The 144,179-nt window shown below is 40.3% G+C and overlaps 2 protein-coding genes, 1 long non-coding RNA gene, 1 other non-coding gene and 1 pseudogene across 16 annotated transcripts; 1 reads left to right on the forward strand and 4 right to left on the reverse strand.

The window, feature by feature from the left end:
* Positions 1-480: 480 nt before the first annotated feature.
* On the reverse strand, positions 481-7,166 carry LOC450369 (leucine-rich repeat-containing protein 37A-like). Its single transcript, XM_063780544.1, is given in 6 exon segments — positions 481-693; positions 695-2,192; positions 2,195-2,829; positions 2,831-5,396; positions 5,399-5,706; positions 6,730-7,166. Coding segments are annotated over 6 exon segments (5,388 nt in total). The 5' UTR covers positions 7,029-7,166; the 3' UTR covers positions 481-611.
* On the forward strand, positions 6,842-47,611 carry LOC450370 (outer dynein arm-docking complex subunit 2). 13 transcript variants are annotated; one of them, XR_010146590.1, is made up of 6 exons: positions 13,380-13,691; positions 17,034-17,097; positions 17,575-17,835; positions 33,725-33,935; positions 35,247-35,461; positions 35,949-36,482. XR_010146590.1 is itself a non-coding variant. In XM_063780570.1 (4 exons), the coding sequence occupies exons 1-4, from the start codon at positions 17,826-17,828 to the stop codon at positions 46,128-46,130; spliced, it is 390 nt and encodes a 129-aa protein (XP_063636640.1). In that variant the 5' UTR covers positions 17,681-17,825; the 3' UTR covers positions 46,131-47,611. The 13 variants fall into 13 exon arrangements, 1 of the variants encoding a protein (XP_063636640.1); XR_010146588.1 differs by having other exon boundaries at positions 13,384-13,531; XR_010146591.1 differs by lacking the exons at positions 13,380-13,691; positions 17,034-17,097 and adding an exon at positions 6,842-6,915.
* Positions 15,614-95,262, reverse strand: LOC129136263 (uncharacterized). The gene is made up of 3 exons (XR_008537747.2): positions 94,762-95,262; positions 35,661-35,772; positions 15,614-17,688 (listed from the first exon to the last, which is right to left on the reverse strand). It is a non-coding gene; the product is annotated as an uncharacterized LOC129136263 (long non-coding RNA).
* A 26,469-nt stretch (positions 95,263-121,731) lies between these two features.
* On the reverse strand, positions 121,732-121,838 carry LOC112204625 (U6 spliceosomal RNA). The gene has a single exon (XR_002938299.1). It is a non-coding gene; the product is annotated as a U6 spliceosomal RNA (small nuclear RNA).
* Positions 121,839-135,606: 13,768 nt separating this feature from the next.
* Positions 135,607-136,383, reverse strand: LOC100614348 (protein FAM210B, mitochondrial-like; annotated as a pseudogene).
* Between the last annotated feature and the right edge of the window lie 7,796 nt (positions 136,384-144,179).

Raw genomic sequence — 144,179 nt, forward strand, 5'->3', positions numbered from 1 at the left:
ATACTTTTTTCTAAAAAAAACAACACAACAAAATTGAGAGCACTTGGGAGGAAGAATTTGGAAATGGCAGAATCACCACAAAGGTGGAAAATATTTACTTTTGACTAAATTGCTAAATTGAGGCATGTTAAATAGAGAATTCATGAGTGTGTTTTTAAAAGAGCCTAAGCTTCTTGAATTATTATTCACTTTAGTTAGAATCACTGCAGTTCTATGCATAAAATTAAGACAAAAAGACAAAACGGATACATTGGAAGTTAAGAAAACTGAACAAGTAGATTAGTCTATTCTTCCAGTGTCTTGTGGACTTTTCAGGATGATAAAGAAATTCTACTATGTCACTGTTAGTGCACAATATATAATATACTAATGATTTTTTTTCACCAAGAACAATGGTATTTAATTGTAAAATCTCCACCCCCTGAGGATATGTTTTCAGGTCTGGGTGATTAATTAGACTGGGAAACAAAGGAGGGAACGATGGCCCTGTGCTTCCTCCGCTGGCTGCCTCTGTGGATGCGTGGGCCGCTGGCTTCAGTCCTGCTTTTCTTTCTGATGGCCCTTGTTGTTTACGCTAAGTATTTTTGCAGGACGCCTGAGGTGGGCTGGGGTCACTCTGTGTTCTCCTCCGGTGGCAGGGCTTCACTCTCCTCCCCCTTCTCTGTTGGGGTTTCGCTGTCCTCATCAGATGGGGATCTCATCCTCATTAGATGACTTCTTGTGCAGCTTCCATGCCTGGTTATTTACTCTTGTGGCACTGAGAGGTTTGTACATATCTTTAAGCCAGAGTGGCTGTCTGAATGAGAAAGATTCATCCTGAGTCTCACTTCGTGAAGAGCATCTCCTCTGTGGCAGAAATCTGAAAATGCCCCTTGAGAATCCTTCTCCATCTTCTTGTGATGACCATCGGTGAGAATAAATCTCAATGAGGCAAAAAATTATAATCATAGTCGTTAGTATTTCGGTCACAAATATTGCCAAGATGAGTTTGTTGTTATAGCCATATCCTGGAACTTCTTTTGTGAGCTCACTCGACTTCTGCTCTTTCTGTTCATTCTGGGCTTCTGTGCTCTCATTGATATAGTTCTCAGTTTTCCACTGGTCCGTATCCCATTCTGCCTTGGACACCTTTACTTCTTGCTGCTCACTGAGAAGCTTCATCAGGAGGCCTGTCCTGGAGATGAGCTTGGCACAGGTCAATTGCACATGGGTCTCAGAGCAGTCCATCTTCAAGGTCCGGATAACATGAGAAATGAGACTTCTCACATTGTTGTTGGGGATGAGGGAACGTGGCTGTTGGGTTAGCTGAATTTCAAACTGATCACCTGGGGACGAGAACAATGGGTAATTGAAGCTTTTGGGCTCGGGGGACAGGTCAGTGCCCACGTTGTTGTATTCCCATTTTGTCTCAGTTTGCTTAATAGTTGGCCCTAAGTTGAATGCAGTCCCAGCGGAATCTGCCTCAGGAGGATGATTGTGGGTTGTGTTTTCAGAGATGGTGCCTTATGGCCTAGTAGTGTTTTCCATAAAAATGTTTTCTTCAAAGGCATTTCTTGCAGTTGTGTTTTTTACATTAGTGTTTTCTATAAAACGTTCTGAAGGAGCAAATACTTCTGGAAAAGGATTTTCCTGAGGACTCGAGTCTCCTAAAGATGAAAAAGCCCTTTGGGAAAGGGAATTTATGAGGCTCTTCACTGCAGAGAATGGAGGCCTCTTTGCGAGCATCAGTCTGTTGAGGTAACTTTTCTTTCTGAACTTTGGACTCTTTTTGGCCTTGAGTGTTCTGTGGGCCACGCGGGAGCAAGTTTTATGAAAGCGGTATTTTTTTCTGGAATGTATGATTGGTTTAGCAGCCTTCATATTTTTAACTCTAGCCTTTGCATTTTCTAAAATGAAAATGGTGTAGGTTAAGTCTTTTGCTCTGTCTCTGACCTGAGGTAGGGCTTTTGCAGGGGTGGAGGCAGAAGGCACACCCATGGAGAAGGGTTTCAGCACAGAGGAGACTGCGGCCTTATGCTCTTGGATGAACGAAGGCTTGGTGTAGATGGTGTTTCCCACTAACTTGTCAGGCCCCTGCTCTATGTGAGGCTGTCTCAGCTCCCTTGGGGCTGGACTCCCGAGCCTTTTTTCTTTGGCAGCGTTCTCTGCAAATGCCTGGGCACCCCGTTCCCTCCTGATCCTCTGCTTTCCACTTCTTTGAAGTGCCTTTTTAAGATGCTCCTTGGGCCCATGAGGACTCTGTTCACTCTCTGCAGGTTTTTGCCTACACTTTGAATCTTTGCCAGGCTGCTTTCCTGTGGTTAGATAGTTTCTAATTTCTTTTCAAATATTTGGCATTTAAATTTGTTACCTAGAAGGCTGGACTGCATAAGCATGGCAGTTTTTTCTTCCCTTTTAACTTCATCAATTTTTTCTTGTATTTCTGCATCTAACATATTTTCCAGCAAATACAGCTTTCTCAATTTATTTTCATAAGTTGAGTTGTTGGATGCAGGTTGAAGAGAGGGGCTCTTTGTATTGTTATTCAAAATACCCAGGAGCCTATCTCCATCTTGCACATTTGAAGAAAGCAGATTAATGAACGGTAACGACATTGATTTCACATCTAGATTTACCGCTGAGAAATAAGGCAAGATGTAACTTAGTGCACTGATAACATCCCTCTCATCATTGGTGTCTAGCTGCCCACTCCCAAAGCCTGACAAATTGATGCCATTGCTGTCTGAGGCTGCCTCTGGCTCAATAGTCAGCTTAGTGCTCGTGTGCTTCTTCTGGGCTTGTAACACCTTCATGAACACTCCTGGATTCTCTACAGATGTTTCTTCAGACATGTATGGTGTTTGTCAGACATGCACTGCTGCAATGCAGCTTGACTGTCTTGCAGACAGCCTCAATGCTATTTTTAAATTGGCAGAGGCAGCAGGTCATATGGCTAGGTAAGATCAGTTTCTCCAGTTCAACAGTCATCACGAGAATGTTCTCAATTGTTGTAAGTGGGACTTGCATTGTTCCCATGTCTAGATATTTAAATGCTGACAATTTAAAGAGATATGGATCTTCAACAGTTGTCAGAGGATTGCGATTGAGAATTAACTTGTGTAAAAACTGCATTCCATGCCAGGCCTGAAATGTTCCAAAGCTCAGTTCTGTGAGTAAATTGCAACCAAGATTTATAAACTGCAAAAATGGTAGTGGTTCAAATGTATGTCTTTCGATAGATTGTATTTTATTGCAGGATAAATCTAAATACTGGAGGGATAGCAGGCCTTCAAATGAATCGTTATGTAATTCAGTCAAATAATTTTCATTGAGAATTAGTTTCCCGGTCCAACTGTATGCTTTCCATACATTTCCATCAATGTAAGAAATATAGTTTCCTTGGAAATTTAAGATGGTGAAGGTGCCATGGTAGGTGTTGGGCTCTGGCACAGGCACTTGGCAGAGCCTCTGTTTTGGGCTGAGATCAATACACGACAGCGTCTCACCTCCACAGGTACAGAGCTCACATATGTTGGTGCTTGTGGAGGCCTACTGTTCCTCTGGTGCAGTTAAAGCCTTATTTTGGGCGTAACTTTCAGACTGCACCAGTGAATCCTGAGTAGGTTCTAGTTCAGTAGGTGGACCTGTGACTTCAGTCAGTTTTCGATGCAGAGTCTGAACCTGGTCTGGACGAGGAGCTGTAGTCTTCTCCAGGGCTGTAGAATGTCCAGTCTCTGTAGTGGGCTCTGGAGTTATGGCAAGCCCCAGGTCTGGAGGCTGAGTTGAGGTCTCCTCCGTAGTTGGAGATGGTTTAACCTCTGTAGTAGGTTCTGTAGTTATGGTAAGCTCCAGGTCCAGAGGTGGAAGTGTGACTTGAGTCAGGTTTGAATGCTGAGCCCAACCCTTGTCTGAAAGTGGAAGTGTCACCTCAGGGTGTTCTGGAGGAGGAGCTGTAGTCGTCAGGGCTGCAGAAGGTTCAATCTCTGTTGTGGATTCTGGAGTGGTGGTAAGCCCCAAATCCAAAGGTTGAACTGTGGCTTGAGTCAGGTTTGAATGCTGAGTCTGGACCTGGTCTGGATGTGGAAGTGTCACCTTAGGGTGCTTTGGAGGAACTACATTCTTCTTCAGGGGTGTAGAATGTCCAACCTCCGTAGTGGGTTCTGGAGTGATGGTAAGTCCCAGGTCCAAAGGTTGAACTGTAATGCTGGGTGACATTGGATGCTGAGCCTGATCCTGACCTGGTGTTGGAATTGTAACCTCTTGATATACTGGAAGTTGGGTTACAACTTTCTTAGGAGGATGAGTTGGGGTCTCCTGCATGGTTGGAGAAAGTTCAACTTCTGTTGTGGATTCTGGAGTGATGGTAAGCCCCAGGTCCAAAGGTTGAACTGTGGCTTGAGTCAGGTTTGAATGTTCTGGAGATTGAGCTACAACTACATTAGGGAGCTCTGGAGTCTCAGCTGGGGCCTCCTGCTGGGTTAGAGAAGACTTACCCTTCTCAGCAGTCTGTGGATGCTCAGCTGCAGCTTCCTGCTGGGTTGGAGAGGGGTTCTCGTTATTAATAGGTTCCGGAGATTAAACTGAAGTCTCCTGTTGAATTGCTAAAGGTCCAGCATCTTCCGGTGACTCTGGAGGAAGAGGTGGGCCCCCGTGCTGGATAGTGGGAGGTTCTACATCATTACCTGGTCCTGAGAGCTGAGCTGTAGCCTCCTGGTGGACTGGAGAAGTTCCCACCTCTGCACTAGGCTCTGTTGCTATGGTGAGCTGCATGTCTGGAGGCTTAACAGAGACATTGGGCAAATCTGAATGCTGAGTTTGATGATGACCTGGAGGTGAAACGGTGACTTCATGATGTTCTGGAGGCTGAGCTGGGGTCTCCTGCTGGGCTGGAGAAGATTCAACCTCCCCAGAAGGCTGAGCTGGCTGCTCCTGCTCACTGGGGGAAAGTTCAGGCTCTACAGGAGGACCTGGAGGCTCAGTTGGGGCCTCCTCTTGGTTTGCAGGAGGTTCCATCTCTTCTGGAGGCTGAGCTGGGGTCTCCTGCCGAGTCTGAGAAGATTCAACCTCCCCAGAAGACTCAGAAGGCTGAGCTGGCTGCTCTTGCTCACTAATGGAAAGTTCACGCTCCGTAGGATGACATGGAGGCTCAGTTGGGGCCTACTGTTGGGTTGCAGAAGGTTCCACCTCCTCTGGAAACTGAACTGGAGCCTCCTGCTGGGCTTGGGAAGATTCTTTCTCATTGGTAGGCTCCGAAGTTATGGTAACCTCCACATCTGCAGGTTTAACTGTAATGTTGGGCAAGTTATAATGAGCTTGATCCTCACCTGGAGGTTGAACTGTCACCTCATGATTTGGTAGAGTTTGAGCTAGAATCTCCATAGAGGACTCTGGAGGCAGAGCTGGGGCCGCCTGCTGGGTTGAAGGAGCTGTGGAAGCTGCTCTGGGGCTTCTTCCTGGAGTGAAGAGGACTGGATATCTTCAAGGGTCTCTGGATTTTGAGTTTCAGGCTCTAGATGGAATTGAGAAAGTCCAACTTACTCAGGGGACCCTGGAGGCTCATCTGAGTTCACCCGGAGTTCTGGAGGCAGGCTGCCAGGATACTGTGTATCCATACTCGAATATTCATCCTGCAAAGTCTGTTTCTAACGCTGAAGTTTGGATAATTGCTGTGGAATTCCAACAATATCAGCAATGCTCCAATGCTGAGCTAGATCTTTCTTCAGGTTCCTGGGTGAAACAAACAATAAATAAATTTGGTTGGTTTTGAAACCTTACTGTCTAGTGGAACAAGTATTTCATCTGCCTGATGACCTGCAGCCCCATCTAGATCTGCAGTTTGAACCTTACTTTTGAGGCGAGGAGGCTGAACTAGGGTCTGGTTCTGATCCCTGTCCAGCATTGGAACCACCTCTGGGAGCCTTTCTTGCAGAGTCAGCTTGTCACTGAAATCCTGGTGTGCAACTGAGAACTGCTCTGGCCCTAGGGGCAGCTCTCCAGCTGAATCCGTGTCCAGGAATGGAACCAAATTTTCAGTTGATTACTGGGGTGGGGCTGACATCTGCGAGGAAGCAGAGGGCCCCAGGTAATCAAAGTCCCCCGGATCTGCTGGGGCAATAGGGGCATGGGGAGATTCCCATGGGAGATGGGAGGAGCGGAAGACCAGGGCTCAGGCGGCCCCCGGGGGTTAGAGGTCAGCTGGAGCAGATCCTTGACCCACTCCAGAGGCTGAGCCTCCTTGACTAGTAGCCACAATAGTTGCCACGTGAGCAGGGGCCATAGGCCCCAGAAACACAGCCGGGACATGACACATGCTGGCACCGCGCAGTGAGCGAGAGGCATTCTGGCAGCCCCGAAACGCTCGTGCCCCTTATAAACGTGCGCCCCGCCCTGTCTTTATGACACCTTTATTTATGCCACCTTTATTAGGCTCGGGTCTAGATCTGCTCCATGTCACCATGGCAATCTTATGTCACAATCCCGTCCAAGCACCCCTTCCCATCCCGCCCCGCCGGAACCCCCTCCCCTCCCCTTAGCGAGGAAGGATTTGGGTCGCAGACCTGGGTGGTCCCAGGACTCCAGGGCCTGCAGTGGTGGGGTAGGGTAGGGTGGGGGCACTGCAGAGCTTCCCAAGGAAGTCAGGCGACCTCGCCTCCGGATATTCAGAAGTGCTAGTCCAGTCCTGGCAGCCTGAACTCTTCCTCCTTTTTTTGAAATCCGAGAATACTCTTCTTTCCAGGGAGAGAAACTGACCTGTAATCCCAGCTACTCAGGAGGCTGAAGCAGGAGAATCGCTTGAACCTGGGAGTCAGAGGCTGCAGTGAGGCGAGATCGCAACACTGCATTCCAGCCTGAAGTGCTGCTGTAGGTACTATGGCTCCTGAAGTTGCTTTCCCTGCAGTAACTGGAGTCCTCCTCGTCGTCTTCCAGCTCCTCCGGGTAAGGGTAATCGAAGTCATCGTCGTCCTCCTCCATCTCATCCTCCTAGTTGTCCTCAGACTCCTGGGTCTCCTCAGCGTCGCCGTCCTCCTCCTCCTCGCTCTTGAGGTCATCGTATACCACTTTGTTAACGGCTGCCCCAGCCCCCTCGCCCCCGCCGCCGCCGCCAGGGGCGCTGGTGTGTGTGGTGTGGTGTGCGTGTGTGGGGGCGGAAGGCAGCGGCGGCTTCCGCCAGCTACTGCTGCCCACCTTGGGCGAGCTCAGCCGCGTCTTGGGCGCCACCTCATCCTGGCGGCGGCCCACCTGCCCCGGCTGCTACTGCGTTGCCGCTAGCTGAGCCCCCGATGGGTTCGGACGTGTGCGGCGGCGGCGGCTGAGACTGGGGGAGAAGGGAAAGCGGACGAGGCGCGGCGGGCGCAGTGGAGGCAGTGGGGAGCGCCGGGGCCTGACGAGGAGGCCCGAGGGGCCGGGCGCCTGGGCGGTAGAGACCCGGCCTGCCGAAGCGGGTGGAGGGAGAAGGCTCAATCCGAATCGCTGGGGCCCCACTCTGTTTCTTCAGCCGCCATCTTGTTTCTTCCCGTTCAATATACTAATGATTCTTAAATCCATGTAGATTTCAAGAAAAAAAAATCAATATATATATAGTCTTAATTCCAGCGGCGCGCGGTGGCTCACGCCTGTAATCCCAGTACTTTGGGAGGCCGAGGCGGGTGGATCACGAGGTCAAGAGATCAAGATCATCCTTGCCAACATGGTGAAACCCGTCTCTATTAAAAATACAAAAATTAGTCGGGTATGGTGGTGGGCGCCTGCAGTCCCAGCTACTCGGGAGGCTGAGGCAGAAGGATCACTTGAACCCGGGAGGCGGAGGTTGCAGTTGAGCCACTGCACTCCAGCCTGGCGACAGAGCTATACTCTGTCTCAAAAAAAAAAAAAAAAAAAAAAAAAAGCCGCAGTTGGACTCATGGAGCCCTGGGGAAATCTTCTCAAGATGCAAAGGAGGTACTATGCCAAAGGAGACATTCTGAAAGCAGGAGGCATCATCTTTTATACATATTCAATCAGATCTTTATATAGTAGTTCTTCATAGAAAGAATCTACAGGAAACTGAGAGGTAGAAACAGGAGTGTCCCCAGTTACAAATGCTCCCAATAATCTTCTAAGGTTTTCCTGCGCTTCTCATCACTGCAGCTCTGGGATCTGGAAGGCAGGCAAGTCCTGTTCTCTAAAGGTTATGGGTTGGGTGCTTTAGATTCCTTGGGTCCAGTAACCAAAAGACAAGAAATACATCACCACTGGGGCAGGATTCATATACTCTGATCAGCAGGAGGAGGCGGGGCTGCTTTTCCACAAAAGAAGCAGAGATAATCTCTCTCTCTCTCTCTCACACACACACACTCCCCACCCCCATAGTCTCTCTCTCACACATGCACACACACACATACACACACACTCTCTCCACACCCTGTCTCTTTTTTGTTATTAATTTCCTGTTGGAGTGCAGTGGCAGGATTTCGGCTCACTGCAACCTCCGCCTCCCGGGTTCAAGCGATTCTACTGCCTCAGCTTCCCGAGTAGCTGGGACTACAGGCACAGGCCACCACACCCGGCTAATTTTTGTATTTTCAGTAGAGATGGGGTTTCACCATGTTGGCCAGGATGGTCTCAATCTCTTGAGCTCGTGATCTGCCAGCCTCGGCCTCCCAAAGTGCTGCGATTACAGGCATGAGCCGCTGCGCCCAGCCTATCTTCCTTAATTCTACTGTGTGTTGAGAAGTTTATTAACTTTCCCAAATAGTAGATTATTTATTTATAGGTTAGATTTATCTTCTTATAGTAATTTCACTTGGAGGATAAATTTTATTTCTTTTTATTATACTTTTAAGTTCTGGGATACATGTACAGAACGTGCAGGTTTGTTGCACAGGTATACGTGTGGCATGGTGGTTTGCTGCATCCATCAACCCGTCATCTACATTAGGTATTTCTCCTAATGTTATCCCTCCTGTACTTCCCCACTCCCCGACAGGCCCCAGTATGTGGTGTTCCACTCCTTGTGTCCATGTGTTCTCATTGTTCAACTCCCACTTATGAGTGATGTATCTCAAAATAATAAGAGCTATTTATGACAAACCCATAGCCAATATTATACTGAATGGGCAAAAGCTGGAAGCATTCCATTTGAAAACCGACACAAGACAAGGATGCCCTCTCTCACCACTCCTATTCTACATAGTATTGGGAGTTCTGGCCAAGGCAATCAGGCAAGAGAAAGAAATAAAGGGTATTCAAATAGGAAGAGAGGAAGTCAAATTGTCTCTGTTTGCAGATGACATGATTGTATATTTGGAAAACCCATCGTCTCAGCCCAAAATCTCCTTAAGCTGATAAGCAACTTCAGCAAAGTCTCAGGATACAAAAGCAATGTGCAGAAATCTCAAGCATTCTATACACCAAAAATAGAGATCCAAATCATGAGTGAACTCCCATTCACAATTGCTACAAAGAGAATAAAATACCTAGGAATCCAACTTACAAGGGATGTGAAGGACCGCTTCAAGGAGAACTACAAACCACTGCTCAAGGAAATAAAAGAGGACATAAACAAATGGAAACATTCCATGCTCATGAATAGGAAGAATCAATATCATGAAAATGGCCATACTGCCCAAAGTAATTTACAGATTCAATGCCATCCCCATCAAGCTACCATTGATTTGCTTCACAGAATTAGAAAAAACTACTTTAAATTTCTTATGGAACCAAAAAAGAGCCCGTATAGCCAAGACAATCCTGAGCAAAAAGAACAAAGCTGGAGGCATCATGCTACCTGACTTCAAACTATACTACAAGAAGGATAAGTTTTAAAAATGTGAAGCACAATAATTTTTTGTTGACCTTTAAAAAGTATATTTTTAATTTGTAAGGTACAGTGTTAGATATTTTTACTAAAATAACACAATCATTTGCACACTCTCTCATCTAATTACTCTGTTTTAGTTCCTATGAACCTGATTATAAACCAACAATATTTCTTTTGGCCTATTTATAAGCTTTTGTTTTTATATTTGAATAAACATTTAATAAAAAAACCATTGTATAATTTTAAATTATAGACTCTACATTTACTCAAATAAAAATTTCTTCTCTCTTCTGATAAACCTATTTCTGACTAGCATTTCTCTAGTTTATATATCTATAATCACAGCTGTTTCCTATACTAATATAATCTTTTCTGCACATATACTGAGGGTGTCTTATTTACAATATATCAAAAAATATTTTAACAACCTAAGAGTTATTGTTTTCTAATTGTGGAGTATAGTTTTTATCTTTTTCATTCTTTATTGTTGAAGATGCTTATTCTTTTTCATAATTTACTATACTTTTTTTTTTTTTTGAGACAGAGTTTTTGTGCTGTTGCCCAGGCTATATACCTATTAGCATAAGCCCCTTTCTCACTGGTTGCAAGCCTAAGCTTCTCTGCAGGTAGAGGCTCCTTTAGGCGAAACTATTCAATTCCCAACAACTTTTGCACTTTCAAAAAGAGAAGAAAAGAACCCAAAACAGGCCAGGTGCGGTGGCTCACACCTGTAATCCTAGCATTTTGGGAGGCCTAGGTGGGCGGATCACTTGAGGTCAGGAGTTGAGAACCAGCCTGGCCCACATGGTGAAACCCTGTCTCTACTAAAAGTACAAAAATTAGCTGGGCATGGTGGCGCATGCTTGTAATCCCAGCTACTCAGGAAGCTGAGGCAGGAGGATCACTTGAACCTAGGAGGCAAAGGTTGCAGTGAGCTGGGAGGCACAGGTTGCAGTAAGCAGAGATAGCACTCCAGCCTAGGTGACAGAGCCAGACTCCATCCCCCTGAGAGGTGACAACGCGCTAGCAGCCCTTGCTCGCTCTCCGTGCCTCCTTGGCCTCAGCCTCCACTCTGGCCACGCTTGAGGAGCCCTTCAGCCCGCCGTTGCACTGTGGGGGCACCTGTCTGGGCTGGCCGAGGCCTGAGCCAGCTCCCTCTGCTTGCCGGAAGGTGTGGAGGGAGAGGCCTGGAGGGAGAGGCGCGGGTGGGAACTGGGGCTGCGCAGGGCGCTCGCGGGCCAGCGTGAGTTACGGCTGGGCGTGGGCTCGCCGAGACCCGCACTTGGAGTGCCCAGGGCAGTGAGGGGCTTAGCACCGAGCCAGCAGCTGCGGAGGATGCCCCGGGTCCCCCTAGCACTGCCGGCCCGCGCGCACCACTCTCGAATTCTCACTGGGCCTCAGCCGCCTACCCGCGGGTCAGGGCTCAGTACCTGCGGCCTGCCGCATATGCCCAAACCCCCCAAGCAACCCCGGTCCCGCCCCGCCCCCCTCCCCGCTCCCGCCCCGCCCCCCCGCTCCCGCCCCGCCCCCCCGCTCCCGCCCCGCCCCGCCCCCCCGCTCCCGCCCCGCCCCGCCCCCCCGCTCCCGCCCCGCCCCGCCCCCCCCGCTCCCGCCCCGCCCCCCCGCTCCCGCCCCGCCCCCGCCCCCCCGCTCGCGCCCCCGCCCCCCCCACTCCCGCCCCCCGGTTCCCGCCCCGCTTCCCCCACCCACTCTTCCCCCGCTCCTCCCCCGGCTCCTCCCCGCCATGGGCGCACTGCCCACTGCTCTGCAGGGCCAGATCCCACTGACCCCCCAAGGGCTAAGGAGTGCCCGTGCACCACCTGGGACTGAAGGCCAGCTCCGCCCGCGGCCCATGGCGCAGGATCCACCAGGCCTATGTAAAGCCAGCTGGGCTCCTGAGTCGCTTGGCGGCTTGGAGAACTTTTATGTCTAGCTGGAGGATTGTATATGCACCAATCAGCACTCTACGTCTAGCTCCAGGGGTTTGTGGATGCACCAATCAGCACTCTGTATCTAGCTAATCTGGTGGGGACTTGGAGAACTTTTATGTCAAGCTAGAGAATTGTAAATGCACCAATCAGCACTCTGTGTCTAGCTAAAGGTTTGTAAATGCACCAATCAGTGCTCTGTGTCTAGCTAATCTAGTGGGGACTTGGAGAACTTTTATGTCTAGCTAGAGGATTGTAAATGCACCAATCAGCACTCTGTGTCTAGCTCAGGGATTGTAAACACCAATCAGCACCCTGTCAAAACGGACCAATCAGCTCTCTGTAAAACGGACCAATCAGCTTTCTTTAAAATGGACCAATCTGCAGGATGTGGGTGGGGCCAGATAAGGGAATAAAAGCAGGTTGCCTGCACTAGCAACTGCAGTTTAATGTGGTCGTCTTCCTCAAGGTGTGTCTTGTTGTTTCCGCTTTTTGCAGTAACTGTTGCTGCTGCTCACTCTTTGGGGCTGTGCTGTTTTTGTGAGCCGTAACGCTCACTGTGAAGGTTTGCGGCTTCACTCCTGAAGGCAGTGAGACCACTAACCCACCAGGAGGAACAAACAACTCCAGACGCACCGCTTTTATGAACTGTAACACTCATCATGAAGGTCTGCAGCTTCGTTCCTGAGGCCAGCAAGACCACAAACCCACCGGAAGGAAGAAACTCTGGACACGTCCGAACATCTGAAGGAACAAACTCCAGACGCACCATCTTTAAGAACTGTTAACACTCACCGCCAGGATCTGCGGCTTCATTCTTCAAGTCAGCGAGGCCAAGAACCCAGCAATTCTGGACACACCCGACCCTCCAAAAAACTGAAAATAAAGGACAATTATTTAGGTCTCATATCCCTACAAGTTTGCAGGAAGGTTCTGCTTTGAGCTGTATCCGTATAATGACAGGTGATATCCTGAGGACATTCCCCATTTGCCTCTTTGGCATCTGAAAAAGAATCCGGTTTCAATTCCGAAACATCCCATCATCCTAAATGCTCTGGCACTGGCCTCTAAGCACCGTCTCCCTCCACCCCAAGATAGTGCATTCTTCCCCACCCACCCCCGCCTCAATATTCCTACTCCCTTCTCCCTCACTGGTTTTCCAGTTGGGACTCTTGCTGGTAGGGTGTCTAGAGGTGGGGTCAAAACCATCTTAATGGACAAAGGTAAAAGCCATTTGAAAAAAGAGATGGACGTGTTTTCATTTCACTCCGATCCTCTGCCCTGTTGAAGAGCGCTTTGTGCTTTCCAGGTGAGTATCAGAGTATTCTAACATATTCGTTTTTTGGAGAGAAACATGTAAGCCTCAAATATCCTAGGAGAAGCCCTATGCTATTTGGGGGTACTCAGTGAAGATTTCAGGTACATACAACGCACTTGTCTGGAAGCCCGTGGAGAAATGTAAAAAGGGTTTCTAAGGAATATTTTCTCTTTCCTTTCTGCTCTATTTTAAGTTTCTGCTAACTTGCCCCCGACCCCACAACTGCTCACGACCATCGTGAAGGTCAACCTTTCCTACCGCGTGGAGTGAGTTGGGATGCATACTGGGGAGTTGTATAAGAGTGTCTGAGAAAGGGAAATGCAGAGTTGAATAAAAGTGTTTCCTGGGAGGGGCCGAGTGGAAAGCAGCAGGTGGCCGGTGCGGGTGGAACCCAGCGCGGGCGCAGAGCGTCTCTGGCGTGGGCATTCGGTGCAGCGAGTCCGCGGGAATCTTGGATGCGCGGAGGTCCCCGGACCGCGGTGACGGACGGGGCTGCGATCGTGGCCAGTGAGACTGGGAACGGAGGGCTGGGGCGGCGCCCGGGGGAGGGCACAAACCCGGGAGGCCTCAGCCGACGGCGCAGCCTTACGCGGCTGTAGGGCGCCCGGGGTTGAGTGGTGTTCTAGCAACAGGCGGGCGCCGACTGCGGCGGGGCAGGGCGCTGCAGGTGAGTTCGGCCGGGGGTCCCCAGGCCAACCCCATGGGGGCTCTGCAGCCGGCCGCGTAGATCGGGAAACCGGGGCCGCTTTCCGGCCCCGCAGCTGCTGCTCTCGCCTGCTTCCCTTTCCCTCCCGGGGGCCGAGACCTGCCCCCTCCCCTTTTCTCTCCCAGGCCCATCTCGCTCCTTCCTCCCCGCGAGACCCTGCCTCGGCCCTCGGTTGGGGACCGTCTGCTCTTCAGTCCCTGCGCCCCTCTCTGCACTACCCTGGACCCATCACCTCCCGGATCGGTTCTCCACTTATCCCGCTCTTTCCCTGTCTCTCCTTCCGCGAGCCCGTCTTTCTCCTTCGCCCTTGCAGCTCTGCCTCCCGCTCCCAACGTGGTGTTCGCCGTCACTTCCCACCTCGTCCCCCTACCGAATCCATTCTTGGAAACTTAGGGTCTCAGCTCTGACGCCCCCTTCTTGTAACGAGTCTGGTGGGGGCCGTCATCCCACACTAGGCTTAGCTTTGATTTTACTTAGGGCCCTGTTCATGCCAGTTCTAAAAGTTCGATTTTCTGTAGGTCTTACTGAGTAACTTCTGCATTCTCAGAAAGCCGCGTATGCGCGGACTCCCGGTGGATGTTACCAATCACATTCATAGATCTCAGAGCTGATGGCTGCCTTTCCATAGCCCCCTAAAGAATTCGGTCGTGCTTCTGCATAAGTGTTAACGACATGATTCCCGAATGGGTTTTATTTCACTAATGATGCTGGAAGCTTAAAATTGACCATTAGAAACAAAAACAATCTATGGTATCTATTGGATAGAGAGAAAAATGAGTGTTAACTGATTCCCAGTTTATGTAAACACGTAATCAAAGCTTTTTCCTTTTTAATCTTTAAACTTATTTTCTTTACTTCAAAGGTATGTGCTATTTACATGGATTCATTTTAACTATGGTTCTTAAGCTAAAAGAGCTAATGGATTGGCAATGGGTAGGAACTGGGGAGCAACTGCTTTTGATTTTAAAATCTTAGTTTTGAGTTATACCGACCATTTTGGAACACCATTTATTTTCTAATAACATTGAACTTGCCTTCTGGATTGTCATAGGCCACCCTGAGGGTTTTTTTTTTTTCTTTTTGAGATGGAGTCCACTCTGTCGCACAGGCTGGTGTGCAGTGGCGCGATCTCGGCTAACTGCAACCTCCACCTCCCTGGGTTCAAATGACTCTCCTGTCTCAGCCTCCTCAGTAGCTGGGATTACAGGCGCGCGCCACCAAGCTGGCTAATTTTTGTATTTTTAGTAGAGACGGGGTTTCACCATGTTGGTCAGGCTGGTCTTGAACTCCTGACCTCGTGATCCACCCGCCTTGGCCTCCCAAAGTGCTGGGATTACAGGCGTGAGCCACCGCGCCCGGCCTCACCCTGAGGTTTTCTTAAGCTGACCAACCTTCTTGAATAAAACTGTGCATTGCTCCGTTCACTGGACTTGGAAATACAATTTGAGTAGATTCAAATGCTACATTTCTGTCAAAATTTATCTTGACGGAAATAAGAACGATTTTGCATTTCTTAGTTCTGTGCTAAGGGTCCTTCAAGAAGTTACTATATGTTATATTGACTAGTATAGCGTTACATAATCTATTTAATTTCACATTTTTTCTTTAAAAATGTGCAAGAAGCAATCTTTATAAGATTACCAAAACAAATGTTATGCTTAAGATTAAAGACGAGCTGTTCACCTTTCTGTGTAAGATAAAGCTATTTGCAGTTATTTTACACTATTTTACACTTATTTGTGCTTATTTTATGCAACGTTGGGAAACGCAAGAGTCTTCACACATACACATCAGAACATGTTTATGTGTTTAAAGCATTTCTCATCAGTTAGCAATAGAAACAAAATGCTGGAATACTAAAACAAACGCCCAGAACAAATTCGTGCACTAACTTCTACGCTTTATTTCATGAACACTTTGGTATATATGTCTGGATCAGTTGTTCTCGACCCTATCTGATCCAGTACTCGGTTTTTATAACAAAATTTTGTAATGCTGCTTTACGATCCTGAAATCAAGATCATAGATTATAATCGTACATATTTAATACAGTTTTCAATATCAATAGCGTGCTAACTATAAAGAAAATAATTGTAATAAAATATCAGCATGTAAACGCTTGAGTTACCACTACGCTAGAGTATATAAGGAAGTAGTCAGATGTCCAGCCTTACACAGAATTACTGTAAACACAGCAGCCCCAAATGCAGACTAGTAACAGACGTGCCATTGCAACTTAAATTTCTCAAATAACCTTGCTATCAATGATGTCTTGGTAAAATTCCATGTAAAACAAAGTATGTACTACCTTCCTTTCATTTATGATAGCTACAATTCTGGAAAATTCAGGGTATAATAAAACTGTGACAAAATACTTTGCGATTTTTGCAAAGTGTAGAAAAATTCTAGGCTCAGGTAGTGCTTATCTGAAGCTTTTCACTTATCAGATACCTGGAGGTTACAGCAGAATTCTTCCTTCTGAGGTACTGTCCTGCACAGAAGGGTATTTTACATCCTTGGTCCTCATCACTAAAGGCTGATAATGCCCCTTTCCTATCGTGTTGGTAACTAGACATCTCTATAATATTTCTATACTCTATCAGCAGAAAGTACTGCCCTGTTGTGATCCAATGATCTCCTGTGATTGAATTTAATAGATAGTTCTAAGATTTAATACAGTGCAGAATGTAAAATCTCCAAGTCTAATCTTTGTACTTTGAGCCTTTGTAAAAATATAATGATCAGAAAAAACCTAATTTTATTCTATTTTTAATTGTATAACCATTCATCTAATATTATGGAAGAAATATTTTATCAATAAGTGTTATTACAATGAGAAAAGAAACAAATATAGCTTATCTGCAAAAAAAGCCTTAAATGTTCATTATAAATTAAAGTCAGAAGTTGCTTTCTAACTTGGCTCTTATTTAATGTTACAGATACTGTTATTTTTTAAAAGATCTTCTTTTACAGACTAATTTCTATTTAGCCAATGTGAAGTTTGTTTCACTTGAATTTGTTTTAAATTTTACTGCTAGACTCTTCCGGTAACTAATTTAGATAAAAAGGCAGAAAGACTCTCACTTATTCCTACATCTCTCACATTAACTCTTAAGAAGGTTGTGAATTACAGTAAAATGTCATTCTGGGCAGGATATATGGGCAGAGAATATAGTATTTGGATTGTCCAGATAGTCTGGTAATAGGATCAATGTTTCCTACATCAATTTTCAGAAAAAAATTATATTTCACAATACTGTTCTTATTCTATTTCTTTTCTTTTCTTTTTTTTTAATAACTCAGAAGGCACTTGGGGAAACCAGAGCTATCAGAATCATGTTCTTCAGTCATCATTGTGATGATGCAGGTATTATCACTATAAGAAAGTCAGGATAACAATATTCAGTTTAATAGTATAATTCTAAACAATGTGAGTCCTGGCTCAAAGGAGCATTTGTCCTTGAAACTGCTGGCTCCCAACAGAGCTGTGAACAAAAGCCCTTAATGCCAACCTCTTCCACTTCTTTTTTTCCACTCTTGGAGTTTTCTGTTTGGGTTTTATGCCTGTTTGAATCCTCTCTCTTAGGCCCCAGGAAAATCAGAAAGAAGTTATTAATTTCAGAGCAGACAAATACCAGAAAGTTCTTAAATACTAGTCAGTTTTACCTAGTGCTGGTTTACTACTTTATTGAACTGAAGAGCAGTTAGATAATGTTAAAAGAATCTTCCAAGATTAATAAGCAGAATGTGGGATGGGGAGTACTAGTTTAAAGTCTTGAAAATGAAAAATGTTCCAAGGAAAAGGTGGATGCTGTTGTCTCTTTCTCTTTCTGCTCTGATGTAGTGCGTGTGCTAAGCTTAGGTCTGAGCACTGGCGGATCCCATGGGTGTGGCTCTGAGGAAATTGACGCAGTGGACTGCTGCCGGACATGGAACTGGAATCCTCGAAATCACCCCTCTAAATGAAGCGATATTGAAAGAAATTATTGTTTGTGGAGAATTTTATCTATAAACATTCCCAAGAGGCAAAATTTGTTTTTGTGGAACCACTTGAGTGGAACACAGGTTTGGCGCCCTCAGCATTTGAATCGGGTTATGTTGTCAGGTAAGCCAGTTACTTGCTTCTAGGATTTGATATCTTCGTTGTACATATTTTTATCGATTGGTTCTAGGTTTGGGGGCAAGTCACCTAACCTCTCTGAATCTCAGAAATCCTCTAAACCAGGGATTGGGAACCAGAAACACACCGGTGAAGTCTGAGGATATTCAGCTTGGCCAACACAGTATCTTTCTAAGTTTTAAATTTAAAGTTTTTAAACATAATTTTACTTTTTAATTTTTGTGGGTAAATTTCTTTTGACAGGGTATACATTATCCAGGTCTCTACACTGCCAACATCCATTGCTGCTTTATGCCTAGTCTTTCTACCCATATGTGTATATATATGTGTGTGTGTGTGTGTATATGTATATATATGTGTACTTTTTAGAGATAGGGTCTTGCTATGTCTCAAATTCCTGGCCTCAAGTGATCCTCCTGCCTCAGCCTTCTAAAATGCTAGGATTACAGGCATGAGCCACCACACCGGGTCATCCATATTCTTCTGAATTTTATTTCTATAAACGTGTGGGGTACTTCCGTATTACCTGCCAGATGCCAGGAGCCATTGGTTTTGTGACCTCTGATGTAGGCGAAATCTCTTCTGGTATTTAAATTAATCAATTTCTGGGATAGCAGCAGGAGGTGTGGGGGGGTGATGAATGATGGATTTTGATTTTGCTCAATAAAGGGAGACACTTCTTAATAATTAGTGCTATCCTCAGATTAGAGCCTTTCAAATCTGAGATGAGAAAAAATTGCTCCATCTCAAACAGTGAACTATCAATCTATCTCATTCAAACATGGCTAATATATGTATACCACACACATATGCATAAATTATATGAACATAATTATAGTCGTATAAGAGTATTATTTCATTACACATAATTATACAATAAATAAGCTAACATTATGTGTGTGTACATATATATATATATATATATTTTTCTTTTTGCCAGCCTCAGTTTATTTTGCACCTTAGGCATTCTATTTTCTACCACCTTGTTCTTCTTTGTTCTGGATATGAACTTTTAAAGTCCGATCATATCAAAAACAGTTCCCTAGCTAGCCAAGGCTTCCTGTAGATGCCTTTTCCCTTTTATCCCTTTGGGATTATTTGTGAGAATAAAGTCAGAATTTCAATTTTAGAACTGCAGCAAAACCATTCTTAAACTGCATTTCAAGAGCTCTTTAATTTTTATATTGGTCAGCCTTCTCTCTGAGTTGTTTGAAATCTTTGTTATTATTATTATAATTTTTTTTTTCTGGAGACAGAATCTTGCTCTTTTGCCCTGGCTGGAGTGCGGTAACGCTATCTCGGCTCACTGCAACTTCCACCTCCCAGGTTCAAGCGATTCTCCTGCCTCAGCCTCCCGAGCAGCTGAGACTACAGGCGCCCGCCACCATGCCTGGCTAATTTTTTGTATTTTAGTAGAGACGGGGTTTCACCGTGTTGCCAAGGCTGTTCTCAAACTCCAAGGCTCAGGCAGTCCACCCGCCTCAGCCTCCCAAAGTGCTAGGATTACAAGCGTGAGCCACTGAGCCCGGCTGAGATCTTATTTTTTTTTAATGGTGCATTTTATTTATAACTATGCAAATGGTAACTTTCTCCAGAAGTGCTTGTCATTTCTGTATTGTTCAGCTTTTTTCCCTAACCTTTGAAATATGATCTCCTATGTAAAACCAATTAAACATATAATAACTATTCGGCTGATCGCAGTGACTCGTGCCTGTAATTCCAGCACTTTTGAGAGGCCGAGGTGGGCAGATCACTAGAGATCAGGAGTTCAATACCAGCCTGGCAAACATGGTGAAACCCCGTCTCTACTGAACATACAAAAATTAGCAGGACATCGTGGCGGGCACCTGTAATCCCAGCTCTTCGGGAGGCTGAGGCAGGAGAATCGCTTGAACTTGGGAGGCGGAGGTTGCAGTGAGCTGAGATTTCACCACTGCACTCCAGCCTGGGCGACAGAGTGAAACTCCATCTCTCTCTCTCTCTCTCTCTCTCTCTCTCTCTCTTTCTTTCTCTTTCTCTCTTTCTCTCTTTCTCTATATGTGTGTGTGTATATATGTGTATATATAAAAATTACTGTTTTTACAAAAATGCATGTAAAGCAGATGACAGAAAAGAATATCATGATTGTAATTGTTTTGCCTCTGTATGAATTTTGTGCTCCAACCACAAAAATGACCACATCTGGCCCCTAGTTAGGTGGTCTGCGACACACACCACTCAAATCTATCACTGTTTCTTCTTGTCCAGATTCTTTTTGCTTTATTTCCATTCTTGTATCTCAGCACTTATTTATTTGTTTATTTATTTCTTTATTTATATGAGACAGGGTCTGGCTCTGTTGCCCAGGCTGGAGTGCAATGGCATGATCATAGCTCACTGCAGCCTCAAACTCCTGGGCTCAATGGATCCTCCCTCCTCAGCCCCCCAGGAAGCCAGGACTATATAAACATACTACCATGCCCCATCAATTTTTCCATTTTTTTTTGTAGAGACAGGATCTCACCATGTTGCTCTGACTGGTCTTGTACTTTTGGCCTCAAGAGATCCTTCCACCTTGGCCTCCTGAATTGCTGGTATTTCAGACCTGAGCTGCTGTGCCCAGCTCTGCATGCAGTGTTTATGCACAATGTTCCCTCCTGAGAAGGACATTTTGACATTTTGAAACAATTACCCCTTGATTTTTATACTTCTGTCACGTTTACTATGCAACTTTTCCTTGGGCTAATTTCTCAATCCATTCTTTTTGTGTCTGCCATTATTGATATCTTCGATGCTGGAAGGGTAGAGAGAGGTATTACTGTTGTATTTGAAGGAAACTGCTTGCCTGGCTCTGATGAAAACCAAGATTGCCTTGAAGAAGGCAAAGGGTACAGCTGAGATTTTGGTCATAATGGAAAATACCAGATGCTTTAACATCCAGTCTTGACTGTGCCCCTTGCTCTACTCCCCAAACCAAAGAAAGTTCAGTAACCCGTAGCCACTCAGTGTTTGCTACGACAACAAGTAATGTCAACAAGAGATATTCTCAATTGCCCAAAGAATTTATTATCAAAACAGTCCCCGTGACCTCATTCATTGCCCTTTGGACCAAGCACACTCTTCTGGCTTCTCTGCTGTTAGTACACTATTATACATTTATTGAAAGTGGGGAAGCTACTTTCCTTCCAGACAGGACTCAGGTCTGGGCATCCATGTGTAAGGCCAAGATTATCCTGGAGGATTTGAGCTTGGAGTCTCTGGATATGTTTCTACCAAATAGGAATGTCCTTGGGTACTTTAAAGTAAAGGTGGATGCCTCTCCTTGTGGGTAGACCTTTCAGGCCTCTTGTTCCAAAACAAGTTGTTTTATCTACGCTGAAATTCTGCCGAAGTAGATAAGCTACCCCTTTATTGTTGGTCTCTGCAGACATTGATGGCAATATATTTATATTTGTGGCCTTAGTTCTCATTTGATGTTGCACATTCCAAATGCACTGTGGGCAACAGTCAATAGAAGTTTGATCATCCTTTTTCTGATTAGGCTAATGAGCATCTGATACTGAAACTGATACTTTAGTCACACACTGGAAAGGTTTTATGTTTCATCAACTGCCTTCTGTCCTTTTGTGCAGATCGTTATTAATTGAATAGATGGGCATAGCCCTGTTCATGTTACGTGATGGTCTTTTCCTTAGAACGATTCCCAGTGTTTTCATCATGTTATAACATTTGTCATCATCTTTCCACGTTTAATTTTGGGGTGGGGGCTGGGGGTCAAATAGTTCTACTTTCATTTCATGGAAATCATAGGTCTCTTTGTATTACCATTTGCAATTGCTTTTGTTCTTATCAGACAGGATGAAATTAATAGTCTTCCTAAAACACCTCAGAATGAAGCTTAAATTTTCTGTAAACTAAGAACAAATGACACCACTCAATGGCAATACCATCTGTGGTACATAGAACCCAAGCACTTTGATTCTTTCTAATGTAGCTTGGGAAATTTATAAATTGGATAAACATTCAGCATCATGTTGTGAAAATGTTATTACCTGATTTTTTTTTTCCTTCTCTGGTAGAACTACAGTATGTTTTTTGAATCAAATGTGCTATAATATTGCCATATTTTAGTTTTAAATCTCACTCCACTGAATCTTAGTGATATATATGTGTTGAGATAAAAATATATTCTGGTAGGAGTTGGGACAGGAAATCAGGTCGCCTGAGCAATGGCTGTCTTCCCTGCAAGAATGCGCAATTCACACACAATTCATACCTCTCTGGACCTTAGTTTGTGATCAATATCATGAAAGGCTGAATTTATATGATCTCTAAGGTTACACTCAAACTGTAAAATAATATTGTTTTATGAGACAATAATTATTGCATTTTGGTAAAATTTCTAAGTCACAGTAGTAGGGTCAGTGGCCATAAGTTTTGTTACTGAGCTGTTTATTTTTTGTCCCTGAAAACTGCTAAATAGTTTCTTAGCTATAGCCTTATTTTCTATATTACTATTTAGACATGCATTTATTAAGTAATAAGACACTAAATGAGGCCAGGTGCAGTGGCCCACGCCGGTAATCTCAGCACTTTGGGAGGTGGACATGAGAGGATCACTCAAACCCAGGAGTTCGAGGCTAGCCTGGGCAACACAGCAAGACCCTGCCTCTAAAAAATAAATAATAAATAAATAAACAGACCAATAAATAAACAGCCAGGTGTGGTGGTGTGCGGCTGCAGTCCCATCTGCTTGGGAGGCTGAGAGAGAAGGATCCCTTGAGCCCAGGAGTTTGAGGCTGCAGAGAGTTATGATTGTGCCACTGCACTCCAGCCTGGGTGACAGAGCAAGATTCCGTCTCTTAAAAAAAGACACTAAACTCGATACTGGGGATTAGAGAAAAAAGACATTTTTCTGCTTTTTTGTTTTAGAGTATAAACAGAATTTTTAGCTCCCTTCCACGATTCTGGTTTAAAAAGTGTCTCCATCAGGTCACTGGAGTGTTTGATAACTCATTCTTCCTGATCTTCCCAAGGTGAGTGCAGGATTTTTCTTTCCAAGAGCTCATTCTTCAGGTGTTAGAAACTGTGAGCCTGAAAACTGAAACTTCCTCTTCAAAATCTTGTCCATAGCTGGCGTTTTTTATTTTTTAAATCTATTTTTACTTTATTTTTTGAGATGGGGTCTCACTCTGTCACTCAGGTTGGAGTGCAGTGGTGTGATGTTGGCTCACTGCATCCTCCCGCCTCCCAGGCTCAAGTGATCCTCCCACCTCAGCCTCCCAAGTAGCTGGGACCACAAGCACGTGCCACCATGCCTGATTAAGGTAGCTGGCATTTTATTTCTGACTTCTCTGTTAAGTTACAGGCTTCAACTGGTGGGAGCAATGAAAAATGTCACCTGTGCTCTTTGGTTTCTCACCAGGAGTTTCACTCTCTCTAATTAAGTAGCTTGGTATCTTTGGTATTTGGTCAGCCTGTTACTTAGTCCTCTCACCATCCACTTCGTGTGGTGGCCAGCCCTTGATGTGAGTAACCTTTAGGTAACAGGCCTTTAAGAAATCTCTTCAGTTCTAAGGACATTATTCTAGAAGCTTAATTTTAGAGAAAATATACATTTTGTACACAATGCATGTCATTGGCAAGTCTAGAAATATTTTATTCATTAATTTATTTCACAGATATTTACTAAATGTCTTCTATGTGCAGTTCCTATCTGAAGTGCTGGAGATAGGGGCAGTCTCTATCTGCACCCAGCAGAATCGGACTCATAAAGTCCCTCTGTGAGCCCTCTTTTGCTGCTGTAACACATTGCCACAAACCTAATGGCTTAACACACACAAATGTATTATCTTACAGTTCTAGAGGTCGGAAGTCTAAAATGAATCTGCACGGCTAAAATCAAAGTATCAGCAGGGTTGCATTCCTTCCGGAGGACCAAGGAGAATTTATTCTTTGCTTTTCCAGCTTCTAGAGGCCCCTATGTTCCTTGGCTCATGACTCTTGGCTCATGGCTCCTTGGCTTATGGCCCCACATCACTCTGACCACTGCTTCCATCAGCATATCCCCGTCGCTGCCTGTGTCCCTCCTGTCTTCCTCTTAGAAGAACCCTGGTGATTATGTTTGGCTTCCTCCAAATACCCAGAATAGTCTCCCCATCTCAGGATCCTTGACTTAATTTCTTTGCAAAGTCCCTTTTGCATAGAACATACAACATTCACAATGTTGTACAAATATCACTATTGTCTATCTCCAAGTCTTTTTCATCTCCCCAACTTAAATTCTGCACCCATTAAGCAATAATCCCCCATTACTTCTCCACCGACTTCCTGGTTAACTCTAATCTGCTATTTCTATCAGTTTGCTTATTTTAGATATTTCATGTCACTGGAATGATATAATATTTCCCCTTTTGTATCTGGCTTCTTTCACTTAGCCTAGTGTTTTCAAGGCTCATCCATGCTATAGCATGTATCAGAATTTCATTCTTTTATGGTACAATATTATTTTGTGTATGTATAGACCACATTTGGTTTATGCATTCATCCCTAGATGGACACTTGGGTTGTTGCCACCTTTTGGGTATTGTGAATAATGCTGCTATGAATATTGGTGTACAGGTATCTGTTGAGTTCCTATTTTCAATTCTTTTGGGTCTTTTCCTAAAAGTGGAATTTCTGGGTCATATGGTAATTCTGTATTTAACTTTTGGAGTAAGTGCCAACCTGTTTTCCATGGGGCCACACCATTTTCATTCTCAACAGCATTATCCAAAGATTCCACTTTCTTCACATCCTTGTTAACACTTCTTATCTTCTAGGTTGTTGTTTAATTACAAACATCTTGGTCAGTGTGAAGTGGTATCCCATTGCGGCTTTGATTTGCATTTCCATAATGATTAGTGATGTACACCATATTTTTATGTATTTGTTGGTTATTTGTATATCTTCTTTGAAGAAATGTCTGCTTGAGTCCTTAGCCTATATTTTAAATTGATTCTTTTTGTTGTTGAGTTGTAGTTTTTGTGTATACTCAATATTAACCCCTTATCAGATAGAAGATTTGCAAATTTTTTCTCTTATTCTGTGGGTTGCCTTTTAACTTTTTTGATAGTATCCTTTGATGCACAAACATTTTTAATTTTGATGAAGTCTAATTTACCTATTTTTTCTAATGTTGCCTGTGTTTTTGATATATCATTGTCAAATCCAAGGTCATGAAAATTTGCCCCTATGTTTTTCCTCTAAGGATTGTATAGTTTTTAGCTCTTAAATTTAGGCCCTTGATCTCTTTTGAGTTGATTTTTGTCTATTTGGAGCCTAATGAAATTTAGGTTCCGATTTCATTCTTTTGCATGTGGATTTTCAGTTTTCCCAGCACAATTTGTTGAAGAGATTGTTCTTTCTCCTTTGGATGGTCTTGGCATTCTTGTTGAAAATCAACTGATAATAGATGGAAGAGTTTACTTGGGGACTTTTAATTCTCTTCCATTGGTCTATATGTCTTTCTTTATATCAGTATCACACTGTTTTGATTACTATAGTTATAATAGTTTTGACATCAGGAAGTGTGAGTCCTCCAACTTTGTTCTTGTTTTTTAATACTGTTTTGGCTATTTGGTATTCCTTGACATTCTATATGAATTTTAGGGTTGGTTTTACATTTCTGCAAAAAATGCCATTGGGATTTTGATAGAAATTTCATTGAATTTATGAATTGCTTTACATAGTATTGCCATCTTAACCATATTAAGTCCTCCAGTTTATGAACAGGAGATAGCTTTCCATTTATTTGTATATTTAATGGCTTTCAGCAATGTTTAGTGTTTTCAGTGTACAAGTTTTTCTCCTTCTTTACGTTTACTTGTTAACATTTTATTATTTTTGATGCTACTGTAAATGAAATTGTTTTCTAAATTTTATTTTTGATTATTCACTGCTAGTGTACAGAAATACGACTTGAATGTTGAAATCAGATCTAATTTTTGAGAGTTAAAGACTGAATTTCGCAACTTCATTGACTTCATTTAACTTTCTGTGTGTGTATATGGGTGTGTGTGTGTATTCTTAGGTTGTTCTGCATACGAGATAATGCCATCTGCATACAGAGATAGTTTTACTTCTTCCTTTCCAATTTAGATGCTTTTACAACTTCTTTTTCTTGACCAATTACTGTGGCTTGGGCTTCCTGGACTATGTTGAATAAGAGTGTTGAAAGCAGGCATCCTTGTCTGATTCCTGATCTTTTTTTTTTTTTTTTTTTTTTTTTTTTTTTTGAGATGGAGTCTCACTCTGTCACCCAGGCTGGCTGGAGTGCAGTGATGTGATCTTGGCTCACTGCAACCTTCACCTCCCCTCCCAGGTTCAAGTGATTCTCGTGCCTCAGGCTCCCGAGTAGCTGGGATCACAGGCACCTGCTACCATGCTCTGTGAATTTTTAGATTTTTAGTAGAGATGGGGGTTTCACCATTTTGGCCAGGCTGGTCTCGAACTCCTGGCCTCAAGTAATCTGCCTGCCTCAGCCTCCCAAAGTGCTGGGATTACAGCTGTGAGCCACCATGCCTAGCCTGACTCCTGATCTTAATTGAAAATCTTTTAGGCTTTCACCATTGAGCCCGATGTTAGCTGTGGGATTTTCCTATATGGCCTTTAGCATGTTGAGGAAGTTGTCTTCTATTCAGTTTTCCTTTTCTTTTCTTTTTTTGAGACAGTCTTGCTCTGTCACCCAGGCTGGAGTGCAGTGGTGTGGTCTTGGCTCACTGCAACCTCCGCCTCCCGAGTTCATGCGATTCTTCTGCCTCAGTCTCCCTAGTAGCTGAGATTCCAGGTGCACACCACCACACTAGGCTAATTTTTGTGTTTTTAGTAGAGATGGGGTTTTGCCATGTTGGCCAAGCTGGTCTGGAACTCCTGACCTCAGGTGATCCACCTGCCTTGGCCTCCCAAAGTTCTGAGGTTACATGTGTGAGCTACCATGCCCGGCCCCAGTTTTCCTTTTCTTGGTGCACCCATCATTTGTTAGACCCTCCTGAGTAAAAGATGCACATGGGAGGGAAAAAATTGAGGATTCGCATGTTAGAGAATACCTTTATTATTTTCTCTCAGTTGTTTCTAGAGTAATGGTATGAAATTAATTTTTAGTTAGCATTTCAAAGGCTTATGTTTCCATGTGAACTGTTTGTTTTGGCTTTTTCCCCTCTTTGGAAGCTTTTAGGATCTTCCTTGGCGTTCTGTAATTTTTGTGGTATGGTTTATGCAGATTTTTGTTTGTTTTTGAGATTCATCTATGCTTTTGCATCTATCATTAATTTATTGCTTTTATGGATGTGTATTATTCCATTGTATGGGTATGCCACAATTTGTTTATCCACTCTCCTGTTAACGGGTGTGTGGTTATTTCAGGTTTTGGGCTATTACAAATAAAACTACCAAGAACATTTTTGTGCAAGGATTTGTATGATCATATAGTTTCATTATGCCTAGATAAAAACCTAAGAGTGAAATGGTAAGGTCATATGGTAGTTGTATGTTTAACTTTTTAAGCAACTGGTAAACTGCTCTCCATAGTGGTTGCAATATTTTACATTGATGTTGGCAATGTATGAGAGTCCCAGTTCTTCCACATACTCCTCATTAACTGATATGGTCAGTCCTTTAACTACAGACATTCTAATAGGTGTGTACTGGTATCTCATTTGGTTTTAATTTGCAGTTGTTGAATGCATCTTTTCATGTGTTTATTGTCCATTCACATATCTTATGTGGTAAAGTGTCTATTCAGACTCTTTATCCATTTTTTTATTGGGCTATTCAGTTTTTTATTGAGTTGTGACAGATCTTTATATATGTTCTTGGCTTATATATTCTGTCAGATATATGATTTATAAATATTTTGTCCCAATCTGGGTCTCATATTTTTATTCTCCAAACAGTGTCTTTCAAAAAACAAGTGTCTTCAATTTTGATAAAGTACAACTTATTTTTTCCTTATAGTGTTTTATCTTATAATGCTTTTCCAAACCCAGTATAATGAAGAATTTCTCCAATGTTTTCTTCTAGAGGTTTTTCAGTTTTACCTTTCCAATCTATGTCTGTGATCCACTTTAATTTGGTTTGTGTATATGAGGTATGGATCAAAGTTCATTTTTTTCTTTTGCTTACCTAGTTGTTCCAGCATCATTTATCAAAAATAAACCTATTGTTTCTCCACTGAATTACCTTTATAACTTTGTCAAAAATTAGTTGTCTATTTGTCTGTGAATGTATTTCTGAACACTTCCTACTGTAACTTTGATTTCTTTATTTTTACACCAATACCACACTGTTTTGATTACTCTAGCTTTATGATAAGTCTTGAAGTTGGGTAGTTTAAATCCTCCAATGGTGTTCTTTTTAAAAAGTTTTTTGGCTATTCTAGGTCTTTTGCAAGTCTATAAGAATATTAGAGCCAGCATGTCAATTTCTTAAAAAAATACCTGATGGAATTATGACTGATGATATTGCCTTGAATTTATAGACTAATTTAGGAAAAATGGACATCTTAACAATATTGAATTTTTAAATCCATGAACATAGTATGTCTCTCAATTTATTTAGGTCTTATTTAATTTCTCTCACTAATGTTTTGTAGCTTTCAATATACAGGTCTTATACATCTCTTTTGAAACTTATCTGTATTTCATATTTTGGGGCTATTGTTAATGAGTTTTAAATTTTCCATTTCTAATCATTTGTTGCTATTGTATAAAAATACACTTGATTTTTGCATACTGATTTTATATCCTGAAATTTTGCTAAACTCACTTATTAGTTCTGGTATCTTCTTTGTACATTCCAGAGGGTTGTCTATGTAGATGATCTTATTGTCAGTGAATAAAGATCATTTTCTTACTTCTTCCTTTCTAATCTCAACTCTTCCTTCCCAATCTCAACTTATTTTTATTTCTTTTTTTTTTCCTTAATGCACTAGCTGGAACCACCAGTAAAAAATTGAATAGAAATGATCTCTTGTTCCTGATATTAAAGGGAAATGTTTCAGTTAAGTTTGATGCTAACCATTTACAAGGTTAAGGCTTCTATTCTGAGTCACTGAGAACTTTTATTAGGAATGAATGTTGGATTTTATCAAATGTTTCTTTGTGTACTATGGAGAGAATCTTGTTTTTTTCCTTTTAGTTTGTTAATGTGATTAATTACATTGATTAATTTTTCAAGTGACAAACCAACCTTACATTTCTGAGACAAACCCCACTTGTATCTTTTATATACATTATCAGATTTAATTTGCCAAGATTTTGTTAAGAAGTTTTGCACTTATATTCATAAGGTTATTAGTGTGTAGTTTTCTTTAGTATCTTTATCTGGTTTTGGTATTGAAGTAATACTGACATTATAGAATGATTTGGAAAGTTTAATCTCCTCTTCAATTTTTTGGAAGAGTTTGTATAGAATTAATATTGTTTGTTTATTAAATGTTTGGTAGGTTTATTAAATGTTTGGTAGTAATGTTTGGTGAAAGCCATCTGGGACTGGAATATTCTTTATGGGAAAAATTTTAAGTACAAATTCAATTTCTTTGATAGTTATGGCACTATACAGGTTATGTATTTCTTCCTGAGGGAGCTTTGGTATATTAGATTGTCCTTAAAGGAATTTGTTCATTTTGTGTAAGTTATCAGATTTATTGGCATAAACTCATTCATAGTATTCTCTTACTGACCTTTTAATATCTGTAGAATTCGTAGTCATTGTTACCTCTCTCATTCCTAATATTGGCCATTTGTGGTTTTTTTTATTTTGATACACCTATAGCTATAGGACTATAGATTTACTAAATTTTCTCAAGGAACTAACTTTAATTTTTATCTTTTCCACTTTACTTTGATATTTATGTATCTTAATTTTGGGTTTTATTGATTTATTTCTCTAGTTTTTTAAAAATGTCAGGATACATTTAATTTAATGTAGTCATATTTGCATTTGAAGAAATTTTGATGAATTCAGTTGTGAATAATGTTTTACTTGGAGCATATAAAACAAGGCGTCCTCAGCCTAAAAGCTCCTTTAGCTGATAAACAACTTCAGCAACATTTCTGGATACAAAATCAATGTACAAAAATCACCAGAATTCCTGTACATCAACAACAGCCAAGCCAAGAGCCAAATCAGGAATGCAATCCCATTCACAATTATCACAAAAAGAATAAAATACCTAGGAATACAGCTAACCAGAAAGGTGAAAGATTTCTACAATGAGAATTATAAAACACTACAAAGAAATCAGAGATGACACCCAAATGGAAAAACATCCTATGCTCATGGATTCAGAGAATAAATATCATTCAAATGGCCATACTGCCTGAAGCAATTTATAGATTCAATGCTATTCCTGTCAGATTACCAACAACATTCTCACAGAACTAGAAAAAACTATTTTAAAATTCACATGGAACCAGAAAAGAACCTGAATAGCCAAGGCAATTCTAAGCAAAAAAAAAAAAAAAAAGAAACAAAAACGAAACAAAAACCACAAAGCTGGAGGTATCACGCTACCCAACTTCAGACTATACCACAGGGCTACAGTAACCAAAACAACATGGTACTGGCATAAAAAGCAGACACATAGACCAATGGAGCAGAATAGACAGCCCAGGAACAAGGTTACATACCTACAACCATCTGATCTACAACAAAGCTGACAAAAACAAACAATGGGGAAAGGACTTCCTGTTTAATAAATGGTGCTGGGATAACTGATGAGCCATATGCAGAAGATTGAAACTGGACCCTTCTTATGCTATATACAAAAATCAACTCAAGAGGGATAAAAGGCTTAAATGTAAAACTAAAAACTATAAAAACCCTGGAAGATGACCTAGGCAATACCATTTTTGACATAGAAACTGGCAAAGATTTCATGACAAAAGATGCCAAAAGCAATCGCAACAAAAGCAAAAATTGACAAGTGGGATCTAATTAAACATAAGAGCTTCTGCACAGCAAACTATCAACAGAATAAGCAGACAAACCACAGAATGGGAGAAAATATTTGCAAACTATGCATCTGACAAAGGTTTAATATCCAGTGTACATAAGGAATGGATTTACAAGAAAAAAACAACCCCATTAAAAAGTGGTCAAAGGACATGAACAGATATTTTTCAAAAGAAGACATACATGTGGCCAATAAACAAGTGGGAAAAGCTCAATGTCACTGATTATTAGAGCAATGAAAATCAAAACCACAATGAAATATCATCTCACACTAGTCAGAATGGCTATTATGAAAAAGTCAAAAAGCAGCAAATGCTGGTGAAGTTGCAGAAAAAAGAGAATGCTTATACACTGTTGTGGGAGTGTAAATTAGTTCAATCATTGTGGAAAGCAGTGTGGCAATTCCTCAAGGAGCTAAAAATAGAAAAACCATTTAACTCAGCAATTTCATTACTGGGCATATACCCAAAGAAATATAAATCATCACATAAAGACACATGCACACATAAGTTCATTGCAGCACTATTCACAGTAGCAAAGACATTAAATCAACCTAAATCCCCATCAGTGGTAGACTGGATAAAGAAAATGTGGTACATATATGTCATGGAATACTATACAGCCATAAAAAAGAATGTGATCATGTTCTCTTTAGGAAGAAAACCAATTACCACATGTTTTCAATTACAAATGGGAACTAAATGATGAGAACACATGGACACAAAGGGGAACAATAGACCCTTGGGCCTCCTTAAGGATGGAGGGTGGGAGGAGGGAGAAGATCAGAAAAAATAACTATTGGGTACTAGGCTTAGTACCTGAATGATGAAATCATCCGTACAACAAACCCCTGTGACATGAGTTTATCTGTATAATAAACCTGCATATGTACCCCTGAACTCAAAATAAATTATTTTATTTTTGGTAGAGATGAGATTTCACTATGTTGGCCAGGCTGGTCTCGAACCTCTGGCTTCAAGTGATCTGCCTGTCTCAGTCTCTTTATTTAGTTATTTTGGACATAAGATTTCATGCTGCACATTTCTTTATGAGCATTGTATAAACTGTGTTCCACAGATTTTGATATATGATGTTTTTATTCAGTATATATGAGGAGTTTCTGTAGATCTTTCTTTTACTAATTCCTAGTTCAATTCCAATGTATGAAGATATTTTATATGACTTTAGTTACTTTAAACTTGTTAATGTTCATTTTATGGCCCAGAATATGGGCTATTTTGGTGATTTTTTCCTTGCACATTTGAAGAGACTGTGTATTCTGGTGTTACTGAGTTGTGTGTCTTTTAAATGTCAATTAAGTCAAGTTGTCTGATTGTGTTGCTCAGGTCTTCTATATCATTATTGATCTTTTGTTTGCTCATTTTATTGATTGCTGAGAGAGTTTTGAAGTCTACCAATTACGGATTTATCTACTTTTCCTTTTAGCTCTGTGTTTCGTTCATATATTATGAAATTCTGTTGTTTGGTGAATATACATTTACAATTGTGTGCTAATTGATCCTTTATTAGTATGTGTGCTCCTCTTTGTCCCTGTTAATATTATTTGCTTTGGAGTCGATATTGTCTGATTTTAATATGGCCATTCCTGCTTTCTTTTGATTATTATTTGCATGAACTGTTCTTCTCTGGCCATTTACTTCTGATGTATTTGTATCTTTATATATAAAATAGTTTCTTTTGGCCACAAATAGGTCTCCTTTTTCATCCAATTTGATGATTTCTCATTTAATTGATGTGTGTAAACCATTTTCATTTGATGTAACTACTAATACAGTTAAATTTCAATTTACTATCTTGCTACTTGTTTTCTATTTGTTTCATCTGTTCTTTGTGGTTTTTTTCCTTTCTCTGCCCGTTTTGAATTGAGCTTTTTAAAATGATTCCATTTTATTTATGCTATTAATTTACTGCTTATATTTCTTATTAAAAGTTTCTTAGCTGCCCTCTGGCTTATAATATATATCTCAAACTTATCATGTCTCCTTTAAGTAAAATTCTAAAATTCACAAATAGTTTAAGAAACTTACAACAATATTCCTTGAATACCCCTCCCTATACTTTGTGTTATTGTTTTCACACATTTTATTTCTACATGTCATAAACCCCTCAAAACGTTGTTACTATTTTTGCTTTAGACAGTCAATTATATTTTAGAATGATTAAAAAATACACAAAGTCTTGTATATTTATTTTTACCATTTCTGCAGCTTTTAATTTTTTTTTGCATAGATTCATGTTTCTGGCTGGCATGGTATTACTCCCGACAGAATAATTTTATTTAACATTTCTAGCACAGGTCTTCTGGCAGTGAATTCTCTGCTTTTGTTCATCTGTGAAGGTTTTTATTTTGCTTTCATTTTTGAAAGATTTTTGTTTTACTCTTAGTATAGAATTTTGGGTTGACATGGTTTTTTTTTTTTTCATTTTTAACGCTTTAAAGATGTTACTCTCTTTTCTTCTGGTTTGCGGTGTTTCTGATGAGAGTTCTCTTAAAATTCTTATGTTCATTCCTCTGTAATATGTCATACCTGTCTACCTTCAAGATGTTCCTTTATCTTTGGTTCAAGCCATTTAAATATGATGTGTTTTAGTCAATAGAAGGTTTTGGTTGAATTTTTTGGTGGTGGTGAGGAATGAGCAGGTGCAGCCCTGCTGTTGTATCTGTTGTGCTGCAGCAGAGGTGTGAGTTTAGGAACATCATGTTACTGTCCACCCAACTCCAACAGAAGCCTTAGTCTTGACATTTCCCTTATTTAACTGTTACTAAGGACCACAAGTTAGATGCATCTGAGACTTCCTTTCCTGAATTTACCACTGGCATTAATCTACAGAGAACACTAGATAATTCAGATATCATTGAAAATTATCCTCATTTTTTCAGTAAAGGGGATTAGCTTCAATGAAGACCAGCAAAAGGAAAAGGATCAGCTTGGCAAAGCCCCCAAGAAGGAAGAAGCAGCTGCCCTCCACAAAGACATTTCTGGTTCAGGCAAGAGGTCACTGGAGAAGAACCAAATTAATTTTTGGAGGAATCAAATGACCAAGAGATGGGAACCAAGCTTAAACTGGAAGACCACTGTTAATTACAAAGAGTATGTAGACATTTGCATTTGCTTTCAGATGCATCTTAGTAACAGTATTCACCTAATGTTTCACATAACTTTATTTATTTATTTTTGAGATGGAGTCTTGCTCTGTTGGCCAGGCTGGAGTGCACTGGTGCAATCTTAGCTCACTGCAACCTCTGCCTCCCAGGTTCAAGTGATTCTCCTGCCTCAGCCTCCTGAGTAGCTGGGATTACAGGCATGTGCCACTATGCCTGGCTTTTTTTTTTTTTTTTTTTTTTTTGTAATTTTAGTAGAGACAGGGTTACAACATGTTGGCCAGACTGCTCTCAAACTCCTGCCCTCAAGTGGTCTGCCCACCTTGGCCTCCCAAAGTGCTGGGATTACAGGTGTGAGACACTGCGTCTGGCCAGAACTTTATTTTATAATAGAAAAATACCGGGTAGATAGTTACATGTCCCTCCAAGGTACAGGTTTATTCCTTTCTGCTCCTCTTTTTATTCCAAGCAGAAAGATTTGATAGAGTTTGTGTGTGGAGCACCATGAAGGGAAGGGAAGAACACAATTCACTTTTATATAGTTGGTGAGTCGGGACAAATAATATGCAGAAAAGATGATAAAACACATGGAGAAGTCACAGGAGAAATGTAAAAATCATGGTAGGGACCTGATTAAGTAAGCACTGGGAGAATGTGGAATGATGAAAATGATATGGAGTTAGTCAGGGAAACTGTCATAGAGAGAATGTCTAACAGAACTTTAATACTATGAAAAGGCTAGAGTCTCAAAAATATGAATGGGCCTATATACACTGGCTTAATGAATGTATGAAATATACAAAACAAGTGCCATTTAGGACCCTCTATAAACAGGCATCAAAGCAAAAATTGAGGGCCAATGCTACTTAAATGCTGGGGCAGTCTGAAATACCTTGAGCATTATTTATTTATTTATTGAGACAAAGTCTTGCTGTCACCCAGGCTGGAGTGCAGCGGCATGAATTGGCTCACTGCAACCTCTGACTCCCAGGTGCAAGCAATTCTCTTGCTTCAGCCTCCCGAATAGCTGGGATTACAGGTGTGTGACACCACGGCTGGCTAATTTTTGTATTTTTAGTAGAGATGGCGTTTTGCCATGTTGGCCAGGCTAGTTTCGAACTCCTGAGCTCAAGTAATCCGCCCACTTCAGCCTCCCAAAGTGCTGGGATTACAGGTGTGAGCCACTGCACCCAACCCACTTTTTAAAATTTAACAAATAGTTTACAAGTCGCGGCCTGTAGGTGATATTCTATGTTGTCCCATTTTTGGTTTAAGAACTGACTCCTGGTTGATCACACAGGGACCTTCTCCTGCAGGGATTCTGAGAACCACAGAGTGATTGTGTTTTGGAAGCAAACCCAGAGAGCTGTTTGAAGAACGGAGTCATGTGGAGAGGGGAGACACTGGCTCCACTGATTGATTCTCATCAATTTTGGGGTGTTTGACTTTTGTGGCTCTGTTTGAAAGAGTCAATGTGAAAATGAAAAATGCATGGGCAACTCTGTTAACTGGCAAGTGAGTTTTAAAATACTGCTTTTTCCATATTCTTACTCTTTCAAGCATGAGATTCCTTAGCAGGTATTCAAGGGAGAACACAGAATGCCAAGGACTATGCAAAGCCTGCAAATACCTGGAAAACCAGGTGCAGGCCCTGTTGCAACGTTGGGTGGGGAAGATAAGAAAATAGAAAACTATAATTGGGGGCGATCCGTACCTAGAGTAGAAGGCATCGGGTGCAGGATTCACACCAACAGTGGCAGCCTGTGAAGACCTGTTCCTAGGTGCTGGACAGAAAGTTTCTTCAATATGTAAAACATAGGGCTGTGCTGAAAGAGTGAAAGAGACAGCTCCGAGTGTCAGAATGAGGCTGGAACTCTTGTCAGGAACACACATCATTTGAGCACATGGAAATAATGGAGTATATATCTACATTGCCATCTTTTATTTTTTATTAATTAGCATAAAGCAATAAAGCTAATAAATTTGTATGTATTTTTTAAAGCAAAGGCTCAGCAAAAGAAATCCATAGAGGACAAACACACAGGAAAACTTGAAAAACCAAGACCATCTGTTTCACATGGAAGAGCACAATTACTTCAGTATGTTTCTGGTCAGCAAGACGAGTTCGCTAAAGCCACCCTCACGCAGTGGGCTACTGAGCATGCAAATTAATGGCATTCTTCCTATTAGGGTCCCCAGATGTTTACACTGATGGTTACTAGGAATGTTAGTAAAAGTGGTCACACTGGATTTCTTTAAATACTTTTTCAAGATATTCTTCTAATGCAGTTACCCAAAATACAGTGCTTTACTAGTGTTAGTTGACTGTGGGAAAAGAAATGTATTTAATGCAAAGAGCAGTGAACTAAGTTTAGGAACACTGGGCTCCTAACTGATGTCTTGCCTCTGAACAATCATGTCCTGGCAAAGTTATGTCATCTTTCTGAGCCTCCCTTTGCTGATCACAAAAGACTGCTGATTTTGAAGTGGTGTATGTTACTGCTAATGAAAACAATTAAAAATTAAATATGAGGCCAACTAGTAAACTTCTTACTTGATTTCCACTTTGACAAAAAAAGTGACATGTCTGGAAGATAAGGGTTAGCCACTCTTATTAGCTTCGGAGTGGTGGATATTAGCGCTTTTGTTATAAGCTCACAGGTCCCTGAGGCTGCGTTCATTGTTTTTCAGTTTTTTTTTCTCTCTAAGTTGTTCAGATTGAGCCAAGTCTGTTGTTCTGTCTTCAAGTTCATTTATTTTTTCTTCTGTCCTATTCTACTAATTCCATTCAGTGAGTTTTTTTTTTTTAATTTTTATTTATTTATTTTTTTAATTTATTTTTTTATTGATAATTCTTGGGTGTTTCTCACAGAGGGGGATTTGGCAGGGTCATGGGACAATAGTGGAGGGAAGGTCAGCAGATAAACAAGTGAACAAAGGTCTCTGGTTTTCCTAGGCAGAGGACCCTGCGGCCTTCCGCAGTGTTTGTGTCCCTGGTTACTTGAGATTAGGGAGTGGTGATGACTCTTAACGAGCATGCTGCCTTCAAGCATCTGTTTAACAAAGCACATCTTGCACCGCCCTTAATCCATTTAACCCTGAGTGGACACAGCACATGTTTCAGAGAGCACAGGGTTGGGGGTAAGGTCACAGATCAACAGGATCCCAAGGCAGAAGAATTTTTCTTAGTACAGAACAAAATGAAAAGTCTCCTATGTCTACTTCTTTCTACACAGACACGGCAACCATCCAATTTCTCAATCTTTTCCCCACCTTTCCCGCCTTTTTATTCCACAAAGCCACCATTGTCATCCTGGCCCGTTCTCAATGAACTGTTGGGCACACCTCCTAGACGGGGTGGTGGCCGGACAGAGGGGCTCCTCACTTCCCAGTAGGGGCGGCCGGGCAGAGGCGCCCCTCACCTCCCGGACGGGGCGGCTGGCCGGGCAGGGGGCTGACCCCCCCCACCTCCCTCCTGGACGGCGCGGCTGGCCGGGCAGAGGGGCTTTTCACTTCCCAGTAGGGGAGGCCGGGCAGAGGCGCCCCTCACCTCCCGGACAGGACGGCTGGCCGGGTGGGGGGCTGACCCCCCCACCTCCCTCCCGGATGGGGTGGCTGGCCGGGCGGGGGGCTGACCCCCCCACCTCCCTCCCGGATGGGGTGGCTGGCTGGGCAGAGGAGCTCCTCACTTCCCAGTAGGGGCGGCCGGGCAGAGGCACCCCTCACCTCCCGGATGGGGCGGCTGGCCAGGCGGGGGGCTGACCCCCCCACCTCCCTCCCGGATGGGGTGGCTGGCCGGGTGGGGGGCTGACCCCCCCCACCTCCCTCCCGGACGGGGTGGCTGGCCGGGCAGAGGGGCTCCTCACTTCCCAGTAGGGGCGGCCGGGCAGAGGCGCCCCTCACCTCCCAGACGGGGCGGCTGGCCGGGCGGGGGGCTGACCCCCCCACCTCCCTCCCGGACGGGGCGGCTGGCCGGGCGGGGGGGCTGACCCCCCCACCTCCCTCCCGGATGTGGTGGCTGGCTGGGCAGAGGGGCTCCTCTCTACCCAGTAGGGGTGGCCGGGCAGAGGTGCCCCTCACCTCCCGGATGGGGCGGCTGGCCGGGCGGGGGGCTGACCCCCCCCACCTCCCTCCCGGACGGGGCGGGGGGCTGACCCCCCCACCTCCCTCCCGGACGGGGCGGCTGGCCGGGCGGGGGGGCTGACCACCCCACCTCCCTCCTGGACGGGGTGGCTGGCCGGGCAGAGGGGCTCCTCACTACCCAGTAGGGGCGGCCGGGCAGAGGTGCCCCTCACCTCCCGGATGGGGCGGCTGGCCAGGCGGGGGGCTGTCCCCCCCCACCTCCCTCCCGGACGGGGCGGCTGGCCCCCCCACCTCCCTCCTGGACGGGGTGGCTGCCGGGCGGAGACGCTCCTCACTTCCCAGATGGGGTGGCTGCTGGGCGGAGAGGCTCCTCACTTCTCAGACGGGGCGGCTGCCGGGCGGAGGGGCTCCTCACTTCTCAGACGGGGCGGCTGCCGGGCGGAGGGGCTCCTCACTTCTCAGACGGGGTGGTTGCCAGGCAGAGGGTCTCCTCACTTCTCAGACGGGGCAGCCGGGCAGAGACGCTCCTCACCTCCCAGACGGGGTCGCGGCCGGGCAGAGGCGCTCCCCACATCTCAGACGATGGGCGGCCAGGCAGAGACGCTCCTCACTTCCTAGATGTGATGGCGGCCGGGAAGAGGCGCTCCTCACTTCCTAGATGGGATGGCGGCCGGGCGGAGACACTCCTCACTTTCCAGACTGGGTAGCCAGGCAGAGGGGCGGCTCCTCACATCCCAGACGATGGGCGGCCAGGCAGAGACACTCCTCACTTCCCAGACGGGGTGGCGGCCGGGCAGAGGTGGCAATCTCGGCACTTTGGGAGGCCAAGGCAGGCGGCTGGGAGGTGGAGGTTGTAGCGAGCCGGGATCACGCCACTGCACTCCAGCCTGGGCACCATTGAGCACTGAGTGAACGAGACTCCGTCTGCAATCCTGGCACCTCGGGAGGCCGAGGCTGGCAGATCACTCGTGGTTAGGGGCTGGAGACCGGCCCGGCCAAAACAGCGAAACCCCGTCTCCACCAAAACCAGTCAGGCGTGGCGGCGCGTGCCTCTCGGCAGGCTGAGGCAGGAGAATCAGGCAGGGAGGTTGCAGTGAGCCGAGATGGCAGCAGTACAGTCCAGCTTCGGGTCCGCATGAGAGGGAGACCGTGGAAAGAAAGGGAGAGGGAGAGGGACATTCAGTGAGTTTTTAATTTCACTTATTATAATTTTTAGTTCCAAAATTTTCCATTTGGTTTTTCTTTTCTGTCTTCAATTTCTTTGCTGAGACTTTCTATTTTTTTATTTGTTTCAAGCATGTTCATATAGCTTGTTGAAATATTGTTATGATGATGGCTTTCATATCTTTGTCAGATAATTCATACTTCTTCATCACCTTGATATTGGCATTTTAAAATTGTCTTTTCTCATTTAAGATGAGATCTTCCCCATTCTTGGTATGACAAATAATTTTCAGTTGAAATGTAGACATTTTGGTTATTATGAGACCCTGGATTTAAGTCTTTTATTTATTTAGTTAAGATAGAGTCTTTCTCTGTCACCAGGCTGGAGTGCAGTGGTGCAATCTCGATTCACTGCAACCTCTGCCTCCTGGGTTCAAGCAATTCTCCTGCCTCAGCCTCCCGAGTAGCTGGGATTACAGGTGTGCCCTGCCACACCTGGCTAATTTTTGTATTTTTATTAGATACAGGATTTTGCCATATTGGCCAGGCTGGTCTTGAACTCCTGACCTCAAGTGATCTGCCTGCCTCGGCCTCAAAGTGCTGGGATTACAGATGCGAGCCACTGCACCCGGCCTAAGTCTTATATTTTAGAAGGTCTTCTCTGCCACCATATTTAGGATGAGGTATGTGTTGCTTCCCCAGGCTGGTGAGGAATTGAAATAGCAGGTTTTCCCATAGGCCTTCACTGATGCCTGGGGGGTCAGGCAAGGGAGTCCTCATTATTTCTGGAGGGTAGTGGGAGTTCATGCTCCACCTATGCCTCTGCTGATACCAGCCGGACAGTGTGACGGGGGAGTCCTTGGTTACTTCGTCAGTGGGCTCTACTGATATCACAGTTCGGATAAGTGACTTCATTTTTGCCACGATGTAGTGAGCATCTGACTCTCTGTCAGGACTTCTCTGAGGCCACCCCAGCAGGTGGGTTGCAGCGCCTTCTTACAGTCTGATAAAGGTAGAGCCCTAGGCTCTTCACTTGGCCTTTGCTGTAAGAGGTAGACTTGGGCCACGCTGTTATGTGTGGTCTTGATTGACATAGATCATTTGTTGTCTAAACATTTTCTGTCTTATTAGGCTTTCGTTTTCTGGCCCTTTGAATTAGACAGAGCAGGACTTTCTTAGGTCCTTTTTTTGCCTGCACTCCTCGGAGTTTCTGCTTTGCTGGCTTTTCCAGTACCCAGTCTAGGAAGAATGAGACAAAAAGAAAACCCAGGGAATGCACGCTGTGTTGAGCCACAGGTCTTCAGATCCCTAGGTAGTCCCCTTTTTTTGCTCTACCTTTCAGAGTCACCTTATGTTTGTTTTATATACAATATCCAGATTTTTAGTTGTGCTTGGTGGGAGAAATAGGGAAAAGTATATCTACTTTATCTTTCCTGAAATAGATATTGGGCCAAAAGTATTTCAATTTTTAGTGAGTTAGAGAGCTTCAGGGTAGTAGATAAGGTAAAGTTGTAACATATCTAAGCAACAGCTATTACTCAATGATAAAAATGAAACTTCTCTGTGTCTAATCTTGCCTAAGTGGATAGAATTCTGTGGTAGAGAAGTATTTCTTAAGGTGGAGTTTGTAGATCAATTCAATGTTGACATTTGCTTCTTTTTAACTCCTGAATATGTAGTTGCCATGGAACAGGATTGGAAAGAATCATATCAAATAGGAAAAGCATTTTAAAGTTAGCTATCAAAGGATTCATCAATTGGAAAAAAAAAGCTTTTCTTTGGGGTGCTGCTTTTTAAAATGGGATTGTGGAGTGATTGGGTAGACCTAATTCACTCTGCCCTCAACTCCAGGAGCTTGTTAGACTAAGGGAAGGTAAATTTAGGCTTTCCCCAAAGAATTTAGGCTTATTCTACTATATGCTTCAATCTGGAATCTTTGAGTTAAGTTTAAGTCACTTCTTGAATAAGGCCTGATATACTGGAAACTTCACTCAGGTGGCTCATTAAATGGGAACAGATGCTTGAATTCAGGCTTTCCCTCTTCCAGGGTCCAGAGAGCATAATCATAGTGTTTTACACACAAATTGGCTTTTGGAAGCGCAGAAATTGGGGGCTCTCTGTGCCAAAAAAACTGTAAGAAATTAAGAAAATCATGGAACCTTACAAATTAATAAAATTTAAAAATTGCCCATCCTCTTTCTATGCTCCGAAATGGAATAGACTAGAAAAGACTTTTATGGATGAGAACCCACTGGGAGTTGGAGAGAGGAGAGGAGGGAGAGAAACAAAGAAAATGAGAATGAATTGATATGAGCATGAAGGCTTAAATGGACTAGTCCTTGCCCATGAGCTTAATGTTGAGTTAGAAACTTCTAGAGCGATGAGGAATAAAGTGTACTTTCTCATAAGTCTTTTTATAATTAGACCACAATGATCATGATTCCACTAATTCTATTTTTGTAAATCCAAGTTAAACATCTGCAGATGGCCCGTTTTCAGCCCTGGTTGATTTCACTCCAGGTTTGCACTGTGTCAATAACCTTTTTATGGATTACTGGGGACCCAGATATGTTTTCTAAAGATTAATGGGAGCCCAGAATGAATACACTACTCCAGGGGGTGGCTGGCAGGGTCCTTGGGTTCCTCTTTCCCACAGACACCACTCTAAATGCAAACTCAAATGAGTCCTGTCTCCTCCTGGACTCTCCTCCGTATCTTGCTCTGCAATAGCCCAAATGAATCATTCTTCCACTTTGCTCTCTCTTCTACATTTTTTTCCTTGCCCCCACCTCATACTACAAGGAAATGAATTTTCTTATATCCTAACCCTATGCACCAAAGCCTCCACTCTCTCCTTTCTTGCATTTATTGAAACTTTTCCATGACAGCAGCGATTCTCCTTCAGATCTTCTTTTCCCTAGGCTCTGTGTAACCACAGGGCATGGGGGACCGTAGGCAGAAATCTCCTCTTTATTGCTTCAAACTACCTTACTCTTCAGATTAGATCTCCTTTTCTATGAGGCTGATGTAACCCTCTGTCTCTCCTGGTTGCTGTTTTCTATGGACCCATTGTCACTGACGATTTTGACATTGACTCACTATCACTTTCATCCTATGTCCCATCATCATCTTGAAAAACCTGAAACCCCAGGAGGAAAACCAGTACCAAATCTTGGCCTGCGCACTCCCTGGTTTCAGTCTCACTGACTGTTGCCTCCTCTCCATCAAGCTGCGGCTACTGCCACCTCCTGGAATTATCACCAGAAGTACCCTTCTTCCAAAATCTTAACCTAGACTGAATTTTGTTCATTCACTTATTCATACCTGCTTTAATTTATTAATTCTTGTAGCAATTATTTACTGACTGCCTTCCTTGTGCTAGGGGAGACAGTATAAAAAGTATAAAAGACAGAAACGGTCCTTGCCTTCATGGAACTTACTAAGACACTACAAGAAAACACAGAAATAAAAATTTTCTGATGGTGACCAAAGTGGACAAGGTACTGAGCTACAAAATAATGGGAACTTAGATAATTACTCATAGACCACAGATTTGATTCTGTTCTTGCTGAAGATCGAGGTAAACACAAAAACCTAACCAGTTACTTAATTTATGTGGTCCTTAAGATGAAAACAGATCAGATCTTCAAAAACAAAACCACAGCTTTTCCTTGGAGTTTAACAAAGATACTGAAATACAGCATTCTTCAATAGCATTCACTTGATACCTGGCAGCCAGCAGGCCCTCCATGCATGTTTGGTGAATGAATATGCATGATAATACAGAACTATCTAACACGTATTTCATGCTTTTTGTATGCCAGGCACTGTTATAAGCTTTTTACATACTAACTGCTGTTATCATCCCCAATTTGCAGGTGAGGAAACTGAGGCACGCACAAGTTAAATGACTACCCCAGCTCCTCTGGGAACCAAGATGAAACAGCTCTCATTACAAGTACTTATTTTAACACAGCCACTTTACTAACCATGGAGCTTTGTTCAAATTGTTATTATTACAGAATCTTGCTCTGTCATCCAGGCTGGAGTGCGGTAGCACAATTTTGCCTCACTGCAACCTCTGCCTCCCAGGTTCAAGTGATTTTCCTACCTCAGCCTCCTGAGTAACTGGGACAAGACGCACATGCCACCACACCCAGCTAATTTTTGTATTTTTAGTAGAGACAGGGTTTCACCATGTTGGCTAGGCTGGTCTCAAACTCCCAACCTCAAGAAATCCACTCACCTCGGCATCCCAAAGTGCTGGGATTACAGGTGTGAGCCCACCACACCCGGCCCAAATTATTTTTAACTCATTGTCTCTATAATGAGAGTAATAACAACCTCATAGATTGTTGAGTGAATTAAAATGAGACATTTAACCCACAGTCTATTGTCCTGAACTCTCGTGGCCAAATGCATGCGGTTCTGAAAAACTCACTTTAAAAAAGGGTAATTAAATTCATATAATATATATTATATGATAACCTCTATTGGAGTGTGAGCCAATACCCTATAATCAAAAAACATGAGCATTTCTGTAGTGAAACATGAATATTCACACTGAATGAGAGGAATAAAGACCATAAATAGTCTAGTATCAATTCATATAAGTCTTTAGCAACAAGTTAAGTCCAGTAGGGAAAAAAATCAGTTTTCAGAGATTTTTCGATTTCAGAATTAGAGGAAAAGTATTGTGGACTTGTGTGATCTATAATGGTCATTGACTTTGTGACTTTGATATTTAAGGACACCTTAATATGTGATTGGCAAGAGTCATATTTTAAGTAATTTTGGATCCTTCAAAGTGAATGGTTTTTTTTCTCCTCTTAATTTCTCTGAGGTTTCCTTGCTTGTAGAATGGGGATAATAGAGCCTGCTTTGCAAAGTGGTTGTGAGGTTTAGAAATAATAAATATAAAGTGCCTGGGACAGGCCGGGCGCAGTGGCTCATACCTGTAATACCAGCACTTTGGGAGGCCGAGATGGGAGGATCACGAGGTCAAGGGTTTGAGACCAGCCTGGCCAACATGGTGAAAACCCCGTCACTACTAAAAATACAAAAATTAGCCAGACATGGTGGCGCGTGCCTGTAAGACCAGCTACTCAGGAGGCTGAGGCAGGAGAATCACTTGAACCCGGGTGGCAGAGGTTGCAGTGAGCCAAGATCGTGCCAGTGCACTCCAGCCAGGGCGACAGACTCCATCTCACAAAAAAAAAAAAAAAAAAAAAAAAGTACACAGGGCAAAATAGACCAACCTAGACAAAACTGGTGGCTGCTGTTGGTATTATTTAATATTAAAAATAGCTAGAAGATTTAAAAGTTTGCTTCTGTCCTGTGAGATGAGGAATATGTGGGAAACAATATCAGGATAAATATCCTGGGTTCAGCACCTCTCCACATGTGAGTGATGGAATGAGTAGTTCCTGAGACATCATTGTGGATTTGGTGACCCAATGGCAGTAACCTGGCATCCGGCGGTGGGAGGTGGAGACAAGCTGGTGTGATGAGTGTGCATGTGCATGAGGGACCTCTGCAGGGACATAGGGCATATATTGGATTCCAGAAGGCTCTTGTAATACTGTTGTCCATGCATCAAACCATAGAATGTGGCGTTCTTCTGTGGAACTCAACACTTTGCATGGTAATGTCTCTCAGAGTTGGTGGTTAACTCTTTGGTCCTGAACCTGATTATGTTTATGTTATTGCTGTTCTTTGGCACCTTGTGCCCTTGCAAGTACTTCAGTGTAGACATTATGGAGGGATGTGCTGAATATTGACTCTCTTTGGTAAAAGAGACTCTTTCACTTTAGGGCCTTGTGGCACTGCCCAGTTGAACTTACGGGAATAATAGAAATAGTCAATATCTGAGCTGTCCAGTATGGTAACCAGGAGACACGTGGGCCATTGAGCACTTGAAATGTGGCTAGTGTGATTGGAGAACTGGATTTTTAATTTTCTTTAATTTTAGTTAAATTAATAAGTTCAAATATCTGTAACTATAGACGACCACATGCAATGAGTGGCAGTCTTATTGAAAAGCGCAGCCTTAGGACATTCACTGAATACCCTTATTTATTTCTCACTGTTTGCTTTATTATGATTATTGCACCCAGAGCAATTGCACCTGCAATAGAGACAGGTTTATTCACCTCACGCAGTTCCTTTTTATTTTATTTTATTTTATTTTTGAGACAGAGTCTTGCTCTGTCTTCCAGGCTGGAGTGCAGTGGTATGATAATGTAATAATGGTTTACTGCAGCTCAAACTCCTGGGCTCAAGTGATCCTCCTGCGTCAAGCCTCCTGAGTAGCTGGCATTACAGGCATGCACCACCATGTCTGGCTAATTAAAATTTGTTTTTGTAGAGACAGAGTCTTGCTATGTTGTCCAGGCTAGCATTGAACTCTTGGCCTCAAGTGATCCTCCCACCTCAGCGTCCCAAAGCACTGAGATTATAGGCATGAACCACTGCACCTGGCCTCATGTAGATCTTAACAGAGATCTACTAGAACTCAGAAGGTGTTGGTATCTGATCCATTGCTTGTGCCCATGTTGCCAAAATATGATTATAAGCATCTCCACACTATAGCTTACATGTGTATGTGTGTTGTTACTGTTCTTAGGAAGAGTGCTGAAAAGATTGAGGAAACTGTTAGTGATAGCTCCTCAGAAAGTGAGGAAGATGAAGAACCACCTGACCATCGTCAGGAAGCAAGTGCAGATTTGCCATCAGAATATTGGCAAATTCAGAAGCTGGTGAAATATTTAAAGGTAAGAAAGGCCTGTGGTAGTATGTTTGCAATGTTCATTTAAAATACTTTCCCAAGGATGTATGTGCTGCTTCCAAGTTTACTTTACATTTCTTTCAAATAAGAGTAGTAAGCATTCCTGTTGTTTTATCTGTGTGTGTGCAGGGGAAGGTCTTATTACCCTGAGGATGCAAGATTCATGCTCATGGAGCAACCAGGCTGCCTGGTACCAACCCTCTCTCCTGGCTGGGGAGTGCGCATGGTAAACAGCTGACACTGAGACTTGCTGCCATTTTATGATTTGTAGTATGGTGTGGAAGAAATAACATGGATTTTTAAAGTGGACTTCGGTTAAACTCCAGGCTGTTTGACTTACTAGCAACGTAGCTGTTGAAACGTTACAGTTTTGAGCCCTAATTTTCTCAACCCTTGGAATAAAATTAATATACCTGTACTACAGGACTATTATAAAGTTTAAGAAAACACACTTGAAACATACAGCGTGGTTTCTGAGACATTGTGGGTGTTTATAATGTGGATTGGTTCATTTTCATTTCTCTCAAGTCAGATAGCATATACGAGAATATTTTACATAATAATTGGCCACGTAATGTATTTAAGTACTTGAATTTGCAGGAGGGCAAGGGGAATGGCTCACCAAAACCCAGATTAATATTCATTTCTGACGTCAGATAGCAAGTATTGATGATATCTAGGCCTTGTGTAAAGCCGACGTCCAGAGTATTTGTGAAAAAGCATTTGACTCAACTCATGTTTTCTTTCCGCTTTTCTATGTCTTTGGTCAAATCAGCCAAGGGCATTTGCCAGTGGCTTTGCTTGATTCAATCATTGCAGTGTAAACATTTATCAAAATATCACATTTTACTCCACAAAAATACACAAGTATTCTTTGTCAATTAAAAGTAATTTGTATTTTGGCTGGGCGTGGTGGCTCACGCCTGTAATCCCAGCACTTAGGGAGGCCGAGGTGGGTGGATCATCTGAGGTCAGGAGATCAAGACTAGCCTGGCCAACATGGTGAAACCCTGTCTCTACTAAAAATACAAAAAAATTAGCCGAGTGTGGTGGTGGACGCCTGTAATCCCAGCTACTTGGGAGGCTGAGGCAGGAGAATCTCTTGAACCCAGGAGGCGGAGGTTGCAGTGAGCCAAGATCGCACCATTGCACTCCAGCCTGGGTGACAAGAGCAAAACTCCATCTCAAAAAGTAAAATAAATAAAATTTTGTATTTCAGAAAGGACATGAGCTTATACAAAACAAGCCCAATGCTCAACTTGGAGATCCTTTTGGCAGGCTCTTAATGATTTTACCAACATCAATGCAAAATGAAAAGTATTGTTTTTTAGTCTGGACTATTTGTCATGAAACAAACCTCTAGACTACTGGAGAGAACAGTTAATATTTTGTGAGTTTTAAAATTTCATGTTAAGCATGATACTTCATAAATATTAAATATTTTTATGGCATCTGTCAATTTTTAAAATGGTTTTTATTTGGCATTTATTTTGTGTTAATGTTTCCCTCATTTAGTGTTTTGTATTATGAAATTCCTATATCAGGTGCACATTGTTTTTACATGTTGTTGCAGTATATAATTATGTCACATATTCTGGCTCATAATAATAATAAATCATGCATTTATTACATAAGTTTTTTTTACGGAAAACCTCTGAAATTTTTAGCATAACTCTACCACAAAAAATGATTCACTGTTTATTATGATAGAAATGATTCACTATTATTACAGGCGTTCATTATTATTTAAAGACATGTAAATGAAATGTTAGGAAAAATACAGAATAATATAATTTTGGGAACTCATGAAAATTCCTAGGAATTTTGATTGTATATTCCTGAATCTTGAAGATTAACCTGTCGGGAATTTGGAAACACTAGCATGGAGCACAGGCTAGATTCAGGCCACACGCTTCTGCACTCCCCTTTGGCAGGAGTATTTGTGCACAAACCACATAGTTCAACACAGAGGTCCTGCCTGGCACACATGGCGACCATGTCCAGCCTTGGGACATTTAGGACACCCTTGCAACAGTGCCTCTGCATCTTTACTGAACCCCAGGGCCTCCTGTAATTACCTCTCCTGGACTTCTAAAAAGCATGTCATCTGGGGAAAAAAAAACAAAACTGGCAGTGGAGAACTTTGCCAACACCACTCTCTCTCTGAGGCGGGCAGCTCTAGACAGGATGACTGAGGCTTAGACATGGTCCGCCCTTCTTCCTCTCCTTTCCTCTCCTCCCCTCTCCTCCCCTCTCCTCCCCTCTCCTCCCCTCTCCTCCCCTCTCCTCCCCTCTCCTCCCCTCTCCTCTCCTCTCCTCTCCTCCCCTCCCCTCCCCTCTTTCCTTTTCTCTTTCCTAGGCTGATCTTGAACTCCTGGCCTCAAGCAGTCTTCCCACCTTGGCTCCCAAAGTGCTGGGATTGCAGGCATGAGCCTCTACACCCGTCCAAGACATAGCCTTTCAGAAGATGAATTAAGAGAGGCCTGAGTTTTTCCCAGGAGTCCTGGTCCATTATCTTTATTTCATTAGCAAAAGGAAACAGAGTCAACATGGCAGAAGCAAAAGATGGGCTAGGAAGCAGAATACCAGAGTAATTAGAAGCACGATCTTTGACGTTGGAAAGACCAGTTGAGTTGAAATTCTGCCACTTACTCAATGGCCTTGGATGAGTTGACTAACCCCTCTAAGCTTCAGTTTCCTCATTGGTGAAGGTGGAAAAATAAAAGTTCTTTTATATTAGGATTATTAAGAATGTTAAATGAAATACAACACATGTAAAGTGCTTAGCACAAAGTAGTAACTGTTGGCAATAATAATCATTTCTATTGCTTATTATTATTGTAGCAAATGTGTGGCATGGAGACTTAACTGACTCGTGCAGGTGGCCTTCAACTTTTACTTTCAGTTCTCTAGCAACCAATAAAAGGGGGGAAATAGAGTGAATTAATACAGGGAGGGAAAGTCTCTCAACGTCTTAAAATAAAAACAAACCAGTTGCCAGTGAGTATAACTGATCCTGGTGCTAAGAGCAGGAAGAATTTTCTCCCTTAGGATTTAATGGGGCAGGCACAGAGTGAGAGAGTGAACAGCCGCAATAATACCCTCCCAGTGAACATGGCAAAGAGAGTTTCTCATAATAGCCTAATTACTGGATAACTGTCTTGAGTTTTTCAACTATTTAGGATAAGTCCAGGTAGCATTAGGCCAAAAAGAGATGCACTATTTCTGTCCCAGTACAGCTAAAAAAAACATTTATTGATGAAGTGCTACTTAAATTTGCACGAGTTATTCATCAATAAATCGTGCAAATGTGATACTCTTGGCCAGACAGTAAATTGCTTGGAATTCTTATAGTTCCCACAGGTAAATATTCTTCACGTAGCCAATAAAAGGGAAAAGTATATCTATAAATGATTTCAAGGTTTTTGACACAGATAAATATTTTATATGGAGACATAAAATGATACTAAAAGTCTATGAAATGCAAAGTTGAATGTCTCTAGGCAATCTCAAAATAAATACACTTAACATTTTAATTTATGAAATTATGATTTAAATGTAGATTTAAGCTAGCAGAGAAATGTTCATGTTGACCTGACTTTCTATTTACCATTTTCTAAGTAATGTCTGTGATTGTTGGGGGAAAAAAAGAGATTTAATGAGCTCACTAATACCCAAACAGGTCAATGAACTATAGCTTATTATTTGTCCAGAGCTATGAGCTCATATCTTGGCACATCAAAATAGTTTGTATTTAATTATTTGGTTTGACATATGTTAATTTCAACCTGCAAGTTTTATATATGTATATATTCTTTGCATCTGGGTTTTTTGAACACAATTTAATTTTTAAATTAATGAATGTATCACATTTTTACTCACCAACCTTCCAGCTTCTTCTCTCCCCCATAGCTGATGATGCTGTACCCTAATTCTAAAGGAAGCAAGGAACCCCCTTTTCAGCTACCTTACTGATAAGCACTCATGTTCTGCCTTCTGCCATCCTGATGGTTCAGGTTGTCTGTCTTACTACCTACTTCTTGAGTAGAGAGATCACATTAAATTTATTGCTGTATCTCGCAGGGCATCTTGCTAATGTGCATAGGCTCGCCTCCCTAACTCTGCCCCGATGGTGCGAAGGGGAGAGGGCGAGGTTCCTTAGTGGCAGGGCTTTGCTGTTCTTCACTCTCAGCCCCCTGAAAGCAGTTCTTCCTGTCTCTGAGCCCGTCTTTCCTTCTGCTGTTGACTTCTTTCCTACTTTTTTTGCATCCCTCTCTCTTCCTTTTCCTGCCGTCTTTCTTGTAGACATACTAGTTGATTGCTGTATTTGCTGACTTTATATGGATATTATTTTCTCCCTTGGCCAAGATTGTTTTAAAATCTTGCAAGGAAAATGTCTTGCTTTTGATCACTTCCAGCGATTAAAGGAGATGGTTTGTTAATGTCTCTATGCTCCATACTAAATCTATGAGTCTCTCTAAAACTTCAGTGAAATCGTGCTCATTTCTAAATAAGGTATGTGGAGAGCCCCTTTGTGAAATACGAGAAGGGATGTAGGATATTTTCTTTGTTTGGAAATGTGGAAATAAATATTAGTTACAAGTACTATATGTTATAAATTCATGCAAATGGGTATTCTGCAGTAGAGTGGGGTAAAATGTTGAAAGGTCATAATTATAAGTAGGTTTGCATTTTATACACGTTATAATGAAAAAGAATTTCTGGACCCAAAGTCAAAAACATGTTGAAATCCATTTCATGTAATCCCAGCACTTTGGGAGGCCAAGGCGGGCAGATCACGAGGTCAGGAGATTGAGACCATCCAGACCATGGTGAAACCCCGTCTCTACTAAAATACAAAAAATTAACTGGGAATGGTGGCATGCACCTGTAGTCCCAGCTACTTGGGAGGCTGAGGAAGGGGAATCTCTTCAACCAGGAGGCAGAGGTTGCAGTGAGCCGAGATGGTGCCACGTCCCTCCAGCCTGGGCGACACAGCAAGACTCCGTCTCAAAAACAAACAAACAAAAACAAAAAAGAAATCCATTTCAATGTGGATTGAAGGTAGAGTGGATATAGTATTTAACACTTACAGGATCAGTGTAAATCCAAGAAGAAACTGAGAAGACTAGAATAATGCCAAGAACATGGTTGGTTGTCAGCTTTTTGGTAGTTTAGAGGCATTTCAGAGGCTGGGCCTAGAATTATGCTTTCTTTCCCTTGAAGATATTTCCTAGAGCTGTCACTAGAGGGTAAGATGCCCGTATTATCCAGGCAGCAGCTCTAGGCTCACGAAGGGTTACATTGGCAAGCACAGTTGGATATCTGCCCATACTCTGAAATGCTTCATCCAGCCTGTCTTATTCCTGAGTACTTGCTGCAATGATGGAGGCCTCTAGGGCTCATTCCCAGGGCCATTTCTCCACGTGTACCTTCTCCCTGTGGGATGCCAGCTTCTGTACCTGGGATTTTGATCAGAGTCCAGGTGGGAGAGTGGGGAAAGGGATGATGAAAGCATTGATTTGGAAAGATGAATCCAGCAGCAGGTGGTGTGCCAAGTGAATCTAATAGGAAGGGATGAGAAAACAGTGACAATGGGGTTACACTGGTAGAAAGGATGGCCATTACCACACATTCATCCTCGCCCCGACCCACGATGGGTTGGTGAGGGATAGCATAAGCCTAATTTGTTTGTCCTATATCATCAAATTCATCAAACACTGGAGTTGATTTCACCTTTCACATGAGCCACATTGCTTGCCATGCTTCTGCTCTGTAACCATAAATTGAGGATTTTCAGGCCACCAGATGCCTGGTGGATCCCAGCTTAGCAGTGGTCAATACTCTATTCCTGAGTGGCATCTAAAAGACATTCACATCAGAAATGCCACCGGGCTGCCAACTTCAGAAGGGACTCCCAGAGCTCTCTCCCTGGTAGGTTTTGGGTTTCTTCTCTGGAGGTGGATTCTTGGCAAGGACATTTTTCAGACTTGAAAACCTTTGTTAAAGACTGCATTTGTGGGGCTCAGTTCCTTAATGATCTTACGTAAACTGATTAAACACACACACACACACACATAAACACATACACATACACACACACACACACACCCACACCCCTGGGGTTAAAGCGTGCTTTCGAGTGGTAATTGGAAGTTGTGTGAGTTTTTGTTGTAGGAATTTGATGTACTTTGCAATCAATTACAGTTAATTCAATTCCTTTCCCATTACTTGAGTTTTGGGTATGGAGTGGCAGGTAGTTTGATTCTTGTTTCATTGGTGGAAAAGCTGAGAAATTCTTTGCTCCAGGCCACACAGGAGGCAGCTGCAGGCTGGGACTGAGTCCAGGCTTCTATCTTTATTGCCCATTGCCTGGTTGTTCGGTTCCACTCTCAAGAAATTCAGGACCCAGGAGGCCTGCAGAACTTGCTGTTGTATCTTCCTGTCTTTCTCTTGTTTGGATTTCTTCATTTGAGTGAGAGTCAACAGGGAGCCCTTCCCATAAAGGAACTCAGTATTCATGTTTGGAAGGCCATATTAGATGGTGCTCTTCTGCTGTCTTTACTTAAAAAAAAAATAGAAAAGAACGTGATGGCACAGAGTTATTCTTGTTAAAAAGAGTATTTCAAAAGTGGAAAACGATGGTCCCTGTTCATCCACTCAAATCAACTCCAGTAGTTAGAAAGGCAAATGAATACCATGTTCCTGAGAAACATTCTTTAAGTTAGTACATGTGTTGCTACATTGATGTGGGTTGAGCTTTCTTAAAAAAGTCAGTGACAAACGAATAGGACAACTTTTGTGACTATTTTTTTAAAATTGCCTGTTTGAAATCATAAGATATTTAAATTCCATCAGCTAAAAAAAGTCTACTCAGAATCTGCATTTATGTTTTCATAAATATTGTAGTGTAAGAAATGAATGCATTTTAAGTATTTGGATTATTGGCAATGTGTGTTACTTGTATGGTTATATTGCCCACAAAAGAATTTGTCATCTTTTATTTTTGTTATAAAGGAGATTGTGGAAGAAATGGAGAGGCTCATCTCCGTCATTCCCAAAGGGGAATCTGTATTTAAATTCTTGAGCTTTAAGCTTTCCTTGCCTCTTGGCATTCATAAGTAAATATGTGTGGAGAAAAAGCAGAGTAAAGAAAATTAGATCAGTATGATAACACAATGCTACTGACTCATAACAGTTTATATGACCACTAGCTAGCACTATGCTACCACGTCAACTTAACGACTGAAAAATGACAATATTAAAAATCTCAGGGGAGTTCCCTTAAGCTTTAACTCATTCATTCATTCATTCACTCATGTGTTTATTCAAGAACGTGTGCTATGAGCCAGCACAGCTAGAGCATACTGATATGATACACATACCCATCTAGTTATTTATAAGATTTTCGATTGGCATGAACTGTGATATCTAAGGCAGTTTTATGTAGTAGATCTTTTCGGGGAATTTCTTGCCCCATGTTTTTGCAACAACACTTATTTTTGTTCCTTAAAATATGCTTTTCCCCTAAAATTCATTTGAGAAAGCTAAGTAGATTGGAGAAGAGTAGTGGTACTGGCTGGTTCCCAGTTTCTATAATGTGCTAGGCTGCTTTGCTTTCTGTTTTAAAAACGCACACTCATGGCCTGTTACAGAGCCTGCATGCTGAAGAATTTTTAGTATATGAGTTAAGGAGTGAATAAGAGGCGTAAGATTTGGTATAAATGATTTTTCATTTTATATCTCTCTATAGATCTATTGTCATTATTTAAAATTGCATTTTGCAGGAAAAATATTAAACTGCATGTCCCTTTTTGGTCCATTGGCCTTTGAGATTTCTCTTGCAGGGCTGTGGTTCTTCCCAGCTCTTGCTCCCGGGGTGGGTGTGGCTGTCTGCTTGTGGCTGCTGATGTTTCTGTGACACAGGACGTAGCAGAAGCACGTGGTATTCTTCCCATTTCCCTTACTCCCTTCTGTGTTTAAAATCTTTAAATATTATACAAATAGCACACTCATATATGCTTAATATAAAACTTCAAGCCATGCAAAGTGAAAGCCCCTTCCAGATATTTCTCTGTTTATATACATATACATATATCATTTATATACATAAATGAAATCCTACTATTATTCTACATTTTGCTTTTTATATTTAATATTCTGTCTTGGTGATCTTTCATATCTGCCTCACTCCTTTTAATTACTACATAGTATTTCATTAAAGGTATATATCATTAATTTATTGAGCAATTGCCTTATTGATAACATTTAAGTTGTCCCTCAAATCACTTTTTGTTACTACAAACAATACTGCAGCTAATATTTTTACATATTCTTTGGATATGTGCATTATTTCTATAGGATGGATTCTTTGAAATGGAATTGCTTGAGTCAAAGAGAATGCACATTTACATTTTTGATAGCACTAATAGGGAGTTCTATACACATGCCAAGACATATATAAGATTTTTGAGATGGAGCCAAGATGGCTGAATAAGAACAGCTCCAGTCTATGGCTCCCAGCATGAGCAATGCAGAAGACGGGTGATTTCTGCATTTCCAAGTGAGATACTGGGTTCATCTCACTGGGGAGTGCCGGACAGTGGGTGCGGGACAGTGGGTGCAGCGCACCCTGTGTGAGCTGAAGAAGGGCGAGGCATCGCCTCACCCGGGAAGTGCAAGGGGTCAGGGAATTCCCTTTCCTAGTCAAAGAAAGGGGTGACAGACGGCACCTGGAAAATCGGGTCACTCCCACCCTAATACTGCGCTTTTCCAATGGGCTTAACAAATGGCACACCAGGAGATTATATCCCACACATGGCTCGGGGGGTCCTACGCCCACGGAGCCTCGCTCATTGCTAGCACAGCAGTCCGAAATCAAACTGCAAGGTGGTAGCGAGGCTGGGGGAGGGGTGCCCGCCATTGCCGAGGCTTGAGTAGGTAAACAAAGCTGCTGGGAAGCTCGAACTGGGTGGAGCCCACCGCAGCTCAAGGAGGCCTGCCTGCCTCTGTAGGCTCCACCTCCAGGGGCAGGGCACAGACAAAAGGCAGCAGTAACCTCTGCAGATTTAAATGTCCCTGTCTGACAGCTTTGAAGAGAGTAGTGGTTCTCCCAGCACATAGCTTCAGATCTGAGAACAGGCAGACTGCCTCCTCAAGTGGGCCCCTGGCCCCCGAGTAGCCTAACTGGGAGGCACCCCCCAGTAGGGGCGGACTGACACCTCACACGGCCAGGTACTCCTCTGAGACAAAACTTCCAGAGGAATGATCAGGCAGCAGCATTTGCGGTTCACCAATATCCGCTGTTCTGCAGCCACCGCTGCTGATACCCAGGAAAACAGGATCTGGAGTGGATCTCCAGCAAACTCCAACAGACCTGCAGCTGAGGGTCCTGACTGTTAGAAGGAAAACTAACAAACAGAAAGGACATCCACACCAAAAACCCATCTGTACATCACCATCATCAAAGACCAAAGGTAGATAAAATCACAAAGATGTGGAAGAAACAGAGCAGAAAAACTAACTCTCAAAATCAGAGCACCTCTCCTCCTCCAAAGGAACGCAGCTCCTCACCAGCAATGGAACAAAGCTGGACGGAGAATGACTTTGACGAGCTGAGAGAAGAAGGCTTCAGAAGATCAAACTACTCCGAGCTAAAGGAGGAAGTTCGAACCAATGGTAAAGAAGTTAAAAACCTTGAAAAAAAATTAGACAAATGGCTAACTAGAATAACCAATGCAGAGAAGTCCTTAAAGGACCTGATGGAGCTGAAAACCATGGCACGAGAACTACGTGACAAATGCACAAGCCTCAGTAGCCGATGAGAACAACTGGAAGACAGGGTATCAGTGATGGAAGACGAAATGAATGAAATGAAGTGAGAAGAGAAGTTTAGAGAAAAAAGAATAAAAAGGAACGAACAAAGCCTCCAAGAAATATGGGACTATGTGAAAAGACCAAATCTACGTCTGATTGGTGTACCTGAAAGTGACAGGGAGAATGGAACCAAGTTGGAAAACACTCCTCAGGATATTATCCAGGAGAACTTCCCCAATCTAGCAAGGCAGGCCAACATTCAAATTCAGGGAATACAGAGAACGCCACAAAGATACTCCTTGAGAAGAGCAACTCCAAGACACACAATTGTCAGATTCACCAAAGTTGAAGTGAAGGAAAATACGTTAAGGGCAGCCAGAGAGAAAGGTCGGGTTACCCACAAAGGGAAGCCCATCAGACTAACAGCTGATCTCTCGGCAGAAATTCTACAAGCCAGAAGAGAGTGGGGGCCAATAATCAACATTCTTAAAGAAAAGAATTTTCAACCCAGAATTTCATATCCAGAGAAAATAAGCTTCATAAGTGGAGAAGAAATAAAATCCTTTACAGACAAGCAAATGCTGAGAGATTTTGTCACCACCAGGCCTGCCCTAAAAGAGCTCCTGAAGGAAGCGCTAAACATGGAAAGGAACAACTGGTACCAGCCACTGCAAAAACATGCCAAATTGTAAAGACCATCGAAGCTAGGACAAAACTGCATCAACTAACAAGCAAAATAACCAGCCAACATCATAATGACAGGATCAAATTCACACATAACAATAGTAACCTTAAGTGTAAATGGGCTAAATGCTCCAATTAAAAGACAAAGACTGGCAAATTGGATAAAGAGTCAAGACCCATCAGTGTGCTGTATTCAGGAAACCCATCTCATGTGCGGAGACACACATAGGCTCAGAATAAAGTGATGGAGGAAGATCTACCAAGCAAATGGAAAACAAAAAAAGGCAGGGGTTGCAATCCTAGTCTCTGATAAAACAGACTTTAAACCAAGAAAGATCAAAAGAGACAAAGAAGGCCATTACATAATGGTAAAGGGATCAATTCAACAAGAAGAGCTAACTATCCTAAATATATATGCACCCAATACAGGAGCACCCAGATTCATAAAGCAAGTCCTTAGTGACCTACAAAGAGACTTAGACTCCCACACAATAATAATGGGAGACTTTAAGACCCCACTGTCAACATTAGACAGATCAACGAGACAGAAACTTAACAAGGATATCCAGGAATTGAACTCAGCTCTGCACTAAGCAGACCTAATAGACATCTACAGAACTCTCCACCCCACATCAAGAGAATATACATTCTTCTCAGCACCACACCACACCTATTCCAAAACTGACCACATAGTTGGAAGTAAAGTACTCCTCAGCAAATGTAAAAGAACAGAAATTATAACAAACTGTTTCTCAGACCACAGTGCAATCAAACTAGAACTCAGGATTAAGAAATCACTCAAAACCGCTCAACTACATGGAAACTGAACAACCTGCTCCTGAATGACTACTGGGTACATAACGAAATGAAGGCAGAGATAAAGATGTTCTTTGAAAACAATGAGAACAAAGACACAACATACCAGAATCTCTGGGACACATTCAAAGCAGTGTGTAGAGGGAAATCTATAGCACTAAATGCCCACAAGAGAAAGCAGGAAAGATCTAAAATTGACACCCTAACATCACAATTAAAAGAACTAGAGAAGCAAGAGCAAACACTTTCAAAAGCTAGCAGAAGGCAAGAAATAACTAAGATCAGAGCAGAACTGAAGGAAATAGAGACACAAAAAACCCTTCAAAAAATCAATCCAGGAGCTTGTTTTTTGAGGAGATCAACAAAATTGATAGACCACTAGCAAGACTAATGAAGAAAAGAGAGAAGAATCAAATAGAGGCAATAAAAAATGACAAAGGGGATATCACCACCGATCCCACAGAAATACAAACTACCATCAGAGAATGCTATAAACACCTCTACACAAATAAACTGGAAAATCTAGAAGAAATGGATAAATTCCTCGACAACTACACCCTCCCAAGACTAAACCAGGAAGAAGTTGAGTCTCTGAATAGAGCAATAACAGGCTCTGAAATTGAGGCAATAATTAATAGCTTACCAACCAATAAAAGTCCAGGACCAGATGGATTCACAGCCAAATTCTACCAGAGGTACGAGGGAGGAGCTGGTACCATTCCTTCTGAAACTATTCCAATCAATAGAAAAAGAGGGAATCCTCCCTAACTCATTTTATGAGGCCAGCATCATCCTGATACCAAAGCCTGGCAGAGACACAACCAAAAAAGAGAATTTTAGACCAATATTCTTGATGAACATTGATGCAACAATCCTCAATAAAATATTGGCAAACTGAATCCAGCAGCACATCAAAAAGCTTATCCACCATGATCAAGTGGGCTTCATCCCTGGGATGCAAGGCTGGTTCAACATATGCAAATCAATAAACATAATCAAGCATATAAACAGAACCAAAGACAAAAACCACATGATTATTTCAATAGATGCAGAAAAGGCCTTTGACAAAATTCAACAACACTTCATGCTAAAAACTCTCAATAAATTAGGTATTGATGGGACGTATCTCAAAATAATAAGAGTTATCTATGACAAAGCCACAGCCAATATCATACTGAATGGGCAAAAACTGGAAGCATTCCCTTTGAAAACTGGCACAAGACAGGGATGCCCTCTCTCACCACTGCTATTCAACATAGTGTTGGAAGTTCTAGCCAGGGCAATCAGGCAGGAGAAGGAAATAAAGGGCATTCAATTAGGAAAAGAGGAAGTCAAATTGTCCCTGTTTGCAGATGACATGATTGTATATCTAGAAAACCCCATCGTCTCAACCCAAAATCTCCTTAAGCTGATAAGCAACTTCAGCAAAGTGTCAGGATACAAAATCAATGTGCAAAAATCACAAGCATTCTTATACACCAATAACAGATAAACAGCCAAATCATGAGTGAACGCCCATTCACAATTGCTTCAAAGAGAATAAAATACCTAGGAATCCAACTTACAAGGGATGTGAAGCACCTCTTCAAGGAGAACTACAAACCACTGCTCATTGAAATAAAAGAGGATACAAACAAATGGAAGAACATTCCATGCTCATGGGTAGGAGGAATCAATGTTGTGAAAATGGCCATACTGCCCAAGGTAATTTGTAGATTCAATGCCATCCCCATCAAGCTACCATGACTTTCTTCACAGAATTGGAAAAAACTACTTTAAAGGTCATATGGAACCAAAAAAGAAACCACATTGCCAAGTCAATCCTAAGCCAAAAGAACAAAGCTGGAAGTATCATGCTACCTGACTTCAAACTATACTACAAGGCTACAGTAACCAAAACAGCATGGTACTGGTACCAAAACAGAGATATAGACCAATGGAAGAGAACAGAGCCCTCAGAAATAATGCCACATATCTACAACTATCTGATCTTTGACAAACCTGACAAAAACAAGAAATGGGGAAAGGATTCTCTATTTAATAAATGGTGCTGGGAAAACTGGCTAGCCATATGTAGAAAGCTGAAACTGGATCCCTTCCTTACACCTTATACAAAAATTAATTCAAGATGGATTAAAGACTTACATGTTAGACCTAAAACCATAAAAACCCTAGAAGAAAACCTAGGCAATACCATTCAGGACATAGGCATGGGCGAGGACTTCATGTCTAAAACACCAAAAGCAATGGCAACAAAAGACAAAATTGACAAATGGGATCTAATTAAAGAGCTTCTGCACAGCAAAAGAAACCACCATCAGAGTGAACAGGGAACCTACAGAATGGGAGAAAATTTTTGCAACCTACTCATCTGACAAAGGGCTAATATCCGGAATCTACAATGATCTCAAACAAATTTACAAGAAAAAAAAACAACCCCATCAAAAAGTGGGCGAAGGATATGAACAGACACTTCTCAAAAGAAGACATTTATGCAGCCAGCAGACACATGAAAAAACGCTCATCACTGACCATCAGAGAAATGCAAATCAAAACCACAATGAGATACCATCTCACACCAGTTAGAATGGCGATCATTAAAAAGTCAGGAAACAACAGGTGCTGGAGAGGATGTGGAGAAATAGGAACAGTTTTACACTGTTGGTGGGACTCTAAACTAGTTCAACCATTGTGGAAGTCAGTGTGGCGATTCCTCAGGGATCTAGAACTAGAAATACCATGTGACCCAGCCATCCCATTACTGGGTATATACCCAAAGGATTGTAAATCATGCTGCTATAAAGACACATGCTCACATATGTATATTGTGGCACTATTCACAATAGCAAAGACTTGGAACCAACCCAAATGTCCAACAATGATAGACTGGATTAAGAAAATGTGGCACATATACACCATGGAATACTATGCAGCCATAAAAAATGATGAGTTCATGTCCTTTGTAGGGACATGGATGAAGCTGGAAATCATCATTCTCAGCAAACTATAGTAAGGACAAAAAACCAAACACCGCATGTTCTCACTCATAGGTGGGAACTGAACAATGAGAACACATGGACACAGGAAGGGGAACATCACACACCGGGGACTGTTGTGGGGTGGGGGGAGTGGGGAGGGATAGCATTAGGAATGATGAGTTGATGGGTGCAGCACACTAACATGGCACATGTATACATATGTAACAAACCTGCACATTGTGCACATGTACCCTAAAACTTAAAGTATGATAATAATAATAATAGTAATAAAAAGAAGAAGCTGTCAGGATGTCTCCAGAGCTCATCTGAGTGGATAAAATATCCAGTTTGTTTCAAATCATCCTTTTTCATTTGAATCCTCAGGTATTATTTTTGTGTGTGTGTGTGTTGGGGGGGGGGTGTTCCTGAGACCCTTGAAGGCCCCTGATAGGCCAGGGAAATTAAAGTTCCAGTGACTGCAGGGAGTGAGGAGCTGAGTAAGAAGAACTTACATTGCAAGTCACTGTTCTAAGTGATAATGGCAAAAACCATTTAGTCCTCATTTTTACAACCAGAATTTATTACTATCCCATTTTACAGATGAGGATAATGAGGTGAGATTTAACTGTAAATTACTAACATGAAAATACAGTCTTTAAAATTTCTAAAAATAATTTATTTTTGAAATAGCAAACAATATTTTTACCTTTAAAACATATTTACAAATTTAATGTCAGAAAAAGCATTCTAGGAAAACTCAGTAGAATTTAATGTGAAAACATTGTGCAGACCTCTTTATGGCCTAATAATCTTAAAAAGACTTAATACCTGCTCTTGAGCACATTCCAACCTGGGTATACTCAAACTTTTGTTCAAAATGGATTTTAAGAACGTAGATTTTTCCTTGTAGTAAATAAGATTAATTTTGCTAGCCCAGATCAACTCTGGGACTATGTGAAAATGCGAGTGGCTAGTATTCGCATGGATAGACTCAAATTACCCTGAGTTGGCTGGCCTGAACCATGTATGTAACTCACACTTTCTCCTTGCCTGTCCTTTTGCACTGCAGCAGTATCTGAGTTGATCATCTTTTTGGTAAAGGTTTCTGCCGGTTCGTTGGACTTCTCAAGAAGTAGTTGTTCTGACAGCATCCCCTAACATATCCCCCAAGGAGACTCATGTTGGAACCACATAGGCTCAAAGAGCACTTCAAGAAAAAGAAGGCCCGGTCTGGAATGAGAATAGTGGTGGTGTGGGTAACCCAATTTCCTCTCTTCTGAGAAAAAAAGAAATTCAACTGTATGGGTAGAATGTCCTTTCCCAAAGCAATTCCAAGATGTTAGACAAATTTTCGCAGTAAAAAAGATGACTGAACACAGAAATACCATTTAGGACATAAAATGGAGGCCAAGGAGGCTGGGTGCGGTGGCTCACGCCCGTAATCCCAGCACTTCGGGAGGCCAAGGCGGGCGGATCACCAGGTCAGGAGATCGAGACCTCCTGACTAACACAGTGAAACTCCATCTCTACTAAGAATACAAAAAATTAGCCGGGTGTGGTGGCGGGCGCCTGTAGTCCCAGCTACTCGAGAGGCTGAGGCAGGAGAATGGCGTGAACCCGGAAAGCAGAGCTTGCAGTGAGCGGAGATCGCGCCACTGTACTCCAGCCTGGGTGACAGAGCAAGACTCTGTCTCAAAAAAAAAAAAAAAAAAAGGAGGCCAAGGAAAAGAAACCATTTAGTTTATTTTCAGAACCATTATTAATTCCTAAGGGCCCAGTTAAGCAACATTTTTATAACAATACAATTTAAAGGCTATTGCACAATACTACATTCTGGACTGACAGGGGTAGTAAGTGCTTGCTTTTACTGAATGCTTCATACAATAATTTTCTTAAACTTCAGTGCTATGCTATGTATTAGTTTATTTTCAATGTCAAAATCCTTCATTTATGAAGAGTTTTTAATAGAGGTATAATGGTGATAAATCAATATTAATATAAAAAAACATTATGAAAAGGTAATATTCACTGTGTAAATTTGCTATGTGGTTATTTAAAAAATCACTTACATGAAGTCAATTCAATTTGGAAAACGTATCCATTGACTGCTCTCTACTAGGAATAAGCTAAATATTGTAAAAATAAAATAAAATAAAATAAAAACAATTCCTGCCCTCAAGGATACCACTACTGTCTCTGCCCTCAAGGATACCACAACTGTCTCTGAAATCACAGAACTGGGGATGGAGGGGTAGTCACTGGGAACAACGTTCTGTGCTTACAGCGTTAAGTAAATGTGGGACATGAAGCAGATGATATGGGCTTTGATTTTCTCATCTGTGAAACAAGAAAATTAAATTTAATTTAGAAACAGTGAAGGCATTTTCTCAAAAGTTTGTATACTCGTGCTTCTCTTTCTATAATTCACATTGTATTCTAACCTAAATCTTATTAATAAGCAAGAATTCTAATCAGACATTAGTAATCCCCTGATATAAATGTATGTGCACAGCTGGTACCACACTATTACAACATGATGACTTTAGACGGTGCCAAAAGTGCCATTTACATGGAGGCCATGTATGCTCAAAAGGTTTTCAAAAGTTACATTTATTGATGTGTTCACATTACTGTGTTGTTTTGGAAAATAGCCAAGAACACATCTGCTGAATTTTTTTAGACCTTTGGTGTGGAGGTATCTTACTTGTATTCCAACTTAACTACATACCAAGACCTAACAAATCATTTATTAAAACAACACTAAGACATCCAAACCAATAAATTAACAGGTGGTGCCTAAAAATTGAGTTTTTTTGTTTCATTTAATCAGTTAGTTTAAGCAATTTTAGTTTTCCAGATGTGCTAGGTATTGAATCACCTCAGAGAAGAGTTTGAACAAAACAGATATCGTAAAACTTGGTTTTTATTGCTAAACATTGAAAGTCTGAAGATTGGAAATTTGACTTAATATTAACCTCAGATGGAAACAAATTCAAAGCAGAGCCTGGAGACGGGCAGCATCCAGGATGTCATCACCTGCACTTCCAAGGGCTGCTGTGAAATGAGGAAAATCACCTCCTGATCTCAGCACCAGGCCTGAGCATGCGAAGTCCCAGGGATGCCTAGGTTCTGTATTTACCATTTCAACAAATTTCCTCCTATCACTGATTCTGAAAACACTTTCAAAAAACAACAAATATGTCCTTTCATATATTAACAGACGATAAAAGAAAAGAGGGTGGTTAAGAGCTACATGGAACCATGCTTGAAGCCCATTTCCACTTACTTGCTCTCTGACACATACTTGATCTTTCTGAGATTTCATTCCAAATTGATAAAATAGAGCTTTGTGTAGTGGCAGCTTCTGACATGAAGCAAGGCTCTCAGAAAGTGTTGCCTCCCCCTTTCCTTCCTATGCCGCCTCTTGCTTCTACATTGAAAAGCAGTCTGGTGCCCTCTTCTAATGAGACTGAAGCAAAAAGGAATAATGGATTAGCACCTCCAACTAGAGACTAATCAGAAGGTCCATACTGAAAGAAGTCCTGACCACAAAAGTGGACTACCATGAAAGCCTTCAAAGTTGTATACATGAGGAACCATGTCTTGGACAAGGGCACACATCAGTATACCTGTATTAAACATGTGGTGTAGAGGATAGACCCTTCCTATTTCAGTGAAATTAGAGATCATTTGATAGATCACAAAATTTTAGGTTTTTTTTTTTTTTTGAGATGAAGTCTCGCTCGGCTGCCCAAGCTGGAGGGCAGTGGTGCGATCTCGGCTCACTGCAACCACTGCCTCCCGGTTTCAAACAATTCTCCTGCCTCAGCCTCCTGAGTAGCGGGATTACAGGCGCCCACCACCATGCCCAGCTAATTTTTGTATTTTTAGTAGAGACGGGGTTTCACCAGGTTGGTCAGGCTGGTCTGAAACTCCTGACCTCGTGATCTGCCCGCCTCGGCCTCCCAAAGCGGCAATTTTCAGCAAATTGTTCAATTTATGAGGATCAAAATGTATGTTTTATAAAATGAAAATGAGGACTAGCAATTTTGGATTCCAAGGTTTATGGTGGTTTTTTTTTTTTTGAGACAGAGTCTCTCTCTGTCGCCCAGGCGGGACTGCAGTGGCACTATCTTGGCTCACTGCAAGCTCCACCTCCCGGGTTCATGCCATTCTTCTGCCTCAGTCTCCTGAGTAGCTGGGACTACAGGCGCCTGCCACCGCGCCAGGCTAATTTTTTTGTATTTTTAGTAGAGACAGAGTTTCACCATGTTAGCCAGGATGGTCTCGATCTCCTGACATCGTGATCTGCCCGCTTTGGCCTCCCAAAGAGCTGGGATTACAGGCGTGAGCCACTGCGCCCGGCCTGGTATATTTTCATGGTGGTTACCAATCAAGCTAGAATGACCTGGTGCAAATAGTGAAGTGGTTAGAATTAATAGAGAAAGTTGGTCCCTAGAGTAGGATTTAAAAGTGAGTGGTCTCTGTTGCAGATTTTGGTTAATTTTAGATCCCAATGATCTTTACAGAGGAAGGGAGCACAAATATCTATTATAAATAGCATCAGAGATTCTATTTTTAGATTGTTAACTAAAGGAGTTTCCCTTTAATTTAGCAAGAGAATGCTTATATTCCATTGTTACTGAGTATCCAAGACAAGTTGATTATGTATTAAATTCCAATGACGACTGGGGGCAATGGCTCATGCCTGTAATCCCAGCACCTCAGGAGGCCGAGGGGGGTCGATCACATGAGGCCAGGAGTTAGAAACCAGCCTGGCTAACATGGTGAAACCTCCTCTCTCCTAAAGATATAAAAATTAGCTGGGTGTGGTGGGGCGCACCTGTAGTCTTAGCTACTAGGGAGGCTGAAACATGAGAATTGCTTGAACCTGGGAGATGGAGGTTGCAGTGGGCCAAGATCCGGACACTGCACTCCAGCCTAGGAGACAGAGCTAGGCTCTGTCTCAAAAAGACAAACAAAAAAAACTAATGATGATGAAACAGTGTGATAACCATATTGGTATTGGTGACAATATTATTGAAAAAAGTTTTAAAAATAAAACCATAAGACATATGATCCCTTGAAATAATAACAGTAAAATTTAATCAGCAGTAGAATTTTCCAAATCATAGGAGAAAATTGTATGATGTATTGGCAGGAGAAAAGTTTAGTGCAGGGCAGCAGGTGCTATGTGTAAGGAAGATTGAGATAAATTATTTAAGTTTTCAGAGTTTTTATACTTGTGTAATATTCAGATTTACCCATGCTTTAGAGCACAGAGAAAATCCCTTCTTTTCCTGTCCATGACTTATGAACTTCTTCCTACTCTTCTAGTGCATTAAAAAAGTCTCAGTTATAGCATTTTGCACAATCTAGTTTGTAATCCCACCTAAAAATTTATGACAGTCTTTTCCCTCTAGAGCAATGGTATCCAATAGAAACATAATGTGAGTGACTTATGTCATTTAAAATTTTCTAGTAGCCATATTTGAAAAGGTAAAAAATGTAGGGATAACAAGTTTAGTAATATTTTAATTTTATCTAAAATAGACTGATTTCAATGTATAGCCAATGTAAAATTATTAATGAAATATTACATACTTTTCATACTAAGTCTTTGAAATCCATTGTACATTATATAGTTAAGGTACATCTTAATTTGGACTAACCACATATTAAGTGTTCAATAGATACACATAGGCAAGTGGCTACTGGTTTGAACAGCACCGCTCTAGAACTTATTTCTCTATAATGTACCTTATTATTTTTAGAATCTTCTGTAATACCATGAGTAACATTTGGCACATAAGAGATACTCGGTATAAAAATATATTGAATTAAGCTTATCTTTAGTTATTTCAAGGCAATGAGATCAGTGAGAATCTATGAGTAGCTTTAACCATGCAGAGAAGTTCTTGTCTCAAACAGGAGCACTGATCTGGGCCAAAATCATCCTGTCCAATGACACTTCTAGAAGCACATGAAAACATAAGCATGCTAGTGAGAGTTAAATGGGCCCAGAAACAAGTGCTGGGCATTTGTTTGACGGCCCAGTGGATTCTGCTTTGACTCCAGCTCTGAGTGTGAACCATCCCTTCCAGGACGCTGACCTGAGTTTCCTGGCCATGAGGCACACCTCTTTCACTGCATCTGGTACCCCGACACTGAGTAACCTTCCCTTTCTTTTGAGGTAGCACTGACTCTGGGACTCTGGCTTTAGAATTCTTTGAAATTGGACCAGGAGAGGCAAGGACACTAAATAGCATCCTTTATCCCTTAATCTTTCAGTAATCACCAGAAAAGCTGAACAGAAAAGCACTGGTGTAGGCCAGTTCTTTGAAAGGGGAGCTCCTCAACCCTTTTCTGAAGCCAGTGTGATAATATATCCTCAAGAGCTGAGGTCTTTAAGCCACGGCATCTAAAAGCAAGGATGAGTTACTAGACTGACCATGAACTCAAAATCCACTTTCAGTCCTCCAATTTATAAACCACCTTCTGTGACCCAATAGACTTGTCTAAATTCCCTGATAAAAACTTGATAGTTGGCCGGGCGCAGTGGCTCACGCCTGTAATCCCAGCACTTTGGGATGCCGACGCAGGTGGATCACGAGGTCAGGAGATCGAGACCATCCTGGCTAAAAGGGTGAAACCCCGTCTCTAATAAAAAATACAAAAAATTAGCCGGGCGTCGTGGCGGGCGCCTGTAGTCCCAGCTACTCGGGAGGCTGAGGCAGGAGAATGGCGTGAACCCGGGAGGCGGAGCTTGCGGTGAGCCGAGATTGCGCCACTGCGCTCCAGCCTGGGGGACAGAGCGAGACTCCGTCACAAAAAAACAAAACAACAACAACAAAAACTTGATAGTTTGCCAACAATCCACTATTTTGTAGTCTAGTTAATTTTTTTTTTTTTTTTTAAGACGGAGTCTTGCTCTGTCGCCAGGCTGGAGTGCAGTGGCCCAATCTCGGCTCACTGCAGTCTCCACCTCCCAGGTTCAAGCGATTCCTCTGCCTTAGCCTCCCGCATAGCTGGGACTATGGGCATGTGCCACCACGCCCGGCTAATTTTTTATATTTTTAGTAGAGATGGGGTTTCAACATGTTGGCCAGGATGTTCTCGATCTCCTAACCTCGTGATCTGCCCGCCGTGGCCTCCCAAAGTGCTGAGATTACAGGCGTGAGCCACTGCGCCCGGCCTAGGCTAGTTAAGTCTTAATAGATAAACATAAATTCCCCCATATTACACAGCTATTAGTTTCTTGGAAGATACAAGATTTAAGACATAATATTCTGCCTATAGTAAAAATAAATAAATAGCATAAGCGTCCTGATAGCCTCATCAGTCACTTTAATTAGACAAAGAAGGTCTTGTCCCAAACAGGAACACTGATCCGAACCAAAATTACCCAGTGTTCTGAGATTCATCTCAAATATATGTTTGCTTTTTGTTTATTTCCTTAGAAACTAGGCTTTTTTTGTTTTTTTCTATTTAAATTCCAGTGCCATCACTTGCCACCTTTATGTCTCTGGGATTTTCACACTTAAAAAAATCTATCCTCTTTTAAATATATCCTCACTGAAATGTCAGTTTTATAATTTAATAGTCGCTTTTGTTAGTTTGTTCTGTATTTCTTTGTTTGCATTTTTTTAGTGCTCAAAGATATATATATGAAAATATATAATATATAATGTATATAAATATATAATATAATATATAAATAAATAATATAATATATAAATAAATACTATATAATATATAAAATATAAATATATAATATATAATATATATATTATATATTTATATAATATATTATATAAATATATAATATAAATATATAATATAATATATAATATATTTAATATATTATATAAATATATAATATATTATATAAATATATATTTATATAAATATATAATATATTAATATATTAATTATATTATATATAAATATATTATATATAAATATATAATAATTTATATAAATATATATTTATATAAATATATATTAATATATATAATATCAATATATAATATATATTATATAAATATATATAATATCAATATATAATATATAATATAAATATATACTATATATTTATATTATATTATATATAATATATACTATATATTTATATTATATTATATAATATATTATATATACTATATATTTATATTATATTATATAATATATTATATATACTATATATTTATATTATATTATATAATATATTATATATACTATATATTTATATTATATTATATAATATATTATATATACTATATATTTATATTATATTATATAATATATTATATATACTATATATTTATATTATATTATATAATATATTATATATACTATATATTTATATTTATGTAATTATATAATATATTATATATTTCTATAATATATAAAATATTATACATAAATATAATATATTTATATATAGATATATAATATTTAATGTTATATATTTATATATAATATATATATATCCTGGCCAATATATAATATATAAATATATAATATTTAGTATTATATATAATAAATATATAGTAATTATATATTATATATTTAATATAGATTATATATTTATATATTATATATTATATATTATATATTTATATATTATATATTATATTCTGTATATTTATATATTATATATTATATTTTATATATATAAATATATATAAATCATTTAAAAAATCATTTTAAAATCATTTTGTTTAAAATCATTTTGTCTTTAGGACGACAGTTTGCTTTAAGTTGTTTTCTTTGAAGAATATTAATTTTAGGTTATCCCTACGTGACTATTAATTGCTGTCACCAGATACTGTGAATTTATCTTTTTTTAATTCATAGTGTATTTTTATTTTTAATTTGTATAGGTAGAGGGAAGAAAGACATCTTTAATTGGATTAACATTTTAGTTCATTAGATAAGCCCGCCTGCGAAGTGGCTCACGCCTGTAATCCCAGCACTTTGGAAGGCCAAGGTGGTGGGATTGGCTGAGGTCAGGAGTTAGAGACCAGCCTGGCTAACATGGTGAAGCCCCATTTCTACTAAAAATACAAAAATTTAGCAAGATGTGGCTGCAGGCGCCTGTAATCCCAGCTACTCAGGTTGCTAAAGCTCGAACCCCAGGAGGCAGAGGTTGCAGTGAGCCGAGACTGTGCCACTGCACTCCAGCTTGTGCAATAAGAGCGAAACTCCATCTCGAAAGACAAACAAAAAAAAAAGGTAAGCCATAGGTGAGCAATAAAGAGAAAACAGATAGGCTTTTGATTCACACAAGACTGGGTTTAATTTCTAGCTTCCTTACTTCGCAGGTGTGACTTTGCAAACATTACTTAACACCAAGTATGATTTTCTATACAAAAAGGAGAATAATAATATGTCCTTTAAGGACAGTTTTGTGGGAATAACATTATGAATATTAGCAGCATTTAATTCAGTGTCTCATACATTCTCATTAGCATCATTAACTGAACTTAGTATGACTACTACTAATATCATTACTCCTAATATTGTTTTAAGCCTTCAGATGGCTCTCATTTGTCTGACTTCTAGCTGATTTTGAAGAACAAAATATTTTATCAGACTAAGGAAGAAATAGAGAATTCTTCACTTAAATCTTTGCCTCTTTAAGATTCATGAACAGAGCATATTTTCTTGCCCTTCAAAGGACTTTATGTTAGCCACTTCTAGTATGCCATATCCCAGTGGGACGTGAGTCTTTCTGCCCCTTCCTTTCAGCCTTGGTGGTGATTTACAAGGATAAACACTTGAGCACTCAACATACTTATGTTTATTAGCACACGTAAATGGTTAATTCTACACTGACAGGCACATATTAAATTGCTTCTGTTCCTAATAATGAAGTTATCTCTTTGTTATTTTAGCACAGCCCTCATGCTTGCTGTATGTCATGGATCATTAGAGATAGTCAGCATTCTTCTTCAGCAAAATATTGACATCTGTGCTGAAGATATGTGTGGAATGACTGCAGGAGGTTATGCTGTTGCTAGTAGATTTAATCCATTAGTGTTTATATTTAAAGGGTAGGTGAGATTTCATAGTTTGTTTCAGGTAATTTTTGAATGTCAGTGAGTTAGTTCACTTCATCAGCCAGAAACTAGGCAAAAAGCTAAACTAGTTGGAAGGAGTAATGGGCCAGGATTCTTTATTTTAGGACTTTCAACAACTTTATCCCTAGGGATCCTAATGTTGTCTACTTGATTTGCAGTATATCCCCTATCCATGGGATAAACATAGTGTCACAATTTTGATTTTTCTAATTAGTTATTTGGGTCTTGAAATGTCCACTTTAGCAGAAAACCTGATAGTGTCCCTGGGGCAACCTTTCATCTAGGTGAGCCAGAATCATTCATTTCCAATAGAGGCTGAATGGGTTTGGAAACCCAATTCTTATTTAAAAAAAAAAGTAAAATCTGTACAATACAGACTTAGTAGTCCCAGATGGAGCTTCAGAAGTTTTGTAGCTCAGGGTCCACAGACATTTTACATCTCCACATTCCCCTGGAAAATTCACTTAGGTGGCTTGAAGTTCCATCTTCTGAATGTTGGTACATGTATCCACCCTTTAGGTGAGACAAAATCTATCATTTCCAATAGAGGCTGAATGGGTTTGGAAACCCAATTCTTATTTAAAAATGTAAAATCTGTACAATACAGACTTAGTAGTCCCAGATGGAGCTGCAGAAGTTTCATAGCTCGGGGTCCATAGACATCTTAAGTTTCCACACTTCCCTGGAAAATTCACTTAGGTGACTGGAAATTTCCTCTTCTGAATGTTGCTACATATGTCCACCCTTTCATCTAGGTGAGACTGAATCTGTCATTTCCAATAGAGGCTGAATGGGTATGGAAATCCATTGCTTAATAATAACGTATGTTTTGTACGATACAGACTTAGTAGTCCCAGTTAGATCTGTAGAGGTTTCTAGCATAAAGCCCATAGACATTTTAAATCTCTGCATTTTCCTGGCAGATTCCTTTACCTGGCTAAAAGTTTTCTTGTCTGAATGTTGTAACATTCGTCAATCTTTTGGTCTAGGTGACACTGAATCTGCAATATTCTTTCAATGGTCAATGGCTTTGGAAACCAAGTGCTTAATAAGTAACGTATATTCTGGACCACACAGACTTAGTAGTCCCAGATTGAGCTGTAGAAGTCACTAGCTCAGGAACCGTAGACATTTTAAATCTTTACATTCCTCTGGCGGATTCACTTAGCTGGCTAAATGTTCCCTCTAGTGAATGTTGATATATTCATGCACCATTTTGTCTAGACGAGCAAGAATGTTTCCTTTCCAATAGAGGCTGAACCGGTGTGGAAACCCAATTCTCATTATAAAACTAAATTCTGTACAATACATACTTAATAGTCCCAGATGGAGCTGTAGAAATTTCACAACTCAGGGTCCATGGGCATCAATCTCCTCATTTCCCTGAAAAATTCACCTAGGAGGCTGGAAGTTCCAGCTTCTTAATATTATTACATGTATCCACCCTTTCATCTAGGTGATACAGAACCTGGCATTTCCAATAGAGGCTGAACAGGTTTGAAAACCCTATGCTTAATAAATAATGTGTAGAGGTTATTAGGTCAAGGCCCATAGACATTTTAAAACTCCTCATTCCCCTGGCAGATTCCTTTACATGGCTAAAAGTTTTCTCCTCTGAAAGTTGTTACATTCATCAATCTTTTTGACACTGAATCTGCAATATTCTTTCCAGGCTCCATGGCTTCGGAAATCCAGTGTTTACTAAATAACATATATTCTGGACCACACAGACTTAGTACTTCCAGATGGAGATGTAGAAGTTACTAACTCAGAGATGATAGACATTTTAAATCTTCGCATTCCTCTGGTGGATTCACTTAGGTGGCTAAAAGTTGTCTCTACCAAATGTTGATACATGTGTTCACCCTTTTGTCTAGGCGAGCCACAATCTTTTATTTTCCAATAGAGGCGGAACTTGTTTGTAAACCCAATTCTTATCAAAAAATGTAAATTCTGTACAATACAGATATAGTAGTCCCAGGTAGAGCTGTAGAGGTTGCTACTTCATAGACATTTTAAATCTCTGCATTCCCCTGGCAGATTCTTTAATTTGGTTAAATATTTTCTCCTCTGAATGTTGTTACATTCATCAATCTTTATGTCTAGGTGACACTGAATTTGGAATTTTCTTTAGCACTGGAAACACAGTGCTTGATAAATAACATATATTCTGGACCACACAGAGTTAGCAGTCCCTTATGGAGCTGTAGAATTTACAAGCTCAGGGCCCACAGACATTTTAAATCTTCGCATTCCTCTGACTGATTCACCTAAGTGGATAGAAGTTCCCTCTACTGAATGTTGATACATTCGTGCACCCTTTTGTCTAGGCAAGTGAGAATCTTTCATTTCCAATAGAGGCTGATTAGGTTTGGAAATACAATTCTTATTAAAACTCATAAATTCTGTACCATACAGACTTAGTAGTCCCAGATAGAGCTGTAGAAGTTTTGTAGCTCAGGGCCCATAGACATTTTAAATCTCTGCATTTCTCTCTAAGATTCACTTAGGTGCTGGAAGTTCCCTCTTCTGAATGTTGGTTCATGTGTCCGCCATTTCATCTAGGGGAGACAGAATTTTTCATTTCCAATAGAGGCTGAACAGGTTTGGAAACCCAATGCTTAAAAAATAACCTAAATTCTGCGCAACACAGACTTAGTAGTCCCAAATAGAGCTGTAGAAGTTACTTGGTCAAAGCCCATAGACATTTTAAACTTCTGCATTCCCCTGGCAGATTACTTTAGGTGACTAAAAGTTATCTCATCTGAATGTTGTTACATTCGTCAACCTTTAGATGTAGTTGACACTGAATTTGTAAATTTCAATGGAGGCTGAATTGGTTTGGAAACCCAGTGCCTAATAAATGACATATATTCCGGACCACGCAGACTTAGTAGTCCCAGATGGAGCTGTAGAAGTTACTAGCTCAGGGCCTAAAGACATTTTAAATCTTCGCATTCCTCTGGCGGATTCACTTAGGTGGCTTAAAGTTCCCTCTACTGAATGTTGATACATTCGTGCAAACTTTCATCTAGGTGAGCCAGAATCATTCATGTCCAATAGAGGCTGAATGGGTTTGGAAACCCAATTCTTATGAAAAAATATAAAATCTGTACAAGACACTTAGTAGTCCCAGATGGAGCATTAGAAGTTTTATACCTCAATATCCATAGACATTTCAAATCTCCACATTCCCCTGGAAGATTCATATAGGTGACTGGAAGTTCCCTCTTCTGAATGTTGGTACATGTGTCCACCCTTTCATCTCGGTGAGAAAGAATCTGTGATTTCCAATAGAGGCTGAACGGGTTTGGAAACCCAATGCTTAATAAATAACGTCTATTTTGTACAATACAGGCTTAGTAGTCCCAGATGAAGCTGTAGAGTTTACTAACTCAAAACCCATAGACATTTTGAATCTTCACATTCTCCTGGCAGATTCCTTTATGTGGCTAAAAGTTTTCTCCTCTGAATGTTGTTATATTCATCAATCGTTTTGTCTAGGTGACACTGAATTTGGAATTTCCTTTAGCGGCTGTTTGGCTTTGGAAACCCAGTGCTTAATAAAGAACGTATATTCTGTACCTCACAGACTTAATAGTCCCAGAGGAGTTATAGAAGTTTCTAGCTCAAAGCCCATAAACATTTTAAATCTCCGCATTTTCCTGGCAGATTCTTTTACCTGCCTAAAAGTTTTCTTGTCTGAATGTTGTAACATTCATCAATATTTTGGTCTAGGTGACACTGAATCTGCAATACTCTTTTGATGGTCAATGGCTTTGCAAACCAAGTGCTTAATAAATAACGTATATTCTGGATGACACAGATTTAGTAGGCCCAGTAGCTGTAGATGTCACTAGCTCATGGCCCATAGACATTTCAAATCTTCGCATTCCTCTGCCGGATTCATTTAGGTGACTCTAGGTTCCCTCTACTGAATGTTGATACATTTATGCACCATTTCATCTAGGGAGCAAGAATCCTTCATTTCCAGTAGAGGCTGAAAGGGCTTGGAAACCCAATTCTTATTAAGAACATAAATTCTGTACAAAACAGACTTAATAGTCCCAGATGGAGCTGTAGAAGTATCGTAGCTCAAGGTCCATAGACATTTTAAATCTCCACATTCCCCTGGAAGATTCACTTAGCTGGCTGGATGCTCCCTCTTCTGAATGTTGGCACATGTGTCCATTTATTTGGCTAGACGAGACAGAATGTTTAATTTCCAATAGAGGCCGAACCGGTTTGGAAACCCAGTGCTTAACAAATAACTTAAATTCTGTACAATACAGACTTAGTAGTCCCAGATGGAGCTGTAGAAGTTTCATAGCTCAGAGTCCATAGACATTATAAATCTTCTCATTCCCCTGGGAGATTCACTTAGGAGACTGGAAGTTCCATCTTCTGAATGTTGGTACATGTGTCCACCCTTTTGTCTACGTGAGACAGAACCTATCATTTCCAATAGAGGCTGAACAGTTTGAAAACCCTATGCTTAATAAATAGCGTTATTTTGTACAATACAGACTTAGCTTCAGATAGAGCTGTAGAGGTTACTAGGTCAAAGCCCATAGACATTGTAAAACTCCGCATTCCTCTGGCAGATTCCTTTACATGACTAAAAGTTTTCTCCTCTGAATGTTGCTATATTCGTCAATCTTTTTGTCTAGGTGACACTGAACTTGGAATTGTCTTTAGCAGCTGATTGGCAGTGGAAACCCAGTGCTTCATAAATATCTTATATTCTGGACCACAGAGACTTAGCAGTCCCAGATGGACCTGTAGAATTTACAAGCTCAGGGCCCATAGACATTTCAAATCTTTGCATTCCTCTGGCTGATTCACCTAGGTCGCTAAAAGTTCCCTCTACTGAATGTTGATACATTAATGCACCCTTTTGTCTAGGCAAGTCAGAATCTTTCATTTCCAATAGAGGCTGAATGGGTTTGGAAATCCAAGTTTTATTAAAACATGAAAATTCTGTGCAATAAAGATTTAGTAGTCCTAGATGGAGGTGTAGAAGTTTTGTAGCTCAGGGCCCATAGACATTTTATATCTCTGCATTTCCCTCTAAGATTCACTTAGGTGCTGGAAGTTCCCTCCCTTGAATGTTGGTTCATGTGTCCACCCTTTCATCTAGGGGAGACAGAATTTTTCATTTCCAATAGAAGCTGAACAGGTTTGGAAACCCAATGCTTAAGAAATAAGCTAAATTCTGTACAATACAGACTTAGTAGTCCCAAATAGAGCTGTAGAAGTTACTTGGTCAAAGCCCATAGACATTTTAAATCTCCGCATTCCCCTGGCAGATTCCTTTACCTGGCTAAAAGTTTTCTCATCTGAATGTTGTTACATTCGTCAACCTATATGTGTAAGTGACACTGTATTTGTAAATTTCAATGAGGCTGAATTGGTTTGGAAACCCAGTGCCTAATAAATGACATATATTCTGGACCACACAGACTTAGTAGTCCCAGATGGAGCTGTAGAAGTTACTAGCTCAGGGCCTAAAGACATTTTAAATCCTCACATTCCTCTGGTGGATTCACTTAGATGGCTCTAGTTTCCCTTTACTGAATGTTCATACATTCATGCAACCTTTCTTCTAGGTGAGCCAGAATCATTCTTTTCCAATGGAGGCTGAATGGGCTTGGAAACCCAATTCTTATTTAAAAATGTAAAATCTGTACAATACAGACTTAGTAGTCCCAGATGCAGCTTTAGAAGTTTTGTAGCTCAATATCCATAGACATTTCAAATCTCCACATTCCCCTGGAAGATTCACATAGGTGACTGGAAGTTCCATCTTCTGAATATTGGTACATGTGTCCACCCTTTTGTCTAGTTGAGCCAGAATCTTTCATTTCCAATAGAGGCTGAATGGGTTTGGAAAGCCAATTCTTATTTAAAAATGCAAAATCTGTACAATACAGACTTAGTAGTCCCAGATGGAGCTGTAGAAGTTTCATAGCTCAGGGTCCATAGACATCTTAAATTTCCACATTTCCCTGGAAGATTCACTTAGGTGACTGGAAATTTCCTCTTCTGAATGTTGCTACACGTGTCCACCCTTTCATCTAGGTGAGACTGAATCTGTCATTTCCAATAGAGGCTGAATGGGTATGGAAATCCATTGCTTAATAATAACGTATGTTTTGTACGATACAGACTTAGTAGTCCCAGTTAGATCTGTAGCGGTTTCTAGCATAAAGCCCATAGACATTTTAAATCTCTGCATTTTCCTGGCAGATTCCTTTACCTGGCTAAAAGTTTTCTTGTCTGAATGTTGTAACATTCGTCAATCTTTTGGTCTAGGTGACATTGAATCTGCAATACTCTTTCAATGGTCAAAGGCTTTGGAAACCAAGTGCTTAATAAGTAACGTATATTCTGGACCACACAGACCTAGTAGTCCCAGATTGAGCTGTAGAAGTCACTAGCTCAGGACCCATACATATTTTAAATCTTCGCATTCCTCTGGTGGATTCACTTAGGTGGCTAAATGTTCCCTCTAGTGAATGTTGATATATTCGTGCACCATTTCGTCTAGGCAAGCAAGAATCTTTCCTTTCCAATAGAGGCTGAATGGGTTTGTAAACCTACTTCTCATTAAAAAACTAAATTCTGTACAATACAGACTTAGTAGTCTTGGATGGAGCTGTAGAAATTTCACAGCTCAGGGTCCATAGGCATAAATCTCCTAATTTCCCTGGAAAATTTTCTTAGGTGGCTGGAAGTTCCAGCTCTTAATGTTGGTACATGTATCCACCCTTCCATCCAGGAGAGACAGAACCTGGCATTTCCAATAGAGGCTGAACGGGTTTGAAAACCCTATGCTTAATAAATAACATGTAGAGGTTATTAGGTCAAGGCCCATAGACATTTTAAAACTCCTCATTCCCCTGGCAGATTCCTTTATGTGGCTAAAAGTTTTCTCCTCTGAATGTTGTTACATTCATCAATCTTTTTGTCTAGGTGACACTGAATCTGCAATATTCTTTCCAGGCTCCATGACTTTGGAAATTCAGTGTTTACTAAATAACGTATATTCTGGACCACACAGACTTAGTACTCCCAGATGGAGCTGTAGAAGTTACTAGCTCAGGCACCATAGACATTTTAAATCTTCGCATTCCTCTGGCGGATTCACTTAGGTGGCTAAAAGTTCTCTCTAATGAATGTTGATACATGCGTGCATCCTTTTGTCTAGGCGAGCCACAATCTTTTATTTTCCAATAGAGGCTGAACTGGTTTGTAAACCCAATTCTTATCAAAAAATGTAAATGTTGTACAATACAGACATAGTAGTCCCAGGTAGAGCGTAGAGGTTTCTAGTTCATCGACATTTTAAATCTCTGCATTCCCCTGGTGGATTCTTTTATTTGGCTAAATGTTTTCTCCTCAGAATGTTGTTATATTCGTCAATCTTTATGTCTAGGTGACACTGAATTTGGAATTGTCTTTCGTAGCTGATTGGCATTCAAAACCCAGTGCTTGATAAATAACGTATATTCTGGACCATACATACTTAGCAGTCCCAGATGGAACTATAGAATTTACTCGCTTGGGGCAGTAAATTTAAATTTTTGCATTTAAAACATGTAAATTCTATACAATACAGACTTAGTAGTCCCTGATGGAGCTGTAGAAGTTTTGTAGCTCAGGGCCCATAGACATTTTAAATCTCCATATTTCCCTCTAAGATTCACTTAGGTGCTGGAAGTTCCCTCTTCTCAATGTTGGTTCATGTGTCCACTTTTTCGTCTAGGGGAGACAGAATTTTTCATTTCCAATAGAGGCTGAACGGGTTTGGAAACCCAATGCTTAATAAATAACTAAATTCTGTACAATACAGACATAGTAGTCCCAAATAGAGCTGTAGAAGTTACTAGGTCAAAGCCCATAGACATTTTAAATTTCTGCATTCCCCTGGCAGATTCCTTTACCTGGCTAAAAGTTATCTCATCTGAATGTCATTACATTCATCAACCTTTAGGTGTAGTTGACACTGAATTTGTAAATTTCAGTGGAGGCTGAATTGGTTTGGAAACCCAGTGCCTAATAAATAACATATATTCTGGACCTCTCAGACTTGGTAGTCCCAGATGGAGCTGTAGAAGTTAGTAGCTCAGGGCCTAAAGACATTTTAAATCTTCACATTCCTCTGGCAGATTGACTTAGGTGGCTCTAGGTTCCCTCTACTGAATGTTGATACATTCGTGCAACCTTTCATCTAGGTGAGCCAGAATTATTCATTTCTGGACTGCACAGACCTAGTAGTCCCAGATGGAGCTATAGAAGTTACCAGCTCAGGACGCACAGACATTTTAAATCTTCGCATTCCTCTGGCAGATTCGCTTAGGTGGCTAAATGTTCCCTGTACTGAATGTTGATATATTCATGCACCATTTCATCTAGGCAAGCAAGAATCTTTCCTTTCCAATAGAGGTTGAATGGGTTTGGACACCCAATTCTCATTTAAAAACTAAATTCTGTACAATACAGACTTAGTAGTCGCAGATGGAGCTGTAGAAGTTTCGTAGCTCGGTGTCCATAGACATTTTAAATCTCTGCATTTCCATGGAAGATTCACTTAGGTGACTGGAAGTTCCCTCTTCGGAATTTTGGTACATGTGTCTGTCAGACCTCTAAGCCCAAGCCTGGAGATGGCCAGAGGCAACTGAAGAACCACAAAAGAAGTGAAAATGTCCGGTTCCTGCCTTAACTGATGACATTACCTTATGAAATTCCTTCTCCTGGCTCAGAAGCTCCCCCACTGAGCACCTTGTGAGCCCTGTCCCTGCCCATGGGAGAACAACCGCTTTTGACTGTAATTTTCCATTACCTACCCAAATCCTGTAAAACTGCCCCTATATAACTTCCTTTAGTGGCTGATTGGCGTTGGAAACTCAGTGCTTAATAAATAACATATATGCTGTACCACACAGACTGCCCCTATCTCCCTTTGCTGAGTCTCTTTTTGGACTCAGCCTGGCTGCACCCAGGTGATTAAAAAGCTTTATTGCTCACACAAAGCCTGTTTGGTGGTGTCTTCACACGGACGCACATGACAGTGTCCTCCCTTTTTTCTAGGTGAGACAGAATCTGTCATTTCCAATAGAGGCTGACTGTGTATGGAAACCCAGTGCTTAATAAATAATGTATATTTTGTACAATACAGACTTAGTAGTCCCAGATAGAGCTGTAGGGGTTACTAGCTCAAAGCCCATAGATGTTTGAAATCTCTGCATTCCCCTGGAAGATTCCTTCACTTGGCTAAAAGTTTTCTACTCTGAATGTTGTTATATTCGACAATCTTTTTGTCTAGGTGACACCGAATTTGGAATTTCCTTTAGCAGCTGATTGGCATTGGAAACCCAGTGCTTAATAAATAACATATATGCTGTACCACACAGACTTAGTAGTCCCAGAAGGAGCTGTAGAAGTTTCTAGCTCAAAGCCCATAGACATTTTATGTCTCTGCATTTTCCTGGCAGATTCCTTTACCTGGCTAAACATTTTCCCGTCTGAATGTTGAAACATTTGTCAATCTTTTGGTGTGGTGACACTGAAACTGTAATACATATTCAAGGGTCAGTGGCTTTGGAAACCAAGTGCTTAATAAATAACGTATATTCTGGACCTCATAGACTTAGTCACAGATTGAGTTGTAGAAGTCACTAGCTCAGGACCCATAGGCATTTCAACTCTTCACATTCCTCTGGTGGATTCACATAGGTGGCTAAAGTGTCCCTCTACTGAATGTTGATATATTCCTGCACCATTTTGTCTAGGCGAGCAAGAATCTTTCCATTCCAATAGAGGCTGTACCGGTTTGGAAACCCAATTCTCATGAAAAACGTAAATTCTGTACAATGCAGACTTAGTAGTCCCAGATGGAGCTGTAGAAATTTCATAGCTCAGAATCCATAGACGTTATAAATCTCTTCATTCCCCTGGAAGATTCACTCAGGGGGCTGGAAGTTCCATCTTCTGAATGTTGGTACATGTGTCCACCCTTTCGTCTAGAGGAGACAGAACCTGTCATTTCCAATAGAGGCTGAATGGGTTTGAAAACCCTATGCTTAATAAATAATGTGTATTTTGTACAATACAGACTTAGTAGTTTCAGATAGAGCTGTAGAGGTTACTAGGTCAAAGCCCATAATCATTGTCAAACTCTGCATTCCCCTGGCAGATTCGTTTATGTGGCTGAAAGTTTTCTCCTCTGAATGTTGTTACATTCGTCAATCTTTTTGTCTAGGTGACACTGAATCTGCAATATTCTTTCAAGGCTCCATGGCTTTGGAAATCCGTGCTTAATAAATAATATATATTCTGAATCACACAGTCTTAGTACTCCCAGATGGAGCTGTAGAAGTTACTAGCTCAGAGACAATAGACATTTTAAATCTTTGCATTCCTCTGGCAGATTCACTTAGGTGGCTAAAAGTTCTCTCCACTGAATGTTGATACATGCGTGCACCCTTTCGTCTAGGTGAGCCAGAATCTTTCTTTTCCAATAGAGGCTGTACTGGTTTGGAAACCCAATTCTTATCAAAAAATGTAAATTTTGTACAATACAGATTTAGTAGTCCCAGATAGAGCTGTAGAGGTTACTAGGTCATAGATATTTTAAATCTCTGCATTCCCCTGGCAGGTTCCTTTACATGGCTAAAAGTTTTCTCCTCTGACTGTTGTTACATTCGTCAATCTTTTTGTCTAGGTGACACTGAATTTAGAATTTCCTTTAGTGGCTGATTGGCATTGGAAACCCAGTGCTTAATAAATAACATATATTCTGGACCACACAGACTTAGCAGTCCCAGATGGAGCTGTAGAAGTTACTAGCTCAAAGCCCATAGACATTTTAAATATCTGCATTTCCCTGGCAGTTTCTTTAACATGGCTAAAACTTCTCATCTGAATGTTGTTATATTTGTCAATCTTTTTATCTAGGTGACACTGAATCTGTACCTTTCAATAGAGGCCAAAAGGGTTTTGAAAACCCATGCTTAATAAATAACATATATTCTGTACCATACAGACTTAGTAGTCCCAGATGGAGCTGTAGAATTCTCTAGCTCAAGGCCCATAGACATTTTAAATCTTCACATTCCTCTGGCGGAATCACTTAGGTGGCTAAAATTTCCCTCTACTGAGTGTTGGTACATGTGTCCACCGTTTTATCTAGGCGAGACAGAATCTGTAATTTCCAATAGAGGCTGAACAGGTTTGGAAACAGAATTTTTAATAAATAATGTATATTCTGTCAAACATAGACTTAGTAGTCCCAGATGGAGCTGTAGAAGTTACTAGCTGAGGGCCTGTAGATATTTTAAATTTCTAAAATTTTTAAATTTTAAATTTTAAATGCATTCCCCTGGCAAATTTTCTTAGATGGTTACAATTTCCCTTTTCTGAATGTTGGTACGTTCGTGCACCCTTTCGTGTAGGTGAGACAGAATCTTTCATTTCCAATTGAGTCTGAACTGGTTTCAAAATCCAGTGCTTAATAAATAACGTATATTCTGTACTATACAAACTTAGTAGTCCCAGATCGAGCTGTAGAAGTTACTTGCTCAGGGCCTGTAGACATTTTAAATCTCTGCTTTTCCCTGGCAAATTTCTTTAGGTGGCTAAAAGTTCTTTCTTTTGAATTTTGCTACATTTGCCCACCCTTTCTTCGAGGTGAGACAAAATCTTTCATTTTCAACAGAGACTGCATGAGTTTTGAAATGCAATGCTTAATAAATAAGGTAGATTCTTTAAAATACTTACTTGGTAGTCCCAGATGGAGCTGCAGAAGTTACTAGCCCAGGGCCTGTAGACATTTTAAATCTCCACATTTCCCGGGCATATTCTCGTAAGCGGCTAAAAGTTGCCTCTTCTGAATGTTCGTACATTCGTCCACCCTTTCATCTAAGTGAGTCAGACTCTTTCATTTCAAATAGAGGCTGAACTGGTTTGGAAGCCCAATTCTTAATAAATAATGTATATTCTGTAAAATACAGACTTAATAGTCCCAGATGGAGCTGTAGAATTTTCTAGCTCAGAGCCTATAGACATTTTTAATCTCTGCATTCCTTTGGGAAATTCCCTAGATGGCTAAAAGTTCCCTCTTCTGAATGTTGGTACATTTGTTTACAGTTTTGTCTAGGTGAAACAAAATCTTTTATTTCCAATAGAGGCTGAAGGGGTTTGGAAACCCAATCCTTAATAAATAACGTATATTCTGTAAAATACATACTTGGTAGTCCCATATGGAACGGTTGAAGTTACTAGCTTACTGCCTATAGACATTTTAAATCTTTGCATTCTTTTGAGAAATTCCCTTACATGGCTAAAGTTTCCTCTTCTGAACATTGTTCCGTTCTTCCACCCTTTTGCCTACGTGAGACAGAATCATTTCCATTATAGGCTGAATGGGTTTATAAACACAATGATTAATAAATAACCTATATTCTCTATAATACAGATTTGATAGTTCTAGATGGATCTATAAGTGTTACTACCTTTTCGAGAGGATGTTTCTCAGGAGACCCAGAAAGCAAAAGAGATAATTAATTAATTGTAGGTAAACAGGACAATCACAAGTGGACATTCATGCATTGTGAGTGTAGAGCTGTATCCACAGGTTGGGTTGAATATGATTACATGAAGTTTCCAAGCGTTTTTGGATTTTGTATATATATCACACTGACAGAAATATACATAACAATACAGAAAGATGGGTTTCAGTTGATACACACTTAATAGCCACAAATCTACAATGAAATAATATTTCAAGTGACTATAACTAAAACAGAATAGGGTTAATAACAATAAAAGCGTGTTGACTTATGAACATTAAAGGTAGCACAAACACACACTGGCACTTGCCCACTTGCACTCACACTCAAACACACACACACACAGAAAAACACACACAATCACACTGAGTCAGCTCAACCAAATAACTAATTTCCTTGAGATTCTCCAAAGAAAAATGCATCACTGTGGTTTACCCCAGTTTTATTCTTTCTGACTTGCCCATTAATTTCTTAATTAGCAGTAATCCAATCTTATTTTTGTGGGGGCATACTGTGAACCCAGAGAAAGTAAGTCTTCTCAATTTGCCTCATCAAAATTCTGTGAATAAACTAGATATTTTTTCATCTTTTTCCTTAAATCCCCTTATTTAAGAAAATGAGTTCAAATGTCCCTCTTCTTGATTCTTCACCTTCTACATTTTTACGACTATAATCAATTTAGTACAGTCTCAGTCTTAAAACCCATAAAAGAAAGATGTATTATTAGAATGTAAAAACTGATAGATACAACTTGTATAAATTATTTCTTCAGAGAAACAGTGCCATATCCATCTTTTACCAACAAATACATTATGGTTCAGAGTTGACATTTACCCAGATACATTTAATTAACTATCTTCTCTGATGTTTTCTATATATTTTTATATATTTTGTATGATTTGCTTTAATGTTCTTAGAAATATCTGTTATGTATTTCATTGTCTGTAAAAAATGACTGATTGGTAAATAAGATTCTTCAGGGATATAAATCTCCAAAATGCATAGAATTATGTCTAACCATTTTAAGCTTACTGTTGGCTGACCATATTGTTTGCATGTATACTACAGAAATGGGCCTAAGATTTTTATGAAATATACCTTAATTAAAACCTGCTATAATTACCATGAGATTGTCTTTCCTCAGTGCACGAATAGCTTCAGAATTAATATGTGATGCCCTGGAGAAACCCCACACATTCTTATGAGAAATGATATCAGAAATTGAAAGTATGTGAAAGTATGATGAGTCTGGCCGGGCGCGGTCACTCACGCCTGTAATCCCAGCACTTTGGGAGGCCGAGGCGGGCGGATCACGAGGTCAGGAGATTGACACCATCCTGCCTAACACGGTGAAACCCCGTCTCTACTAGAAAATACAAAACATTAGCCAGGCATGGTGGCAGGCGCCTGTAGGCCCAGCTACTCAGGAGGCTGAGGCAGGAGAATGGCGTGAACCCGGGAGGCAGAGCTTGCAGTGAGACGAGATCACGCCACTGGACTCCAGCCTGGGCAACAGAGCGAGACTTCATCTCAAAAAAAAAGGAAAATGAGTACATACTTCTCTCGTCCTGATTCTTCACCTTTTATATTTTTTACAACCATTTCCACCACATCTGTAATCAATTTAGTACAGTCTCAGTCTTAAAACTCAAAAAAGCTGATAAAAATATACCTTTTCTAAATTATTTCTTCAGAAAAGCAGTGCCATGTTGGTCTTTTACCAACAAATGCATTATGGTTCAGAGTTGCCATTTACCCAGATACATTTAATTAACTATCTTCTCTGATATTTTTTCTATATTTTTATATTTTTTAGTATGATTTACTTTAATGTTCTTAGAAATGTCTATTACATATTTTGTTTTCCGTGAGAGATGTCTGATCAATAAAAAAAATTCTCCAGGTACATAAACTTTAAAATGCAAAAAGTAATGTCGGTTAACCATTTTTTATTTTTATTTTTATTTAATTTATTTATTTTTTTGAGACGGAGTCTCACTCTGTTGCCCAGGCTGTAGTGCAGTGACACGATCTCGGCTCACAGAAACCTCCGCCTCCCGGTTCAAGTGATTCTCCTGCCTCAGCTTCCCAAGTAGCTGGGACTACAGGCGCATGCCACCACGCCTGGCTAATTTTTTGTATTTTTAGTAGAAACCAGAACGCCAAATTTGGCTGAAGTCTAATAGAGGCATAGCCCTTCCTCTGCCAATGCTGGAATAGATAATGAAAGGTCTCCAGGCAGCTGGATTGAATCCCTCTGTTTTAGTGATAATTATCATCCAATTGACATTTCTTCAGGGTTCCAGTTTATTTCTTCCTCTGCTTAATAGCCTCTTACCACTGAAGATTAAATTTGGAAGGTTTTTTTCTAAAAAAGTGCCTCCTGATTTAGTTTCTATTTTATTTATTTACTTAACGTGATAAGCTAATTAACTGGTGATGTACTTTTTCCTTTTAAAAAAAATTTCTGGACAGCTTGAGTATTGATGTTCACATATAGTTAAGTGATTTCTATTCTGGGATTCTTTTATTTCTTTCAGCATTTTTAAATGCTTTCCTTCGATTGGCATTATAGAAATAATGAAAATAATAATAGCTGAAAGTACATTGCATGAGAAGTGCAGGCTTGAGAAGATAATGAGAACATTAAAGAAATACAACTTTTACAGGCCTGCAGTGGTTGTCAAAATTATAAGAAGTTCAATAACTACCAAGATTTAATTGTTTTCATGACTGACTGATGGACAAAATGAAGGGGTGAAAGAAGTGAAAAATTGCTAAAGTGAAGCATCCTGCCTGTCCTAGCTGGGTGATATGCTATTGTCACAGTTATTTAAGGTTGTTTTGAATCACACATGAGAAATATTCAACAGAAGTTATACAGTCAACTGAGAGGTTTTGAACTGGATTCGTAACTAAGTCATAATTATTAGCTATGATTTTAAGATAGATTTAAGTGAATCCTCATTAATCTATTCGGTTGAAAAATGTTATGGAGGATGTCATACCTATTGGCTATTATTTTACAATGTATTTTCTCCTCCATCACCCTGGGGATGTTTGTAGGATATTAATGGGGAAAATAGAAAATGCACATTTTTAGTGTAACCCTTTTTTATCTTTTATCTTTTTTTAAGACAAGGTCTTTATCTATCACGTAGGCTGCAGTGCAGTGGTGTGATCACAGCTCACTGCAGCATTGAAATCCCAGGCTCAAGCAATTTGAACACTTCAGGCACCCGAGTAGCTAGGACCACAGGTGCACGCCACCACATCGGGCTAAATTTTTGATTTCTAGTAGAGACGAGCTCTTGATCTGTTGCCCAGGCTGGTCTGGAACTCCGGAGCTCAAGCCTCCCAAAGTGCTGGGATTACAGGCGTTAGCCACTGTACCCAGCCTATTTTCTCTTTTTAAAAGAGCAGTTATTGGAATAATGCGGATGGTTTAGAACATGGGCTTTGGGGGATGGCTGGATGGAATGTATGTCAGCTGCTTGCTGGTTTTACCTTTGATGTTTCAGCATGAAGAGAACAACCAGAGTTTAAATAGAAAAGCTGTCAGACATTTCATCTACAGCAATGAAATCTGTAGCATACATTTTGTATTTTGAAACTTAGTTTTCAGCCAGCCTGGGGGAAGAAGAGGAAACAGAACTGAGCACTGGGGTAGGTAGGAGGAAAGTAAGAAACCGACTGGACACAGCAGGGAAAGAAGAAGGGGTGAGGACTCGAGGCAGAGCCAGTCCTCCTGCTTATGGCCTGGGCATAGGAAAGCAAACTCCAGGCAGGAGGAAGGAGCCCCAGGCTGTGGATTCCTCTGGGGAGAACCTTGGGCTGTGGATACCTCTGGGGGGAAACTTGGGTCAGCAGCAGCCAGAAGAGCTCCTGAGGCCAAGCGGTATCCTTCGCCTCCCTACCTTTGGGTGTCTTCTGGTCGCCAATGTGCTGCAAGTCAGGACCCTGGCCCACTCCTTAATCCAACTGGGCAGGCTCCAAAACAGTGAGGTCTGGTGCTACTGCCACCTCCACCTCACAGAGCTGCAGGACGGCTCTGCTCATCACATTCTGAGCTGGCCCTGCTTGGGGCTGGCATTGGGGGACAGCATGTTCTGGATGCCTCTGCTCCTCTCTGCTGGGGCCTGTGCCTTTCCTGGCCACTGACATAGATGTCAGAGCCCCAGGACCGCTCCACAGAACCCCTGCGCTGGCACTGCCTGGGGCTGACTTTGGTGCACATGCGATATGTTAGCGTGGTCCCCAGGGGGCGCCTCTGCTCTTCTCGGGCAGCTTGGGCCTCTGCTTGCCCCTAAGTCTGCAGAGCTCGGCACCTACCGACTCCTCCTGGCAAGGCACAGCTGGCACGGGCGGCCCCTGGCCATGGGGCTGTTCCCCACTTGTAGCCTGCACCCTGCCTCACCCGCCTACCCTGAGCTGACTTGTCTGCAACAGTCGGAACCTGCCTGGTTTATTTAGAACGGGCCTGGATGCAACAAACCCGAGAGCTGTGACTGCGGGAGGAGAGCGCACAGATGGAGCTCCTCCTCTTCCTTTGGTGCCCATGAACTGAAGAGCACCAACTGAGGGTACCAACTGAAGGCACTAACGGAAGGCAACCAATGAGGGCACCCGCTGAAGGCCACCAAGTGGAGACTGGTTGCCTTGCCAACCAGACCGCATTCTGGTTACAGGAAACAATCAGGCCCAGAACCATTTGCATGTGTCCCCCTAACTTGGAATTGAGAGGTCAAGCACCAGGCTCACAAGGCCCCGCCCTGCCAGCGGAACCGCCCCACCTTTCATTTATTGCTGGCTGCTAGGAGCTTTCATGTTGCTCACTGTGATGAAGTTCCTAGGGATCATCACCTTACAATGAATGATGCTAAAATTACTGAAACCAAATCTGCCTCATGTACTATCTGGGATTCATAGAATCCCCTTTCCCCCATAACCTCTGAGATTTTTACAAACTAGAAAAATGACAGATTTCTGCAGGTGCTTTCAGAAAAATACATTGCCATGAGCTAAGCCTACACTATAATATCAAATCATATTTCATATATATGTATATACACACATATACATTCAATCCATACATATTCCATTTACATTTTTGAAAATAACACACGTATTCAATCAAATTAACAAGACTAATAGAGGACATTTTCTAAAATTTATATACTAAGTATATCACAGTTTTCTAGTGATCACTTTGATACAGCAACTTAGAATCTATGGCTTCAGCAAACAATGAGGCTTATGTAAGAGAAAAGCACCACATAATACAAGATTTTAAATGTGATCATCTTTTGCTACTTTTTTTTTTTTTTGAGATGGATTCTCGCTCTGTCACCCAGGCTGGAGTGCAGTGGCAGGATCTCGCCTCACTGCAAGCTCCGCCTTCTGGGTTCACATCATTCTCCTGCCTCAGCCTCCCGAGTAGCTGGGACTACAGGCGCCCACCACCACGCCCAGCTAAGTTTTTTGTATTTTTAGTAGAGACGGGGTTTCACCGTGTTAGCCAGGATGGTCTCAATCTCCTGACCTCATGATCCTCTGGCCTCTGCCACCCATCATTGCTACTTTTAACTGGCAATTACCCATTAAATGTATTGTGAACTGCTTTGTGACTATGGTGACTCATTTAATCTTTGTGATCCTTGGTTTGATTATCTCAAAAATATGAGTAACACCGTTTTATAAACTTGCTGTAAAAATTAAATGAGAGAAAAATAGTCCTTCTCTACACACTGAATACTTACAAAATTACAGGCATTGTGTCCAGGTTTTTGCACACTTACCTTATCGAAACCTCATAACAACCCTGTCTTTTAAATTACAGGCATTTTGCCCACCCAGATTTTTACTCATTTACCTTACGGAAGCCTCAGAAGAATCCCCTCTTTTATAGATAAGCAAAGTGAGGCTCAGAGGAGTTAAAAACACATTCACAGATCATGTCCTAATGAGTGTTGGAACTGGGATTCAAATCCAGTTCTCTCTGACACCAAAGGTGGTGCAACTTAATGAAGACCAAGTTATACCCAGTACATGGAGGGATCAAAACATGTGTATTCCCATTACCCACTTATTTGTGAATTTCAGTGGCTTTCACGGCCTCAGAACAATCCTAAAATCCCTCCCAGGTTGCCTTGCAGTCATTCCCTTCTTAGAAATGACTAGGAATCTGCATATTTAGACCACAAGCATCTCCTTAGAAACAGGTTTGTTGATCAAGAAATGAAATTTTTGGCCAGGGATGGTATTTCACACCTGTAATCCCAGTACTTTGGGAAGCCAAGGTGAGCAGATCACCTCAGGTCAGGAGTTCGAGACTAGCCTGACCAACATGGTGAAACCCTGTCTCTACTAAAAAAGACAAAATTAGTCGGGCTTGGTGGTGCATGACTCTAATCCCAGCTACTCAGGAGGCTAAGGCAGGAGAATCGCTTGAACCCAGGAGGCAGAGGTTACAGTGACCTAAGATCGTGCCATTGCACTCCAGCCTGGGCAACAAGAGTGAAATTTCATCTCAAAAAAATAAATAAATAAAATAAAAGATATGAAAATTTCTAGGCCCTAGGTTACTAACTGTGAATTGTTTAGCTTATCTGCAATAAACAAAGAGACTATTACATGTAAAACATCATAGCATCCACTGATTTTGTGCGGAAAGATTTGGAACGATGCTGCAGGAGCAACTTACTGACAGTTGGGCTGGAAGACCAGCCAAAACACGCAAAGCAGGAGCACCTCCAAAGGCCATGTGTGGTGATTCTTGCCTGTCAGCCCAGCAATGTGGGAAGCCATGTTGGGGGGATCACATGAGGCCAGGGGTTTGAGACCAGCCTGGGCAACATGATGAGACCCTGTCTCCACAAAAAAATTATTTTTTATGATTAGAATCAAGAAGAGTATCTCTGACACTTCTGACATTGTTTTAAAATAGAGGGCTCCTGTCCAGAACTCAAGATATGAAATTGTGAGTCCCAATGTGGCTACTTAAGTTTAAATACAAGAGGCGTCAGACATTTCCTCTACAGCAATGAAATCTGTAGCATCCATTTTGTATTCTGAAAACTTAGTTTTCAGCCAGCCTGGGGGAAGAAGAAGTGGGCCTGGAACTCGGCATTGGGGTAGGAAGGAGGAAAGAAACCTGCCAGACACAGCAGAGAAAGAAGAAGGGGTTGGGAGGCAAGGCAGAACCAGTGCTCCTGCTTGGGACCTGGGCCTAGGAAAGCTAACTAGGGGCAGGAAGGTGGAGCCCTAGGCTATGGATGCCTATAGGGGGGAATCTTGGGTCAGCAGCGGCCAGAGGAGCACCTGAGGCTAAGCGATATCTGTCACCTCCCTACCTTGGGGCATCTTCTGGCGGCCAATATGCTGCCAGTCAGAACCCTTGCTGTCTCCCAAATCCAACTGGGTAGGCTCCAAATCAATGGGGTCTGACGCTACTCCCACCTCCACCTCGTGGACCTCAGAGCGTCAGGATGGCTCTGCTCACCGCACCCGCTCTGAGCTGGCCCTGCTTGGGGCTGGCATTGGGGTCCAGCGTGTTCCGAGTGCCTCTTCTCCTCTCTGCTGGGGCCTGCGCCTTTGTTGGTGGCCCGCTCAAAGATGTCAAAGCTGCAGGAGGTTCCGCAGAAACCCTGTGCCCACCGTGCCTTGGACTGGCTTCGGTGCACATGGAACAGGTCAGTGTGATTCACAAGGAGCAACTCAGCGCATCTCAGGCAGTTTGGGCCTTCGCTTGCCCCCAAGTCTACAGAGCTCAGCACCTGCCACGTCTTCCCAGCAAAGGCACAGCTGGCACAGGCAGCACCAGGCCATGGGCTGCACCCCACTAGCAGCCCCCACCCTGCCTCACCTGCCTGTAATGAGCTCACTTGTCTGCAGCAGCCATCACCCTGCCTGGTTTATTCCGAATGGGCTTGGATGCAACAAGCATGAGAGCTGTGACTGCGGGAGGAGAGAAGATAGGTGGAGCTCCTTCTCCTCCTTCCGCGGATGCCCACCAACTGAAGACCACCAGCTGAGGATACCTACTGAGGGCACAAACTGAGGGCACCCACTGAAGGCCACCAGGTGAAGGCCGACTGACTGCCCTGTCAACCAGACCGCATCCTGGTTTAGAGGAAACAATCAGGTCCAGAATCCCCTGCATGCTTCCCCACAACATGGAATTGAGGGCTCAGGCACGTGGCTCACAAGGCCCCACCATGCCAGCGCGCCCGCCCCACCTTTCATTCATTGCTGATTGCTATGATTTTTCAGGTTTCTCACTGTGACAAAGCTCCAAGGGATCATCACCTTATAATGAACGATGCCTGAAACCAAATCTGCCTCATGCACTATCTAGGATTCATAGAACCTGCTTTCTCCCATAACCTCTGAGATTCTTACAAACTAGAAAACAGATTTCTGCAGGTGCTTTCAGAAAAAAAAAAAACATTGCCTTGAGCTAAGCCTACTCTATAATGTCAAGTCATATTTCATATGTACACATATATATCTAAACACATATTCAATTTACATTTTTGAAAATAACACACATGTTCAACCAAATTAACAAGACTAACAGAAGAAATTTTCTAAAATGTACACACTAAGTACATCACATTTTTCTAATAATCACTTTGATAGAGCAACTTAAAATCTTTGGTTTCAAAACACCAGGAAGATTATGTAAGAGGAAATCACCACATAATACACAATTTGCAATGTGATCATCATTGCTACTTTTAACTAGAAATTACCCAGTGAATGCATTGTGAACTGCTTTGTGACTTCGGTGATCTATTTATTCTTTCTGATCATTGGTTTGTCTAATAAATATGAATATCACCAATTTTATAAACTTGCTCTAAAAATTAGATGAGAAAAAATAATCCTCCTTCTCCATATACTGAACACTTTAAAAATTATAGGTATTGTGTCCAGATTTTTACACACTTACCTTATAGAAGCCTCATAGAAACCCTCTCTTTTAAATTAGAAGAATTTGCCATGATTTTTACATTTACCTTATGGAAGCCTCATAACAATCACATCTTTTATAGATGTGAAAACTGAGGCTTTGGATGCATCTGAGGGAAACTTGGGCATGCAGCGGCCAGAGGAGCTCCTGAACTTAAGCGGTATCCTTCGCCTCCCTGCATTTGGGCGTCTTCTGGTGGCCAATGTGCTGTGGTCAGGAACCTCTCTGGCTCCCAAATTCGATTGGGCAGGCTCCAAAGCAGTGGGGTCTGGCGCTACTGCCACCTCCACCTCGTGGATCTCAGAGCTGCAGGATGGCTTCACCCAACTCTGAGCTGGCCCCACTAGCGGCTCGCTTTGGGGGACAGCGAGTTTCGGGCGCCTCTGCTCCTCTATAGCGCGGCCTGCGCCTTTGCTGTCTGCTCACTGGTAGACGTCAGAGCCATAGACTGGCTCTGCAGAACCCTTGTGCCGGCCCTGACTGGGGATGGCTTTGGGTAACAAAGTGTTCTGGGCGCCTCTGCTCCTCTGTGCTGGGGCCTGCGCCTTTCCTGGCCACCTACTCATAGATGTCAGAGCAGCAGGACGGTTCCGCAGAAGCCCTGCACTGGCCCTGCCTGGGGCTGGCTTTGGGGCACATGTGACAGGTCAGCGTGGTCCTCCTGGGGTACATTTGCTCTTCTCGGACAGCTCGGGCCTTTGCTTGCCCTCACGCCTGCAGAGCTGAGCACCTGCCACCTCTCCCTGGGAAATTCAGCCAAATGTCACCATCTTAAGGCACCTACCGAAGGCTCTAACTGAAGGCCGGTTGCCCTGACAACCAGATCGCTTCCTGTTTAGGAGGAACCAATCAGGCCTTGAGTTCCCCCCACGCGCAGCCCTTCCCTTTGTGATGTGGGAGCTCAGGCACTGGCTCACAAGGCTCCGCCCCCACAGCGGCCCCGCCTCACCTTTCATTTGTTAGTCGCTGGTAGCAACTTTCAGGTTTTCTTACTGTGAATTATGAATATGAATTATGCTGAAATTACTGTATGCCAGTGTACCTCATGCACTATCTGACATTCAAAGACATCCCCTTGCCTCATCGCCTCTGACTTTTTTTGAAACTAGAACAAAGACAAATTTCGGCAGGTGCTTTCAGAAGAAAACATTGCCATGAGCTAAGATTACTCTATGATGTCAAGTCATATTTCATATATCAATACATATTCATATTCATAATCCAAAACGCATATAGTCAATCAAATTAATAAGACTAACAGAGGAAATTTTCTAAAATATATACACTAAGTACATCACATTTTTCTAATGATCACTTTGATAGAGCAACTTAGAATCTATGCTTTCCACAAATGAAGAGGCTCATGGAAGACAAAACCGACACATAATACAAGATTTTCAGTGTGATCATCATTGCTACTTTTAAGTGGCAATTACCCAGTAAATATATTGTGAACTGCTTTGTGACTATGATGATTTATTTAAACGTACTGGTCCTTTGATTATCTCAAAAATATGAATAATGCCAATTGTGTAAACTTATTCTAAAAATTAAGGAGAGAAAAATAATCCTCCTTCTCTATATATTGAACAAATACAAAATTAAAGGCGTTGTGTCCAGATTTTTAAACACTACCTAACTGAAGCCTCATAACAACCACGTCTTTTAAATTACTGGTATTATTCCCAGATTTTTACACACTAAACTTATGCAAGCCTCATAAGAATTTAATCTTTTATAGATGAGCAAACTGAAGCTCAGAGGATTTAAAAACTCATTCACCATCATGTTGTAATGTGTGTTGGAACTGGAATTCAACTCCTGTTCTCTCTGACACCAAATGTGGTGCACCTTCACGAAGACCCAGTTATACCTGGCACATGGAGGGATCAAAACATGTGGATTCCCTTTCTCTACCCCCTTATGGGTGAATTTCAATGGCTTTCACGGCCTTAGAACAATCCTAAACTCCCTCCCTCGTTGCCCGTAGTGGCCATCACTTCTTGGGCATGATTAGGAATCTGCATCTTTGGACCACAAGCATCTATAAACAGTTGTTTTCATCAATAAATAAAATTTTCTAGGCCATAGGTTACTACCTGCGAATTGTCTAGCTTATCTGCAATAAAAAAAGGGCTATTCCATGTAAAAAATATCACAGGATCCACTGAATTTGTGCAGAAAGGTTTGGAACCATACTGCAGGAGCATCTTACAGCTGTGCAGGAAGATTAGCCAAAACACACAAAGCTAGAGCACCTCCAAAGGCCAGATGCAGTGGTTCCTGCCTATCATGCCAGCAATGTGGGAGGCCAAGGTGGGTGGATCCCTTGAGGCCAGGAGTCGAGACCAGCCTGGGCAACACAGTGAGACCCTGTCTCTACAAAAAATCGTTATTTATTATTACAATCAAGAAGAATATCTCTGACCCTCTGACATTGCTTTAGGAGAGAGGGCTCTGGTCTAGAACTCAAGATATGAAATTGTGAGTCCCAGTGTGGCTCCTTAAGTTTAAATACAAGAGCTGTCAGGCATTTCCTCTACAGCAACGAAATCTGTAGCATACATTTTGTATTCTAAAAATGTAGTTTCTGGCCAGCCTGGGGGAAGAAGAAGAGGGCCCAGAAGTGGGCATTGGGTTAGGTAGGAGGAAAGAAACCAGCTGGAAACAGCAGGGAAAAAAGAAGGGATGGGGAGGCGAGGCAGAGCCAGTGCTCCTGCTTGAGGCCTAGGCCTAGGATAGCGAACTAGGGGGAGGGGGGAGGAGCCCTAGGCTATGGATGCCTTTTCGGTGAACCTTGGGTGAGCAACTGCCAAAGGAGCTCCTAAGGCCAAGCGCTATCTGTAGTCTCCCTACCTTTTGGCGTCTTCTGGTCGCCAATGTGCTGCAAGTCATGGCTCCCAAATCAGACTAGGTAGGCTCCAAAGCAGTGGAGTCTGGCGCTACTCCCACCGCCACCTTGTGGATCTCAGAGCTTCAGGACGGCTCCAAACACCGCACCCTGAGCCAGCCCAGCTTGGAGCTGGCATTGGGGGACAGCGTGTTCCGGGCGCCTCTGCTCCTCTGTGCTGGGGCCTGCGCCTTTGCTGGCCGCCCACTCATAGATGTCAGAGCCGCAGGACGGCTCCGCAGAAGCCCTGCGCGGGCCCTACCTGGGGCTGTCTTTGGTGCTCATGTGACAGGCCAGCGTGTTCCCCGTGGGGCACCTCTGCTCTTCTTGGGCAGCTTGGGCCTTCCCTTGGGGCTTCGCCCCAAGCCTGCAGAGCTGAGCGCCCGCCACCTCTCCCCTGGAAAGGCAACCAAATGCCACCAACTTAAGGCACCCACTGAAGGCACTAACTGAAGGCCGGTTGCCCTGCCAACCAGATCGCGTCCTGCGTAGGAGGAACCAATCAGGCCTTGAGTTCCCTCCACGCGCCGCCCTTCCATTTGTGATGTGGGAGTCCAGGCACTGGCTCACAAGGCCCCGCCCCCACAGCAGCCCCGCCCCACCTTTCATTCATTGATAGCTTCCAGCAACTTTCAGGTTTCCTCACTGTGAATTATGAATTTGAATTATGTTAAAATTACTGCAACCCAATGTGCCTCATGAACTATCTGGCATCTAAAGGATCCTCTTTCCCCCATGGCTTGTGAGGGTTTTTGAAACTGAAAAGAGGACAGATTTCTGCAGGTGCTTTAGAAAAAAAATTGCCATGAGTCAAGTCTACTCTGTGATGTCAACATATACATATGATATATATATATGTGTGTGTGTGTGTGTGTGTGTATATATATATACATGCATTCAATGATTAAATATTCAATTTATATGTTTTGGAAATAATACACATATTCATTCAAAGTAGCAAGTGTAATAGGGAAATTTCCTAAAATTCGTACACTAAGTATCACATTTTTCTAATGATTTCGTTGATAGAGCAGCTTTCCAGATGCAGCTCTTTTCACATGTTACTGGTATTTACCTTCTTTCATCAATATAATCCTCGATGTTGGAGGTGGGGACTTGTGGGAGGTGTTTGGGTCATGGGGACAGATCCCTCATAACTTGGTGCTGTCCCACTGATAGTGAGTGAGTTCTCAGGAGATCTGTTGTTTAAAAGTGTGTAGCACCTCCCCCGCTTGCTCTCTTGCTCCCAGTCTCTCCATGTGAGAAGCCTGCTCCCACTTTGCCGTCTGCCATGAATGGAAGCCTCCTGAGGCCTCCCCAAAAGGTGAGCAGTTGCCAGCAACATGCTTCCTGTAAAGCCTGCAGACCTGTGAGCCCATTAAACCTTTTTTCTTTATAAATTACCCAGCCTCAGGTATTTACTTACAGCAACAGGAAAACACCCTAATGCAACACATATCTCTGGGCCCTGTATTTCTGTAAATATAGAGCTTCAATCAGATTCAGAATTGATTTATTTGGCAAAAATAATTGAAATACCAAGCAAACATCTGCCTCAGTGAATGGCCACTATTTCTTCTACAACTACATTTATGTTCCACTTGAATTTCCCTTTGTGTTATCACTTTTCTTTTCTTTCTTTCTTTTCTTTTTTTTGCAGTTTCATGTTTGTTGACCACTTACCTCTTTTGATTGTTTATTTTTGTAAAATGTCATGTGAGCGTCTCACTGGGAGACAAGGAGGCAAGACAACGACATGCTTTGCTCTCTTTATAAACTCAGTAACAAATATGCAGTGATTGGCAACCTCATACTTTGAAAGAGATGATGGGTCACTGATCATGATTGCATCTGTTATTTATGTTGTGATTTGTGGACTGAAGAGCTCACACAAAGTTTGTACTTTACAAAATTACTCACAGTTAAAATACCATGGTAACTGAATTTGGAACCATGTTGGGGAACTCACGTTATTTAATTAAATCATGGTTATTGGAACTAGGTGGAGCAGTGATGACCTGCACCTCTTTTTTCCTGATGTTTTCTTTTACATCTGCAATAAAATTTACAATTTTCCTTATATAGACTTTGAAATTGTCTATCAATTCTAAAAATATTTTAGTTTTTGTTGCTCTTGTGAATCACCCTTTATACTACATTTTACAAATGAGCTTCACTGGTATATAGTATACAGGACAGTTTTTAGTTTCTGTGATTAATAGCTTTTAATGGATTGCTTGAGTTTTAAAAAAAATTTTAGGTAGATACATCATCTGAGAATTTAAAACTCTGTCTTTTCCATTGAGATATATGTTTATCTTATTGGTTTTGCAGTTGTATGCATTGGTAGAGACTCCAGGATAATGTTGAATAATATTAATTAAAATATTGACTTTAACGATGTATTAGTCATGTCTCTTATTTTCTGAATTTGATGCTTTGACATCTGGGTCTTGTTGACCCTGGAGGGACTGCCCCTCTCAGGATAAGCTAACCGCTAGACGTAATAAACAAGTTGCCTGCATGTATGCCTTTCCTATATAATCCAACCAATCCAGAGTTTATACCCCCTTCTTTATAGTCTCTTCATCACTCTTTATTTTTCTTTGTCTCTGTTTATCTCTTTTGAAGTCTTTAATCTTCTTTATCACTCTCACATTTCTGGCCACCGTTCTGCTTCTCTAATTCCCTCAGGGCCAGATAGCAGCCTCTTCTTTCCAGAAGCCAATGACGTTATTCAAACCAGCCAATGCTAAGCCTGATTGCCCTGATTTGCTTGTCCCGTCCCATGGAACTGCAATAAAGATTCTTTCCCATGTTTTCCCCCGTTCCCTCTGCCTCCTGACTGACCTTGATGTTTCCCTGTCCTGCCCCTTGTGGTGTGCTGTGCCTACAGCTTCTAGAGGACTGTGAGTAGTAAAATAAACTACTTCCCTCATGACAGTCATTTCTGTGTTTGTGTGTCTTACCATTACTGATTCAAACAAATCCTGGGTACTATGAATGTAAATGACATTTCTGTTCGTGCTTTATTGTTAAATATACCCTTTGCTGTAGGTTTTGGACACCTTTTATCAGTATAAAAACATCTTCCTCAGATACTAGCTGCTTATGAAGTTTTAAATTTTCTTTTCTTTTCTTTTCTTTTTTTTTTTCTGAGACAGAGGCACGCTCTGTTGCCCAGGCTGGAGTGCAGTGGCGCGATCTCGGCTCACTGCAAGCTCCGCCTCCCAGGTACCCACCATTCTAATGCCTCAGCCTCCCCAGTAGCTGGGACTACAGGCGTCTGCCCCCACGCCTGGCTAATTTTTTGTATTTTTAGTAGGGACGGGGTTTCACCGTGTTAGGCAGGATAGTCTCGATCTCCTGACCTCATGATCCACCTGCCTCAGCCTCCCAAAGTGCTGGGATTATAGGCGTGAGCCATCGCGCCCGGCATGAAGTTTTAAATTTTCTTAAAAAGGAATGGTGTTGAATTTCATCAAGAGCCTTTTTGACACTTATTGAAATAATTATTTGTTTTTTCTCCTATGAATTTTACCAATAAAAATGATACTGATTGAACAATAGGTTAAAATTAAAGTTTCATCAAAGACCGCCAGGATATAATAACTGTGAAAGTCCAAATCATCATATGTAGGTTTTCATAGCAAATATCTGAGAATCTGTGCCACAACTGTTAATTCACCTCATTTACTTTAACAGTATGAAATGATGTAAAGTGGAGAAGACTGCAGGGAGCTCTTGCCTCACACTCTCCCCTACCTTGCCTTTGACAGTCCTATGTATGGGGAGGAAAATAATGCAAACTCTTAATCCTGGGTCTAGAGGAGGACTCTTGAGGAGACCACCAAGACAACTGACCAAAAACTCCTGGAATCAATAAGCAGTTACAGCAAGGATGCAGCATACAGGGTTAATATAGAAAAGTCTATTGCAATTTCTCTTTTACACACCAGCGATAAGCAATTGGAAGTTGAAGTTAAAAAGATACCATTTATGTTCACATCCCTCCCTGCAAATGGAATATTTAGGTATAAATCTAACAAAATATATAAAAGACGTATAAGGAAACCTAGAAAATTTTGATTAAAAAAATCAAAGAAGGACTAAATAAATAGAGAGGTATTCCGTGTTCACAGATAGGAAGGCCTAGCATTTGCGAAATGTCAGTTCTTCCCAACTTGCTCTGTAGATTCAATGCAATCCCTATCGATATCTCACCAATTTATCTTGTGGATATTGACAAATTGACTCCAAAGTTTATATGGAGAGGCAAAAAAAAAAAAAAAAATAGGAAACAAGAATAGCCAACACAGTATTAGAATAAAAGAAAGTCTGGGACTAACACTACCCAATTTCAAGATTTACAAGAAATCTATAGCAATCCAGACAGTGTGGTATTGGCAAAAGAACAGAAAAATAAATCAATGGAACAGAATAGAAAGCTCCAAAATAGACTTATACAAATATTTGACAAAGGGGCAAAGGTAATAAAGGAAAGATAATCTTTTCAACAGATCGTGCTGGCACAAGTGGATATCCACATGGAAAAACAAAAACAAAGAACCTAGACACAGATCTTACATCATTCAAAAAATTTAACTCAAAATGGATAAGAGAACTAAGTAAACTATAAAACTTCTAGAAGATAACGTAGAAGAAAATCTAGATGACCTTGGGTATGGCAGTGACTTTTTAGATACAACACCACCAATGACATCATCCATGAAATAAATAATTGATAAGCTAGACTTCATTCAGGTTAAAAGCTCTTGTGAAGTGCACAATCAAGAGAATGAAAGGACAAGCCACAGATGGGGAAAAATACTTGCAAAAGACATATCTGATAAAATACTGTTATCCAAAATATATAAACCCTTAAAATTCAACAATAAGAAAAGGAACAGTCCAATTAAAAAATTGACAAAAGATCTGAACGGACACCTCACCAAAAAAGATACAGATGGCTAATAAGCATATGAAAAAAAATGCCCAACATCATATGTCATTAGGGAATAGCAAGTTAAAAATGATACCACTACATACCTATTAGAATGGCTAAAATTGAAAACACTGACAATACCAAATGCTGAGAAGAATGTAGAGCAATAAGAACACTCATTTATTGTTGGAGGGAGAGCAAAATCGAGTAGCCACATAAGAAGATGGTTTGGCAACTTCTTACAAAATTAAACACACTTTTGTCATCTGATCCCTGCAATTGCACTCCTGTTTGCCTAAGTGAGCTGGAAACTGATATTTACACAAATGTCTGCACACATTTCTAGCTGCTTTATCCATAAGTGCCAATGTTGGTGGCAAGCAACATGTCCTTCAATAGATGAATGAATAAATGAACTGTGGTTTACTCAGACAGTGGAATATTATTCAGTGATAAGAAGAAATGGGCTGGGCGCGGTGGCTCATGCCTGCAATCTCATCACTTTGGGAGCCTGGAACAGGTGGATTGCTTGTGCCTAGGGTTCAAGACCAACCTGGACAACATGATGAAACCCCATCTCTAAAAACTCATAAACTTGCCAGGCGTGGTGGTGCACCTGTAAACCCAGCTACTGGAGAGGATGAGGCCGAAGAATCGCTTGAACCCAGGAGGTGAAGTTTGTCGTGAGATGAGATTGTGCCACTGTACTCCAGCCTGGGCAACAGATCAAGACTCTGTCTCTAAAAAAGAAACAAAGGAAAGAAAACAAACAAAAAAGAAATGAGCTATGAAGCTGTGAAAAGATAAATATATGGAGTACTATGCTTTGAATATGGGTTGGCCCTTCCAAAATTCGTGTTTAGTCTTGATTCCCAATGTGGCAGTGCTGGGAGGTAGTTTAAGAGGTGATTAAATCATTAAAATGGATTAATCTCTTTCAGGACTAGTTCTCATGGCAATGGATTAGTTACCACGAGAGTGGGTTGTCATAAGCAAGCTTGCCTCTCCTGGTTGGTCCCTCTTTTGCATGCACCCACTTCTCATTCTGCTTATCTGCCATGTTATGATGCAGTCAATGGGCCTTCCCCAGACACTGGCACCATTCTCTTTGGACTTTACTGCCTCCAGAACCATGATCCAAAATACATCTCTTTTCTTTATGGACTACCCAATCTCAGGTATTCTGTTATGGTAACAGAAAATAGACTAAAACATGGAGGAACCATAAGTGCATATTAATAAAGAAAATAAATCAATTTGAAATGGCTACATACTGTATGTTTCCAACTATATGATATTATGGAAAAGGTATAATTATGGAAACAATAAAAAAGATCAGTGGTTGCCAGGGTTTAAAGGGGAGGGAGAGATTAATAGGCAGAACACAGGATTTTTAGGACAGTGAAACTAATCTGTATGATTCTATAATGGTGGATACATGTCATTGTACATTTCTGAAAACCCACAGATTGTGCAATCTGAAGAGTAAACCCTAAGTAAACTATGGACTTTGGATGCTAATGATGTGTCCATGTAGGTTCATCAATTGTTACAGTGTGATTTTTGTAGAATTGTGGTAGTGGAGGAGACTGTGAATGTGTGAGGCAGGCGACAAATGGGAACTCCCTGTACTTTTTGCTCAGTTTTGCTGTGAATCTAATACTGCTCTAAAAAATAAAGTCTGTGTCAAAAAACAAAAACCAAGAGTGGATGGCTTTAACGTAGATTAGATTGTGCTGACAAAAGAATTGGTGAATGGGAATTAAGATCTGATGAATATACCCAGAATAGATAAAGAAATAGAAAATATACACAATTAAGAGATAAGGAAGCTAGTGTTAGAAGATCTAACATACAATCAGAAGAAGTGAATAATGAGAAGCAATGTTTGAAAACAAAATAAATTACAATTTTCCGGAATAATGAAAGGCAGATATTTGTAGATTCAGAAACCTCAATGAATTATCAGGCAAGTTAAGTAAAAAGAAATCCACAGTCCCACTGTGTGCAGCAAAGACAAAGAAAAGGTCTTAAAATCATGCAGAGGGGAAACAGAGATGAACCAATAGAAATAATAATTTGACAAGTGACTTCTCAACAGCAACAGTGAAAGGGAGAAGACAGTAGGGATAATTTCCTCAAAAAACCAAGCTTTTACTGTCAATTAAAATTTTACATTCACTGAAACCATCTTTGAAGAATGAGGGTGAAATAAAGATATCCTAGGAAAAAAAATACTCAGCTGTGTGTCAAATGCTAGACAATAATGTGTGTGTGTGTGTCTGTGTGTGTGTGTGTGTGTGTGTTTGAAACCAAAGTGTTCCAACGTCCATGTATTTCCTGGTTTAAAGTTGTTTAACTTGAGACTTTATTGAGTATGGATATTATCATTATAGGTAGCCATTGAAAGAATAGACACAGTATATAAGTTTTCAACAAGAAGCCTAAGAAGGAGAATAAGAGAAAAATCCTAATCACATGAAGTAGACAAGAAAGGAAGAAAAAAAACCCCAGAAAAATCCAGGGTAATAGTAAGTACAAAATAAGATGTTAAAAACAAAATATATAATCACATTCACAGTGAAAAAATAGTAGGCTGGGCGTTTTTGCTCATGTCTGTAATCTCAGAGCTTTGGGAGGCCAAGACAAAAGAATTGCTTGAGGCCAGGAGTTAGAGACCAGCCTAGGCAACATAGTGAGACCCCCATCTGTGTAAAAACATATTTGTATAATGATTTTTTTTTTGAAAACTAAGAAACCAACACAAAAAAACTGTCTTATTATTTAGTGCTATATATTTTTCTCTTGTTCAGTTTGGGCTTTTTTTCCCCATGGTTATTGGGATATAGTTTTTTCTTATTTATTGCTTTTTAGATGCTGTGAAATCTGTTTATTCCTGTTTAATCCAAGAGTTTTTATCTCTGTATTTCTTTTTCTAATCACTGTATTTCTTAATTTCTATGCAGTTGGAACCCTCTTGTCTGTATTTTTTTTTTTTTTTTTTTTTTTTTTGAGACAGAGTCTTGCTCTGTCGCCCAGGCTAGAGTGCAGTGGCGCGATCTTGGCTCACTGCAAGCTCCGCCTCCCGGGTTCACGCTATGACTAAAGAATGTGTTTGGTAAAACTCTACTATTCAAAATGTGTTAAAGTTTCTTTGTGGCCCAACATAAAACATTTTTGGCCATGTTTGGTGATTTTACATAAAAACATATATTCTGTAGTGAAAAGTTTTAATGTATCAAATTGAATGTATTGATTACATTATTCAAGTCCTTTATGAGCCTATTTATTAGATGAGTTAGATTCTTTTTTTTTTTTTTTTTTTGAGACCGTCTCCCTCTGTCACCCAGCCTGGAGTGCAGTGGTGCAATCTCTACTCACTGCAGTCTCCGCCTCCCAGGTTCAAGCTATTCTCCTGCCTCAGCCTCCCGAGTAGCTGGGATTACAGGCACCTGCCACCATGCCCAGCTAATTTTTTTGTACTTTTGGTAAGACGGGGTTTCACCATGTGGGCCAGGCTGGTCTCAAACCCCTGACCTCAGGTGATCTGCCTGCCTTGGCCTCCCAAAATGCTGGGATTACAGAGATAAGTTAGGTTCTTAAGAGATGTGTATTAAAAGCTCCTACTTTAATTATATTTTTATCCAAGTTTTTTTCTAATTGTTTAAAATGTACACATTTTACTGTGTATTATTGGTACATACAGATTTTTTACTTATATTTTCTTCAAAAAATAGCTTTTATCTTAACAATGATTCTATTTATTCTGATTTATACTTATAACTATTGATTTCAATTCACCTGACATTAATATTGCCATTCGTGCTTTCTTTTTGTTGAGTTTGCTTTGTTCTCACTTTTTTTTACCTTTATCTACCTATCTTTATTTGTTTTAAAGTGTTCTTCTTACAAAAACGAACATGGTATAAACAGATTCTGATTAATGTGATAGTTTCCATCCTAATAGAAGTACACAGACTGATCACATTTATTATAACAATTGATATATGTGATTTATTCCTTCTGTCTTATATTGTGCTTCATCTTTATTTACTGTTGGCCTCCCCCAGACTTTCTTATCTTTTTCTGATTTGAAATCCACTCTTTTCCCTGATACCCCACACTGCTGTTGATTTGGAAACTTGACTGAAAAACAATTCTACAATTCCATTCATAGTTATCTTCTTTATTTGCCACTTTCATGGGAAAACAAGTTTTTCGATATTTTTCCTCACTAAGATTCTCTTTGTCCATTGCTTTCCTCTTCATCCCAATAGATGAGACCTTTAGAATGTTTTTATGTTTTGCATCTAGTTACGTAGCTGCTAGATTTTGCTGAGATAGTTTAATATTTTGAACTTCAGATTATTAGTTTTTCCCTTGAAGTGTATCTGTTCTGTTTAAAGTGTCTTTGCCTTTGACACTCCCCCATTTCTCTGCTCACCACCACCCTTTTTTCATGGTTCCATCTTCAAGTCCCTGTCTTGATTACTTTCTTAAGTGTTTTGCCCAAACAGGATGAATAGGTGATATATTCTCTGAATCTTTGCATAACTGTTAGTACAGTTTTTATTTTGCTCCAACAGTTGATTGATATTCATTTGCATGTAACATATCATCATGCCTCTTTATCTAGCGCCTGAGCCATATTCTCCAGGCTAGCTTTTATCCGTAGTAAGCTGATATTTTAATCTCTGTCTATCTACTGCGTGGTCTCTTATTCCGAATTTCGACTGAAGACAAAAAGGAACATGGTTGATTTTTTTTTTATGCAGCAATAAATAATAAATAGAAAAATTTGCAATGTTTATAATTGCTTAAATTGAAATATCATATGTATATATATGAATAAGCATGAATAATATTCTGAGTACATTAGTATTATATTGAACGTTAAATACTGATTGATCCAACTACTAGTCATTGAGCTCCTGGAAGCCAGGGACAACATTTTAAACATTTCTGTGTCTCTAATGTATTTGCTGGAAGACAAAATATATTTCTCTTCCTACCCTTCCTCTCCCCCAACTCCTCCAATCTAAAATTGACCCTGTTTTCAGTACAACAAGATTCCAGATGGAAGTCAAGGTATATAGTGATTTTATTAACCCCGGTAGCAAAAATATTGTTTCAATAAAGATAAAAATTTTACATTCCATCTATGGTTTCCTTAATTTAAAAATATATTGGTAATACAGTTATATAGTTCAAAATCAAAGTGATATAAAATGATATTCATTAAGCCATCTTGCTCCCACCCTTGTCTCTATCAGGTTTGTACCTGTTTTTCCCTGCAGAGTTCATGCATTCAACAAATATTTATTAAATATTTATTGAGTACTTAGGTGCTCATTGTGTGCCAGACACTGTTCTAAGTGCTAAGGGCACAGCAATGGAAACAACAACAACAACAACAACAAAAAAAAAAAAACAGGAAAAATAATTGTGGCCCCAAGATGCTTACTTCTAGTAGGAGAGACAAATTAACAAAACAAATAAGTTATATCGAATATTAGGAGATAAGTGCTGCAGAGGAAAAGAAAACAGGTGTGCACCACCATGCCTGGCTATTTTATTATTGTTGTTTTTTTAGAGATGAGGTCTTGCTATGCTGCCCAGCCTGGTCTCAAACTCCTGGGATCCAGCGATCCTCCCCTCTTTGCCTCCCAAAGTACTGAGATTACAGGCATGAGCCATGTGCCCAGCCAATATATATATTTTTTCTTTTGAGACAAGGTCTGGCTCTGTCGCCCAGGCTGGAGTCCAGCGGCTCACTGCAACCTCCGCCTCCCAGGCTCAAGGGATCCTCCCACTTCAGCCTCCTGAGTAGCTAGGACTACTGGTGCATGTCACCACACTTGGCTTAGTTTTGAGTTTTGTTTTGTAGAAACAGGGTTTTGCCACATTACCCAGGCTGGTCTCAAACTCCTGGGCTCAAGAGATCCAGCCACCTTGGCCTCCCAAAGTGCTGGGATCACAGGCGAGAGCCACCATACTGGGCCCAGACTTTTTTTAATTGGTTAAAACAAAGGTTTGGTAGTGCCTAAAATAACTAAACAAGGTGGTATTTTATACACTGTTTAGTCAAACTGAGTATTTTCTGTCTTCCTTTCAAACACTGATTCAATGTGATTTTTGAGTGTGTTTTTCTCATTATTTGTCTTGCGAAAGAATTTCCTCCTTATTTGAAGAAAAGATATAGTTTGAGGAGACAGTAGTGGCGCTTCGGCCACGCCCAGGGCCGCGGTTCGCTCTTCCCCGCGTGCGGCCAGGCTGCCAGCACTGGGGACCTCTGGCGCCCGCCGGTCCGCAGCCAGCGGGGACAGCGGCCGCTCTGGGGAGGCGGCGGGGCAGGGGCGAGGGGAGGCCCAGCCCGGGGTCCGCCGAGCGTGACCTTCCCCGGGGCGAACCTCCTATCCCCACCCCTTCCCGGAATCCGTGCAGGGGCACTGGCCACGCCTGCAATCACAGCAAAAATGTCCCAGTGGGGACCATTCAGTAGCAAGAAATAGCACGGCGCGCCACCCTTACAGTCACTAACTCTTTTGTTCTGCTTGTTTAGGTAGAAACATGACTCAGAGAATCGGGTTCCCGCTCTGCAGCCTAAGCCAGAGGCGATGGTTTCCGCTTCTGCTTCTCTTGGCAGTGACCTGCCTTGACTTGGTCTGCTGCCTTTTGCAATCTGCTCTTGAAGGAAGTGCCAGCCTCTCGCATCTTCCTAGGAACAAGTCCGACTACGATCAGGGCTACTGTGAAATTAGCTAAATTAATCCGTTCTCTCGACTTTTGGACTCTCTCCTCTGAATGCCTTATAGGTATAGTTTGGCAATCTTGCTCACACCTGGGTGTGAACCTGCGTGTACCCAGCCCGGGAGATATCAGAGTCTGTACAGGATTGGTACCCCTTATGGGTTAGAAAGACCTTCTTTCCTTAGCTCCAAGGCCAGATCTACGGGTGCTGTTCCGGTGCTGAGAGACAGCGTGTTTCTAACAGAAAATAAGTGATATAATTAAGCACTCAGCGCATGCACTCAAACACACAGAGCCAGTGAGATAATGGGTAAGCATTAGAGATACAGAAATGCAATTTAGTCCTCAAAAAATTCACTCTAATGAGGAAACAGACCAGCAAGGACGTAACTGCAGTTCTCTGATTCATGTATTTTCTTATTCTTCTTGCATTAAAGAATGCGATAGCCTCATAGCTGGGTACATTAATTTCATATTTAATCGTGTGGGTTTTTTTATGGAATGAAGACATCATAGACCATGTAAAGACATCTATGAAAATAAGCCAGTTTGATGGTGTTTTTTGCATCTTGAAGAATAGTATGTAAAAATATGCAAAGTGCTTTACAAGCAAAGATTGTTAATAAGTACCTGTAGCTTACCTGGTTTAGATTAGGTTTATATGTTAAGAAACATCCAACAGGTACAATTTGCCAAGTAGAGTGTAGTAATAAGCACTCAGATTGTACTTGACAATCCTATGACTAAGACATTATCATTTGTCCTTTTTTTTATTTTTTAAAGATAAGGAAACATATAGAGGAAATACCATATTGTCAAATAAGTATCACACTCAAGCTCACACAGTTGGCAAGTATGGCACTACACAATTTTGTCAGGCCATTTTCATATAGAGATTGCTTGGCCACATTAAAACAGAAAATGTTGCTCTTAAAATGATGCTGTAGGCCAGGTGGGGTGGCTCACGCCTGTTATCCCAGCACTTTGGGAGGCCGAGAGGGGTGGATCACTTTAGGTCAGGAGTCCCAGATAAGCCTGGCCAACATGGTGAAACCTCTACTAAACCTCTACCAAAAATACAAAAATTAGCTGGGCATGGTGGTGCATGTCTGTATTCCCAGCTATTTGGGAAGCTGAAGCAAGAGAATTGCTTGAACCCAGGAGGCAGAGGTTGCAGTGAGCCGAGATTGCGCCACTGCACTCTAGTCTAGGTGACAAAACGAGAGTCTGTCTTTAAAAAATAAATAAATAAAAAGGCGCTGTAGTATTGCAAGGCTAAGTAGGGTCAGCAGATGAAGTTCCTCAAGACTTCCAACATTACTGTATAGCTAAACTCTTGAGAAAAAACAGTAACCTACCAATTGGACATACGGAATTCACAAGTAGTTCTTTTGACACAACTAGGCCAAGCATGAGTTGAGGAAGTTAAAAACATTATGTGAATTGTGCAGGTAACTGCTAAAGAACAGACTTCTCTTATGCAGTCTGAAAACAACTTTAGTCTATTTTGCTGCCCTTAGACAAATGAAAAGAGCCAGTACAGATGTATAAAAATGGCCTATGTGTAACTGAAAGTGATCAAGGTTGTCGTTTTGATGTTGGAGTGTTAGCTACCCTCGAAGACATTTTCTTGCCGTATTGATGGTAGTATTTAAAACATAATATCTACAATAGTACCAGGTTTTATAGCCAAAGAAATTGTAAATATAATACCAGGCCAGGCACAGTGGGTCATACCTGTAATCCAAGAACCTTGGGAGACCGAGGTGGGAGGATCGCTTGAGGCCAGGATGTAGAGACCAGCCTAGGCAACATAAGCAAGACCCTGTCTCTACAAAATAAAATTAGCCAGGTGTGGTGGTGTGTACCTGTAGCCCTAGCTACTCAGGAGGCTGAGGTGGGGAAGGTTGCTTGAGCCCAGAAGTTCGAGAGTTCGAGGCTGCAGTGAGTTGTGATCGTGCCACTGCAGTCCAGCCTGGATGAAAGAGTGAGGCACTGTCTGTCTCCAAATAAATAAATAAATAATCCTATGCATTACTGCGTCTTGGTTCACAGTACTGTGTAAAACGTCTCATCCTGACGTTACTAGATAAATGATCAATAAATTATCCGAATTATCTTACTCTGGTAACATTTATTGAGAGAATAGGTTCAAACATTTGCAGTGAAAGGTTACAAGTTTTTGTGGATTTCATAGTCTTATGCAAAACTGAATTCTAAAGAATTTAATGTTGCCAGTACTGATCTTCCTGAGATCGTAAGATAAAGGGTTAGTATGTTTTGGAATTTTCTCTGGGGTTTTTAGTCAATGACTTCTTAGCTTGTTAAAGCATCACATAGGTGAGGGTTGAATATGCCTGAAATAGCCTTTTTTGTTCCATGGCTGGTGATCACACGTATTGCCCAAGCAGCTATCTTGCCAGAATGTGCATCAAGTGGTACAAAATAATAACTACTAATGGAACGTGATATGCTGCCCCTGCCATACCAATGTTAGAACATTATAAAGGATATTGCGTTAATTATATAATCTAGTTAATTCCACACAGAGGCTCTCCTACAAAAGAAGAAAACATACTGTTGATCTTCCACTTATAATCATATTTTCTGGTTTTCTGGTATGAATGTTAAAATCTGCCATTTTTTGATTGAGTACACATTTATTCCCCCAGGATGCTACCTTATAATACATCATGGTCTTAAGGGAACATACAAAGGGCTAAATGTGGCCCATATGGCCCATATTAGCCTGTTTTTATTACTCATTTGAGGAAGATAGAAAATTGCTGTTGTAACTGATATTTAGTTCACTTAAGCCTGGATGGAATAAATTGGCGTTACTCCAGACAGTGGAGCAAATTGTCATAATGCTACCTTTCTCCAGTGATTTGAAATGTCATTTTCACTATATAGGAAATTCTTTATAGCTTCAGGTTGTTTCTGTGCTTTTTATTGAGTTCCATTGATCTTTGTGTCTATTGCATCTATTTTTAGGATAGCAATATTTTTAGTTACTGCAGTCTTATAATTTTTAATATAAGCAAACTTGTTTCTCTTACTTAAAAAAAGTTATCTGTTCATTTTTGCAGATTTGCACATTAAGATTGTCTATTTCTTCAAAAAAATCCTGTTAGGATGTTAATTTGATTCCTATTATGTTTATTAAATAATTTGGTGACACATTTTAACAATAAATCTCTATCCAGAAACAGGGCTTTTTTGTCCCTTAGTCTTATAGTTTTATTAATACACCTACCCTCTTCTATTTGGTTATTGTTTTAATTGCTTTGGATTGGAAAAACAGATTAAGAGTTTAGATATTGTATATAAAATAAGACTAAATATGTTCTGAGAATCTAAAACGTGGTCAAAGCTTTCTTTTCCTCTACAGCTTTTAAAATGCGGTACATGTGTTTTAGTGTATGGACTTTATGAGACATAGTTTGTCTCTGCACAGGCAATTTCTAAACTTTTAGCTTTGTGGGCGGGCAGCTATCAAATGCAGGATCTACAGCAGTTTTGTGCATCTAGTAAGCCATGTATTGCCTGGTCTTAAAGTTATTTATGTCTCTTATCTATCTGTTTCCTTTAGCTAATTGTGTTTCCAAAGGGCAGAATGCATGCGATTATGTGCCTAATGGATTTTGGTTCCATTGAATTAACTAGTACTATACTTGTAATTCTGTAATGCAGCTCACCTCCATTTAAAAATATGTATTTTTATTTATAAATATGTTGCAATTTAATTTGCCTTCCATGAGTGAAGATCTTTGAAGACAGGGTATGTGTCTTCCTGTTTTAAACTTTTTCCATTTCCTAACCTCTTGAACAGTTCCATGTACTGTCCTAAATGAATGTTGGCTAGATCGTGTTGAAATGGCAAAGTAGCCTTTAAATAACAAAGCATGAAGAAAATAGTGACTTGAGTTTCTGGAAGAACCATAGCCTTTCTAAGGGATGTTAGTGCTGTATATGCAACAAATGAGAACATTAAGAAGGCTGTTTTGTTTTATCAGCTATGTTGCCTGTTGATCCTGTGAAAGAAAATTTTATGTTCTTAAAGGGAAAACTTTTTTCAATTGCCTTCCCAACTCCTTTCAAATCAAGAGTACCTCTTGTAGCAGTTTCAAAGGTTAGCCATTATTTTTTCACAACACAAATACTAAACTCACTAAAACATTTGTTTAAAATAATTTTTAGAGTTAATATTAGTCTAATTATAAATGACTATCTGTGTTTAAATTTCAAATACTTGGAGATGTCATTCTTCGAAATCACACTCTGATAGTTTCATCTTAACATTGTCTTACAAGGAAAATATGCTTTTGTGAAAAAGAGGAAAATGAATTAAATTGTTATCTTAGATATCCTTTATCTAATGGTCTCTAACAAATTCTACATTGTTCTCTCATGATATAAATGAATTTGGGCTAAAAATAAGATGTTTACTTTTTTCTAGTTCCTTAAATGAATTTGTCCTAGGAAAAATATTATTTTACCATGCATCATAAGAAACTAATAAAAATTTTAGATCTAATAGAACTAATTTTTCCTAAATAGCATAAATAATCATGGAAAGTATGGTACATCTCTTATGAAAAAATATTAATATTTTCAGAAGAGGTTTATTTTTTGAATTTTCTTCCATTAACTGTCTATTCTTTCTTTTGTTTGTTTGTTTGAGATGGAGTCTCGCTGTGTTGCCCAGGCTGGAATGCAGTGGCACGATCTCCACTCACTGCAAGCTCCGCCTCGAGGGTTCACGCCATCCTGCAGCCTCAGCCTCCAGAGTAGCTGGGACTACAGGCACCTGCCAACACTCCCGGCTAATTTTTTTTTGTATTTTTAGTAGAGACTGGGTTTCACCGTGTTAGCCAGGACGGTCTCAGTCTTCTGACCTCGTGATCTGCCCGCCTAGGCCTTCCAAAGTACTAGGATTAAAGGCGTGAGCCACCGCGCCCGGCCATTAAGTCTGCATTCTTAAACATTATTAGGCTGAGCGCAGTAGCTCACTACTGTAATCATAGCATTTTGGGAGGCCGAAGCGGGAGTATCACTTGACCCCAGGAGTTTAAGGCTGCAGTGAGCCATGATTGTTTCTCTGCACTCCAGTCTGGGTGACAGAGTGAGCCTGTGTCTCAGAAAAGAAACAACAACAACAACAACAACAACAACAAAAACAACAAAAACTGAAAGATGACTTAGGTTTGTAAATTTGTTTTCCCTGCCTCAGGAAGTTCTAGAAGATATTTTGGACCTTGATTTATCTGTCTCAGAAACAGACGATTTTATCCAGCTTGTAAGTGGCGAAAAGACAGTGTTTGGATCCATTCCACTGGCTCATCGATATGGGGGCCAGCAGGTAAGAGTAGCAACAGCACCACTTCCCTTATGCAAATAGAATTATTTGATGGAAATGCTGTCCTACTAAGGAAATTATTGTGCATTAATTTTTAAAATAGTGCATTGGGAGTTCAACAAGATGTACCTACAGGAGTATGTCATCAGAGGATGGTTATAGGTTAGCTGATGTGATTTCTTGCTGTGCTAAAGCTAGAGCCTAATTCTTTGAATGGAACTGAGAATACTGGGGCAGCATAGATACAAAATTTCTGTGGATTATTACTAGAGAACTCATTCAGTGCACTTTTGGCAAGACATTTTGGCAAAATGAAGCAGTACAATGTGTCAATATAAAAGGACAAATAAGCCGGGTACAGTGGCTCATGCCTATAATCCCAGCACATTGGGAGGCCGAGGCAGGCAGATCGCTTGAGCCTAGGAGTTCAAGACCAGCCTGCGTAACATGACGAAACCCTGGCTCTACAAAAATTAGCCGAGCATGGTGATGCGTGCCTGTGGACCCAGCTATTTGGGTGGCTAAAGTGGGAGGATCGCTTGGGCCTGGGAGGCAGAGGTTGCAGTGAGCCAAAGCTGTGACACTGCACTGCAGCCTGGGTGACAGAGTGAGACCCTGTCTCAAAAAATAAACAAACAAAAGGGATAAAAAGAAGGACAAATATATAATGTATATAATATAATATAATCTATAAATAGATTACAATTATATCAAGATAGCCATAGAACAAAGTTGTACAACTACTAGAATGGGAGTAAATCAAGATTCCTTGGGGGTGTTATTTGTGCTGCAGAAATCAGGAAGCAATTAAGGAACATTCTGGAAATAAAGCGAGATGTTGAAAGAAGTTCAGGGTATGGTATCTGACTAATTGAAAAAAGAAACAGGAACATAGGACCAATTGTTGAATTTCTATGACTTTCCTGTAAGCTAGATAAGATTAACACTCTCTGGTCGTTTGGGGGTTTTTTTGGTAATGCTGGTTTGCTCAGGAACTATTTCTAAGATAAATAGTAAAGTATCATAGGGTTGGTGTAGGATTAAATTAGGAAATATATGAAAAGTGCTTAACATGTTAACTATTACAATTATTATAACATCAGGTTCTGGCTTACTGGGTTAGTTATTTCCTTTCTTCTTCAAGTTCCTGTAGGCTAAGAGGCAAAGTAATACAAGCCATTAGGAGGACTTTAAGGGTCACCTGTGACAAACTTGAAGAACAATTTCTTTTTCTTTTCAACTTATAAGTTCAGGGGTATGTGTGCAGTATGTGCAGGTTTGTTACATAGGTAAACGTGTGCCATGGTAGTTTACCACACAGATCACACCATCACCCAGTTATTTATTTATTTATTTATTTATTTATTTATTTTTGAGATGGAGCCTTGCTCTGTTACCCAAGCTGGAGTGCAGTGGCACGATCTCAGCTCACTGCAACCTCCGTCTCTTGGGTTCAAGCGATTCTCCTGCCTCAGCCTCTCAAGTAGCTGGGATTACAGGCATGTGCCACCATGCCTGCCTTTTTTTTTTTTTTTTTTTTGTATTTTTAGTACAGATGGGGTTTCACCATGTTTGTCAGACTGGTATCGAACTCCTGATCTCAAGTGATCTGCCCACCTCAGCCTCCCAAAGTTCTAGGATTACAGGCGTGAGCCATCATGCCCATCACCCAGTTATTAAGCCCAGCATCCATTAGCTATTCTTGCTGATGCTCTCCTACCCCTTAACCCCCTACAGGTGCCCGGTGTGTGTTGTTCCCCTTGGCGTGTCCATCTGTTCTCAGTCAGCTCCAATTTATAACTAGAAGATGCAGTGTTTGGTTTTCTGTTCCTGTGTTAGTTTGCTGAAGGTAATGGTTTCCAGCTCTATCCATGTCCTTGTAAAGGACATATCTTATTCCTTTCTATGGCTGCACAGTATTGCATGGTGTGTATATACCACATTTTCTTTACTCAGTCTATGATTGATAGGTATTTAGGTTGATTCCATGACTTTCTATTGTAAATAGTGCTGTGGTGAACGCACACATCTATGTATCTTTACAATGGAATGATTTATATCACCCTGGGTATATACCCAGTAATGGGATTCCTGGATCAAATGGTATTTCTACCTCTGGATCTTTAAGGAATCACCACACTGCCTTCCACAATGGTTGAGCTATTGACACTTTCACCGGCAGTGTAAAAGTGTTCCTTTTTCTCCAAAACCTTGCCAGCATCTGTTGCTTTTTGACTGTTTAGTAATAGGCATTCTGATTGGCATGAGATGGTATCTCCTTGTGGTTTTGATTTGCATTTCTCTAATGATCAGTGATGTTGAGCTCTTTTTCATGTTTGTTGGCTGCATGTATGTCTTCTTTTGAGGACTGTTGGTTTATATCCTTTGCCCACTTTTTAATGGGATGTTTTGTTTTTTTTCTTGTAAATTTCTTACGTTCTTTATAGATTCTGGATATTAGACCTTTGTCAGATGGAAAGATTGCAAAAATTTTCTCTCCTTCTGTAGGTTGTCTCTCACTCTAATGATCATTTCTTTTGCTGCACAGAAGCTCTTTGGTTTAATTAGATCCCATTTGTCAATTTTTGCTTTTGTTGAAATTGCTTTTGGCAATTTTTTCATGAAGTCTTTGCCCATAACTATGTCCTAAATGGTATTGCCTGTATTTTCTTCTAGGTGAAACTCAATTTTTTAATCTGTAATGTGAGAGGGCTGATCCAGGTCATTCCAGTTGTGAGAAGTGCTGTGGCGAAGACATCTGCTTAATTTTATTTAATGCACCAATTTCCAAATATTTGACTGCAGTGTTTTGTTGTTTTGTTTAAGTCATTACTATTAACATTTTGCTGAACTGTTTTTCTGTTTAGAAACTTCTGAACTAAATGACCCTTTTGGTCTTTTCTAGTGCCCAAATGCAGGGATTCCACGGTTCAAAAAGCCATCTCCCATCTGGATTAAATGTATTTGAAAGCATCTTATGCTGGTACTCACATGCACCGTTGAAGTACAAATACAAGCCTTAAGCCCTGCAGAGTTTTGTTAAGCTATTCTTTTTTTGTAGGTGTGTTTTTTTTTTAGTACATTATATAAAAGCTCTTAATCAGTTTCACTTTTGTGCTTCTTCTTGATCTGAAATTGTGTTATAAATATTTATTTGTAAGGATGACTTTGCCATTTTAAATGACCAGTGCAGAAAATGGTTTCTCTTTTGTTGGTGGAAAACTAGCTTTCTGATTCCCCTGATTCACTCCTAGCTCTGCAAGTATCATTCTTTCTACTTCCTTTTCACATTGTGGAATATACTTAAGGTATTGTGGACTTTAGAACTTTCCAGAGCAACTCTCAGTCTTGTGTTCTTGCACTTATTCCATGGATAAAATTAATTACTGGTGGTCTGTTACTGATTAAAATGAAAAGTTAAAATACTGGATAGATTTTTCTTAATTTATTGTTTTTCTTCCAGAAATTAGGCATCTTCTGCATCATGGATAAGCTCATTGAGATCTATGACTTTGCCTAATAATTATAATAAAATTATTCTAAGCCTGCATCTCCAACCAGATTTCTATCTCCAGCTAGAAATGCCTATAATTCAATTACCTACTGAAAATATCCCACATGAATGTTTCACTGAACTCAACATGTAAAGAAAGCTGCTGGTCTGTCCCATGACTGTTTGCACTTCGCTGCTGCCCTGACAATTTCCTACTCCTTCCCCATGAGCATTGTAAATGTTCATGCACAATCTGGAAACGTATGAATGACCTGAGATTTTCTCTGTCCCCTAGCTTTTTAAATTCAATAATCACTAAACCATATTAACTGTACCTCTTTTCTGCCTTTGCTTTATATTTCCATTGCCACTGGAATACAAACTTATTTATTTTATATTTTTATTTCCTGGTTAAACACGGCCCCTTAACTGATGGCTTTTATAGGGAAAAGGAAACCCTACCAAATACTATTGTTATATTTTAAGTTAAAAAAATTCAGTAAAACAAATCAAAATAAAATAATGGCAAAGAAAGACCCGCATGTTTAAATGTGTAAATTGAACTTCTGAACTTGTTTCATTTTACCTTGGATGGGTCAAACGTTCATAATAGATTGATACTAGGCCACAGATTGGTGACAAAAAAAAAAAAAAGACTATAGCATGAACTACTACAAAAGCTTCCTTTGTCTTTAAATGGTTTTTTGTTGTTGTTTTTTTTTGTTTTTTCTTTGAGACAGAGCCTCACTCTGTGGCCCAGGCTGGAGTGCAGTGTTACGATCTCGACTCACTGCAAGCTCTGCCTCCCGGGTTCATGCCGTTCTCCTGCCTCAGCCTCCCAAGTAGCTGGGACTACAGATACCCGCCACCATGCCCAGCTAATTTTTTTGTATTTTTAGTAGAGACGGGGTTTCACTGTGTTAGCCAGGAATGTTCTCGATCTCCTGACCTCATGATCCGCCCACCTCGGCCCCCAGAGTGCTGGGATTTCAGGCGTGAGCCACCACTCCAAGACTGTCTTTAAATCTTTTTATGTGATAGTCTCCATCTATCTTCTATATGACGGACCAGCAAACTAGAGGCCACAGGCCAAATTCAGCTTATGAAATTTTTCTATACAAAGTTTTATTGCAGTGCAATCATGCGTCTTTGCTCACATATTATCTATGACTGCTCTCACCCTACAATGCAGGGTTGAATAGCTGTGATAGAGACCACATGGCCTACCATATTTCCTATCTGGTGCTTTACAGGAAAAGTTTGCCAATCTCTGCTTTATACCATGACCAGAATGCCCTGATACTCAAATCTAATCTTGTGACTCCCCTTCTCAAACTTCTCCAATGAATCCCTGCAGAAAACATTGTTGACTTCCTATGCATAGCCATTATTTATTCTTTCTTGCTGCAGAAACACAAGTTTATTTAGATATTTATTATTCCATTACCCCCACCCCATCTCCAATTATTCTAAGCTAATTACAGTAATTACATTTGGTTTCCTAGTGACTGGTTTTGAAAGGAGCATGTGGTATAATCCAGCCAATAAAATGTTACAGGAAGATTACTGCAAGCTTCCAAGTTTTCTCCCTATTTAAAAGAAACAGGTGAACAAAAGAAGCCCTTCCAGCCTTCAAATATTGTCTTGAGAGAGCATGATGATTGGAGCTCTTGCTAATTAGTCACCAAAAGTGGAATCCTGGCCAGGCACAGTGGCTCACGCCTGTAATCCCAGCACTTTTGGAGGCCGAGGTGGGTGGATCACAAGGTCAGGAGTTCGACTCTGGCCAACATAGTGAAACCCTGTAAAAATATAAAATATTAGCCAGGGCTGGTGGTGGGCACCTGTAATCCTAGCTCCTTGGGAGACTGAAGCAGGAGAATTGTGTGAACCCGGGAGACAGAGGTTGCAGTGAGCTGAGATTGCGCCATTGCACTCCAGCCCAGGTGACAGTGAGAGACTCTGTCTCAAAAAAAAAAAAAAAAAAAAAATAGCAGAATCCTATGATATCCCTGGACCACCAAAACAAATTTGGTTCCTATGTTTTTAGCCATTGTTTGTTCATCTAGTATTTACAGCCAGAATTATTGTAAGAATTTTTCCGGGGCCTACAGAATAAGATCTACTCGTTCCTATACTATTAAAAAGTGTTGCCTAAGCTTGCCTTATCTACATATTCAAGTCATTCCCAACTAATCCCATATCACACTATTTCCGCTTGGAAACCCAAAGTGCCAATAAACCCTACAAAATTCACTCACGCATCTTACCATTTGTATTTGCTTTTGTAGATGTTTCTTTTCTAGGATATGCTATAATCTCAGATGTTCCCTCTACAAAGGGTGTAGCCTCGTTGGGTGTTCTTTTCGCCAAGCGTGCAGCCTCATCAGGCGCTCCCTCCACCAAGTGTTCAGCCTACTCAGGCTTCTTTCCGCCAAGGGTTCAGACTCGTCAGGCGTTCCTTCAGATGTTCCTTCTGCCAAACACACAACGTGGTTAAATTTTCCTTCTGCTAAATATCATCCTTCTGACTCTTTATCTGGCAAACTTCTACTCATTCTGCATGCTTTCCTTAAATACTACCAAACTTTTCTCCTTCTTCTATTTTATTATTTATTTATTTATTTTAGATGGAGTCTTGCTCTGTCGCCCACGCTAGAGTGCAATGGCGCGATATCAGCTCACTGCAACCTCCGCCTCCCGGGTTCAAGCGATTCTCCTACCTCAGCCTCCCAAGTAGCTGGGATCACAGGCGCACGCTACACGCCTGGCTAATTTTTCGTATATGGTAGAAACGGGTTTCACCATGTTAGTCATGCTGGTCCCAAACTCCTGAGCTCAAGCAATCTGTCCACCTTGGCCTCCCAAAATGCTAGGGTTACAGGAGTGAGCCACCACTTCTGGACACTACCAAACTTGTTAAGGCTTTAATTGTCACCTTGGATATAAAATGTCTGACACATACTGAATATGGTAACAACATAATAAGTGATAATTATAAGCTCCCAAAGGGGTTCTGGCACAGAGTGAACATTAATAAATTAGTAAATATTAGAAAAAAATAACAAGAAAAATGCTTTGTACCTTAATTAGTAGTAAATAATAAAAAAATGACAATGATAATAACAAGGACAATGCTTAGTACCTGAAAGATGCTTGGCATTTATTTGTTAAGTGGACAAGTGGATAAATGAATAAAAAACATTTTTTTAGAAAATTCTGTTGGAAAAATGCAGAAATTCAATAGAGACGGCTCTACTGTATTATGAGCACCTTAAAGACATATGGAATATGTGTATTCCATATTTGTCTCCTGCAACTTGCAAAACCTAACTTATAGAAGTTCTTTGATAAATATATAATAAAGATGTGCTCATACCGTTCATATTGAACAATGCATTGTATCACATTTAGGTATCACAGTGACACTTTTGCTATTGTGAAAAATTTTAGTATTTTTATTGTAATTTGTTGAGCCTAGAGTTAAGCTATTTGAATACTTATAATGTTAATATTTTGGCCAGCAGGAACAGAGTATCTTTTTGTAACAAAATTACTATTACCACACTAATTATCCAGCAGATAGAACAACACATCTTGTTCTAATGAAGTAAATATATCTTATTTGGTTTCAACTTAGAGGGAATGAAGTTGAAAATAGTGAGATCTTTTGGTACAAGACTGTGTAACATAACCTGCGCTTCTCAACAAAGATTTGCTTTTCTGACTTCTGCACTCAGTAGGTATCTTTGAAAAATAATATCCTATTGGTACTGATGCACCCTGGCTAAGTTTTGTAATTCTTGTTGACATTTGTTTATGGTGCCAGAAAAGTATTATTGAGTTCCAAATTCTAAAGATACTTACTTTTTTGTGACACAAGTCACTATGTCACACAGTTGATCCTTGAATAAGGGTTTTACTGTAGGAACCCACTAATAGACAGATTTTTCTTTTCCTTTGCTGCTGCAAGATAGCAAGATAAATCTCTCCTCTCCCTCTCCCTTATCAGCCTACTCAACATGAAGGCAATGAGAATGAAGAACTTTATGAATAATAATTCACTTCCATTTAATAAATAGTGAATATATTTTTTCCTCCTTAAAAGTTTCTTTTCTCCAGCTCACTTTATTGTAAGAATACAGTATATAGTACATATGACATAGAAACTATGTGTTAATTCACTGTTTATGCTTTCAGTAAGGCTCCAGGTCGACAGTAGACTATTAGTAGAGTTTTGGAGGAGTCAAAAGAAACAGATTTTCATATAAAGCAGATTTTCAGCTGCTTGGGGGATCGGCACCCTAACTCTCATGTTACTCAAGACTCAACTGTAATTAATTCTCATTTACTAAATGTAAACCATTTATTGTAAAAATTAAATAGAGCCCAGAAGTTCAAGACCAGCCTGGGCAACATAAGGAGACCCTGTCTCTACAATTAAATAAATAAATAAATACATACATACATACATACATAAATAATTGTTTCTTCATAGGTTATAATACTGAAATGTTGCAGTTTTTGTTATTAATTCCTACTTTTCATTATTAGATGTTCCATTCTTTGTGGCTTGTAATTCAGGGCATCTAAGCTACTTTATAATTTGTAATAAAATTTATTTATAAATGTTAATTTATTAAATTGGATAACCTGATTATCCCCTATTACCAAGCTCATCAATCACACCAAGGGTTGTACATTTTATCACAAACCTAAGTCGTTATGACAATTGAGGAAACATACAATATACAAACTTAAAAATTGTTTTACTTATTTATACAAAATTATTATATAAAATTTTAGGGAACATAATTAAAAAATTTTTTTTTCGGATAATTTCTGAGATTATAAACTACCTACAACTAAATTCTTAACTAATTCTGAATAATAAACTAAAAAAATTAAATCAAAGCTATATATATGTACACACACACATATGTATATATGTAAACACACCCTATTTCCATATTGCTTTTTTAATTGCTATTGTATGATCAACATTTCCATAACCTTATGGTAGCACCACCGAGAGTAGTTTACTATCAGAAGTCTTACCTGGATTGCTATTTTGAGGATTTTTAGATATCTTTTGTTTATATTCCAAAAGGTGTTGATGAATGCTATGTATAAAAATGTAATAAATAAAACTATTATTTTAACACTGATATAAAAACATTTACCAAATTTATTAAGTTCTTAGAGTATTTCAGACAATATCAGAGCTAACATCAGAATATTACTTATTCTATTACTTTAAGTTTGTCAGCTCTATGAACTTATTAATCTGCTAATTAAAGAAGAAAGAAAGTAGATGAAATACTCATGAATTCAGGGCAGGGCAACTCCGTAAATTCACTAGAGTTAGCTTGGCATAATGGAAAATGTCCTTAACTCAGAATAAGTTCTAGCGCAGTAACCAACAGGTATTTTTTCTGGAACAAGTTGCTTCTCTTAGGCTCAACGTCTTCTAAAAATGAGAATTTTAGAGCCTTATTTCACTAGGTTATTATAAAGATTTAACAAGATAACATTTTTTAATGCTCAAATAGTGAAGCAATGAAATAATTTGTTCTTGAATCTTATTGCTGAAGCTATTTTTAAATTCCCAATAAAATCCAATGTGTTAGCCTGGTGCAGTGGCTCATGCCTGTGACGTAAGCACTTTGGGATGCTGAGACAGGAGGACTGCTTGAGCCCAGAAGTTCAAGACCAGCCTGGGCAACACAGGGAGACCCTGTCTCTGCAAAACATAAATAAATTACAAAAAACAAAAGAACAAAAAAAAGTGTTTCTTCATATGTTATAATGTTCAAATGTTGCAGTTTTCTGTTATTAATTCCTACTTTTGGTTATTAGATGTTCTATTCTTTGTGGCTTGTAATTCAAGGTATCTAAGCCATTTTATAATTTGTAATGAAATTTACTTATAAATATATTAATTCATTAAATTGGATAACCTGATTAGCCTCTATTACTGAGCTCATCAATCACACCAATGGCAGAAAACTAATAGATGTCAGCATCTGGCTTGTACTACTACTACTCTTTATCTACCTCCTGAAACTCTGAATCAACAAATCTTTGTTGGAATGATGCTTAGTCACTATGCTCATTTCCAGCTGCTGTGGAAGACAAAACCCTACCTTTATTTTTTGTAAGTTCCACAAAGATGCAAGTTGGTATTTCCTCATTTCTGAGATGCACTAAGAGCATATTGCACACAAGATCCTATGTGTTACCACATCTCATTTCATATATCACCTTGCATCAATATTTCTTGTATGAAAATCACAACTGCAATACTGGGTGACACCCATTTTGCTTTGACTCACACCATTTCCTTGGAGCTAGTTAGAAAGTAGTCAAATGTCCTTTTGGAAACTGCAAGAAATATGCAACACTTCACAAATCTGTGTGTCATCCTCGTGCAGGGACCATGCTGATCTTCTCAACGTTGTTTCAATTTTACTATATGTACAGCTGATGCCAGCACGAATCCCTACTTTTATACCTGAAGACTGATCAGTCATGGATGAGGCTTAGCTCTGTTAAATCTAACGAACTTACTTGGGGTTTTGTGAAGTCTATTGAATGGCTTCATGGTGATGCAGAATTTGAAAATATTTTAAAAACTCGAGGTAGGGATGCAGGTAGCATGGGAGATTTTTACTTTTAGCAAAAAAGAATCACTTGAGGGGATGAGCAAAAGTTGGAACCCACTATAACTTGAGAAAGATGACATGGGATCTTCCAGAATAAGATGAGACCTTCCACTACCTACAAAATGGTGCTACACAGATTATAAAGGTCCAGGGATGTAGTTGTGGTAACAAAATAAAAAGGGATCTCTAATTTCTTCCTGTAACATTATTTCAACCTGACTTACAGTTTCAAACTAATATTTGCTAGAGAAAATAGAAAGAAGCCACTCAAAGGATAACTTACCATGAAGGTCTAGGCCAAGTCCAGGCTAAGATGTGGGTTTCACATCAGGTTTTGAGTGGGAGGAGAAGAGTCAATTTGTTTACTATGTGTGTGGCTAAAGCTAAACGTCCTAGCTGCCAGAGCAGGGTGCTGGTACTTCAGAAACAATGGCTGAGAATATGTATGTGAACTGTAAAAAAAAGTAATAACTTTGAAGTCTACATGTGGATCACCATGAAGACTGAGAGATCTGTATTAGTAAGAGCATCCTGGTAGCAAAGGTCTATCATTACCAGACTGCGGGAGTAGTTTCAACGGCAACAATGCAGCAACAGCATCAATGGAAACAACAAAATGAAGAGAATGGCCATTTCCCACCCCTCCAGTCTTTCTGAATTAAACAAAAGGAATGTCTTCCTTGGACTTAAGGAACCCCTTAGATTCTTTTAAAATTTCAAGGATGAAGGTATGGAAGACAGCCCCGGGGACACTATCAGGTTTTCTGCTAAAGTGGACATTTCAAGACCCAAATAACTAATTAGAAAAATCAAAATTGTGACACTATGTTTATCCCATGGATAGGGGTTATACTGCAAATCAAGTAGACAACATTAGGACTCCTAGGGATAAAGTTGTTGAAAGTCCTAAAATAAAGAATCCTGGCCCATTACTCCTTCCAACTAGTCTAGCTTTTTGCCTAGTTTCTGGCTGATGAAGTGAACTAACTCACTGTCATTCAAAAATTACCTGAAACAAACTATGAAATCTCACCTAGCCTTTAAATGTAAACGTTTACGGATTAAATCTACTAGCAACAGCATAACCTCCTGCAGTCATTCCACACATATCTTCAGCACAGATGTCAATATTTTGCTGAAGGAGAATGCTGACTCTCTCTAATGATCCATGACATACAGCAAGCATGAGGGCTGTGCTAAAATAACAAAGATATAACTTCATTATTAGGAACAGAAGCAATTTAATATGTGCCTGTCAGTGTAGAATTAACCATTTACGTGTACTAATAAACATAAGTATGTTGAGTGCTCAAGTGTTTATCCTTGTAAATCACCACCAAGGCTGAAAGGAAGGGGCAGAAAGACTCACGTCCCACTGGGATATGGCATACTAGAAGTGGCTAACATAAAGTCCTTTGAAGGGCAAGAAAATATGCTCTGTTCACGAATCTTAAAGAGGCAAAAATTTAAGTGAAGAAATCTCTATTTCTTCCTTAGTCTGATAAAATATTTTGTTCTTCAAAATCAGCTAGAAGTCAGACAAATGAGAGCACTCTGAAGGCTTAAAACAATATTAGGAGTAATGATATTAGTATTAGTCATAGTAAGTTCAGTTAATGATGCTGATAAGAACGTGTGAGACATTGAATTAAATGCTGTTGATATTCATAATGTTATTCCCACACAACTGTCCTTAAAGGACATATTATTATTCTCCTTTTCATATAGAAAATCATACTTGGTATTAAGTAATGTTTGCAAAATCAAACATATCAAGTGAGGAAGCTAGACATGAACCCACTCTTACGTGAATCAAAAGCCTATCTGTTTTTATCACTCACCTATGGCTTGTCTTTTTTTTTTTTTTTTTTTTGAGACGGATTTTTGCTCTTATTGTACAAGCTGGAGTGCAATGGCACAATCTCAGCTCACTGCAACCTCCGCCTCCTGGGTTCAAGTGATCCTCCTGCCTCAGCCTCCCGAGTGTAGCTGGGATGACAGCCACCCACCATCACACCTGGCTAATTTTTTGTATTTTTAATAGGAACAGGGTTTCGCCATGTTACCCAGGCTGGTCTTGAACACCTTACCTCAGGCGATCCACCTGCCTCGGCTTCCCAAAGTGCTGGGATTACTGGCGTGAGCCACCACGCCCGGCTGGATTATCTTAATTAACTAAAATGTTAATCCAATTAAAGATGTCTTTCTTCCCTTTACCTATACAAATTAGAAATAATAATACACTATGAATAAAAAAGGAAAAAAATGAGAAATTCACAGTATCTGATGATAGCAATTAATAGTCATGTAGGGATAACGTAAAATTAATATTCTTCAAAGAAAACAACTTAAAGCAAACAGTCATCCTAAAGACAAAATGATTTTAAACTCCTGTTTCAGATTAATATTGCTTTTTTTTTTTTTTTTTTTTTTGAGACAGAGTCTTGCTTAGTTACCCGGGCTGGAGTGCGGTGGCACAATCTTAGCTCACTTCAACCTCTGCCTCCCTGGTTCAAGTGATTTTCGTGCCTCAGCCTTCCGAGTAGCTGGAATTACAGGCATGTACAACCATGCCCGGCTAATTTTTGTATTTTTAGTAAAGATGGGGTTTCACCATGTTGGCTAGGCTGGTCTTGAACTCCTGGCCTCAAGTGTTCCAACCACCTTGGCCTCCCAAAATGCTGGGATAACAGGCGAGAGCTACCATGCCCAGCAAATATTGCATTTTTTAAAAAGTGTATAAAAAACAGAAGTTAGAAAAATACTATAAATGTGTTAATCATTCAATATTGAATTATAAAGTAAACTAAAAAAGTTCATACTTCTTAAAACTAATACAGAACCACTTTAGCCAATAGAAAATAATGCAACCAAAAACATCAGATTAAAAATAAGAATCAGTCAGTATAATAAGAGAAGATAAATCCTACTATATACTGTTCTTTATGTTGACCAGTCCAAATAATTGCTTTTCTTCCTAACTGATAATTTGTGTTGATAGTTTTCACTATAATTTAATAATTTTAAGTAAATGTTATTAATATTTCTGACTTGTGTTATTACTCTAGAACACTACTCAAGTGTTTTTTAATAAAAAAAGAACTACTATACCATTTAAACTTATCAACTGCATTTGCATTGGCATTTTTTGTCACTAAAAATTCCACAATTTCCTCGCTTCTTTTCGTTATGACCAGTAAAAGTGGTGTGAGGCAAGCCTGTAAAACAGCAAAGACAATTTATAATTCATGAAATTACATATTTCTCAGCTGAACTGAATACCTTGTATAATATCCTATGAACTTAAACATAAAATAGAAAGTAAATCAATAGCAGCCCCTTCTTTCTCCCTTTTCTGTGCTTTCCCATGCACTGCACCTTCCCTTGGAAACATTCAGCCTCTGCATCACCACATTAACTCTGGTTATCCCCAAGAATCTTTATATTCTAATGGTTTTATTGTTTCCCATCTAAAGCAGGAGCTTCTTGAGGGCAGGGGCTGTATCTTTTATCTCTATATACTTAAACCCTAAGATACAGTAGTAAATACTTTGCTTTTTATTAAATTACTAATCTAAATTATTACCTCTAGAGCAGTGTTTCTTAAACTATATTCTAGAGAATAATTACCTTACCAGAAGCATTGTACCCCAACAGATTCCACATTATCTATGTTCAAGAAATATTATAAAACTGTGAATTAAATGTCCGTTATCCAAGAAATGACCTGAACTTTGCCTAATCCTTATTTGACAATATATTTTTGTGGCAGACATTAATATTTGACAAATTAGAATTTCAGGGATACGGTTTTGAAAGCTTCCCAAGAAAAATGGAGGTTTCCTCTGGTGATACAAACTCGCTGATTCTCTTCTATCAATGATCCTAAGATCCCAGATGCCAGTGTCAGGCACTCCTGCTCTAAATGGGTCACTAAAGAAGTAGGCTCTAAATTAAAAGAGATTGGCTTTAAATGAACTTTGATTGCTTATTATAAGTGGTCCATGGGGTTTCTCCTATTACAAGACAATAGAATTTTATCTCAGCTATTAGAAATTCAGTATAAAAGTTTATTCTCAATTATAACGATAATACTAGCACCCTAATGCATATCTAATTCTTAAAATGCAATAATCCATTTTGATTCTGGTTTGTATTGTAATTGCTACTTAATTTTTGGGAAAATATCAGAAATATGAATAAAATGGCTTATTAATGAAAGTTTTAACTCATCTATATAGATTAGCATAATAGAAGCCACAAAATCACTTGAATTTTAAGGGACAATTCTGAGGAGAAAGATATAATATTTTCTGCAATAGGCATAACCTATTCAAATATAACCATGATTAATCTAAAAAGGCTTAAAGGCATTCTAATAGAAGATGATTATTTATGGTTTGTATAAGGAAAAATCATTGTTTAAAAAATCTAAATTCTAGACGTCAACTCCATTATTAATGAGTTAATGTAAAATATAAACTATATATTATAAACACCTATCAACTGTCTTGAGCACCTTGAAATCTTTACCAAAATATACTATGAGAGAGGAACTGATAACTAAAGTATTTACAGAGGCAAAAGGGGTAAGTTGAGTAAGTGGTGTGCCTAGGTGGGCACAGCAGCAAACTGGAAACATATGCTTTGTGTAAAGCTAGAACCTCTTCAGAGCATACCAGTCATATGGGCTCAAGAGACACCAGATTCTATCCTTTAAGAGGAAATCCAGATTTCTGCATGTCTCCTAAATTTTACACGGTGACTTAATTTATGCAGGCAAATTTTGCTTTCTTGTAGTTTTACACTAATTGGAAAGAAAAAAAAAACTTGGGTGGGAAAAAATGTTTGAATAAGTTTTACCTTTAACAAATTCAAATATTTATCATAAATGCACAGAAAAGCCATACTCTCTAATAGTTCTTGTAAAAATATTAATATTAAAGTAAAATCTTAGACAAGTTCTTTCAAACTATTTTCATTTGAGGAATGTTTGAGCTTCCAAATATAAAAAAACTTGCATATGTTAATGTTAAAGCAAACAGATTTCAAATATTTTGAAAATAACATTGGTTAAGGTCTACCTTGTTTTTCACTTCGACGTCTGCACCACAGGACAGCAGTTTTGCCACCATTGACAAATTCTCACTATAAACAGCATAATGGAGAGCCATGTTGCCATACACATCTACAATATTTGGACTGGGACCAGAATCTACCAGAATATTTGCACAAGCCTCCCTCCAGCATTGTAGAGCCTGTCAGTATTAAAGCAAGAAGTAAATTATAAATTATAGGAAATCAAAATAAATATTTCACAGGTTTCAGAAACTAGTAGTATTTCAATGAGATAAATTCATTTTTATTCCACGTATTTAAACCAAATCCATCTCCTGCTGAAAGGACTGGCTACTATTTACCTTCATCAGAGGTGTCCTGTTTTCACTGACACGGACGTCAAGCCGGCACTTTCTGTCTGCCAGAAGTGTTATTACTTCCACATGGCTGTTGACACAGGCCCCATGTAGAGCAGTCCTACGAGAGTGAGAGGACTTTTTAGGAAAGTTTAGTCCATTGTCTCAAAACATACAATGATTTATGTAATTGTAAACATTAAATACCATGCTCTTTCTCTGCCTTCAAAACAAATATTTAATATTCTCCTGAAGAAAGTACAACATTCATTCACTATTATTACTCACTACATTAATGAAAGAGTGGCCTATTTGAATAGAAAGAGCTTGGCCTTTGGACTCAGTTCAACTTGGGCTTGAATAAACTTTACGGTCTTTCACTTACTAGCTGTCTCTTAACCTCTCTGTGCCTCAATTTTCTCATCAATAAAGTGAAGATGAATACAGCAGTTATCTCACAGGACATCACTGTGATGCCTCAATGAGAATCTATGCAAAGTATTTTGAAGAGTTTTTAGCACATGTAACAGCTCAGTAATTGCTAGATATTATAACTTCTACTTAACAAAGACAACATTTTAAGTAAAATAATACAATCATGCCTACTTTGTGGTGTGTTTTAAAGGTTACAGATAACACTGTATTTTAACAGTTCTAAGATGCTCAATTTCTCATATTTTAACATCTCTGACATTGAAATGCCACTTACAATTCATTATTTATTAGAACTATATTTGGCAAAAATTTAAACAATCTTTTATTGGTACATAAAATAAGGAGGCATCACACAATTCAGGGTGCCTTCCATGAAGTGGAATATGGTATATACAACAGGATGATGGTAGTCCTAATCACAGGATTAACACTTAAAGAAATTTTAGCTTTTAAGAGTACTACGCAAAAGGAGAGTTGAAATAAAAACAACAAATTGTTAAAACAAAGTACTCCTTTAATATTTTAAAAACTTCAAGCCAAAGAAAACTTGGGATTCAAATGAATAGGTATGGCTCATTTTATTTTGTATTTAGATTTACAGAATGTATATTAATTCATATTTAGATTTATGGAGGGAGTACATGTAAATTAGGTATTTCCAATTATTCATATTACTATTTAAAGCTGTTATAAATTTCCAAAATCATGGTTGGTAGTTATCTTTTACTGATTTCTCACTTCAGAAGTATTTTTGTTTGAAAGATGAGAGGAAAAGCTTCAATTGAGATTCAGTCCTATTACTCCAATTTTAAGCCTCTCATGTTGCTGAGGCTGAGCAGGTAAATGTGAAATTTTTAAGGATGAAAGGGTCTTGAGAGTTAATAGAATGTGTCTTCTACATAATAGGCATTCAGCTTACATGTGATAAATGGATTCAAAGAATGGATAAATATAGTTGGGAAGTTTGATATCTTAAAAAACTGCTATAAATAAAGCACTTATATTTGCTACTTTGTTTTCCTAATAACAAAACTACACTAAAATGATTAATCTATAATTATTGACATATATATAATAAATCTAGATATAATAAAAATATGTTTCTAATAAAATGTACATGTAAATCAACAAGCACAGATAAAAAGTTTCTCTTCTGAAAATGCTAAAAGTTCACAGAATATACTAATCCACAAAAAATAAAAATTAAAATATAGAAAGTGAAAAATTATTTTTATCTGTGCAAAATTCATATTCCTGCTCTTCCCAAAAATTATTTCATTAATAATAAACTTTTACTAATAACATTGTACTTGCTCAATGCAGAAATCAAAGATAATAAAAAGGAAAAACATTTTATATTAAAACAAATGCCCTCAAATAACAAATTTTATCATATTTCATACATAATTTCAGATAACACAAGACCATCATCTGTATGTATACACAAACTGAACTTTACCCTCACTTGGTACACCAAAATACATTTTCAAATGTCAACATACTTCTGTAGATGTTTCTACTTTCAGTGGTCACATATTATCCCATGCTGTAAATTCACTGAAATGTATTTATAAAAGCCATTGTATGGATTCTTCTTAATACATTGATATTTTAAGCAGTGCTCAGAAAAGAAATTGCGTGTATGTTTCCTTATTTTCTAAAAATATCTTAATGTAATAGAATTGATCACCAACAGGCATATACAATTTTTTTAATATGGTACTTACCACCAAATTGTCTATTTGAAAAGTCATCTGCAACTTAAACTTTAAGCAGCAGTATAAATATCACTGCTCTTTATCCTCACAAACTTTGTGGATAGAAAACAGTATTTGATTCCTCTTTTAACTTAAATGCCTTCTCTAACGAGGAACACTAAATATTGTTTCCTGTGTGCATAAGTCACTTGCAGATCTAGAAAAAGAAGTTTGCCCAATTTTAAATTAGAGGCAAAGTACTTTTCTTAGATCTGCAATTTACATCTCTAATTTAAATTGCCCAATTTTAAATTAGAGGATTTTTTTGTTGATTTGAGTGAATTCTCTGTAAAATGAAGATTTTTAAATCTACTATATATACACACATGCACATACACGTGTAGTAAATATTTTACAAGTATGCTGCCTTTTATTTTTTCTCAAATGCAGGGTAATTTTTGTTTTGCTAAATTAACCTTCACAATGCTTATTTCTGAGCGTCTTAGAAAGGTTTTGTCAACATAAAAATGTATCTGTGTAAATAGGCATTTATATTTTCTTCTGGTATTTTTTTCATTTCGAATATTAAAAATTTTTAATCTATATTCCATCAGGAACTTATTTCTTTTATGTACTGTAACTTTGGCATTTTTTTCTAGAGATCATCAAACCCAAAAAAGTCTAGATTTTCTCCTGTTATTTTCCAGAAGTTTTATAGTTTTGTATTTGACATTTAGGTCCGTGATTCATTTTGACTTAATTTTGGTGAGAAGGTAAGATCTGATTCATTTTTTTTACATGTGGGTATTCAGTTGTTCCAGCACCACTTTCTGAAGAAACCAACCTTTGTTTCATCATGTTGCCTTTACTTTTTTATCAAAGATTAATTAAATATATCGATGTGTCGCTATTTCTAAACTCTCTGTCTTGTTTCATTAACCTGTCTGTTCTTTCATCAATATGATACTGCCTTGATTACTGTAGCTTTACAGTAAGTCCTGAAGTTGAGTAGTGCCTGTCTTTCCTCCAGCTTTGTTCTCCTTCAATATTGTGTTAGCTATTCAAGGTCTTTTTCTTCCCCATATAAGCTTTAGAATTACTTTTTCTATATCCATAAAATAATTTGCTTCCATTTTGATTAGAAGTGCATTGAATCTGTACATTGGTAAGAAATGACATCCTGATGATATTGAGTTATTCTATTCATGAATATGATGTATCTTCTCCATCTGTTCAGTTCTTTTTTTATTTCTATCATCAGATATGGACAGTTTATGAAATTACATAACTCCCTCTACCTTGACCAAAGGACAGTGATGAATTCCTCATTCTGCAGCCAACAAGTCACCTCTGAGGGCCATGTGTCTAAACATAGACAGGAGGGTAAGAAAATGATAAAGACATCCTGGGAAAAATAGGAAATTCGAGAATCAGCAACTGTGTCTAAGTAACTCCTTTCCATTTCCCCAGGACACCTGTTGCTTCAGCCAACACCTGCTGGCATGTGCTGAGGATGCTGGTGCTGCTGGCTTTCCCAGCCCTGCCCCCGGGGCTGCTTTGGGTGTGTGCCTCTTGACCTTAGTGAGAATGTACTTTTTCATCCCTACCATGGGTGAAAAGTTTTCACAAATAAACACTTTTTAAAATAATGCCAACTTTTGTATTAGATAGAGGTGCTGCGTGTGCAGGTTTGCGTGTGTCTTTTTGGTAGAATGTTGTATTTTCTTTTGGGGATATTCCCAGTAATGAGATTGCTGGGTCAATTAGTAGCTGTGTTTTACATCTTTTGGGAAATCTCCAAACTGCTTTCCACAGTGGCTGACCTGATTTACATTCCCAGTGACAGTGAATAGGAGCTTCCTTTGCAGCCTCGCCAGCATCTGTTAACAAATGACCACTTTTATTCCAGACATAGATCATCTGTTAGTTTTGATTTTAGCACACCCTCTGAAGAAGATAGTGTTTTTCACAACCAAAGATGATTTCACCTTCCAAACGTGTTTTTTTTTTTTCTCATTTTCTGATGGCATGCGGAACTTTCTGTCTGCATCAGTTTGGGGTATAAGTTAAGAGCATTGTACCTTGAAGTGTCCCATCTCACTGTTCCCATGCAGTGTTCTGTCCCAGAACTCTTCACTAGCTTTTTACCCCTGTGGGCCCAGTAGGGAGAGGAGCCCCCCAGAAAGTCTTTCACCAGGCAAGTGATGAACTAAAGAATTACACAATCATGTGTGACTGTTCTCAAAGCTCCCAAACATAGACAGGGGGACAGTTGCAGGTAATACAGCTTTATTAATGGCAGTAACATCTCAGCTCAGCAGGAAACATACTGTGGGCTATGAGAACAGGTTACAATGAATATTGAGGCAGAAAAAGTCACAGTAATCACATATTAGCCCCAAAATGCTCTTGCTCAAATGGTAAATGTCCTTCCTGCACATGTGGCAATACCAGACTTGCAGAAAGCACACGTGGTGAGAGACAAAGCCTGCTGCCTGTCTGTGAGCTTCAGTGCCCAATGAGACACAGCAAGCTTTCGCCTCTTCTTTCTACACTCCTGCTTTTATTGCACAGTACTTTTTTATATATGTTTTATTCCATTTTTGAATGTTGTATTCCATTGGTCTTTCAGACTAATGATGAAACAACACAACACAATTTTAATTTCCAAGTCTCTACAATATTTTAAAGGGGAAGTCACTCTCTTTTAATTCTCAGACTTTTCATGGATATTTTAATTTGTTTGCTCTTCTTTACAATAAAATTTCTATATCCAGAACACAGATGGTATCTATATTGGAGTTAGAATCAACTTATTTTATTTTCTTTATTTTTTTGACTTTTATTTTAATCTCAGGGGCACATGTGCAGGATGTACAGGTTTGTTACATAGGGAAATGTCTGTCAGCAGGGCGGGGTTGTTGTACAGATTATTTCATCACCCAGGTGTTAAGCCTGGTGTCCATTAGTTATTTTTCCCGATCCTCTCTCTCCTTCCACCTTCCACCCTCCGATAGGCCCCAGTGTGTGTTGTTTCCCTCTATGTGTCCATGTGTTCTCATCATTTAGCTCCCACTTACAAGTGAGAACATGCCATATTTGGTTTTCTGTTCCTGAATTCCTTTGCAGGATAATGGTCTCCACCTCCATCCATGCCCTTGCAAAGGTACATATACGCCATGGAATACCATACAGCCATAAAATCAACTTATTAATTAAAGTACTTTTGATGTCTTAATAATGTTGACCCTGCCTAATCATGTAATGTCATAATTTTTCATTTATACAAATCTATTTTTAGGTTTTTAAGAAACATTTCGCACCAATTCCATACTAATTAAATTATTTTAAATAATTTTCTTTAAAATGTTGGCATTATCTCTTTTCCATCTATAAACACAAGACATTCTCATTAATTCAATTAACATCATTTGTTGTGTTAATGAATTTCCTAACGCGATGAGTCTCACTTGCATTTCTGGAATAAATGGACTTCCTAATGATCTAATATTTTAAAGGGTTGGCACAATGGTTTTTAACATTCAAAAATTTTACTTTCATATTAATATGTTCTAATTATGTATAATACTCTATACGGCATCAAACAAGTAAAGTTATCGTATCACTTTTTTTCATTTTTAAAATATATCAGTTTTATTCTGTTAGTTCCATAAAAACAATGTAAACACAAGCGCTTTGTACATCTTTCTGGTGAATTCACATAATGCTTAGTTCCCTGATCCTTTGACCTCCTCGTCTTCTCCAGTTATTTTCTGTTTGGACCACTGGCCTCAGGAGTGGAGTAGGTTTGGTGCTTAGGAGAGAGCAATGTGGCTTTTTGGTATGACTCGTTTGCCCTCTCAGCACACCTGTTACTCTTAACACAAAGCTTGAGGTTTAAGTCCTTAAACCTGTAGGTTTCACCATCAGCTCTTTCTTTCTTTCTTTCTTTCTTTCTTTCTTTCTTTCTTTCTTTCTTTCTTTCTCTCTTTCTTTCCTTCCTTCCTTCTTTCTTTCTTTTCTTTCTTTCTTTCCTCTTTCTTTCTCTCACTTTCTTTCTTTCTCTCTCTCTTTCTCTCTCTCTCTTTCTTTTTTCTTTTTCTTTTTTTTCTTTTCACATAGGCATTACTAGGGATGTGAATGGGAGACTGGTGTAGAAAGTGCTGAGGAGCCGAAGCCAACAAATTGCTTTAAACACAAGATGAAAATGCTCTGTTCCATCCACACAAAGAATCACCTAATACTGGTGTGAGGCATCTCACTTAGCTGTGGAGGAGTCCTTGGAATTAGATCTCAGAAAGACAGTTCTGGCTTTAAGACAGTAAAACCTTTTGGCAATGGGCCAATTGCCTTGAAAAAAAAAAAAAAACAGAGTTCTACTTTAAAGACCTTGCAAGTGGAGAATTGTCCTACAAAGATTCTTGGAAATGTTAACAGAGATAACTGACATGGGTAACTGGGGGCCAATCAGGAACTGTCAACAGCCAGATCTCAGCAAACGCAGGACAGCCAGTTAATAGTTCCTTCAGTTCTCTGATGACCACAAATGTAATTTTATTTTATTTAGCCTTGTGGAGGTTCTGCAACAAATGTAATTTTAAAGGAATTGGGAGCCAGAAAGATAAATGCAACTCCTTCGACTATGTGACATGGCAGACTGATTAATCTGGGTTCCCAGAGTGTGGAGCAAGTGCCCTGCATTAGAGAACGGCCCAGGGGGAACTTGCATGATGCTGAACCCCACAGAACAGAATTACTTCAATCGCCTGCTCCTGACTACTATAAGGAAGAAGTTTCAGTGTCTCAGTTTGGATCTACACTCGGATTTACTTGTCTTTTCTTTTTTTTCTTTCTTTCTCTCTTTCTTCTCTCCTGTTCATTTCTTTCTTTCTTTCTTCTTTTTTTTTTCTGGAGATGGAGTTTCCCTCTGTCACCCAGGCTGGAGTGCAGTGGTGTGATCTTGGCTCACTGCAACCTCCACCTCCTGGGTTCAAGCAATTCTCCTGCCTCAGCCTCCCCAGTAGCTGGGACTACAGGCGTGTGCCACCACGCCCGACTAATTTTTGTACTTATAATAGAGACAGGGCTTCATCATGTTGGCCAGGCTGGTCTCAAACTCCTGAGCTCAAGTAATCCACCTGCCTCAACCTCCCAAAGTGCTGGGATTACAGACATAAGCCACCACACCCGGCCTCTATGCTTGAATTTCTACTCTTAGCTAATCTCTCTAACACACATGCCTTTCATTGGGTAAAACTGGCTAGGCAGACTAATTACACCTTCCTGTGTAATACAAGCCCCTCCCTGGCTTGTATTATCTCATAGTTGCCTTCCACTTGTGACAAGTGCTATGAATTTTCCTTTTTAGGAAGTGATACACAATTTTTTTCTCGAACAGGATTTTTAACTCAAAATAATGAGATAGTGTAAACATCATGACAATTCTGGAATGTCTGAAGTTTGAGATAAAGATTGTCTAAGAAAAGCTAAGATTGTCTTAACTGTTTATATGTGGTATCTGGAACATGGGCATCAGGAATCAAGTGATGCCACTGCTACTGGGCAGAGTTTTCATATTTTATCTAAACAAATGACACTGACCTACTTTAATAAAATTTCAGAAAAGCCATCTGGAATCAGCCCCATCATGTCCAGATTGGAAGGTGTTTGGGGACCAATGAAACATACCAGAAATACTTTTCTTCCGCCAAAACAAATGTAATGAATGTCAAAGTATTGATACTAATTTAGCTTGTGAATACATATTAAGTTTTGCTTCATTGATTGTAGCACTGGCAGCTGTTTTGCAGAACACTGCATATTAAACTGTAGGCAGCTGACAACAAATATCAGCGGAAGGGGATATTTAAAAGCCAGTTAAATTAATCATTGTTTTTTAGGAACCTGAGTCACGATTAATCCCCTGGAGCTTTTACAGACAGACCCTTGCCAAAAATCTCCCAGAAGGAACATCTGTAGGCTATTTTGTTTTGAGATGTAAACCCATCTGTGATGTCTTGCTGACATTTTAGATTATACATACAAGTCCTGTAATGAATAGCATTCACAAAATTTATGAAGCAAAAAAATTAAAATTGTTCAAAAGCCTGATTTTTGCTGGCAAAGTTTATCCATGAGAACATAGCAATTAGCCCCTTACCCCTCCAAAAGAAACCCTACAACCCTAAAACCAATCCAAATTGTGTAATTTAGAAGAAATAGGTTTTCAGTGCCTACGACTGAAGAGTTCATTAAGGTTTTGCAGCTGGAGGTTTTAAAAAATCCCACTTTTCAAAACTATCTGACAATCAAGGGCACAGAGACTAACGTAATGCTGATTCTCACTGGCGCAAACAGCTTGTGGATTGCATAGGCCACCACAAAGGTACTTGTGCCTGCTGCCATTTTTGACTGTACCAGGGACTCTTTAAATCCGAGTTTCAGCAGGACTGCAGACATGTCCACACCACTTGACACAACCATGTAAAATATGACCAAGGAAATTAATGAGATTCCAGTGTACAACGACACGCCAACAGTGTCATATTCTTGAAAAATCTTTTTCAGTTGCTGTGACTTGCTTTGCTTTTTCTCCTCTGTGCAGCTGACGCTGCTGCCTGTTGTCTCCGTGGCCTGGCTGAGGTCCTGGGTGCCGCGGCAGTCCCCACGGCTGTGCGGAGCAGCCGGGCATCTGGCCTGGGCAGGAGCAGGGCCAGGGCCAGGGGCAGCGGGGCACAGGGGGTGGTCGCGCCCAGGAGCCATGTGGCGCAAGGCCGGACCCAGGCGCCCACCCTGCCTGCCGGGCCCAGCCCCGCCAGCAACACGGCCATGGCGCGCAGCTAAGCTCTGCCCATATCACTTTTATATCCTTCCTAAAAACGATTGGGAAGATTGGTTACTTTATAACTTTTAAATAGTTTAAGCGTATTGATATATTAATTAGTTCATGAGTAAAATTTTCTTTTGGACAATATAAATTTGGTGCTCTCTTGTGTGGAAAAAAAATCTTTAATAAATGTTGTTTTTTCTATGAATATTATTTAATTTAGCATCTCTATCTCTATGGGGTAAATATCTAAAAATACATATTGCTAGACTATATATGAGCCACATTTTAATGTTAATTTGCATCGAATCACACAATTTTGTCCCTATTTTTCATTTTAATATTTGTCTTTAAGTTCTTCTCTGCACTGTAACCTGTTGACACCTCCTTCTCAAGCTCTTTGTGTGGTCCCATCTATTTACAATTCACTAATAGTTTGGCTCAGGAATTTGGGGGTTAACTGCAAGTCAGATTTTCAGCAGAGGCAGATCTCAGGGAAGCACGGAATCCGGTAAGAGACATGTGCTTTGCTGTCAGTCTCTCATGTCTCAGACTCGGCATGTCCTGTTCTCTCCATGTGAGCCCCTGTCTGCCTCCAGGGATCATGGAAAAACAGAGCCTCTCCCATTTTCATGTCTTTGAAGATGCTTGGTAGAAAGTTGTCATTTTTTTGGTAATTGGAAACGAAGACAAAGTTTTTCCAAAATAATTTTAAGTCATCAAATATGTACTGTCCTTGTGTCTACACGTGAGATGACAATTGTAGTTCTCTGGGGAAGTAAAGTCACAGGATCACAAGCCCATATCTCAGACCTCTATGCACTCATTGGCTATTGTGAACATAAACCTGAGCTCATTGTCCCAGCAGCAGAAGGAAATCAGGCGAGTAGTTTATATTCCAATCTGTGGGCAGAGTCTATTGTCTGTGGATCAACAGACAGAATACGTGCTCTTTTCTGGAAAAAAAATTCTGGGTCACGAACTGACCAGGGCCAAATCCATTCAGGAAAGAGGAAATAATTACAGAGTCGTGAGTTAACTTGTGTGGAAATAACGGATGTCCAAGATCATAAACCAATTCATAACTGTTCCTAAATGAATTGTATGTAATTCTCACTGATGTCATTGTTGGATTTTGATGTATGATGCCACAAAATTTGTTTTCTGAAGGTTCTCTAGTATAATTTGAAAATTAATCTGATAGCTGTTCTATCTTTTCTACAGGAGTTGACATATTTCTAGGATTAGTAGAGGTAGTTCTAAAATACCTCCATCCCTGTAATAATGTATAAGATGTAGCTGATTGATTTTATTTTATTCAGAAATAGCAAATATATATAAGCTTTATACGTACTTTGTGTATATTTTGTATTTAATGGAGACTGATTTAGTGGTGACAGAAAACAACTGGTATCTGCAAATTATGATTCGACTATTTTTCTTTTAATATTTTTCATTTTTAACTTTTGTGGGTGCACAGTAGGTGTCTATATTCATAAGATTCATGAGATGTTTTGATGATTTGAAATGTGAAATAAGCACATCATGGAGAATGGGGTATCCATTCCCTCAAGCATTTATCCTTTGTGTTACAAACAATTCAGTCACACTTTTGAAGTCTTTTAAAAATGTACAACAAAGTTATTATTGACTATAGTCACCCTGATGTGCTATCAAATAGTAAGTCTTATTTATTTTTCTGAACTTTTTCTTTTACCCACTAACCATGCCCACATCCCAAGCTCTCCACTGCAGTTCCCGGTCTCTAGTAACCATCCTTCTATGCTCTCTGTTCATGAGTTCAGTTGTTTTGATTTTTAGGTCCCACAATTAAGTGAGAACATGTGATGTTTGTCTTTCTGTGCCTGACTTATTTCACTTAATTATTTCCAGGTCCACCTATGTTGCTGCAAATGACAGGATCTCATTCTTTGTAAGGCTGAATAGTACTCTGTTTTGCATAAGTACCACATTTTTTAATCCATTCATCTGCTGATGGACACTTAGGTTGTTTTTAAATCTTAGCTATTGTAAACAGTCCTACAACAAACATAGGAGTGCAGATATCTTTTTGATATACTGGTTTCCTTTCTTTTGGATGTATACCCAGCAGTGGGATTGCTGATTCATATGGTAGCTCAATTTTTTGTTTTTTGAGGAACCTCCAAACTGTTCTCCATAGTGGTTGCACTATACTACATTCCCACCAACAGTGTCCAAGGGTTCCCTGTCCTCCACATCCTCGCCAGCATTTGTTACTGCCTGTCTTTTTAGCCAGGGCAAGCAGCTAAAATTCCTGGCTTTGAACTTTTTTTTTAGACAGAGTCTCACTCTGTCGCCCAGGCTGCAGTGCAGTGGCTTGATTTCGGCTCACTGCAACCTGTCCCTCCAAGTTCAAGCAATTCTCCTGCCTCAGCCTCCCAGGTAGCTGCGATTACAAGTGCCTGCCACCGCACCCAGCTAATTTTTTGTATTTTTACTAGAGATGGGATTTCACCATCTTGGCCAGGCTGGTCGTGAACTCCTGACTTCATGATCCACCCGCCTTAGCTTCCCAAAGTGTTGGGATTACAGGCATGAACCACTGCGCCCGGCTGGCTTTGAACCTTTTTAAACCAATGGTACTCCTTCAAGTGACTCGCCAAATTCAGTAAGCCTTAACCAAGGTTATGGCTTAATCGAGGTTGCACACGGAATCTCCAAAGAGGTGCAGACCAGTCCTCACAAGATCCAGAACCACCCCAAAGACAGCCCAAGGAAAGGAAAGTTTTGCTACCTGCAAATAGGATACAACTCACATCTCTAGGGCGTCAACTTCTCAGCTGACCATCTACACACAAAGGCCCTAAATCTCTGTGTGCCCCCACAGACAGAAAAAGACGAGAAATAAAAAGATGGAAAAAATAGACACTGGGACCCACTTGAAAAGGGAGGGGAGGAGAATGGTGAGGGTTAAAAAGCCTACCTCTTAGATTCTATGCTCACTACCTGGGTGATGAAATCATTTGTACACCAAACCTCAGTGACATACAATTCACCCATGTAGCAAAACAGCACATGTACACACTGAACCTGAAATAAAAGTAAAAAAAAATGTCCATTGGAGGGAAAAGGATGGATAACAAATGGTCCCCCAAAAGATAAAAATCACACAAATATCCAACCAAAGTGACTAATTCCCCACCAAGACTCAAACCCAGGCTACGGCAGTGAAAGGATGGAATTTTAACCAGGCTGCAAGGTGCAGTGGCCAGCACTGCAAATTCTGCAGGAGATTCACAGCAGGCACTTTGAGCATACGAAAACTTTAAACTTTGCTTTGGGCCAGATTTTCATTCTTTAATTTTGTCAAAAGAATTTCTAAGGCTAGCCATGAAACCACCATGAGTCTTTACTTTAAATTAATCTTTCCATAAATACAAATGAGGCAACTGTTTAGAATAAGAGATCTCTTTTTCTAAATTTAGGAGTCTTTCTGACATGAAGGATCAGTTTTCTAACCAGTAATGATTAGAATTTCCAATAGTGAACTTCTTTCAATAGTGACTCTGTCCAGCAAGCCTGTTCATGAAAAGCCCAGAAGGCAATTACACAGGTTTAAAATAACTTTTACCATATAAGCAAAAGGTATTCCTGGAGACAGCATAGATGAGGCTAATGATCCTCAAAAAATTTACTCTCAGAAATAGGCTTAAGATGGCAAGAGCTCTTGTTGCCACAGATGGTTAAGAATGGTGTTTGTGCACATAGTAAGTACCTCCAGTAACCCACAAATTACTGGGGGACTGCCAATCACGGATGCCTTAATCTGTGATACCAGGGAGGCCCTCCTGAAAGCGTACTTTCCCAGGACTAACCGGGCAACAAGCGTTCATATGACAGAAGCCCCATAGGGATAGGACTTCTTAAGACAAACTCTCCTGAGAGCTTGACACATTTGAAACGAAAAGTGTGCTGCCTAAAAACTGATGTGTCTGCAGTCCCCAGCCAATTTTAGACTGGCCACTGGATGGGACCCAAAAATCACACTTCTCAGATGGTGGAGACCAACTGTGCTCCCACTTGGTTAAAAGCCAAGCTCTCAAGGACATGAAACAAGATCGGAGGGAAACTTCATGTGGTTTTATTTGGGGAACAAATAGTAAAGTTTGCCTGAATAGACACCAGTCTGATCAGAGCCATAAATCTGACCAGTCTTCAGAGGTGGCTCGAAATCGTGTTTCTAGGGGTTCTGGACCCCTGTTCTATTCTGAGGTGCCCTTCTTTATGACAGTACAACCCAGAGAGACAAACAGAGAGTGAGAGACTATTTCTAGGAGGAAAAGGGATGAAACAACATGATTATTCATGCCAAAGACTACACAAGAGTCGCTACATGCACGACTAGTCACACAAATCTTTTTCTTCCACTAATCAGGATTTTATGGAGAAAGAAAAGACAACAGTTTTCACCACCTGCTCAAACAGATTCCACACAGAGGCCGGCAGCCTGGCTGGTAAGAATTTCTTACTCTTCTGCCAGCTGCTCCGGTCCTGGGTTCCCTTGGCTGCAGCTTCCGGAAGAGCAGGCTTCGGTATTCTGCTCACAGCCACAAAATGATAGAGCACAAGGGAGCACTTCCCCTTTGCGCTCTAAAGTTTCACTGAAAAATCGACTGGCCAAGTGCAGATTAAGAGGAGAAATGGCATGCAGGGCTATTGATGTGCGCAAGGGAGAACCACAAAGTGCTGACCCCAACCTCCAATAGTGCTTAGCACAGCTACCACCTAGAGGCCACGGAAACAATGGGGGCTCACAGCATGGCCAGAAACAAATGATGGCAAGATCAGCTTATAGTGGCAAAGCAGGCTATAAGAGAGAAGAGAAGGCCCGGCTTGCAAATGAGGTCTTGTTATATAGATGATACTTTACAGCCAACAGCCCTCAGAGAGGGTAGATGGTAGAGGTTCCTTTAAAAGTGGGGTGAAATATTTGTATTTACTTCACTGTGCTAGCCCATAGTATCCTCATCTCTTCTTAGAAGCTCAGGTAGGTAGCGGCTAGATAGGACTGGAATGAAATACCAATGATTTGTACTGGGTCCTGCAGTCTTTTGAAATCTCTGTTTTCCCTAAAACAGCCAGGCAACTCTCTCTGACCTCTCCTTTGGTGGGAGACTGACTTCTCCCAACCACGAAGGGAGGAAATGGTCCTGGTGCTCGAAGTCCAGTGTGCAGCTGCATCTTCCCGCTGGACCAGAAGATCAACACTGGGTGGGGTCCCAGGGTTTTAAAATCACTGATCTGGAGAAACAGTGAGGCTCAGTCTGTCAATCAGAGTGTTTTACACATAGAGGGTGCCAGCCAAAATATAACTAGAAATAAACCAATACACACACGTTAATGTGTATATTTTAAAATATATAAAGAAATATATACCACATGTAAATATATGGTAAACATATAAGTAAATAAGAATTAAAATAGAGATATTTACACATAAAGTATGTGATGCTGTCTTTTATTCTGAGGTGGTGTTTCTTCATGTAGGTGAGAGGCAACATGTATATATAACTAGAGATACTACATATAATTACATGTATGAACATGTATTCCTCTGTATATATAAAGATAAATATTTATTTATTAAAAAAACATAATCCCCAAATCTCACATAATCACACATGTCCCTCCTGCCCACCGTAGATGCAATTCCACATTCCCTGGAGGATCTCACATACACACAAACACACACATGCACACACACACACACTTCCATGTTCACTGGAGGATCTCACATAAACACACTCTCACACACACACATGCACACACGCACACACACAGATGCACTCCTAAGTTTCCTGGAGGATCTCACATAACACACACACACACATGCGCGTACGTGCACACACACACACACACACACACACACGCAGATGCACTTCCATGTTCCCTGGGAGACACTGTGCCTTTCTGTCACCTTGTGGCAGCACAGGGAGCCAAAAAGCCCACAGGAGTCTTTTTCTGCCAGTTTTATAAGGCATTTTATAGTTGGCAAATGCCTGGCCATTGGCCTTTAACCAGAGCAAGCCCAGTGGCCATTGCCCTCTAGTGGAAAAGCTGCCCACACCTCCAGAACCTCTCAATGAGACTAGGCGCCCATGTTTTGAGTACGTAAGGTACTCAATGATGTCCCACATGCGGTGGGTGAAGAAGAGGCTTTCCTGGGAGAAGAGAAAATGCTGGGTCTGAGCTTGCAGAATGCGCTGGGGGCAGTGCAGTTGGGGGGGTTACGGTGGTACATGGCCAGAGGGGCGGAGGAGGACTGGGCAGGGTGCCCCTGAGAGCTTCTGGATGCCTAAGCCTACGTAGACTGAGAAAACCTGTTAGAACAGGGTCTCACGGGCCTGAGGAATACCTGGATGAAAGGCAGTAGGACAGCCATGAGCCTGAGACCTGACACTAGTGTGAGCAGCAGGGAAATAGGGGTCCGGCTTAACAAAACCCCCTGGACTGCAATACAGGTGGTTGACAAGGAAGAACAGTTCAGTGGCAGAGTGCTGGGCACTGCCTTCCCAGATGGATGAAGATGAGTAATGCCTGTCCCCAAGCCAGGGCCCAGCTTGTGGTTGAGGCTGTCCATTGTGGTGGATTCAAGTGTGCTTGCTCAAGTAGGGATGCTACCGACAACCTCAGGCCTTGGGCCGCGAACACTGTTAGATCCTGGCTGGCTTGCGCTTGCCAAAACAAGGCTGGAAAATGCATGGCTGCACAAGCTGAAAAAATGAATGATCTCTTCTGTTATTAGACCTTCAGAGAGACGGTGACCAGGTGGAACTTGAATGGAAGAACACCTAATGTGATCAGCTATCGTAGGCTTTGGACGCTCCCATTCATGCCAACACAGCTGGTCAGCACTCCCTGTTGATCTCCAAAACTCTGAGTGCAAGCTGGCCCAAACACCAAGGGAAATAATGTCTCTGATCTGGAAGTCCAGCGTGAAGCTGCGTCTTCTCACGTGACCAGACGATCAACACTCAGTGGGTCTCAGTGTTTTAAAATCACTGATCTGCAGAAACAGTGCAGCCCAGTCTGCTAGTCTGAAATGTCTCATACATACAGGGCACCACCTATGATATAACTAGAAATAAATATACTCGCACACATAAATGTGTTTACATTTAAAGGTATTCTGAGGTGCCCTTCTTTATGACAGTACAACCCAGAAAGTGTGTAGCATGTAAACATGTGTATCAACAAATAAATTGAAATATACATGTGTCGATGTAGATCTTTGCTGCACTCTCCACCAGTCTACCTTGGTGTTTCTCCATGCAGGTGATTACAAAACATAAAATATACATATTCTTATGAAGGAATAAATTTGAATATTTGGTATAATTATATAGATTTATATATAAATAGATATATTTAAAATAAATATATAAATACAAACAATATATTTAAAATAAGCATGTAAATACAAACACCTATGTATAAAATAATCATTATCCAAAACTCACTGAAAATCCCACATGTACTACAAACAGATGTACCTGCATGGATATTAGGGGCCATTGGTCCCCTGGGGCCTTCATGCCACCTACTAGCAGCCTAGGGAACCCTAAGGCCAGCGGGAGTCCTTTCCTGCCAGGTCCATGTCACTGGTCATGGATGGGAAACACCTGGCCATCGCCCTTTAACAAGAGGCAGTCCGAGGGCCATCACCCTCCATTGGGAAAAATGGGCAGTTTCCCAGAACTTGTGCATCAGGTTAGCTGGGCTTCTTTGGAACACTTCAGGTGTGGGCAATATGATTAG

Source organism: Pan troglodytes, chromosome 8, assembly GCF_028858775.2.
Source record: "Pan troglodytes isolate AG18354 chromosome 8, NHGRI_mPanTro3-v2.0_pri, whole genome shotgun sequence".
Lineage (NCBI taxonomy): Eukaryota > Metazoa > Chordata > Mammalia > Primates > Hominidae > Pan > Pan troglodytes.

What these genes read in the sequence shown, in the direction of transcription:
- LOC450370 (XM_063780570.1), top strand. An exon ending in ACCACTGTTAATTACAAAGA is followed by an intron (nt 33,936 to 45,818) that starts GTATGTAGACAT and finishes TACTGTTCTTAG; the next exon opens with GAAGAGTGCTGAAAAGATTG. An exon ending in AGCTGGTGAAATATTTAAAG is followed by an intron (nt 45,967 to 46,109) that starts GTAAGAAAGGCC and finishes GTGTGTGTGCAG; the next exon opens with GGGAAGGTCTTATTACCCTG.